This window comes from Amblyraja radiata, chromosome 4 (assembly GCF_010909765.2).
Source record: "Amblyraja radiata isolate CabotCenter1 chromosome 4, sAmbRad1.1.pri, whole genome shotgun sequence".
NCBI lineage: Eukaryota > Metazoa > Chordata > Chondrichthyes > Rajiformes > Rajidae > Amblyraja > Amblyraja radiata.
The window spans coordinates 39,503,392-39,647,570 of NC_045959.1; positions in this window are offsets into that span (position 1 = coordinate 39,503,392).

The window sequence follows — 144,179 nt, forward strand, 5'->3', positions numbered from 1 at the left end:
AAAGCAGAGTAAAAGGAGCATCGTATTGTTTAAATATCTGTAAACATTGAGACATTTCATCAAAAAACTGAATGACTTATTTCAGTACTGTATGGATAAAGCATTAAGATATTTCTTTGAGTAAAGGACATTTTGTAAAAGAACCTAAAAACTTGAAAATATAAAAACATCTGGTTACCAGAATGATTATTCGCTATTTATGTCCTTGATCTAGCAATCGCATGAAACACCAACTGAATAGTTCGGAAAATAGTGTTGAAAATGTAACGATATACACTGGAACTTGAACAACTGCAGTTGGTGCAGGGTTTTTTTTTCAGTAAGGATTCATGTGAGTTATTTAATGTCCAGAGAGTCCAATAAGTAATATTTTCTATGTCCTCCTCGGATTGACTTGAGCCTTACCGCAGGGAGTGGACTTAACATCGGAGCCGATCCCTTGCCTGGGATTGCTCCAACCGTGGCCTACGGACTTTACATCGAGAGCTCACAGTCTCGGGAGAGGCTAGTCAGGAGCTCCAATGATGCAGATGTTCGACCAACCCCGACGCAGGGTCCGATCACCGGCGCATGGGAGCTGACATCCCCCCAATGTAGGAGCTGATCACCCCGATGCGGAGGGCCAAAACGCCACCGGCTACGGGAGTCAAGATTGTCTCATCAATGGAAGGCTCGAGAGTAAAGAAGGGAAGAGATTTAAAAAAATGTTCGCCTTCCATCACAGTGAGGAATGTGGAGGAGTCACTGTGGTGGATGTTTATGCTAAAATGTGTTTGGTGTGTTCCGTTGCTTTTGTATGACTGACTTGGCAAATGCAATTCCTCGTATGTTGCAAACCATACTTGGCTAATAAAGAATTATTGTGATTGTGATTGTGATTGTCTGGTTTCAGTTAATATGTTCAACCCAAAGTTTATCATGGTTCACATTCAGCAAGCAGGTTTATTGAAGATGAATGTTGCTAGGATTACAATAAGCCTGACCTGCATTCACTCATGAAGGGAAGATAAGCAAAGTATGTTTATTTAGAAACATTATTTAGAATTTACCAAATAGAGATCATTGATATAATTAAAGTGAAACATGATATAATTTTCTCCCAGGTGGTAATATCTTTGGTGGCATTTCAATTTTAACAGTATCTTGGTTAATAATTTTGCTGTAACATTAAAGCAATACTCATCTTTATTCCCCTTTTCTATTACTGAGAGCATAACAAACTACTGAAACAGAACACTCGACCCAAAACGTCACCCATTCCTTCTCTCCAGAGGCGCTGCCTGGCCCGCTGAGTTACTCCAGCATTTTGTGGTTACCTTAGAATGATAGACACAGTAATTTCCTGAGCAATTTACAGAAGCCACTGTAATCACTGAAGTTTACATAAGTTATAGAAAAGCTGATCGACACATCTATTTACTTTTAACTCACTGCAACCAAGACCTTATCCAAAACTCGCTTTATTAAAGTGCCTGCTCAGATTACCTGCAGTAATTGGATACATCCCTACTTCTGAGCACAGTCAGCTATGGATAATTTACATCTAATTCCACCTGTCACTGAAATAAACTCCATGAACATCTAGACACCAAAACTAATTAAAGATCATTTCATTTGTTGCCAAACTATTTGATAAATTCAATAAATGAGCATAATCCAGAATCATTTGAAAAAATATGAGAAACATAACAAAGATCAGTTGTTTTTAAAGACATTCTTGTCAGCACAGGCGGTGGATTACAATACTTGAGGTAAACATTATCCTTCATCAGTTCTCTAGTTAGTAGATTTTCTATCAAGAACATCCAAAAAATGAATTCTATTGTAAATCTTAAATAACTTACTCACTTGTTTTCTGATCATGAAATACATTATTTGCAAATAAACTGTTAATTCATAAATATCAGATTTAATGCAGTTACATGTTGCTATGTGAAGCTTTCTCAATGTAATTTCCATTTACTAATCTCCACGTTATTGAAGAGTTTGAGTCTTCTTTGTGATATTGCATACCTGCCAACATTTGAAAATGAAAAATCTTACTCTGAGTGCGTGGGTTGACAGAGTGCGAGCGCTCGCCCATTATGGGTGGGGTCCAGAGGCCCACTTTAGCTCCTGGATTTTTTTATTTTTTTTTAGTAATTTGCCGATATCGCGATATATTCAGAGCTGCCAAGTTTTGTCAGGGGATTTCATTCTATTTCCTGAAAATCAGCATTTTACTGAGGAAATCAGTATTTTTACATTGCCATTTTGCGGATTAAAAAAAAAAATTATATACGGTCATACCCATGTAAGAATACAAGAATGCATAACTTGTTTATTGTGTAATTGTAATACAGTTTATTATGTATTATATGTCATAGCTGCTTTCTTGCATTTGTCCAGAAGTTTATCATTGAAAGTCAATTGGGTGCTCAGACTCCACCAAGCAAAACCTGATAATTGGGGGAAATTGTAATTATATTCTGGATCAATACTTGGATAAAGCTTCACAACAAAAGAGATATAATACAAAATCAAAATCCAGCAAACTCTTAAATACGTATATAAGAAATTCAAATATAACAGACGTATAGTGGATTGCAAACCCATCCAGAAGAGAATACTCCTTCTACTCATCAGTACATAAAATCTATGCACGTATGGACTATTTTCTAGTGGACACTAAATTAATACCTTTCACAATTAATCCCAAATACCATAATAGTACTATTTCCAATTATTCCCCGCTAACCTTCTCCTTAAAACTAGAAGGAATGTTTAATTAAAAATCGTTCTGGAGGTTTAATCCTCAAATACTAAATAATCCAGATTGTTGTAAATATTTAAAACAACTTAATTTAGAAAACGCAATAGATCCGACTATAGATAAACATAATAACATAGCAGTATTAAAATTTAAACTCAATCAAATTCTATCTGCAAGTGGTATCAGATTATTTCAAATTACTAAACAGGAAAATTTTGAATTTGGCAACAAACCACACAAACTTTTAGCACGCCAGTTGAGAAAAGTTGAAAAGGACCATACTATCCAAAAAATCTAATCAGATAAAGGTGAATTGTTAACACTTCCAAAAGACATCAATGAAAGATTTCCCCAATTTTATCAACATTTATATACATCCAAAACATCAACAGAAAGGAGAAAAATTACAAACTTTCTTGATAATTGTAATCTTCCAACACTTAATCCGCTGGAACAAGAGGAATTAGGAGCACAGATTTCAATTAAAGAAATAGAAGAGACATTCAATTCATTGAAGAACGGCAAAACACCAGGACCAGACGGGTTTAGTAACAAATTTTATAAAAGATTTTATGGGGTAATTTCCCCGCATTTACACAACCTTTGTGTAATTTAAAGAACGCATTTAAAGAACAGACATTACCACAAACACTAGCTGAATCAACTATCACACTTATACCCAAAAAATATAAAGATCTGGAATACCCGGGATCATACAGAGCAATCGCCCTGTTAAACACAGATCAGAAAATATTAGCGAAAACTTTGGCAAGAAGATTAAGTAAATACGTTCATAAATTAATACACTCAGATCAAACGGGGTTTATACCCAAGAGACATTCGTTTAATAATTTGAGACGCCATTTTAACATACTGTATTCACACAGAACTAAAAAAGAAGACATCAATTATTTCATTAGATGCAGAAAAAGCATTTGACCAAGTAGAATGGAAATATCTTTTTACAGTATTGCAAAAATTTCAGTTGGGAGAAAACGTTATCTCATGGATAAAACTGTTATATGATAAGCCAATGACAGAATACTGATTAACCATATACTCTCTCCTAAATTTCAGTTATTCAGGGGCAATAGACAGGGATGTGCATTATCCCTGTCTATTGCCCCTGGATAACTGAAAGGGCTGTTATTTGCCCTTGCAATTGAACCTCTAGCGGAAAATATAAGAGTACATCCGAACATTCAAGGCTATAATTCTAAATACTCCAATAATAAAATATCATTATATGCAGATGATGTATTATTATATGTCACCAATTCCCAAGTTAGTATTCCAAATATATTAAATCGTATAGAGGAATTCGGCTCCTTTTCAGGATATAGAATAAACTGGAACAAAAGTGAAATTATGTCAATACACCTTCTAAAATTCCCTTTCAGAATTGCTACGGAAAAATTCAAATATCTGGGTGTTCAGGTAACCAGAAAATATACCTCTCTATTCAATGCAAATTTCCCTCCTTTAGTTACCAAATTAAACGCTCTTATTCAATTCTGGAAAACACTTCTGATGTCTCCAATAGGAAGAATAAATGCTATAAAGATGTTCTTCCTCCCACAAATCCTGTATTTATTCCAATCTATACCGATATATCTACCTAAAAATGTTTTCAAAAAACTTGATTCTCTGATTACAAACTTTATTTGGGATTATAAAACACATAGAATTCATAAACTTCTTATACTATTACTGGGCAACGAATATTAAAAATGTAATCTACTGGCTTGACAATACAGGTCAGCAGGTAGATTGGTTAATAATGGAGTGAGAGGATTGTTCGCCTTTTAATATAGGCGTGATTCTTCTCTTTCCAATAAATTTTAAGAACACATTATATGATAAAAATCCAATTGTTCACAGCACTCTACGAATCTGGAGACAAGTGAAATCAACTTTTAAATTAAGAAATTTATCTCTTCTTTCACCAATTGCCAATAATCCTATGTTCAAGCCATCTATTATAGATAAAACATTTACAGATTGGGAAAGACTAGGAATCAAAAAACTCTGAGATCTTTATGAGATGGAACTCTTCTCTCATTTCAAGAATTACAGTTGAAATATCACCTGAAAGGTAATCAATATTTCAGATACCTTCAAATTCGAGACGATCTGTAAAACCCAAAACTACCCAACTTTGCTGCCAGATACACTAGACGAATGTATGAATAGAAATTCGGTGTCAAAAAAGTTAACTTCATATTTGTATAACACCCTTTTAAATATAGTAATCCCATCGTCAGAAGCAATTAGAAGAGCCTGGGAAGAGGAACTTGGCCTAAAAATTCTAAAAGACAGATGGGAAGAAAACCTTTTATATATACACAAATATTCGATTAAAGTTAGACATTCGTTAATTCAATTTAAAATACTGCATAGACTCTACTATTCAAAGTCTAAACTGAATATATTTCCAAATATATCTCCTATTTGTGATAAATGTCTCCTTCAGGAAGCAACTATAACGCATTATTTCGCCGCTTGCATTTAATTACATAATTTTTGGAGAGGAAGTTTTGAAATTCTCTCAAAAACACTAAAAACAAAATTGGACCCCGACACGGAATTGATTATTCTAGGTACGTCAGAAGCCGGCTTTGAGCTATCATTATTTCAAAGACGTTTCCTCAATTATGGCCTGATAACGGCAAAAAAACGAATACTCAAATTTTGGAAACATACATCTGCCCTATTCTTAAAATGTGGATTACAAACATGTCTGAGACGCTACATCTTGAAAATATTAGACTTGTCTTAGCAGAAAAAACAGAGCATTTTTTGAAGACATGGACACCATTCATTGATTTATTACACGGATAGTATGGTGCAACACAATTTTGGGGTTAAATCTAATTATGTTGGGTGATGGGTGGGGAGGGATGTGAGGCAGTTATATCATCACTTTTTTTTTCTTTTCTGTTTTTTGTCTTTTTATTTCTCTATTCCTTCCTTATTTCTTTTACTTACTCACTCTTTGGCTTCACCACTTCGGTAGTCTAGGGGTTCTATCTTTGCGCATTCTCTCTCTTGCTTTTTCTCTCTTCTTTTCTCTTAACTACAGCTAAAAGTCAAAATTGAAGCTGTACAATAACTGAATTATATCATATGCTGCTGGTTATATCTTTGTACACTTGCATCTAATAAATTTAAATTAAAAAAAAAAGTCATTTGGTAGCAACCTTTCCCCATGGCCTGGGGAAATGTTAAGGGGCTGGAATATATATATATATATATATATATATCTCTCCCTCTCCCTCTCCCTCTCCCTCTCCCTCACTCCCTCTCTCTCCCTCTCCCTCTCTCCCTCTCTCGCTCTTTCCATCTCTCTCTCTCTCTCTCTCTCTCCCTCTCCCTCTCTCTCCCTCCCTCTCTCTCTCTCTCTCTCTCCCCTCTCTCTCTCTCTCTCTCTCTCTCCTTCTCTCTCTCTCTCTCTCTCCCCTCTATATCTCCTTCTCTCTCTCTCCCCCTCTCTCTCCCCAGTCTCCTCTCTCTCTCCCTCTCTCTCTCCCCTCTCTCTCTCCCCATCTGAAGCCATTCTTCTGCTTCAGTAAGGGAAGATGGTCGTTGATTGGCCGCAACGCCCCCCTGGAGACAGCATCTGATTGGCCATCGAGTGACCAGCGAATTATGTGATAGGACACAATGCCCTTGGAGACAGCGGCTGATTGGACGGGAATTTTAAGGGAAGCTGGTCGGTGATTGGACATAACCCCCTTAGAGACAGCGGTTGATTGGCCGTTTTATTCCCTCATTTCAAAATCGTGCTGTTCTGATTTTTCACACATTTTAAACTTAAGCTTACAGCACCATTGCCTACCGCTGCCATTGCCTACCGCTGCCACTGCCTAATGCTGCCACTACACTGCCTGCCGGACGTTCCCCACCGATCCCCGCCTGAAGCTCGTGGAAGCGTTCTGCAGCCCGGATTCTTATAGCTGGGGGAGGGGGATGGCTTCAGGTGGGGGTTGTCGAGGGCTGGTTGTGGAGGGGGGAGTGTCCTACAGCCGGAGGAGGGGGGTGGGTTCAGGTGGGGCCTGTCGAGAGCTGGTGGGGAGTGGGAGCACTGCCGTGCACTAACGTTGCCGCTGCCTATTGCTGACGCTCCCCATTGGCTTCAGGCGGGGACCGGTGGGGAGCGTCCTGCAGCTGACGATGGGATGGCTTCAGGCGTGGCCCCGGCTTCGGCCTCACTCAATGGCTCCCGGCTCCCGGCCCCGGCTCCGGTATCAGTCTGCGGCTCTCAGCCCCGGCACCGGCCACACTCATCAGATCCCGGTCCCCGAGTCCAGGCTCCTAGCCTGACTCAGTGGCTCCCGACTCAGCGGGTCCCGACTTAGCTGCTCACGACTCAGTGAATCCTGACCCAGCGGCTCCCAACTCAATGGCTCCCGACTCAACGGCTCCCAACTCAGCGGCTCTCCGTGGTGGTTGTCGCCGAAGATGTAACCCCACCCGCTCTCCACACTGTGCTCACTCCGCTCCTTCAGCATCATTCTCCTCGCCACCGGTGATTGACAGTGGGTGCCGGAAGGGGCGTCGCCTTCCCAGCAAATGACTGGATAAAAGATTTTTAAGCCTTAATAACATTTGTAATGTTCCACCGATCGGAACAAAATTTGGTGCGCTTGCAGCACAGGAGAATTGCGAATAAGGTGGTGAAAAATCGTAGCGCTATCGCGTACTGTTATTGCTCAATGTAAAAACAAAGCAAACCGGAAGAGGACAAGATGAGAGTTTTAGTTAAGTACAAGACTAAGTGGGACCAATTGGGTCATATGTTCACACGGGAGGGCTGGTCCCCCAATGCAATATTCCACCCCTCCACCAATTCCACTGCTAGTATGGGTGTTGTGGGTTGAAGGGACTGGTTTCCAGAGGGCTAGTATGGACATTGTGGGCCAAACTGATTCTTGGGCTGGCAGCTCAGTCACTCAGGCCTGGTGGGCTGGTAGCTCAGTCACTCAGGCCTGGTGGGCTTGCAGCTCAGTTACTCAGGGCTGGTGGGCTGGCAGCTCAGTCACTCAGGGCTGGTGGGCTGGCAGTTCACTGACGGCTATTCCTTGAAATTCCATTTCAAGCAGAGTGCAGGCCACCAAATTCAATTTCATAGCATTTCAAGCAGAGTGCAGGCCACGACATTGCATTTCAAGCAGAGTGCAGGCAACCACATTCAATTTCACAGCATTTCAAGCAGAGTGCAGGCCAGCACATTCAATTTCACAGCATTTCAAGCAGAGTGCAGGACAGCATGTTCAATTTCACAGCATTTCAAGCAGAGTGCAGGCCAGCACATTCAATTTCACAGCATTTCAAGCAGAGTGCAAGCCAGCACATACAATTTCACAGAATTTCAAGCAGAGTGCAGGACACCAGATACAATTACACAGCATTTCAAGCAGAGTGCATGCCATCACATTCAATTTCACAGTATTTCAAGCAGAGTGCAGGACACCACATACAATTACACAGCATTTCAAGCAGAGTGCAGGCCATCACATTCAATTTCACAGTATTTCAAGCAGCTTGCAGGCCAGCACATTCAATTTCACAGCATTTCAGGCAGTGCAGGCCAGCACATTCCATTTCACAGCATTCCAAGCAGAGAGCAGAACCAGCACATTCAATTTCACAGCATTTCAGGCAGAGTGCAGGCCAGCTGAGGAGCGCTGTCTGCGCGATGAAGAGGAAGGTAAACGGCTGCCACAGAGCACGGTAAGTCCTTTAGAGAGCGCGGGAGGGAGGGTGAGAAGGGAAAAGAAGTGGAGAGGACAGAGAAGGGGAGAGAGAAGGAGAAGGGGAGAGAAGGTGAGAGAGAAGGGGGCGAAGGGGAGAGAAGGGGAGAGAGAAGGTGAGAGAAGGAGGGAGAAGGGGAGAGAATGGGGGGGGGGAGAAGGGGTGGAGACAGTTTTAACAAGTTTAATAAAGTTAGCGGGCATTTTACCTTCCGGCGGCTCTTCTAGATCCTGAAAACCAAAGATCCTACAGGATCTTTGCTGAAAACTCCAATGAGCCAATCAAAATGGCCGGTCAGCGAAGGAGATTGCCTTCGACTTCCTGTAAGTGAATAGCAACCCCACTCCACTGGCTTCGACCAAACGGCAACCTATTTTTAGTCGAGGCCGGTTTTGGTTTGTTGAAATAATCGCAGGAACATAGAAGAAGCCTCGACTATGTGGAAACCACTTTCCACCATTAGGGAGAGTGACCAAAACCTCCAGGAACCTCACAGAAACCTTGGGTGGGGCGCAAGGTTATCAGAAGTTTCTGTTCAGGTGTCCTAAGTGGGACAGGGGCATTACACACATATTCAAATAGAAACGTAGAAAATAGGTGCAGGAGGAGGCCATTCAGCCCTTCGAGCCAGCACCGCCATTCATTGTGATGTATGATCTTCTCATCTCTTGCCTTGCTAGCATGTGGTACAGGGAGTAATCGTGAGATTATAACCCCAGAGGTCCTGTTTTCTAGTTCTCTTTGCAGGACCTCATCTCTCTTGTGTACCAACATGGACCGCAATCTCTGGCTATGCAACCACTGCTTTCAGAATGTTATGTGTTGTTCCGAAATATCCTTGACCTAAGCACTAGGGGAGACAACAGTTCATTCAGAAAGGCTACAGAAATGCCTGTCTGAACCTCAGATTATCGAGTCGTCGATCAGTATTGTTTGTCTAGTCTTTGACTCACCCTGCTGAACAACAGAGCTAGTTATGGTACAACTGATCTGCTGGCTGCTCTCAATTTCTCCTGAGAGACTGTTCACCCTGCCAATGCCTACTGTCAAGGCAAGGGTGAACTACAGGGAGAAGCTTTATATCGCCACGTCTCCTCCTTTGAAGAACAGGACTGTGCTGTGGGAAGAGTCTGAGATCGCCAGTGGCATCGCACATGCACCCTGGCAGCAACAGACAGTGCCCCCATGTGGTCCTGGACTTTATTACCAATGTGAATAAAAATTACCATGTGAGTTCAAGATAGAAACAAAATGCTGACAATATACCATATATGGACTCCTATAAATCGGCGAGACCAAGCGCTTTGTCTCATTTTCCCACTTTACATTTCCTTACTTCTGTATCACCCTCTCCCCTGACTCAGTCTGAAGGATCTCGACCCAAAATGTCACCTATTCCTTCTATCCAGAGATGCTGCCTGTCCATGCTGAGGAACTGGAGCATTTTATGTCTATCTTCGGTTTAAACCAGCATCTGCAGTTCCTTTCTACACACCATGTGAGATCACCCTACTTCTAGTGTCACTGAGGTCATTGCCAAACCCGGCGTCATGTCTGATACCACCTTGGGTTAATTAGCCACTATAAACTACCAGCGAGATGTCGGAGAGTCTGTGTGTGGTTGATAATCTTGTGAGAGAAAAATTATCACATGGAAATAACCGGGCAATAAGACTAATGGGATTACTCTGAGAGTCCATATAGACCAACAGACCTGATGGCCTCATTCAATGTTACATAACTACCTGAGAATATGAAACAGCTAACCTATAGCTGACCATTTAATCAAATTTGTTCAGCTAATGCAGTCAAATTTGGATGTGTTTAACAATGAATGCACTTGACAAGTATTGCTATTACTCTGTGAATTGTCTGTTGTTCTGTCTACAGATATTATTATTATTCCAGGCATTATATGTTAAAATACTGGACCGGTTCTATGTTAGGACATTCATTCATTATCAATTACATTTCAGACTGTTCAATAAATCCAAAAAGGTACAGAAGCTAATAAAGTATTTGTCATTTTAGCTATAACCCCACGTCTGAATGATGAACAGTTCCCCATCCAGATGACAGGATGGGATGAGACTGCAGTTATTGTTCAGTTCTGTGGCATCACTAACAGATAATGTAGATAGTTAATCGGCAACACTTCAGTTATTTAATGGAAGTGTGCCTCAGGAAAACTGTACCATCTTGAACTGAAAGCTGCAATTACTTAATCTTCAACCAACAGATCAAACTGGAACAGTTTGTTAAGATGAGCATAAACGTAATGGATACACCTTTATTCTTCATTAGAAAATTGGCTCTATTACGTTCCTTACACAAGAGTTCACCCTTAGTTCTCTGTCATCAGATATCTCATTACATAGAAACATAGAAACATAGAAATTAGGTGCAGGAGTAGGTCATTCGGCCCTTCGAGCCTGCACTGCCATTCAATATGATCATGGCCGATCATCCAAATCAGTATCCCGTACCTGCCTTCTCTCCATACCCTCTGATCCCCTTAGCCACAAGGGCCACATCTAACTCCCTCTTAAATATAGCCAATGAACTGGCCTCAACTACCCTCTGTGGCAGAGAGTTCCAGAGATTCACCACTCTCGGTTTTAAATGATTTCCCCCTTATCCTTAAGTTGTGACCCCTTGTCCTGGACTTCCCCAACATCGGGAACAATCTTCCTGCATCTAGCCTGTCCAACCCCTTAAGAATTTTGTAAGTTTCTATAAGATCCCCTCTCAATCTCCTAAATTATAGAGAGTATAAAGCTACTTCCTTAAGTACTCTGGGATGCAGCCTATCTGGCCGTGGGGATTTATCGGCCTTTAATCCATTCAATTTACCCAACACCACTTCCCGACTAACCTGGATTTCACTCAATTCCTCCAACTCCTTTGGCCCGCGGTCCCCTGCTATTTCCGGCAGATTATTTATGTCTTCCTTAGTGAAGACGGAACCAAAGTAGTTATTCAATTGGTCCGCCATATCCTTGTTCCCCATGATCAACTCACCTGTTTCTGACTGCAAGGGACCTACATTTGTTTTAACTAATCTCTTTCTTTTCACATATGTATAAAAACTTTTGCAGTCAGTTTTTATGTTCCCTGCCAGTTTTCTTTCATAATCTATTTTTCCTTTCCTAATTAAGCCCTTTGTCCTCCTCTGTTGGTCTCTGAATTTCTCCCAGTCCTCTGGTATGCTGCTTTTTCTGGCTAATTTGTACGCATCATCCTTCGCTTTGATACTATCCCTGATTTCCCTTGTTATCCACGGATGCACTACCTTCCCTGATTTATTCTTTTGCCAAACTGGGATGAACAATTTTTGTAGTTCATCCATGCAGTCTTTAAATGTCTTCCATTGCATATCCACCGTCAACCCTTTTAGAATTAATTGCCAGTCAATCTTGGCCAATTCACGTCTCATACCCTCAAAGTTACCTTTCTTTAAGTTCAGAACCATTGTTTCTGAATTAACAATGTCACTCTCCATCCTAATGAAGAACTCAACCATATTATGGTCACTCTTGCCCAAGGGGGCACGTACAACAAGACTGCTAACTAACCCTTCCTCATTACTCAATACCCAGTCTAAAATAGCCTGCTCTCTCGTTGGTTCCTCTACATGTTGATTTAGATAACTATCCCGCATACATTTCAAGAAATCCTCTTCCTCAGCACCCCTACCAATTTGATTCACCCAATCTATATGTAGATTGAAGTCACCCATTATAACTGTTTTGCCTTTGTCGCATGCATTTCTAATTTCCTGTTTGATACCATCTCCAACTTCAGTACTACTGTTAGGTGGCCTGTACACAACACCCACCAGCGTTTTCTGCCCCTTAGTGTTTCGCAGCTCTACCCATACCGATTCTTCATCCTCCAAACTAATGTCCTTCCTTTCCATTGCGTTAATCTCCTCTCTAACCAGCAACGCTACCCCACCTCCTTTTCCTTTCTCTCTATCCCTCCTGAATATCAACTCATCCACCTTATTACGAATACTCCTTGCATTGAGACACAAAGCCTTCAGGCTTGTTTTTACAACGCTCTTACCCCTTATACAATTATGTTGAAAAGTGGCCCTTTTTGATTTTTGCCCTGGTTTTGTCTGCCTGCCACTTTTACTTTTCACCTTGCTACCTATTGCTTCTACCCTCATTTTACACCTCCCTGCCTCTCTGCTCTTGCACCCATCCCCCTGCCACATTAGTTTAAATCCTCCCCGACAGCGCTAGCAAACACTCCCCCAAGGACATTGGTTCCATTCCAGCCCAGGTGCAGACCGTCCTGTTTGTACTGGTCCCACCTCCCCCAGAACTGGTTCCAATGCCCTAAAAATTTGAATCCCTCCCCCTTGCACCATTTTTCAAGCCACGTATTCATCTGCAATATCGTCCTATTTCTACTCTGACTGGCCCGTGGTACTGGTAGTAATCCAGAGATTATTACCTTTGAGTTCCTACTTTTAAGTTTATCTCCTAGCTCCCTAAATTCATCTTGTAGGACCTCATCCCTTTTTTTACCTATATCGTTGGTGCCAATATGCACCACGACAACTGGCTGTTCACCCTCCCCCTCCAGAATGTTCTGCAGCCGTTCAGTGACATCCCTGACCCTTGCACCAGGGAGGCAACATACCATCCTGGAGTCTCGTTTGCAGCCGCAGAAACGCCTATCTATTCCCCTGACAATTGAATCCCCTATTACTATTGACCTTCCACTCTTTTCCCCCCCTCATGTGCCGCAGAGCCACCCATGGTGCCATGAACTTGGCTGCTGCTGCATTCCCCTGATGAGCCATCTCCCTCAACAGTATCCAAAATGGTATACCTGTTTAGGAGGGAGATGACCGCAGGGGACTCCTGCACTACCTGCCTACTGCTTTGCTGGCTATTGGCCACCCGTTCCCTTTCTGTCCTCTTCCATTTTACCTGCGGTGTGACCAACTCGCTGTACGTGCTATCCACGACTTTCTCAGCATCGTGGATGGTCCAGTATGAATCCAGCTGCAGTTCCAATCGTTCAATGCGGTCTGCCAGGAGCTGCAGCTGTACACATTAATGTGTTTGAAGCTGCTCGTGCTGCATTTACAGTGCAATAGTGACATCTACTGACATTTTAGTTGTAATAATAATGCTCTGGGAGTTGAGTGCATGCATACCTCCCTCATGGAGAGTGGGATAATGGAATTTCCATCTACTTTTGCTGCTAGACAAATGCAAAATGCATTTAAAAAAACATCAAGAAAGTGTGGGGATCTTGATATATCTGTATCTGAAGGTGTACGTTTTACAACTTGTACACTTTTTACCCGATGGCAGAGGGGAGAAGAGAGCAAAAGTTTAGAAGTGTGAAAACGCACAGCTCCAGATTCAGGGACAGTTTCTTCCCAACTCTCATCAGGCAACTGAACCATCCTACCACAACCAGAGAGCTGTCTTGAAATACTATCGGACTATCTTTGATTGGACTTTACTGGCTTTGCCTTGCACTAAACGTTATTCCCTTATCATGTATCTGTACAGTATGAAAGACTTGATTGTAATCATGTATTGTCTTTCCGCTGGCTGGTTCGCATGCAACAAAAGCATTTGACTGTACCTCGGTACACGTGACAATAAACTAAACTGAACTGATAAATCATGCAACTTTGTCTGTATATTTACCCAAAGGAAGCAAGAAAGCAATAATTGTGCTATTATTCAGAGCAATAAGTAATGTCATGAAGGAAGAGTATGTAAATATTAATCTGTTTAATTTAACAATGTTCAATATTTTCTCCATCCAAGCTATCTCAGATTCTACGTACATAATGCTGGAGGAACTCAGCGGGACAGGCAGTATCTCTGGATAGAAGGATTGGATGACATTTCAGGTCAAGACCATTCTTCACACTCAATGGGTGACGTTTCAGGTCGAGACGCTTCTTCAGTTTCGACCCGAAACATTACCCAATCCATCTATCCCGAGATGCTGAATGTCCCACTGAGTTACTCCAGCGTTTTGTGTCTATCTTCGGTGCAAATTAGCATCTGCAGTTCCTCCCTACGTTATTTCAGATTCTAATGTGCACCAAGGAGATTTCATGTTCTACAAAATCCAATTGGAGATAAATTTCACCAAAATCCTTAGAACAAAATCCAAAGGATAATTTTATCCCCAATATCTTTTTATTACTTAAAATGTTCATATTAGTAGTGATAAAATTTCTAATCTCTTGTGCATTTCAAACCACTGAAGAAAACCACCCATGTCTTTCTCTCCCTCCATCCCTGACCTCTTCTAATCCAATGCACTCACATTTCTCCCACCATTCCATCACCCTGTTACTTTCCCTCCTCATTACAATCATCTCCCACTCCTCCAATCTCTGAGTCCCCCATTTCCCCACTTTCCCTTCACCCGTCCCTCTCCACCCATATCTCTCCCTCTGCTTTTAAATTTCACTCCTCTGCTTCTTTCCTTATCGGACATTCTTTTGTCTCATTTTCACCTCTCGCCTTTGTCTTCCACCCATGTGCCAATCACATACCCCAATGACCTGTATCCTGGGTCTGAAGAAGGGTTTCAGACCGAAACGTTGCCTATTTCCTTCGCTCCATAGATGCTGCTGCACCTGCTGAGTTTCTCCAGCACTTTTGTCCACCTTCCACCTATCACTTGCCAGACTTGGCCCCAACCTAACCTTTCCTTCCCAGCTTTCTCATCCCTGCTTCATCAGTCTGAACAAGGGTCCCAACCCGAAACTTTATCTATCCCTTCCCTCCACAGATATTGCCAGACCTGTTGAGTTCCTCAAGTGCTATATTTCACGATCAATCTAACAATATACTGTTTAGTTTAGTTTAGAGATACAGGGCGGAAACTTAGTTTAGTTTAGAGATACAGGGCCCACCGAGTCTGCACCGACCAGAGATCCCCGCACATTAACACTATCCTACACACACTATGGACAATTTATATATACACCAAGCCAATTAACCTACATACCTGTAAGTCTTTGGCGTGTGGGAGGAAACCGCAGATCTGTCACGGGGAAAACATACGAACTCCGAACAAACAGCACCCGTAGTCAGGATCTAACCCGGGTCTCCGGCGCTGCAAGCACTGTAAGGCAGCAACTCTACTGCTGCACTACCGGCCGCCCATGTGGAGAAACATAATCATTTATCATGCTAACGATTAAAGCTTGAAGGCTGAGAAGCTTAACAGGCCCATGAAAGGGAATGAGCATTCTTGGTTTGAAATGCCTAAGAGATGAGAAATGGTTATGATTGCCAGTATGAGAACTTATAAGTAATACAAATATATTGTAGATTGTTAGCCTTTGACAAGAACATGAAATAGCTATGTTGGATCTGCACCCAATTATATATTTTTTTACAATTTTAATCCCATCATTTAACTGTAAGGAAAAAAATTATAATTGGCTGGAATAACTGGGCAAATAGATGTTAATATCACACTGAGCCATAAGCAAGAAATCATTTATACCCGAACTTTAATAAGCAACATATTCTAAAATTGCAAAGACCTGGTTGGTAGTTCAATCAGTGGGAGATTGCAACCTTCACGTGGTCCGCCCTGTTTCGACGACTGCAATCAACCTGGCGTGCAGAATTAAATAAGATCAAATAGAACAAGTTGTCCTACAACTTTTAGGCTGTGCACGCCATACGCAAGAAGAGGAAGAAGTAGTTCAATCAGAGTAAGAGAAAAAAGTGAAGCATGTAAAATAACATGCCAATATTTCAAGACCATGCAATCTGTTTTGCAATTAAACACTTTGATTGGCTTTGAATTAATAAGGATCTTTTTTCTAACTGAATGCTCAAAGAAAATGACTCATGACTGCTCAGTTCAAGAGATCCACATACAGACAATTGGATCTATCTCCATTTAACTAGTTGTCAGATGATACATTTTCTCACACTCTCTGGCCCACAAATTGAGTTGTGCTTTTGCTTGGAGTTCAAGCCATATTGTAGATCACCCTATTACTCTTGCTGGTTTCATTGCAGTGTTCAGTGTTCTATATTGTTGCATTACTTTTTACACAAGGATAAGGCACAACTGCAGACTATTAAAACAACATACCTTAATGTAACCAACAATCTTCCAGCTACAGGTAAAGGTTGCTACTGAGCAAATGGATGGAACATGGGAGAAATGGAACAGAGTCATAGTGATCTAGCAGACTTGTGAAAATAATTCACAAGACATGTTCTCTGTGCATGGTGGCCATATACATTGGCTAGCAGAAGGTTGCCAAGCACAGCTTTTCAGGGTCTTGAGCGCAGTGCATAAATGCCTACAATTTGCGTAAGCTTACAATACAAGAAAATACTTCCATTTCTGTGGGCTGAAGGAAATTATGCTGATCTCATCTCCTTGAGTGTGGAGCTTGGATGAGCTCCATCATTAAGCATGAGCAGGAACATTTTTTTTTATTTCAAAATATACTTTATTCAATTGGTAAATATATACAATTCCTGAACCATTCAAACAAAATTCATCCGACATTTTCGGAGACTATACAAATTTTTTCCAGTACAATTTTTTTCACATTTGTCAAATTTCACCAAACAGTCCCCCACCAGTGCCACTCTGTGTCCCCTGTCCAAGTAATAAATATATACAATGTGTACACAGTGCGGAAATTTCCATCTGACATTTCAAGTTCCACAAAAAATGTCCCCCACCCGTGCCATTCATGTGGCCCCCTGGCGTGGGATACCTTCCCTTAATTTAATTTGAGAGGCGTCTCCACCATACCGTGCCCCCCATGTCCAGCAGCGGAAGGACCCTAGACTGTGGCCCTCCCCCACCGAGCCTTAGCGTTGGCTGCACCAAGCTTCAGCGAGTCCCTTAGCACGTACTCCTGCAGTCTGCAGTGGGCCAGTCGGCAACATTCCCTGACGGACATCTCGCTCTGCTGGGTGGTGAGCAACGCTCGGGCAGACCAAAGAGCGTCTTTCACCGAGTTGATGACCCTCCAGCAGCACTCGATGTCAGTCTCTGAATGTGTCCCTGGGAACAGTCCGTAAATCACAGAGTCCTCTGTGACGGAGCTGTTCGGGATAAATCGTTCCAGGGACCCTTTCATACCTCTCCAGACTCGTTTTGCAAATCCACACTCTGCAAAGAGGTGGGCAACCGTCTCCTCTCCATAGCAACCGTCCCGGGGGCAGCGTGCGCTGGTAGTGAGGTTCCGACGGTGCAGGAAGGATCTAACTGAGAGGGCTCCCCTCACCGCCAGCCAAGCCAGGTCTTGGTGCTTGTTGGTCAGTTCTGGCGATGAGGCATTTTGCCAGACAAGCTGGGCAGTCTGCTCTGGGAACCACGCCACCGGATCCATCGAGTCCTTTCCCTGCAGTGCCTGCAGGACATTCCGTGCTGACCACTGCCCGATGGACTTGTGGTCAAAGGTGTTGGTCCGGAAGAACCTTTCAACAGACGACAGATGGGGCGGCAATGTCCAGCTGACTGGACACATTGCGTGGCATCTGCGCCAGGCCCATCCTTCGCAACACCGGGGACAGGTAGAACCTCAGCAGGTAGTGGCACTTAGTGCCCACGTGCCTTGGCTCTACACTCCGCCTGATGCAGCCACACACAAAGGTGGCCATCAGGATGAGGGCGACGTTGGGCACGCCTTTTACCCCCGTTGTCTGCCGACTTGTACATGGTGACCCGTCGTACCCGGTCCATCCTCGACCCCCAGATGAACTGGAAGACGGCCCGGGTGATCCCCGTGGCGTAGGAGGGAGGGACAGGCCACACCTGTGCCAAGTACAGCAGACCCGAGAGCACCTCACACCTGATGACCAAATTTTTCCCGGTTATGGAGAGGGAGCGTTGCCTCCACAGCTCCAGCTTCCTCCCCACCTTGGCTATCCGCTCCAGCCAATTCTTGTTACTCGACTCAGCCCCCCCGAACCAGATCCCCAGCACCTTCAAGAAGTCAGGCTTGATGGTGAAGGGGATGGAAGATCGGTCGGGCCAGTTGCCAAAGAGCATGGCCTCGCTCTTCCTGCGGTTCACCCTGGCTCCCGTGGCCAACTCAAACTGGTCACAGATGCTGATCAATCTGCGGACCGACCTTGGATCCGAGCAGAAGACGGCGACATCGTCCATGTACAGGGAGGTCGTGACTTGAATGCCCCCACTGCCTGGCAATGTCACTCCTCTTATGCTCGCATCCTTCCTGATAGACTCGGCAAAAGGTTCAATACAGCAGACAAACAAGACAGGAGAGAGAGGGCAACCCTGCCTGACTCCAGACCTTACAGGGAAACTGTCTGATTCCCACCCATTGATTTGGACTGCAGCATGAGCAGGAACATTTTTTTTTTTTTTTTTTATTTCAAAATATACTTTATTCAATTGGTAAATATATACAATTTCTGAACCATTCAAAACAAATTTCATCCGACATTTTCGGAGACTATACAAACTTTTTCCAGTACAATTTTTTTTTACATTTGTCAAATTTCACCAAACAGTCCCCCACCAGTGCCACTCTGTGGCCCCTGTTCAAGTAATAAATATATACAATGTGTACAAAGTGCGAAAATTTCCATCTGACATTTCAAGTTCCACAAAAAATGTCCCCCACCCGTGCCACTCATGTGGCCCTCTGGTGTGGGATACCTTCCCTTAATTTAATTTAATTTGAGGGGCGTCTCCACCATACTGTGCCCCCCATGTCCAGCAGCGGAAGGACCCTAGACTGTGGCCCTCCCCCACCGAGCCTTGGCGTTGGCTGCACCAAGCTTCAGCGAGTCCCTTAGCACGTACTCCTGCAGTCTGCAGTGGGCCAGTCGGCAACATTCCCTGACGGACATCTCGCTCTGCTGGGTGGTGAGCAACGCTCGGGCAGACCAAAGAGCGTCTTTCACCGAGTTGATGACCCTCCAGCAGCACTCGATGTCAGTCTCTGAATGTGTCCCTGGGAACAGTCCGTAAATCACAGAGTCCTCTGTGACGGAGCTGTTCGGGATAAATCGTTCCAGGGACCCTTTCATACCTCTCCAGACTCGTTTTGCAAATCCACACTCTGCAAAGAGGTGGGCAACCGTCTCCTCTCCATAGCAACCGTCCCGGGGGCAGCGTGCGCTGGTAGTGAGGTTCCGACGGTGCAGGAAGGATCTAACTGAGAGGGCTCCCCTCACCGCCAGCCAAGCCAGGTCTTGGTGCTTGTTGGTCAGTTCTGGCGATGAGGCATTTTGCCAGACAAGCTGGGCAGTCTGCTCTGGGAACCACGCCACCGGATCCATCGAGTCCTTTCCCTGCAGTGCCTGCAGGACATTACGTGCTGACCACTGCCCGATGGACTTGTGGTCAAAGGTGTTGGTCCGGAAGAACCTGTCAACAGACGTCAGATGGGGCGGCAATGTCCAGCTGACTGGTACATTGCGTGGCATCTGCGCCAGGCCCATCCTTCGCAACACCGGGGACAGGTAGAACTTCAGCAGGTAGTGGCACTTAGTGCCCACGTGCCTTGGCTCTACACTCCGCCTGATGCAGCCACACACAAAGGTGGCCATCAGGATGAGGGCGACGTTGGGCACGCTCTTGCCCCCGTTGTCTGCCGACTTGTACATGGTGACCCGTCGTACCCGGTCCATCCTCGACCCCCAGATGAACTGGAAGACGGCCCGGGTGATCCCCGTGGCGTAGGAGGGAGGGACAGGCCACACCTGTGCCAAGTACAGCAGACCCGAGAGCACCTCACACCTGATGACCAAATTTTTCCCGGTTATGGAGAGGGAGCGTTGCTTCCACAGCTCCAGCTTCCTCCCCACCCTGGCTATCCGCTCCAGCCAATTCTTGTTACTCGACTCAGCCCCCCCGAACCAGATTCCCAGCACCTTCAAGAAGTCAGGCTTGATGGTGAAGGGGATGGAAGATCGGTCGGGCCAGTTGCCAAAGAGCATGGCCTCGCTCTTCCTGCGGTTCACCCTGGCTCCCGTGGCCGACTCAAACTGGTCACAGATGCTGATCAATCTGCGGACCGACCTTGGATCCGAGCAGAAGACGGCGACATCGTCCATGTACAGGGAGGTCTTGACCTGAATGCCCCCACTGCCTGGCAATGTCACTCCTCTTATGCTCGCATCCTTCCTGATGGACTCGGCAAAAGGTTCAATACAGCAGACAAACAAGACAGGAGAGAGAGGGCAACCCTGCCTGACTCCAGACCTTACAGGGAAACTGTCTGATTCCCACCCATTGATTTGGACTGCACTACGGATGTCGGTGTAGAGCAGTTTGATCCAATTTCGGATTCCCTCCCCAAAACCCATTTTGGAGAGCACGTCCCTCATGTACGTGTGCGATATCCTGTCGAAGGCCTTCTCCTGGTCCAAGCTGACTAGGCAGGCATCCACCCGTCTGTCCTGCACGTAGGCGATGGTATCTCTCAGCAGCGCTAGGCTGTCTGAGATTTTCCTGCCAGGTACAGCACAGGTTTGGTCCGGGTGGATCACCCGTCCCAGAGCAGACTTGACCCGGTTGGCGATGGCCTTAGACAGGATCTTGTAGTCTACATTCAACAATGTTATGGGTCTCCAATTCTTTATATCTTTCATCTCCCCCTTCTGCTTGTAGATTAGGGTGATGCTGCCCTTCCTCATGGAGTCTGACATGCTGCCGGCTAGAAGCATGTCGTTGTACACTTCCAGCAGGTCCGGGCCCACCCAGTCCCACAGAGCCGAATACAACTCGGCCGGTAAGCCATCGCTTCCGGGAGTTTTACTCGAGTCAAAGGATCGGATGGAGCCAGTCAGCTCCTCTAGGGTCAGTGGTTGGTCCAGACTCTCCTGCTTGCTGTCCTCCAAGACCTCCGTGATAGAGGACAGGAAGTTCTGGGAGGCGGTGCTGTCTGTGGCCTTTTGGTCATACAATTCCGAGTAAAAGGATTTGCAGACCCTCATCATGTCTGTCTGCGAGGATGCTACCGAGCCGTCCTCCTCCCTAAGGCTGTTGATCACAGAGCTCCCCCTGTGAACCTTATGGAAGAAGAAACGTGAGCACGTCTCATCCTGCTCCACATGGCGGACCCTGGATCGGAAGATGATCTTGGAGGATTCAGAGGTAAAGAGCCGAGCTTGCCGGTCCTTCACCTCTCTAAGTTCCTCCCTCACATCCACCCCCCTCGACTGCAGAAGGAGCAGTTGTTGCAATTCTGTCTGGAGTTGGCACAATTCCCTCTGACTCTGTCTTGCTCTCTGAACCCCTTTGGCTATGAAGAACCTCTTAATGTTCTCCTTGGTTGCTTCCCACCAGAGTGTCGGGGAGTCAAAGAGGGGCCTCACCGTTCTCCAACGTGCGTAGTCCCTCTTTAGCTCCTCCACGTTCTCCGGGGTCAACAGCTTCACATTTAACTTCCACGTCCCTCTGCCTGCCTTCCGGTCCTCCTGTAGGTGACAGGAAGCCTGAAGGAGGCAGTGGTCAGAGAAGAACACCGGCGTGAGGTCGGTGTGTCTCACCGTGACGGCCTTCGTGGTGAAGACGAAGTCTATCCGGGATCGGGCCAAACCGTCCGATCTCGACCAGGTGAACCGCGGCTGGGACCCGCCTGCAGGGTCGCTGAAGGCGTCGTGCAGCTTTGCGTCTTTTACCGTTTCCATCAGGAACTTGGACGTGCTGTCCAGTCTGTTGTCGGCACTGCCGGATCGTCCAGCCGCATCAATGATGCAGTTGAAGTCACCGGCCAGAACGAGCTGCCGGGACGTGGCCAACAGCACTGGGAGCTGCTGGAGAACGGCCTGCCGCTCGCTCCGCACGGGTGGGGCATACACATTAATCAGCCGGAGCGGAGAACCACGGTACATTACATCCACCACGAGGAGACGCCCCGCAACCACCTCCCTGACCTCAGTGATGGCGAAGTTCCCTCCCCGCAGCAATATCCCCAGGCCAGAAGCACGACAATCATTGCCCCCCGACCACACAGACAGTCCGTGGGGCCACCATCGCGACCACCTCCGATAACAGCGGAGGTGTGGCAACCCGCACTCCTGTAGAAAAGTCACATCTGCCTTGACCTTGGCCAGGTACTGCAAGGCATTAACACATCGCGCAGTGCTCTTCACACTGCGCACGTTTAAGGATGCCAGTTTGAGCTCCATTGTCCTTTAGAGTCCGTTTTCCTGCTCCCTCATGCCCACCGCTTCGGTGAATTGCCTCACCTTTCCTGGGCTCAGATACCCGGCCTCCTCAACGGGTTGGGTTTCCCCTGTGGTAACCCGAGGTGTCGTTGGGGGGGGGCTGCTCGTTTTACCCCCTTCTGGGTGCGCCGCTTCCCCCGTCTCTCGTGGCTGGGGCTCAGTGACAGGCTTACTGCTCCCGGAAACTCGGAGCTGAGGCCCAATGGCCGCTGCACTGCTCCCGGTTGCCCGGAGCTGGGGCCCATCGGCCTCTACGATACTCCCGGTTGCCCGGAGCTGGGGCCCATCGGCCGCTACAAAGCTCCCGGTTGCCCGGAGCTGGGGCCCAATGGCCACTGCACTGCTCCCGATGCCCTGGGGCTGGAGCCCCTCGACCGCTGCACTGCTCCCGATGCCCTGGGGCTGGAGCCCCTCGACCGCTGCACTGCTCCCGATGCCCTGGGGCTGGAGCTCCTCGATCGCTGCACTGCTCCCGTTGTCCTGGAGCCGGAGCCCCTCGACCGCTGCACTGCTCCCGTTGTCCTGGGGCCGGAGCCCCTCAATCGCTGCACTGCTCCCGATGTCCTGGGGCTGGAGCCCCTCGACCGCTGCACTGCTCTCGGTCTCCTGGTGCAGGTGTACAATCGTCCTGCACCTTCTCCTTTCCGCCCCGATTTTCTTCTTGTGGGGTTTCCCGTTCGCCTCATCCTCCGACGAGGAGAGGTTTCTCCCTTCTGTCAGGGAGAGAGACCGTTTTTTGGTGGTTTTTTTGGGCTTGCCATCCCTTTCTGGCCTCTGCTCCGTGTGCTGACCCTTCTGGTGTTTTTTGTATTTTACAGTAGTCCAAATTTGCTCTCCCCCCTCCTCCATCGACTCTCCCTCCTGGGCTTGGTGCTGGAGTTCTCCTGGCACTTGGGGGCTCGAGGTGGTTGAGGTGGCTGAGGTGGTTGGGCTGTCCTCATCCCTGTTTCCCCTTTCTGCTGGGGACTTGGCAGTGGTAGTGGGTGTCTCACCTACCCTGGGGGTGCTGGAAGCCGCCCCTCTTGTTGCCTGTGCATATGTGCATGCTCTTTTTGGGCAGGCCCTGTAAAGGTGGCCTCCCTCCCCACACAGGTTACAGTTCTTGCTGGCTTGACAGTCCTTTGTCTCGTGGCCCTCCGTTTTGCAGTTTTTGCAGACCACTGCATTGCATTGGGCCATCACATGTCCAGGCTTATTACACTTTCTGCAAACTCTGGGCTGCCCCACGTAAATTAAATATCCTCGGTTTCCTCCAATTGCGAAAACTGATGGAGGGTGGAGGAGAGTTCCTTCCTTGTCCACCCTCAGTTTTACCTTGACCTGCCGCTTGCTCGTCCAAATCCCATGCAGATCCTTCACGTCCACGCTGTTCACTGCTCCGTCGACGTAGCGAGCAAGGAAGGTGAGGACATCCACTACGGGCACATGTGGGTTAAACATATGGACCGTGATCGTCCTTTCCTTTTGGTTTGGGAGGGTGAAGAGTGGCTGCACCTTCAGCAACGACAGCGGAGCTTCATTCCCCTTCTCCTTGAAATCCTTTAGCAGTTTTTGCCATCCTGTCGGAAGCACAAATGTAACATCGAAATAGCCGTTACCCGGGAAGTCCTGGAGGCAGTAGATATCCCTGGGCTCGAACTTGCAGGTTTCCAGCAATACCTTTTTTACAAAGGTGTCCCGACTGAAGGGCATCCCCTCACTGAGATCCTTGACACTAATCCTCAGGGTATTGCGGATACCCTGTCCTCTAGTTCCCATTGCAGCTGCCATTGCTACGATTTTTTTTTTTTTTAAATCGTAATCTGCAGCTCCTGTCCTTAAAGGACCGCCAGGACTGTTCTAATAAGAACAGATCTCTTTCCCTGTTCTAACAAGAACAGATGCTCTTTATATAGCTCTTTTACTGACTGATAAGAACAGATACTAACAGAAAACCACCTTGGTGATCATGGTGTCTCCCCTGCCAGGTAAGTCCGCTTAGACCTTGGTACCTCATGACGTAGGCTGGGAGATGTAGCTGGACCCAGGGCAATGGCTAATTCTTTTTACTGGTGTATACTGCAGCTGAGCCAAAAGCAATAGCTGGACAAGAGGTCTGCCAACAAGGCGAAGTGGAAGGGTCAGTAGAGCTGAACTACTATCTACCTCATTGGAGACCCTCCGACTAACTGATCAGACTTTACTGGTTTTATCTTGCACTAAATGTTATTCACAATATTCCCTTTATCCTGTATATGTACACTGTGGATGGCTCGATTGTAATCATGTATTGTCTTTCCATTGACTGGGACCTCAGCACAAGTGACAATAAACTAATGACTAATGAACTGTGTCAAGGAAGGAATCCTAATTTGGAAAGATTCAAACATGGAGTTATGAGAATGAAGGCTACATATTTTTGAAAGGCCATTATATTCAAGGACTTTGGAAAAGAATGATTGGTTAGAGATCGGATGAATATTTTAACTTGGAGTTGGATCAAAACTGTACTTCTTGAAGGGAATTTGCAAATAAAGGCATAGGATTGTCTGGTGGAAATGAGAACATTGGCAGAAGCTTGTCATAATTGTAAATATCTTGGCTTTGTAAGAGAGAAAACTGTGAAACAAATCTTTATATAAAACAACGTGAATGTGTTTTGGTATAAAGGTGACTGAGGAAAAAAATATTTTGCTTATTGGAGGTCCTCAAAGCTTTTCCCTTCGTTCAGCAAAATGGTATAGTACATAGTGCATAGAAACAGCCCACTGAGTCTATCTGCAATAGATGCCAGATTTTGGTGTAATTTCATAGTCCCTGCTCAGACTTAGACTTAGACTTAGACTTAGATCCTTTATTTGTCGTTGCCTGCAGCCATACATGTAATAATAAACAACAAAACACACAATAAACACAAATTAACATCCACCACAGTGAATTCACCAGGCACCTCCTCACTGTGATGGAGGCAAAAATCTTAGGGTTACTGTCTCTTCCCTCCTCTTCTCCCTCTGCGCTGAGGCGATACCACACCGGGCGATGGTAAGTCAGTCCCGCGGCTCACCGAGCTCTGCGAACGGGCTGGTTCAAGCTCCGCGGCCCGGGGTGGTCAAAGCTGCCACCCTCCAGTCCAGCGGACGCAGCTGTTGCTGCGGGAGCTCCGGAAAACAGGCACCAGTCTGTGACCTGCGAGCTCCCGACGATGTCGTCCACTGGCCCGCGGCCAAGCCCCGGATTCAGGTCGCCGCCGTCAGAACGCCGCCTCAGGTACCGGTGCACCGCCTCAGCCCCGCACCGGGCCGCCTCAGCCACCGGAGCGCCATCCCAGCCCCGAGCCGGGCCACTCTCACGGGAGCGCCGTCCCAGCCTCGAGTCGTGCCGCTGCCAACGGAGCGTCTCAGCCCCGCGCCGCGCCGCGTCGGGCCGCTCTCACCGGAGCGCCGAGTCATGCCACTGCCACCGGAGTGTCTCAGCCAGCACCGTCCCAGCGCCGGGCCGCCCTCACCGGAGCACCGAGTCATGCCGCTGCCCGAACGCCGCCACAAGCTCGGAGCCTCGAGGTCGGTCGCAGGTTGGAGGCCGCCAGCTCTGCCATTAGGCCTCAGCGCAGACGGAGGCAGAGAAGGGGGATACAACAAGAAAAAGTCACATTCCCCCGAAGGGAGAGACAGAAAGCCCTGTTTCAGCCCCCTCTCCACACATAATACAACCTAATAACCAAAAATGTAATTAAACAAGACAAAAAAAACAACACAAAAAAGTAAAAACAGACGGACTGCAGGCGAGCCGCAGCCGTTCAACAGCGCCGCCACTTCCAGCCTGCTCTCAAAGCCCATTGTAGCCATCGCCTCCATCTGGTTGACCCATGAAAGTTGAAGATGACCCTTCTCCTTGCCCTGCCATCTTCAACCTTTATGCCACAGGGGTGTCTCAGGCAGCCGACCTTGAAGGTGCGAAAGGTAAGATTCCCCCATTACATCCAACCGTCCCTTGTTCAGCGTCTGCCATCATCGCCGACTCCCTCCACCTCATCTCTGGTTCCCAGTCTTTGGGGCGAGCAAGGACCCGGCTTGGCAGCTTCCATCTCCTGGTTCAGCAGCGGGCTCGCCAGGCATACCTTCACAGCACATTCTCAGCTGGTACATTCTCACCAAGACTTTCCTTCTCGCACTTCAGATTCTTTACAAATAACATCAACTTTCTAGTAGCCTTATTAGCTCTAGCCATTCCTGTATATTACATTTTGGATTTCATGAATGAGAATGGGGAGGCACGATGGCGTAGTGATAGAGTGGCTGCCTTAAGGGCCTGTCCCACTTACGCGACCTTTACGGGCGACTGCTGGCACTCATGATAGATCGCCGAAATTTTCACATGTTGAAAATTCAGCAGCAACCAGAAAGACGCTACGAATCTTTGGAGACCTCTCACGACCATAGGAGACCTCTCATGACCATACAGGCTATATGGTCGTGAGAGGTCTCCTATCGTCATGAGAGGTCTCCAAAGAGTCGTAGCATCTTTCTGGTCGCCGCTGAATTTTCAACATGTTGAATATTTCGGCGACCTATCACGGGTGCTGGCAGTCGCCTGTAAAGTCGCGTAAGTGGGACAGGCTCTTTACAGCGCCTAGGAGATGGGTGCCGCCTGTACAGAGATGTACATTTTCCCTGTGACCTGCTCAGTTTTCACTTGGTGCTCCGATTTCCTACTACACCTCAAAGACACACAGGTTTGTAGGTTAATTGGCTGTGGTAAAAAAAAATGTTTTAATTTTTTTTAAATTAGAAGCAGTGTACAAAAGTATAAACTGCAGTATATGACATAATACATTTATTGTACAGCTTCAATTTTAATTTTAGCAAAGATGAAATAGAAAAAGAGAGGAAGAGCAAGAAAGAAAGAAAATGAAAGAGAAAGAGAAAGTGAATGTGTAAGAATAGAACCCCTAAACTACCAAATGAGTGTAGTCAAAGAGTGAGTAAGTAAAAGAAATAGGAAAAATGTAAAGAAATAAAATGAAAAAAACGGGGGAAAAAAAGAAAAAAAAAGTGTTGATATACCTGCTTCATTTCTCTCCCCACCCATCACCCAGTCTGTAAATCGGTTTCATTCCAGTTGTGTTGCACCATACTATCCTTGTAATGAATCAATGAAAGGAATCCATATCTTTGAAAATTGCTCTGATTTTCCTGCTAAGGCAAGTCTCATATCTTCAAGATGTAGCGTCTCAGACATGTTTGTAATCCACATTTTCCAAAATTTAAGTATGTTTTTTCACCATAATCGGGCCATAATTAAGGAAACCTCTGAAATATTGATAGCTCAGGGCACGCTTCTGCTGTTCCGAAAATAATCAGTTCCGTATGGGGGTCCAGTTTTGTTTTTAATGTTTTTGAGAACATTTTAAAGATTCCTTTCCAAAAGTTATGTAGTTTCATGCAAGAGGCAAAGGAGTGTGTTGCTTCTTGAAGGAGACATTTGTCACAAATAGGAGATACGTTTGAAAAAATCTTATTCAGTTTAGTCTTTGAGTAGTAGAGTCTGTGCAGTATTTTGGATTAAAATGTGTCTAACATTAATCGAACAATTATGTATATATAAGAGATATTTTTCCCATCTGTCTGTGGAAATTTTTAGGCCTAATTTCTCTACCCATTCTCTTCTAATTGCGTCTGACAATGGAATTTCTATATTTAGAATGGTATTATACGTATGATGTTAGATTGTTTGACTCTGAGTTTCTATTCATACCTTCGTCTAATATATCTGGCAGCAGAGTTTGATAATCATGGGTATATGTTTTCAAATAATTTCGAATTTGAAATTTGAAGATATCTAAAATATTGATTACCTTTCAGACTGTAGTTCGACTGTAATTTATGAAATGACAGGAGATTTCCCATCTCGTACAGATCTCCAAGCTTTTTAATTCCTAGTCTTTCCCAATAAGTAAACGTTTTATCTATAATAGATGGTTTAAATGACGGGCTATTAGCTATTGGTGAAAGAAGAGATAAATATCTTAGTTTAAAAGTTGATTTTACTTGTCTCCAGATTCGTAAAAGTGCTGTGAATAATCAGATTTTTCTCATATATTGTGTTCTTCAACTTTATTGGGGAGAGAGGAATTGCGCCTATATTAAAAGGCGAGCAATCCTCTCTCTCCATTATTAACCAGTCTACATGTTGGCATGCGTTATCCAGCCAGTAAATTATATTTTTAATATTCGTTGCCCAATAGTAATATAAGAAATCGGGGAGCGCCAATCCGCCCATTTCTTTGGGTTTGCATAGATGTCGTTTATGAATTCTATGTGATTTATAATCCCAGATAAAGTTTGTAATCCGGGAATCAAGATTTAAAAAAAAAAATTTAGGTAGGTATATCGGTATTGATTTAAATAAATAGAGAATTTGTGGGAGGAAAATCATTTTTATGGCATTTATTCTGCCTATTCGAGACATCTGAAGTGTTTTCCAGAATTGAATAAGACGTTTAATATAGTAACTAAATGCGGGAAGTTTGCATTGAATAAAGAAGTATATTTTCTGGTTACTTGAACACCCAGATATTTAAATTTTTCTGTAGCAATTCTGAAAGGGAATTTTAAAAGGTGTGTTGGCTCTTGAGGTTTTATTGCCATAATTTCACTTTTGTTCCAGTTTATTCTATATCCTGAGAAGGAACCGAATTCCTCTATAAGATTTAATATATTTGGAATACTAACTTGAGAATTGGTGATATATAATAATAGATCATCTGCATATAATGATATTTTATTATTGGAGTGTTTAGTATTATAGCCGTGAATGTTCGGATGTACTCTTATACTTTCCGCTAAGGGTTCAATCGCAAGGGCAAATAACAGGGGTGATAATGCACATCCCAGTCTATTGCCCCTGGATAGATAAAATTGGTCTATTTTGGTTGGTCAGTATTCTGGCAGTCGGCCTATCGTATAGTAATTTTACCCATGAAATAAAATTCTCTCCCATCTGAAATTTTTTGCAGTACTGTGAAAAGGTATTTCCATTCTACTTGGTCAAATGCTTTTTCTGCATCTAATGAAATAATTGAAAAGTCTTCTTCTTTAATTCTGTGTGAGTACATTATGTTAAAAAGGCCTCAAATTATTAAATGAATGTCTCTTGGGTATGAATCCTGTTTGATTTACAAATGCTAATGTACAGGGATCGTTGGTTGGCATGGTCACGGTGAGCCAAAGGGCCAGTTTCCACCCTATACTTCCAAATTAAACTGAACTAAAATATGTCGTTCTGCTGTCATGCATGTTTTCACAATGCAAATTGGATATAAGCTGAGTGATGGATTAGTGACCACTATTTGTACCTAATTGATTCGAACATGATTTTGATTGGGAAGTAGAGAACCACTTTAAAGTTACGTCGGAAATAGATGCACAGGAAATAAAGGCGTCTTAGGGAACAAATATTTCCGTGTCACCCCCACGCAGTAATCAGACATCATTGTCTTTTAAGAACACATTGTCCCTAGTGTGTAGAATGGTGCTAGTGTACGGCGATCGCTGGTCAGTGCAGACTCGGTGGGCCGAAGTGCCTGTTTCCGCACTATATCTATAAACTAAATTTAACTAAACTAAAGCTGCTAAGTTTACCATGGAAGGTCATTGCAATTGATTGATTTTATTGACAATTGTGCAATATTACTCAATTAAACAATATGACATACAGCCTTTAGTATTTTTAGCTTGCAGAAATAAACAAAATGAGTTATTAAAATATATTTTGTCTTAACAACACAATTTCTTTTACGCAAAGCTTCTTGGAAACAAATGTATTACACTATAGCAGAACTACTTGTCGTGAAATTTCTTTGTCCAGGAGCATTCACTAGCTTCTCACAATCTCAAAAGTATTCTGGAAAAGTTATCTTTCCTCACTTTTTCTGTCATTTGTGACCTTCTTACCTGCCCGTTTAAGCTGTCTGTGTCTAAATGAACTGCTAGTTCATTTCTTATGCCACTCCTCCCTCGCTCAGACATAAAGGAGGTGAAGTTGGACAAACTCCAAAAAAAAGAAGGAATCATGGCAGGCTGTCAACTTACAACTGTTGAGTTTACTACCCTGGTACTGCCTTCTGCTTTACATTATTTTTTTAATGCAGCTGTTGTTGCCACGCTGGCTATCAATCCTTAAAGGTAACATGGATCTCTTCAGTAGGAAATATATTGTGACTGCAAGAAGTGGTAGAAGTCAATATAAAGCTGAATTAAGGTTATAACGTCATAAGGAATAGGAGTAGAATTAGGCCATTCAGCCCATCAAGTTTACTCCGCCATTCAATCATGGCTGATCTATCTCTCCCTCCTAACCCCATTCTCCTGTCTTTCCCCGTAACCTCTGACTCCTGTACTGATCAAGAATCTATCTATCTCTGCCTTAAAAAATATCCATTGACTTGGCCTCCACAACATTCTGTGGCTAAGAATTCCACAGATTCACCACCTTCTGACTAAAGGAATGGTGCAGTGGCATGCATTGAAGAATGGCTGGACATGGGAGAGCAGGTTCCTCAAATGTTTTCAGACAAGTGGAATGAAGGAGATGCATTCTTAAAATGCAGTGAGACTTGGGACCCTCCGGGAGGCAGTGGAAAAACAGATTAATTCACTGACCAATACACAAAATCCATCATCCATTTAATTTATTGCATTTCACACATTGCTGCCAGCCTCATAATTACATTCATAATTAATAAACAACCAAGCCAATCATGTCATCCTAATTCACTGTTGGATTCACTCTAGCTATCAAAGGGGAGATGATGCACTGTAGAAGGCAACAATTAAAAACTGCAAGCAAGATCAAAAGAAAAAATAGAAGCTGGAGATATTCACAAAAAGCTGGAGTAACTCAGCGGGACAGACAATAGACAATAGACAATAGACAATAGGTGCAGGAGTAGGCCATTCGGCCCTTCGAGCCAATATGATCATGGCTGATCATCCCCAATCAGTACCCCGTTCCTGCCTTCTCCCCAAATCCCCTGACTCTGCTATCTTTAAGAGCCCTATCTAGCTCTCTCTTGAAAATATCAAGAGAACCGGCCTCCACCGCCCTCTGAAGCAGAGAATTCCACAGACTCACAACTGTGAGAAAAAAGTGTTTCCTCATCTCCGTTCTAAATGGCTTACCCCTTATTCTTAAACTGTGGCCCCTGGTTCTGAACTCCCCCAACATCGGGAACATGTTTCCTGCCTCCAGCGTGTCCAAACCCATAATAATCTTATATGTTTCAATATGATACCCTCTCATCCTTCTAAATTCCAGAGTATACAAGCACAGCCTCTCCATTCTCTCAGCACATGACAGTCTCGCCATCCAGGGAATTAACCTTGCAAACCTACGCTGCACTCCCTCAATAGCAAGAATGTCCTTCCTCAAATTAGGGGACCAAAATGAACACAATACTCCAGATGTGGTCTCACTAGGTCCCTAGTGAGATAGGCAGTATCGCTGGAGAGAAGGAATGGGTGACGTTTCGGGCTGAGACCTTTCTCCAGTCTTCAGTTTAAACCAGCAACTATTGTTCCCTCCTACACAATAGAAGCAGGAGTTGGCTCTATGTTTTAGAATACAGAAAAAAATGTGGAGAAGGGCTTCAGCGAAGATGTTGCCCATGGCTGAGCCTGGAGATTGATTCTTCCTTTCTTTGGTCTTTAATCTTGCATGGGCAGCACATACTTTAGAGGCAGTTGGTATCACCATGTGGTGAGGCACAAGGCATAAAAGCACAGGAACGGGGATGAGGAAAGAGCAGGTTTCTGAATGGGGAGATGGCAGATCAATCCTACTGCATGGAAATAAGGTAAATGCTTCAATTGTCCAGCACTCAGAAGATTAATGGATAGGTGTATTCAACCAAACACTAGAAATCAGTGAGCCAGTGCCAAGGAGCGCACATGAGTCTACCAGCAATGTGTTGAATTATGTCCCAAAGACTCTTGTGAATGTGACTCCCAGCTAAGAACACTTCTCCGATTCTTCTCCCCCGCTCTTCCAGTATGTTGAACTGCTTTGCATTGCGAACCGTTAATCTCGCAGTCAAGCAAAGTTTAATGAAAAGGCTTTCACATCCAAAAGCCACACCATATTAGCAGCATCTTAAATTGTAATTAATGTATTTTGGCAGTCGCAAGAACGACAACTAAGTTTTGTAACTTATTTTATTCTGAAAATAGCTTCTTAGCTCACAGGTTCTTACAACACGTCTGGCCACAACAGTAGTCAGCACTCAACTGCCGCGCGAAAGTGAAACCGCGCGAAAAACAGCAGCCCCTCCCGAGTCACGTGACCGCAGCTTCCAAACGCCGGGTTCGATACCTGTGTGCGCCTGCAGGCGCCGCTACAGTATCATAAAACCCGTCAGACCACTCCCAGCAGAGAAGTTGAAGTTAGGCCAAGTATAGAAAATCTTCAAAAAATCTTCACCAGCTACAGAAGAAATAATCTTGAAATTTACTAATGAGAAGTTAATGACCTCAACTCCATCCTATCCTACTGGTCCAATCTCTCCCAACCTATGTCCAAGATACCTAACATGCCCTTTGTCTCTTTAATGACTTCTGCTTTCCGAGCCCCCACTCCCTCAATTTTAGTATGGACATTCAGTCACCCTGCACCTCCAGGAAGGCCTTTAAGCCCTCCGTTTCTTCCTTTACCACAGAATCATCCAATTTTCCTCTACTAGCAATCTACTCCGCCTAGCGGAGCTTGTCATCACCCTCAATAAGTTCTGCTTTGACTCCTCCCACTTCCTCCAAGTCCAAGGCGTAGCTATGGACATCGGCATGGGCCCCAGCTATGCATGCCTCTTTGTAGGGTACGTTGAACAATCCCAGTTCCAGGCTTACACTGGCCCTATCCGCCAACTCTATCTCCGTTAAATTGATGACTGCATCGGTGCTACCTCCTGCACCCATGCAGAACTCACAAACCATCAACTTTACCACCAATTTTCATCCCGCACTCAATCTTACTTGGACCATCTCTGACACCTCTCTCCCCTTTCTTGATCTCACAGTCTCCATTACAGGAAATAGACTATTGACTAATGTCTATTTCAAACCAATGGACACCCACAAACAGTCTGAAGAAGGGACACAAAATTGCTGGAGGAACTCAGCGGGTGCAGCAGCATCTATGGAGCGAAGGAAATAGGCGACGTTTCGGGCCGAAACCCTTCTTCAGACGGGTCTCGACCCAAAATGTCACCCATTCCTTCTCTCCAGAGATGTTGCTTATCCAGCTGAGTAACTCTTGCTCCCTGTATCTATCACTTCTGATCTCTTGCTTATCCTTTATTTTGTCACATTAGGACTTTGGCTGTCCGGCCCAAAGCTTCAGAAGTGTCCTCATGCATTTATTTTATATTAATTTGTGTTTTGCACATTGGCCCGAGACTTTGTTTCCTACAATGTTTGACTAGGATTCCCGTCCATTTAATATTTAACTGCAGGAAGCAGCCTCCCCATAGAACACAGGGGCGGTTGGGTTAGGAGAGGGATGTTGGGTCATGGGCCTGCAGCAGCTTGGGGCTTACTTTGATTTACCTGGATCAGGGCCACTCCAGTACTTTCAATGTGTGGACTGTGGAGTGTTTCTTTTTCTTTTTCGTTGTAAATGGCCCCAAAATATGGCGACAGTGCACTTGTGATTGTGTAAAAGAATCTCACTGTGCTGTGCATACGAGTCAATAAAGAAGCATTGAACCATTGATTGAACCATTGTAAAAAATATTCGCTGGGAAAAATAAATTCTGCCAGCAGTCCCCAGACCTCTATTCCTCTTAATCACTCTCTATCTTCTTACACTTTGAAGAATGGAGTCCATGAGACAGATTCTAAGCAAGACGTCTCCCTAGATTAAATCAGACACATGCCTGCAAGACTGTGCTGGTTAATCATGCAGGGAAGTGCATTTGGGATATTTAGTAATGATTGGGATATGGAGTTTTTGAGAATCTTTCCCACTCTGCTCACCCTTCCTCCTCTGTCATATCCATTTTACAATCTCTCCACTACACAGTAAAGGATCCAACAATTAATTGAATTAATTGACAAAACTAGATATTCACCTATCTAAATTTATGCTTGTACAGGTGCACAACCTTTTATCCGAAGATCCAAATAACGAAAACCTCCGAATAGCGGCCATTTTTTCGGTCCTTGAAGAAAGGTCCTTGAAAACGTTCACCGAGGGCGGCCCGCAGAGGTGACAGCGGAACCTCCGGTCAGTCCTCGAAGAAAGGGGAACTAAATCCCCATTCATAAAAGAGAAGGTGAGGGTATATTGCGCGGGAGGGTTAATAATTGACAATAGGGTGATTTCACGAAAGGTCACTGGAGCGTAAATCCCCACTCACGTGACCGAAATTTTTAACTGGGGGACAAGCGTCACTTCCGGTACATGTTAGTGGATGGGAAAACACGCACTTTCACACCCGTTAAAAACATCGAAAACGGCCAGTTTTTGAGCTGCAATTAAGCGAGCCAGTCGGGGTGACCGTGAGGAACAGCTACCTAAATTTACAGTCCAAAAAAAAGATAGAAACTAAGGTAAATACTTCCATAAAATTTGGGCTCCATTCATTAACTATCTGAAGGGATAGACTGGCACAGCTCGAGGACCCAGCTGAAACTTGAACTCAGGAACAGATGAAAAACTATACTCTATACTTTATAACCTACGAACCTATCTCCATTGATGTATCACAGGTAACCCATTCCACCTTCCTTGTTTTTCTGTTGTGTTTTTTTTTGTTTTTTTTTTTTTTGCTTCCTCTTTTATTTGTAACTTTCTACCCTCTCTTTTTCTCGCTTTCTATAAAAAATAAAAATACTAGAAGCAGAAGTAATTGATAATGGAAAATTTTAATAATGTATGACTGATGTATATGAAAAGTTTTTTTTCTACTATAATATGTAATTACATTGTATAATATGTCTACTTCTAATAAATAAATTAAAAAAAAAAAAAAAAAAGAAACTAAGGTAAATACAAGAGGGAGCTCAAGGGGCCAAAAAGGCGGAAGTTGATAGCGGACATTTTTCGTGGAGATTTAAAGATCCAAAATATCGGGAATTATCGCGTTTGCTCGCTGCATTTCATCAATAGTAAGGCATTATTGACTTTGTTATCTTTATTCATTTGTTAGATGAAAAGTATTAAAAGTTAGAAATCCGTCAGTAAAATTGCAAAATCGCCCATGGTTCTCGGGTGGGTTTTAACATGCAAAATGAACACGCTTCTGAAGCTCCATTTACCATTTAAATAATCGTAAACTCTCAATGCGTTTGGAAATCAATTTTACTCAGATGCAAGCTAAGGAATGGGAATGCCATGCACGTGCAACAACAAGAGTATTAAAGCAGATTTGGTTGCAGCTCAAGCATCTATAGCTCTGCAAGTTGATGGCGTTCTTGTGCTCATTGTCTATCCTGCTCACAGTGGGTGCCCAATCAGGATTGTTGACATCATTCCATGCTGCAGGCTTGTCTGTTATTATATGATAAATAAATAAATAAGTAGTTTGGGTGATTGTGCAGGCTTTAAACAAGAAACATTGAGAAATATATTTTGGCAAATAATAAAATGTCCTGCTTTTGTCCAACTAACAGCTGACAATTATCCCATTTATCAATTTATTTCAAAACGCATTGATAGTTTACGATTATTTAAATGGTAAATGGAGCTTCAGAAGCGTTTTCATTTTGCATGTTAAAACCCACCTGAGAACAATGGGCGATTCTGCAATTTTACTGACGGATTTTTAACTTTTAATACTTTTCATATAACAAATGAATAAAGATAAAAAGTCAATAATGCCACTTTTGATGAAATGCAGCGAGCAAACGCGATAATTCCCGATATTTTGGATCTTTAAATCTCCACGAAAAATGTCCGCTAGCACTTCCGCTTATTTTGCCCCTTCAGCTCCCTCTTGTATTTACCTTAGTTTCTATCTTTTTTTTGGACTGTAAATTTAGGTAGCTGTGCCTCACGGTCACCCCATCCACTAACATGTACCGGAAGTGACGCTTGTCCCCCAGTTAAAATTTTTGGTCACGTGAGTGGGGATTTACGCTCCAGTGACCTTTCGTGAAATCACCCTATATGCTGCTGCCTGCCCGCTGAGTTAAAAAGTTCCCACGGTAGACTCACGATACACAATGCAGATTGTCGCTCCCTTCAGTTTCACCCCACCTACACCCCTCTGCATCCCGGCCATGTGTGTGACCCCTTCCCTCCCCTCTCCAGCTCCCCGCCCGTTGCACCGGCGCGGGGGCTTTGCACTGTCTTCACGTCGGCGATTCCAGCAGGACCGTGTCAGTCACCGGAGACGTCAGGACCAATTGGACACCGACCACCAGGCCCACTGCAAGCACGGAGATCCCAGAGACCCACAGCCAGCAGCAGCCCAGCCCAGCCCCGCTCCAACTACAGAGGAACCTGGGTTGCGGATGACGGGGCGCAGCTCGGGGTGTCGTAGGGGCCCATCGGGAAGCGGGTTCCTGTTGGTCCTGACGTCTCCGGCCACCTGCCATCCTCCGGGAACTGTACCGCCCTTGCAGGAGAGTGGGGTTGTTTGCAGCTGCAGAGGGAGGGGGCAAGGGCGGTACACTTCCCAGTCTCAGCTCCAGTCCAGGGGGGTGGCCGGAGACATCAGGACCAATGGGACACCGACCCCCAGGCCCACAGCAAGCACGGAGATTCCAGAGACCCACAGCCAACAGCAACTCCAGCCCAGCCCCGCTCCAATTCCAGAGGAACACGTAGGGGCAGAAACATAGAAACATAGAAACATAGAAATTAGGTGCAGGAGTAGGCCATTCGGCCCTTCGAGCCTGCACCGCCATTCAATATGATCATGGCTGATCATCCAACTCAGTATCCCGTACCTGCCTTCTCTTCATACCCTCTGATCCCCTTAGCCACAAGGGCCACATCTAACTCCCTCTTAAATATAGCCAATGAACTGGCCTCGACTACCCTCTGTGGCAGGGAGTTCCAGAGATTCACCACTCTCTGTGTGAAAAAAGTTCTTCTCATCTCGGTTTTAAAGGATTTCCCCCTTATCCTTAAGCTGTGACCCCTTGTCCTGGACTTCCCCAACATCGGGAGCAATCTTCCTGCATCTAGCCTGTCCAACCCCTTAAGAATTTTATAAGTTTCTATAAGATCCCCTCTCAATCTCCTAAATTCTAGAGAGTATAAACCAAGTCTATCCAGTCTTTCTTCATAAGACAGTCCTAACATCCCAGGAATCAGTCTGGTGAACCTTCTCTGCACTCCCTCTATGGCAATAATGTCCTTCCTCAGATTTGGAGACCAAAACTGTACGCAATACTCCAGGTGTGGTCTCACCAAGACCCTGTACAACTGCAGTAGAACCTCCCTGCTCCTATACTCAAATCCTTTTGCTATGAAAGCTAACATACCATTCGCTTTCTTCACTGCCTGCTGCACCTGCATGCCCACTTTCAATGACTGGTGTACCATGACACCCAGGTCTCGCTGCATCTCCCCTTTTCCTAGTCGGCCACCATTTAGATAATAGTCTGCTTTCCTGTTTTTGCCACCAAAATGGATAACCTCACATTTATCCACATTATACTGCATCTGCCAAACATTTGCCCACTCACCCAGCCTATCCAAGTCACCTTGCAGTCTCCTAGCATCCTCCTCACAGCTAACACTGCCCCCCAGCTTAGTGTCATCCGCAAACTTGGAGATATTGCCTTCAATTCCCTCATCCAGATCATTAATATATATTGTAAATAGCTGGGGTCCCAGCACTGAGCCTTGCGGTACCCCACTAGTCACTGCCTGCCATTGTGAAAAGGACCCGTTTACTCCTACTCTTTGCTTCCTGTTTGCCAGCCAGTTCTCTATCCACATCAATACTGAACCCCCAATGCCGTGTGCTTTAAGCTGATGGTGTGCAAGGTACGTCTTGTTCTTGGGGTGACGGATGAGGGGGCGCAGCTCGGGCTGTCGGCAAACTGCCACTTGTCGCCGTAGCGGCCCGTCGGGGAGCGGATTCCTCTGGAGTTGGAGGGGGAGGGGGGTATTGTGCTGTTTGATCGCCCCCTGCTATCCCAGGGACAGGGAGACACAGCGGCTTTTTAGACTGGTGGGCAATCACTTCCAAAGTTCTGCCCACACAGTCAGTACACCTCTCCTACACTGCATTTCATACAAACATTTATTCTGCAAGAAAAAACGACATTGAAGACTCAAACTTGCGATCGAGTAACTGCCAGGATCAAGGCGCAAACTCGCGACCTTGCGGATATGAGCCGAGCACTCTACCACTGAGCCAGCCATTAAAATCTACGCTAAAAAATTTCCATTCCGAAGACCGACAAATTCTGAATTACGAAAAGTGTCTGGTCCCAAGGCTTTCGGATAAAAGGTTGTGCACCTGTAGTATCGAATGTATTTTAGGAGATATCAACAACAATGTGACAAGAAACAGAACAGTACAGTACAAAAGCAGGCCCTGTGGTCCACAATGTATGTGCTGAACATGATTCCAATTTAAACTAATCTCCTCTGTCTGCACCTGTCCATATCCCTCCATTTCCTGTATATCCATGTTCCTAAAAGCCTCTTAAACATCACTATTGTATCTACATCCACCACCACCACCCCTGGCAACGCATTACAAGCATTGAAATGCTTACCTCACACATCTCCTTTGATTTTTGCACCTCTCATCTTAAAGCTTTGCCCTCTCGTCTTTGATATTTCAGTCATGGGAAAGAAGTTCTGTCTACCCTATCTGTGCCTCTCATAATTGTATATATTTCTATTTGGTCTCCCATCAGCCTCCAACATTCCAGCGAAAACAATCCAAGTCTGTCCAACTTCTCCTTATACCTAACACTCTCTAAAGAAGAAGGATCTCGACCCGAAACATCACCCAGTCCTTCTCGCCAGAGATGCTGCATGTCCCGCTCAGTTACTCCAACATTTTTTGTCTATCTTCAGTTTAAACGAGCATCTGCAGTTCCTTCCTACACTATTTCAGACTCTAATGTGCATTAAAGGAGAATTTATTTGGAGATAAATTTCAATTGGAGATAAATTTTGCCAAAATCCTTCGAACAAATCCTAATCCAGGCAGCATTATAATAAATCTCTTCAACACCCTCTCGAAGACCTTCACATCCTTACTGTAAAAGTGCAATTAGAACAGGGCACAATATTCCAAGTGCGGCCTAAATCAAATTCTTATAAAGCAGTGACATTTATCATTTTGATTAACATAGAAAACAATAGGTAAGAAGAACTAAAGGTCCCTGAGATTCAAATAAAAAATTAGTACACCAATGTGGACTTTATTTATAAACAGGGTGGCACAATGACACAGTGGTAGAGTTTCTGCCTTACAGCACCAGAGACCCGGGCAGAGCCTTAGTGGTGGGTGACTCCATTGTCCAAGGAGCAGACAGGAGATTCTGTGGCGGCAGACAAGACGCGAGGATGGTCTGTTGCCTCCCTGGTGCCAGGGTTCAAGATGTCACGAGCCAAATTCAGAACATCCTCGAACGGGAAGTTGAACAGCCGGCAGTAGTTGTGCACGTAGGCACAAACGACATCGGGAAGAAGAGGAAGGAGCTTCTGCAACGTGAGTTCAGGGAGTTAGGAAGAAGGCTGAAAAGCAGGACTCCTAGGGTGGTTATCTCTGAATTGCTTCCAGTACCTCGTGCTAGTGAGGACACACACACAAGCACAGACACACACGTACATACACGTACACATGTATGCACACATACACACATGTACGCACACACACACATACACACGTATGCACACACACACCACAGATGTATACACACACACACACATGTATGCACAAGTAATGCGACGTATTCTGCAACCTACCAGGAAAGTGTTGCTCCTCTCATCCCACTTAGCACTTTAATTTACTGAATTACAACAGCTCAATACATTTCTTTGTCTGCATAATAACCTTGTAACTGCCTCCATAAACTCATTTTCACAGCCAATCACTATAATTCACACCGTTCACTCCATTCGCATCCTATCACAAATATTTCCTTTGATCTTGTGATAAGATATGATACAACAGAACTTTATTTATCCCAGGAGAGAAATTGATCTGCCAACAGTCATAAAACACAATAAGATAAGTGAAAGATGAAATTAAAGTGACTTGGACAGTCCCGGTTTGGGAATGAGCAAAGATTGGGGGGGAGGGGGGGGGGGGACGTGGGGGCCGTAGTGGGGGGTGGGGGGAGGGTGGAGGGGAGTCAGTCTACCCCACGACAGAGAAGGAGGAGTTGTACAGTTTGATAGCCACAGGGAAAACAGATCTCCTGTGGCGTGCTGTGCTGCATTCTGTGCATACCATTCTTCCCACAACCATATTTTCAATTCAAAACTACCTGTTTTATAAATCTCTTTAACAGTTCTGATATTTTTCTTGAAATGCTGCCTGACCTTCGGAGCCTTTTCAGCATTTTATTTTAATTTCATGGCATGGTGGCGCAGTGGTAGAGTTGCTGCCTTACAATGCCAGAGACCGGGGTTTAACCCTGACTTTGGGTGCTCTCTGTACGGAGTTTGCACGTTCTCCCCATGACCTGCGTGGGCGTTCTCTGGGACCTCCAGTTTCCTCCCACACTCCAAAGATGTACAGGTTTGTAGGTAAATTGGCTTAGTATAATTGTAAATTGACCCTACTGTGCATGTAGGATAGTGTTGGTGTACAGGGATCACTGGTCAGTGCAGACTTGATGGGACGAATGGCCTGTAAACACGCTGTATCTCTAAACTAAACTAAACCTAAAGAACTTCTGATTTCCAGCATCTGTACTTTCTTTTACTTTCGGTAACTCCAGGCTTCAGGTTTCCCCAACCCATCCTAATTCTGGACTTTATAAATCCTCCTCACAGTTCTTTCTTGACATACCAAGGATCATTTACCTGGTAAGAGCCTGACACCTCATGAATTTTCCTACCAATTCCCTGGCAGTGATATCAGTCTTGTCAATTTGAACAGAATGGAACATCGCGACATGCAAATTAATTAAATTCTTCCCTGATTCTTGGGGAAGCGAGAATATCTTACCCTTGTTTTGATACTCATAAAGCAGTTAAAATCCCAGTTATGTTCCCTTTTTACATGCAACACAAACACAAACTCAACATGAACTGAGTATGACATTTAAATGCTAGCGGAAAAAAATACTTTGTGAAAAATAATTTCCTGAAGCTCTGTTGCTTGTCCTGTACAGAAAGGTTCCTGCACTGCCAAAAATGTCTTGATTTAATAAACCAATAATAAAAAAACACTACAAGAGCTCTTTGTTCAAAATGTGATGTGAGAAATCTCTTTTGTACATGCCAAAGCATAAAAAGCTACTTGCACAATGGGGGATTAATATTCTCGAACCTGTCAGTAAACCCTTTCATTATACAGATCAAGGAAATACATAAATAGCTGAATAATAGTTCAGAACTTTATTGACATTTCATATATTCTGTGAGCAGTCAACATTATGGACCTGTAGTCACCCCGTAATCCTGCAGGGGCGTGACCATGATTAAAATGGGCACCTTTTGACATGGTGTCCCATTATTAGAAGAAGGACAGTTCCTGGATGACAGGCCAGCATTATTGCATGCTTAACAAGGAGAGCTCCAGGCCCCTTACATTTATTTGAATTACAAGCTTCACCAGACAGAGAGGGAGAGACACTGACAGTAAAATAGAAAATACTCTCAACCTCTTAGGCAAGCAAATCGGTCTTGTTTGTACAATTCAAAATATGTATGTTAATACTATAGGAATGCTTCAGCGTATTTCATAAGATCATAAGTGATAGGAGCAGAATTAGGCGTTTTGGCACATCAAGTCTGCACCATTCAATCATGGCTGATCTATCTCTCCCTCCTAACCCCATTCTCCTGTCTTCTCCCCATAACCCCTGACATCTGTAAAAATCAAGAATCTATCTATCTATGCCTTAACATTATCCATTGATTTGTCCTCCACAACCTCTGTGGCAAACAATTCCACAGTTTCACCACCCTCTGACTGAGAAATTGTGTGTTTTATCACACTTCTATACCTTTGACTGATGGCAGTGGGGAGAAGAGGGAGTGGTCAGTGTGTGACTCATCCTTGATTATGCTGTTGGCCTTGCCGAGGCAGTGTGAGGTATAAATGGAGTCAATGGAAGGTCGATTGGGTGTGTAATGGTCTGGGCTGTGTCCACAATTCGCTGCAATTTTTGGGGGTCTTGGATGGAGCTGTTCCCAAACCATGCAGTGATGCATCCTGATAAAATGCTTTCTATGGCGCATCTGTAGATGTTGGTGAGGGTTGTAGGGGACATTCCAAACTTCCAAAGACTTCTAAGGGAGTAGAAGCATTGGTGTGCTTTCTTGGTCGTTGCATCAATATGGGTGGTCCAGGAGATGTTGTTGGTGATATTTACTCCTCGGAATTTGAAGCTTTCGAGCATCTCTACTTCGGCGCCGTCAATGTAAACTGGGGTATATGTACCACTTTGCTTCCTGAAATCGATCACTATCTCCTTTATTTTGCTGACGTTGAAAGGAAGGTTATTGTCTCAACACCAAGACATGAGGTTCTCAATCTCCTTCCTGTACTCCGTCTCATCATTATTTGATATCTGACCCACAATGGTGGTGCCATCTGCGAATTTGTAAATTGAATTAGATTTGTACATGGCTGATCAGTTGTGGGTGTACAAGTAGTAAAGAAGTGGGCTGAGAACTCATCCTTGCAGAGTACCTGTGTTGAGGATTATCATGGAGGATGTTTTGTCCCCTATCCTCACTGATTGGGGTTTGTTGGTGTGGAAGTCAATGATCCAGTTACAGAGATGAGTACTGACACCAAGTCCCGCATGTTTGGTGATGAGCTTGGATGGTATAATGGTATTAAAGAGAGCTGTAGTCCATGAATAGGAAGGAGTCTGCCGTAGATGTCTCTCTTGTCCAGGTGTTCTAGAGATAAAAAATATCTAACTTGAAACCTTAATTCTTATTACTCTAAAAAAAGCTGCTGGGTCTGCTGAATGGATTAATTCAGGTTCTCTGGTTCTTGATTCCCCTACTCTGGGCAAAATCCTCTCTGCGTCTACCCAATCTATTCCTCTCAATTTCATATTAAATGGGAATTAAATCAATCAGCAAATTTAGCACACGGCTCTCAGAATGCAAGATAGTATTTCAGAAATTGTTCAGTACAATCGATAAATTGTTAAAACTTAACAGCAACATTAAACTGGAGCTCAACATTGCTGATTTTTCAATCAACATTTTATCATAATTAATGTTCATGATGGCAGAGTGCTGCAGTTGTAGAATTGGTCGCATACAGCACCAGAAACCCGGATTAGATACTGACAGGGGCACTGTCTATAAGGAGTTTGCACGTTCTCCCTGTGATCACGTTGGGTTTCGCCGGGTGCTCTGATTTTCCTTCCACATTCCAAAGATTTGTGAGTTTGTAGGTTAATTGGCTGCTGTAACTTGTCTACTGGGACTACTGTGGATAGGGTGTGCAGCTCTAAGTACCTGGGAGTCCACATCACAGAGGATCGGACATGGCCAACACACACTGCCACACTGGTGAGAAAGGCAAGGCAGCGCCTTTACCACCTCAAGCAGCTGAGGAAATTCAGTGTCTCTTTGAGGATCCTTCAATCTTTCTACTCTGGTGCTGTAGAAAATATCCAGACCGGAAACATCTCTCTCTGGTTTGGCAACACCTCTGCCCATGACAGGAAGACTCTGCAGAGAGTAGTGCGTTCGGCCGAACACACCATGGGAATTACACTCCCCCCCCCCCCCCCCCCTGGCAGGACCTAAACACCAGGAGGTGCAGATCCAGAGCTAACAGGATCATGAAGGACCCCTACCACCTCAGCAATGGACTGATCCAGCTGCTGCGCCTCTGCTGTCACACAGCAGAAAGAGAGAGGCTGAGACAGAATTTCTTCCCACAGGCCATCAGGTCTGTAAACTCTGATCTCGCCAGGGTTGCATCTTCATTTTTCAATGTAAATACTGGTTCTGTTCTGTTCTGTTCTGTTCTGTTGTTTTGCAGAAACCCGCAAGCATTGCCACTTTCATTTCACTATCCATCTTGTATGTGTATGTGACAAACAAAGTTGACTTGACTTGTCCTGACAACTATGATGGTTTCAACTATACATGTTGAAGAGCAATCTATAAAATAACAAAATGGCACCATGCATCCAAAATCTATGAAAGTCGACTTTAGACGTCTGGTTCAGAGCAAATAATGTAATTACCTCTCAATAATTGTAATTGCACCAACAATCGCAAAATTCCAGTCTTCGACCTACTCTGCATTTGGATTGAAAGAACAAGGCAAGTAATGGAATTGGAAGAACGTAATATTGAATGACATATTGAGGAAGCATTAGAACTCAACATATTTATTTACATTTGTAATATTGTTACAGCAAGTGAAAATGGATGTTGTAATTGTTGATTGCGTATGTGTCAAATAATTAACTATCAGCAGATACTTTTTCAACAAAACACAAAGTACTGGAGGAACTCAACGGGTCACGTAGCATCTGAATACGAAATGGATGGATGACGTTTCAAGTCAGGGTCCTTCTTAACCTTGGTCCTGGTGTAAGTTGTCCTGCACCGTAAGATATTAAATCTGGCAATTGGACCCAGCAATGAGGAAAGCATGAAAATATTATAACAGTTTTTCTTATCAATGGCCTGAAGAATTGGGATGAAGGTGTTCACCTCAGTTTGATGATACTGAATACAAATTGAGAAATTCTCCCTTTCTAAACGCCATGACCAAAAATTGGTATCTAATAATACTATTTCTTATCATGTTATTTTAAGGAAAATGACAAAGGCAAAATAATAATCTGATGTAACTAAGTCAGTAAAATGGGGATTGAGTAGAATCATTCAATATTGATGGTAAATACTTCTAGAAATGTCATAGTTTTGCTCTCCACTGAATGAAACTAACTGTTGATTCATTTCCAGTGAGCACATTTGTTATGCAGTTTGAGCACCGATTTTCCGGGAACTGATGGTCCTCCCACCCCTATAATCATGACAAAATACGAGAGCTTAGTTGAAATTCCCTGAGCGGCCACAGCTGACAGTGGGGAATGCTCATTCCGGTTGTGTTCCTCCGTCGTGAAAGAAACAACTATGTTCTTAATCTTCTCTCCTTACTGTTTCACTAACACAATACAGTAAACCCTCGTTTTAACGACCCCCTTATAACAGATGTTGGATATAGCGGACAGACCTGCCGACCCATCCCCGGCTCCCACCGTCTCCATGGCCATTTAGAGCCCCGGCTTTCAACCCACTCCCAACTGGCAAGGTGCACCAGTTAGCCCCTCTTCAGCCACCGAAAGGACACAAAGTGCTGGAGTCATTCAGCAGTTCAGGATCTTTGTAGAGCAAGGATAGGTGACATTGGGACCGTTCCTCAGACTGATTCAGTTGGCTGAGTTACTCCAGCACTTTGTATTTCAGCGTGCCCCCTCGCTCACCATGGAGCTCCCTCCCCTTTTACCTGCTGTCACTTCCAAGGTGGAGCATGCCAGGGACTCCGGGAGTGGTGGTGGTGGGAGGAGGGGGTGAGGGGAGCCCCGACCTTTGGGTCACCACCCCCACTACACCAACCTTCGTCTCCCCCCATCGCTTCTTGCCCCCCCCCCCCCCCCGAGACTGCTCCCCACTCCTTCCTCCTACCTCGCCCTCTCCTGCCCACTCCTCCACCTCCTGCTCCCCATCTGTCCACCACCACTATGTCCTCCTTCTTCCTCCAGAGTCGCCGGCATATTCCACCCTGGAAGTGACAGCAGGTGAGGGGAGGGACCCCCATGGTGACCGAGGGGGCACACTGAAATACAAAGAGCTGAGGTACCTCAGCCGACCGAATCGGTCTGAGGAAGGGTCCCGATGTCACCTATCTGAGTTCTCCAGAAATCCCGACCCGCTGAATTACTCCAGCACTTTGTGTCTTTTCGGTGGGTGAAGACGTGTTCGCTGGTGCACCTGGCTAGTCGGGAGTGGGGTCGGAAGCCGGGGTTCTAAACGGCCGTGGAGACAGTGTGAGCTGAGGATGGGTCAGCAGGTCATTCCATTCACATTTTTTATTTGTTTTATTTAGGTCTCTGGCACTGCATAGTGCTTTAGAGACGTGGGAGGGGCGTCATTAGCGGGCCAGGGGAGTATTGTCATTTCATTATCTCGTGACCTCTGTTGGTCCAGAGAAACAGATAGTCCAAAAAAGCTCTGGAAAAATAGTGTTCAACCTGTAACTGTATGGAAGAAATGTAGTGTCAGTGTCATTTTGCCATTTTTCCTACAGCTGATGCAGCATTGAAATTGTGTACTTAGGAGGACAGCAATTAGAGCCAAGTGGCTTGTGCATGGTAACTCCCCTGAGATTCAACTGTTGAATGCAGAGCAGATTTGCTGTTATACGTCAATTTAATGTACAAATCTTCCCGTTTAGAATAAATCTCACAGACCAATGTTGAAATCTAGATTCAATTTATTTTGTTTTTCAATTTAGGCGCATTGACCTTTTACATAGCTGAATAATTCAGGAATTGATGATTTGATAAATATTCTGGAGTTCTGATCAATTATGATTATAAGAGATGACAGTAGTTAGGAAAGGCCACTCAGCCCATTGAAGGTCATTTCTCCAGTACATTACGTGTAATTGTATTTTGAATGAAGCCATTATTTTTCACTCGATTTTCTTGATAAATTATTCCAAACATTTATCATTGTGGGACAGAAAGAAATTTCATAGACATATTTTTCAGAAATTAAATAATGTAAAAGGAAGACGCTTGGATTTATTTCCTTTTACTCACCTCAGCAGGCGAGGGATGTCATGTAGAGGCTCTATAAGGCACTGGTCAGGCTGCATTTGGAGTATTGAGAGCAATTTTTTGGCACCATATCTGAGGAAGGATGTGCTGGCTCTGGAGAGGGTCCAGAGGAGGTTTACAAGAATGATCCCAGGAATGAATGGGTTAACATAGAATCAGTGTTTGACACCATCTGGTTCAACAACGACAAGCCCTGGTTTACAGCAGAACTCAGACAGCTCCGCCAGTCTAAAATGAGGCCTACAGGACCAGGGATGCAGACCTCTACAGGCAGGCCAAGTACAAGCTGAGAAGAGGAATCAGAGCTGCCAATGAAAGGAACTCTGAGAAGTTGAGGAGCAAGTTCTCAGCTAATAACTCTTCTTCAGTTTGTAAGGGCTTGCAAGAAATCACCAGCTACAAAAGGAACACCCCCTCCCCCCACTCCTTGGACAATTGTCAGCTGACCAATGGCATGAAAGAGTTCTACTACAGGTTCGATAAACAGAAACTTAACCCTGGTACCCCCTCCCCAATCACCACTTCACACCCATTTACAGCCTGACTCCAGTCTGCAAAAACTGGGCCCTCGTCCACTACCCACCCCCTTCTTGCTGCCCAACATCAGTCTGGCCACTTCTCCATCACCAACAATAGAAATTGAGGAGGTGGAGAGGCTATTAAGAACAGAGAAAAGCAGGAAATCTCCAGGACCAGACAATGTTTCCTCTATCCTCAACCTCTGTGCTGAACAACAGCCACCGGTCTACACAGACATTTTTAACCAGTCCCTGCAAACCTGTACTGCCCCTGCCTGTTTCAAAGACCACTATTGTCCCTGTACCCAAAAATATAAGGATTACTAGTCTTAATGACGACAGGCCTGTCGCCTGACCTCTGTAGTCATGAAGACCCTTGAATGACGTGCTGGCCAAGCTGAAAAATATCACCAACCCTCTGCTGGATCCTCTGTAGTTTGCATACCAGGCCAAGAGATCAGTAGATAACGCAGTCAACCTAGGCCTGCACTTCATCCTCCATCACCTAGACTGCCAGGGGGCCTATGCAAGGATTTTGTTTGTGGATTTTAGCTCTGCATTCAACGCCATTGTGCCAGAGCTACTACACTCTAAACTCTCCCAGTTGACTGTGCCTGAACCCCTCTGTCAGTGGATCACCAGCTTCCTGACAGACAGGAAGCAGCATGTGAGGCTGGGATAGCACATCTCGGACCTGCTGACCCTCAGCATAGGAGCACCGCAAGGCTGCATACTCTCCCCTCTCCTTTACCCTCTCTACATCAATAACTGCACCTCCACAGACTCCTCTGTCAAGCTTCTCAAATTTGCGGATGACACAACCCTGATTGGACTAATCCAGAATGGGAAGGAATCTGCCTACAGACAGGAAGTGACACAGCTGGCGTCCTGGTGCCAGTGGAATTGATTGCAGACTTTTGGAGAGCTCCCCTCCCCTCCCCCCACTCACCATCAACAACACTACAGTCACATCTGTGGAGTCCATTAAGTTCCTTGGAACCATCATCCCCAAGAACCTTAAATGGGGGACCCCCCATCGACTCCACGGTCAAAAAGGCCCAACAGAGGATGTACTTCCTGCATCAGCTGAGGAAACATAATCTGCCTCAGGCAATGATGGTCCAATCCTATACTGCCATCATAGAGTCTGTTCTCACCTTCTCCATCATGGTCTGATTTGGCTCAGCCACCAAGCGCGGCACCCGGAGGCTGCAGCGACTTGTTCGATCAGCTGAGAAGGTTGTTGGCTGCAACCTTCCCCCCATTGATGAACTGTACACTGCAAGGGCCAGGAAGAGAGCAGGTAAGATCATCTCTGACCCCTCTCACCCAGGCCAATTCTTTGAAGCACTTCCCTCTGGAAGGCGACTCCAGACCGTCAAAACCGCCACAGCCAAACATAAAAACAGTTTTTTTCCATGAGCTGTAGCTCTACACAATAACCAAAAGTCTGTAGCCTCCTTTTGCTCTGGTATTTTATTTCATTCACATGTTTAAACTATAATGTTTTATTCTTAAATTTTTAATGTTTTATGTTTCATTCTTGATGGTTTTCTGTAGGTCGTGTTGTAACTTGCGTGCGGAGCATCAATGAAAATTCCTTGTATGTGTACATACATGACCAATAAACATTTTCATTCATTCATTCATTCACTGGGCCTGTATTCACTAGAGTTTAGAAGGATGAGGATGTTTTCACAATTGGGAGACTCTAGGATGAGAGGTCATAGCCTCAGAATTAAAGGATGTTCCTTTAGGAAGGAGATGAGGAGGAATTTATTTAGTCAGAGGGTGGTGAATCTGTAGAATTCTTTGCAGAGATAGATTCTTGATTAGTATGGGTGTCAGGGGTTATGGGGAGAAGGCAGAAGAATGGGGTTAGGAGGGAGAGATGGATCAGCCATGAGTGAAGGTGGAACAGACTTGATCAGATGGCCAAATTCTGCTCCTATCACATATGACCTGATGAGCAGGTGATTTTAAAGCCAAATAATTTATTTTATCATTGCAATGTAGAAAGTAAAGTAACTTTCACAGCAGATTTCCCCATAAATAGCATGATAATAATGAGCTGATAATCTGTGATTTACACTGTTGTTGGGTGTTGGATAAATATTCACCACTGGATCTGTGGAGAACTTACATGTGCATCATCAGTAAAAAGCCATTGTATCTGTTAAATCTACTTGAAAGGATAAATGTAACATCAGCTTCAAGTCTTGTCTGAAGAACCATGTGTTAACAGTACCACATTGTAGATTAGAACTAGGTTTTATGCTAAATCTCTGGAGAGGGACAATGAACCATGGCTGACAGTTAATCTATGAAGGTGGATCAAGTATTTACTTTAAATAAGGAGTAAGCACAATAGTCCAGATTAACCTTTCTGCTTATTTATTTACTTAGGTTAGCTTTGAATTTGGATTCAAGATAACTTACTTTTAAAAATCCCAGATGACAATTATTTAGTTATTTTCTGCTCCTTCAACCTAAGTCTGAACACAATTTCTCATCCACAATTTCTCATCACATTTGCCAATTTTGCTGCCAATTCCCTGTCGGTACAATCCGGGGTCTTTGTTGATGAAGACAAATCAGAGCAGTATCACTACCATCAAGTCATCCTTTACTGAGAGCAATCAACTCTCAACTAACAGCAGTGGTTGATACAATAATGTGTCAAAGGTAATATCACATGGTATACTCATTAATTATAAGTACAACAACATTTTTATAAAATAAATCTTACATCTATGCACCTTTGCTTTAAAACATCTATGCACCTTTGCCCCATCATCAATCAGATCCTCAAAATACTAAACGATGGTGGGTATATGGAACAAGCTGCCGGAGGAGGTAGTTGCGGTAAATACTATCCAAACATTTAAGTGGCATTTGGAGGTATGTGAATAGGACAGATTTAGCAGGTCATTGGCCAGGTGCGGGTATGTGCGATATGTAGATGGGGCATCTTGGGCGAGTGGGCAAGATGGGCCGAAGGGCCTGTTTCCACACTGTGTGACTACAACTTTTTGACTGTTTCCACACTGTATGACTCTACAATGATTTGGACAGATATATGATATGAAGGGTATAGATGGATAGGGCGCAAATGCAGGAAAATGGGACTAGCCCAGAATGCCAACTTGTCTGGCATGGGCAGGATCAGCTTAAGATCCTGTTTCCATCTTGTATAGCTCTCTGACTCTATGGTGAAGTATGCATTGCTTTGCAGATTCCTCATGTCAAAGCTGTTTTGGACTGAAGCTGAAAGGGAATCAACTTCCGGGCATCCAAGTGCTTTGTGGTGATAAGCAGTGCATCATATAGGTCAACGCCTCTTATGCTGGTCAAAGCTTGAATCCTGTTATGTTATCTTTTTTTCATCAGCATTCCACACCATCAACTCCATTTTGCCCCACATAATAAAACTCATAGGGAGCTCGTGAAAAATAATGCTGATAGCTACCCAGAAAGTGGACTGTGTCATATTGTGAAGTTATAGTTGTTGCAAATATGTGATGGTGCTAGACTACTCTGGAGTAGCGCTTAGAATGCCAGAAACCCAAGTTCGATCCCGACTGTGAGTGCTGCCTGTTTGGAGTTTGTACTCGTCCCCGTGACCGCGTGAGTTTTCTCTGGGATTTTTGGTTCCTCCCACACTCCATAAATGTCCAGATTTGTAGGTTAATTGGCTTGGTATAATAGTAAGATTAAACGAGCTTACCAGTTTGAAGTTTGATCTGTATTTTATGAGGAATTACGTGAAGAACCCGTCCAGCACGCATGCGCGACATACTTCAAAGCAGCGGTGTGGAATCACAGGAAACACAATAATTAAAATAAACATAGTAAAGAAAAGGAGAACTAAGATACCCGTGGATCTCTATAATTGAGGGTGGGAGCGGAGGGCACGTAATCCCTCATCGTAACTCCTCATAAAATACAGATCAAACTTCAAACTGGTAAGTTCTCGTTTAATCTTACTATTTTACTTCGGAGTCACGTGAGTGACTACGTGAAGATTTTAAAGCTCTGTGATTTCAAAGCGTGTAACAGTCCATACTTCACTCGCTGCCGAAATCATCCAAGGGGGGAAGTATGTTATCGTAATCAAACCTGAATCTGTTTGTAAAACAACAATGGTATTATTTGAAAATAATAACAAAGAAATTAATGCTCCCCCGGACTAAATTATATATTTTTTGCAGCGTATAAAATTCTCTCTGCAAATGAAACAGGTTTTAATGGCTTGTTGTAGACTGTTTGAAAGTTCTTCCCATGGACCACCCCACTGTTACCAGGTTAGTTCCAGTGGCACATCCATACTGTTAGCCGCTGACGTGGATGCTGCTCTGGTGGAGTGAGATGTGTAAATATCGGTATCCACTCCAGCAGCTCCTAATACCTGTTTGAGCCATTTAGAGAAGGTTTGACTTGGTACCCTGACCCAGTGGCTTTTTTGTGGCTGACCCATTTTGTCTCCCTCGGGAATTTTAGGTTGTGTTGATACATTGTAGAAGGTGAGTCATGACATATAACGGTGGTCAGGTGGGTACGCCCGGAATTTCAATAATGAGTCCTGAAGTTCCTGGTCTGCTCTGTTTTACCAGCTCCTGAATGGTGAATGTTATTTGGTCTGATGTTATGACCATATAGTCCAGTCTGAGTAGGTGAAAAGACTGGACCCTTATGCTGAGACTAAGCCATCAGCATGGCCGTATTCAGGGTAGCTGTTTTCAGTAAGAAATCTGGTGGCCATCCCTTAGGTATGTCAGGACAACACTGACATCACAGATCTTGGTATATCTAGGTCTTGGGAATTTGAATAGAAGGTACCTCTCATTAATTTGGCCACCAGTGGACGAGACCTATGGCCTGTTTCCCTTGGTGCCTGTCTTAGATAGGCTGACAGTGCACTTCTAGCACATTTGATAGTGCTATAGTTCAGACCTGGTGATGACTCTATATTAGTCCATTTACCACCTGTTCTGGATATGGGTTATTTTGTTTAATCGCTAGCACCTTAGCTCTAATGGAAAGGTCCAAGTTAAGTAGCTGGTAATGCTGCTACTATTTTCCCAATTACTCTTGCCACTTTGTCGAATGGTTGGTTGATTGTTAACCATTAATTTGTTATAGGTTTGTGCCAATTATGCTGATTCTCCTTTTGGCAACGTTATAGACATGTGGACTGAGTTAATTGAATACCAGATAGTCCATAGTTGTGGATGGTGTCAACGTAGATTTATCTCGATTGTATGACAAAGCCCAGGCTAAATAAGTTTTTAGTAGCTAATGCTGCTGATTTAGCTAATTCCATGGTTTTGTCTGTTGTTAAATATCATCGAGATATGCCATGACAATATGTTTCCTTAATAGTGTCAGGGCAGGTTTGAACATCTTGGAAAACAGTTTTGGCTCATATTTAGCCCATTAGTCAATAATTTATACTGCCATAGTTACCCCATCCAGGTAAATTTTAGGTATTTCCGATGATCTTTATGAATGGGTACTGAATAGTATGCATCTTTTAAGTCGATGCCTACCATAAAGTATCTTTAGGAAATCCATGTTTGGCAGTTACAAATGTTTTCCATTAAAGTGTGTATACCTGGTGAAAGTATTCAAAGTGGTTAAGTCAATCATGGTGCGACATTCACCATCTTTTTTGTTTTTTTGGTAAATTAATACGGTTCCAAAGGTTCATATTTAGACTTCTTTATGACCCCTTTATATGTCTTCTCCAGTTCAGCTTGTCCCTCATGTTTCCTTTTAGTGAGAGGGTAAAACCCCTTTGGGGTGCATGCTGAACTGGTGGCAAGTTTTTCTTAAATTCAATTTTTATCCTTGAATACTTTTGGTATATAACTACCAAGTGTGATAGTTCCCCCCCCCCCCCCCCCCTCCCTGTTAGCACAATCCCCTCACCTTTTATGTGATGGTAGGAACCATACTCACCTACCTCTACTGTTATTTAGTGGTGTGTTCATTTCTTCGGTTTCTGGTTCCTTGTCCGTTGGGGTGGTGTTGTTGGGGGGGTGGTGCATTTTCCATGGGGCCCGCTCTGGGCCCTGTCCTGAAAGACTTGCGGGGATGGCATGCGGGCCCCGAGCTTTCACCAGTACCATGAAGTAGACGCCTACTGGTGGATGCATGAAGGTACTGCTGTCTGGTTTTGTGTGGTTTGCTCATTCCAGGTCCTGCCCTCATGAGGCCGAATATCTTGGATACTTCGTCCAGTTTTTAGGCTTGATTTGGTAACTTTGCCAGATAGCAGGATCTGTGGTTCTGAGGTCGGCGTTCTCACAGTCCTGTGAATTTTTTAGGTTGATGGCAGGTTTTATGACTTCCTTCCAGATGTTGCGGATCACATACTGTGTTGAACAGTAGGGTCAGGTGTTTTGCCATACTACCCTGCCCCTCTGGAATGAGCATGCAAAATGATAGCCGACGTCAGGGGTATCAATATTGCAAATTAAGATTTTGGGTTTTAAATGCCCTGCTCAATGTACCCCCAATAATGGTATGCACTTTGAGCAAATGCAATTTTGGGGAGACGTGTTAAGTCCAACGCCTCATGACTACCTGTCTTGTTGATATTTTTAAAAAACAGGTAGTAAGCTGGCCGCCAGATTAGGCTGTAACGGCCATCTCGCTCGTGGTGTAGCCACGTAGCGGTATCTCACACCCAGCAGCTCTTCCTGGTCCTGTACCTCAAGCATACTCCCGTTGTTGTTCAGCCAGTGACCCCTCTTCTTGACCATCCCAGCCCTGGTCGCCAACGATCCCCTCTGGTGAGGGAGATGCGATGGCCAGTGCTGTTAGTGCACTGGAGCGGGAGTGTTTGTGCTCCCTTGGCGAGCTTGCCCCAGCTCCCGAGGCAAGTCTCGCTGGAGTTTTTACTCCATGACCTTTCTCTAAGGCTTGGAAACAGACATTTTCTCGCTCTCGGGCGGTAGTTTGAAGTGCCGGCTCTCTGAATGAGCCGGCCTGTCCATCTTCCGTGTGTCTGTCACCAGCCCGCTGCGACTAGTCGCCAACTTTGCTCAGGCGGCTGCCTCTGTCGTTGTCGCGGCGAGTCTCCTTGTCGGAGTATGCAGGGATTACCAGCCGGTCTGTATCTTGATTTGCCTCCAGCCCGCTGCTGTTGGTCAGGCAGCGCTAGCGGACTGGGCTCGGCTCGGTACCCGTGACTGTGGACTGCAGCGTGTGCGGTCCAGGTGCCGCCTCTCGCCCCCCCCCCCCCCCCCCCCACACTGACGGAACACTCCTTCCCTGGAGTCGAACGGGGGCGGTTTTTCTCTGTGCTGCTTTGCTCTTTCCAGCTTTCATCTGGTGCACAAAGAAGAGCAAAGTTTGTCAATTCGAACCTGTGGGTAAGTACTTACCTGACGGTCCGTTCTTTCAAGCTTGTAGCGGGAGCGCCCGTACCCCCGTTCGTCGCTGTTGCACTGCGTGAACGCTCATGTTGCGCATGCATGCTGGATGGGTTCTTCACGTAGTCATTCACGTGACTCTGAAGTAAAATTGTAAATTGTCCCTAATGTGTGTAGGATAGTGTACGGGGATCACTGCTCGGTGCGGACTCAGTGGGCCGAAAGGCCTTTTTCCGCACTGCATCTCAAAACTAAACAAAAAAATTAACATTTCAGGTCCAGAAGCCTTCTCCAGAAGTGGGAGACAATAATGTTTGCCTATCTGCTATATCTGCAACCAGGCTCATCAATTTATCATGATAGGAAAGTGATGTGCTGGAGCAAAAGAAGAAGGTTGAAGAGGAAGAGAGGCAGTCACAAAACACTATTCCATTCTCTAGCTCACATTGCAAATATGTGTGTTTGGATATGCATTGCAAACCCAATGTATAAATCAAATCATATAATATCTCATACAAAGAGCTGCCAATTATCATAATGTATTCCTTTGGTGTTTGTCTTCTGCATCACATTATCATTCCAAATGCTCCTGCTTAGTTCTAATGATCTGACTGTACCAGAATTGGTGCAAACCAGTTGTCTTACCAGGGGAACTTAGGTGATCTTAAGAGGACAACTATAACACTTCACCTGGTTTACAGATCTTCAGTTGTGACTCAATTGGTAACAATGCCAATTTTGCACCAGATACTTTGATTTTCTAATCATACACTTCAGATGCAAACACAAAATTCCAGACTGAGTCACCAACACAGCACAGGAAAACATGCATGACGGAGAAATGGGATGTGAGCTGAAACACTTGGAAGAAATATTTTCTCATCCACAATGGATTCAGTCCATTGGAATCTGTATAATGGCCATTCCAATAATGATGTTGGGTACTGAATAGTATGCATCTTTTAAGTCATGGAATTTTGCAAGTTCTTGTTAGGTACACAGGGTTAATATTAAAAGGGGAATCACCACTGAGGATCGACAAGCAGATACGGAGCTTTCATTTTCATCTGGGAGTCCTGAACTTCCTGAGATATGCAGCAGTGAGTGACATTTGCCAGCTAGATCTTTTTATGCATCTACCACCTCTAGCTCTCACAAGGCACCTTCCATTGAAGAGTACAGGAGTACTTTAAACAGTTGAATGTCATAACAACAATGGGCCAACTGATGACACATGTAGACATTAAAAAGTATGGGTTCCCCTTCGCGGCCAGCGCAGTGGTGCAGCGATAGAGCTGCTGCCTCACACCACCAGGGACCTAAACTCAATTATGACTATGGGTGCTGTCAATGCAGAGTTTGCACATCCTCCCTGTGACCATGAGAGTTTTCCCCAGGTTCTCCATTTTCCTCCCACATTCCAAAGATGTGCAGGTTTGTAAGTTAATTGTCCTCTGCAAATTACATATAGTGTGTGGGACATTGAACTAATGCACAGGTGATTGCTGGTCGGTGTGGACTCTATTGGGCCAAAGGTAGTTTAGACATACAGCGCGGAAATAGGCCCTTCGGCACACCACGTCCACGCCGACCAGCGATCCCCACACGTTAACACTATCCTACACACACTAGGGACAATTTTACATTTATACCAAGCCAATTAACCTACAAATCTGTACCTCTTTGGAGTGTGGGAGGAAACCGAAGATCTCGGAGAAAACCAACTCAGTTATGGGGAGCACGTACAAACTCCGTGCAGATAAGCACCCGTTGTCTGAATCGAACCCAAGTCTCTAGTGCTGTAAACTCTGTAAGGCAGCAACTCTACTGCTGTGCCAACGTGCCATACTTTTTAGTGCAGAGATATAACATTGAAGTCCGATATAGTCCAATTAAAGATATAGACAATAGACAATAGGTGCAGGAGTAGGCCATTCAGCCCTTCGAGCCAGCACCGTCATTCAATCTGATCATGGCTGATCATCCCCAATCAGTACCCCCCATTCCTGCCTTCCCCCTATATCCACTGACTCCAGCTATCTTTAAGAGTCCCGATCTAGCTCTCTCTTGAAAGTATCAAGAGAACCAGCCTCCACCGCCCTCTGAGGGAGATAGTTCAAAGTTCTCCAGTATGGTAGAACAGAGGCCAGGTCTGCACTTTAGCTGATGAGAGGGCAATTCAGTTGCCTGTTAACATCTTGTAAGAAACTGTCCCTGAATCTGGAGGTGTGTGTTTTCAAATTTCCGTATCTCCTGCCTAGAAAGGGATGCAGAGTGGGTAATTGCAGTGCAACTGGTCCTTCATTATCCTTGCCGAGGCAGCATGAAATGCAGTTGGAGTCAATGGAAGGGAGGCTGGTTTGTGTGATGATCTGGGCCTCGTCCGTAACTCTCCGCAAATTCTTGCGGCCTTGGTTGGAGCTCATTCCCAAACCAGGCTATGATGCATCCTGTTAAGAAGTTGGTGAGAGTTGTTGGGGACTTGGCAAACTCCCTAATTTTAAAATTTAAATTTAAACTGAAGGATAATCAATATTTTAAATATATACAGATATGTGACTTTATGAAGAAATATATACAGATTTCAAACTATATTTTTAGACCCTTTAGAAGAAGCAATGAATATTAAGGCTGATTCACAAAAACTAATATCATACTTTTATAATAATATATTAAATAGAGAATTACCCTCAACAGAAGCACTAAGAGAAGATTGGGAACACGAGCTAATGATAAAGATCTCGAAGGATAGATGGGAAAAGTATCTGATGAACACACATAATTGTTCTATTAATGCAAGACATAATTTAATTTAATTCAAATTATTACATAGACTATATTATTCAAAAACGAGGTTGAATAAATTGTATCCAAACGTCTCTCCCAGATGCGATAAATGTTTGTTTCAAAATGCTAATATAACACATTCATTTGTAGGATGTACAAAGTTGAATAAATTTTGGAGCGATATATTTGATATATTTACAAAGCTTTTCAAATCCACAATAGAACCAAAAACGGAATGGATTATATTTGGAATAATAGTAGAAGATATCAATTTAAATAAAGACCAAAACGTTTTTTTTAATTATGGGTTAATAATTGGAAAGAAATTGATACTTAAATTTTGGAAAAATACAACCATACCAACTGTTAAAATGTGGGTTAGGAATATGATGGACATAGCACGCCTTGAAGAAATGAGACTCCGACTAAGAGATAAATATGATCAATTCTTAAGGAGTTGGTCTCCTTTCATCGACTTTTTGGAATCATGTGATGCAGCGGTACCGTAAAGATTGCTGATTTCAGTTCATGCCGTGGATAGATCTACATCTCCGAATAAAGATTTGAAAATTTCTCTTTTAAGGGGCCTTCTCTCCTATTTCTACTTTCTACTTTTTCTTTTTTTTATATACACACTTCACGTTTTTCTATTCTCTACCAACTATTTTTCCTCTTTTTCCCCTTTCTATTGGTTTCTTTTTCTTGTCTTGCTTACTTCCTTCTCAAAACATAAAAGTAGAGGTTGTACATAGAATGGATTACGGTATGACATAGTTGGAACCTAAAATAAGGTTCCACTGTACTGTTTTGTACTGTATTAACTTCTAATAAAATAAACAGAACAAAAAAAACAAAAACAAAAAAACAAAAAGTTTAGTTTAGTGATAAAGTGTAGAAACAGGCTCTTTGGCCCACTAAGTCCACACCAACCAGCGATCCCCGCACATTAACACTACCCTAAACACACTAGGGACAATTTTACATTTATACCAAGCCAAATAACCTACAAACCTGTACATCTTTGGAGTGTGGGAGGAAACCGAAGATCTTGGAGAAAACCGAAGCGGGTCACGTGGAGAACGTATAAACTCCGTACAGACAAGCACCTGTAGTCAGGATCTAACCCGGGTCTCTGGCGCTGTAAGGCAGTAGCTCTACTTCTGCGCCAGCGTACTGAGCTTATCTTGGAAGCAGATGCGGTGTACATGGGGTAGCATATTTGCAAGAAGCAGGTGAAAGAGGTGCCAGAGATAGTCCAACGGACTTTGAGGGCAGGGTGAAAGTTATTTTTCAATATTTAGATCAATTTCACAGAATTCCATACACCTAAAACACATTTAGTACTCTTTAGATTCAATGTGACTAATGCCAAGGGATATTAAATATTCAGTTCAGTTATATTGGTATTAACTTGCTCCTCCCTCACATATCCAGATATTAGGATTATTTCGCGTTTTTTCACCATTAATACTATAAAATAATGAGGTAAATAGATCGGATAGATGCACAGAGTCTCTTGCCCAGAGTAGGAGAATCTAGGACCAGAGGAAATAGGTTTGAGGTGAAGCGGAAACGATTTATTAGGAATCTGAGGGGTAATCCTTTCACACAAAGGGTGGTGGGTGTATGGAACGAGCTGCCAGAGGACATGGTTGAGGCTGGGACTATCGCAACATTTAAGAAACAGTTAGACAAAATACATGGTAGGACAGGTTTGGAGGGATATGGACCAAATACAGGCAGGTGGGACTAGTGTAGCTGGGACATGTTGGTCGGTGTGGGCATGTTGGGCCGAAGGACCTGTTTCCATGCTGTATTTCTCTATGATGCTAGGACCATTATATTCCAACAATTATATAGACCAGTATATGCCAGACAGCCATTTAATGGACTGCATCTTGCAAATAAAAATATAAAAAGAATGACAAATATCAGTATTTCTGGCTTACTGAACCTTCGGATGAACTAAAATAAAAACAATAAATGGTGCAAAACTCAGCAGCTCAGGCCACATTGAGGGACAGAGAGAAATAATTAAATTTCAGGTTGAATTCCCACATTAAAACTGGGAAAGATAGAAAATAAATTGTTTTTAAGTTGCAGAGAATGTGTGGAAGGGACAGATAGGTTAAAGGAATGCCACTGAAACATTGGGTTGCCATGGATATAAGCTCTGAGTTAGATGATGCAATTAATGGGTTAATGCTGAACGCTATAAAAACTATAAAAGATTTTACATTTCTTTGATTAGGTTTTCACTCTCCTCAAGTAATCCATCAACCAGATGACCTGGTTTATAACTCACCCTCACAGTCACCCTGGACTTTTATTTACAGCAAAACTCCCCCCATTCCATCTGGTATTCCCTGTTCCCCCAACATCCACTACAATTTAAAACTGCAGAAGGAATTCAACCTAAAATGTTAACTCTGATTCCCTCTCCATTGATGCTGCCCAACCTCCTGCGCATTTCTAATGCTTTGTGCTGTTATTTCAGATTTCCAGCATCTGCCTTTTTTTAAACATTCATTTAGCATGAGCTGAAATGATTCTGACAGAACACAGATGTGGGAATTTAGCCAGGAAAGCATTGGAATTGTCAAGTGTCGGATGGAAATGTGGGATGAATTTTAAAGTTGTAAAACAGAAAGTACTTTTTAACGTTACAGCCATTAAAGAAAATAATGACCTGAAACCAATGCAGACAGACATGGACAATGTAAACTAACTGATGAACATGGTTTCCTATCATAGATCACAAATATAAAGCTTAAAAACTACAGATGATAATGGAAATTAGTATTTCCTTCCACAGAGTAATGACTGTATGGAACAAACTACCAGTAAAACCATTTAATACAGAAATGGAAAGTACTTTTACTCAAAAGTTTCTAAATGATGAACAGCATGAGATGATCAAAAACAAAATTCTGCTGAGACAACATTCCACAAATATCATCTTTATTGAATAATGGAAGTTAACCTTTAGATAAATAATCAAGAGATTTACTCAGTTAACATAGTATCAAAGGTATCAAAGGTATTTTATTAGTCACATTCACATACACCCAGGTGTAGTGAAGTGAAATGCTTTTTGCCATTTTGCAGCACACAAAAAAAGAATACAGACATAACACCAATAAGAGTCTTAAACATAAAGAACATCCCCCCACAATGGCTCCCACCATGAGGGAAGGCACAAAGTCCAGTCCCCAACCCCAGTTCACCCATAGTCGGGCCCATTGAGGCCTCCACAGTTGCCTCTACGGAGGCCCGATGTTCCAGGCCGTTCCCGCTGGGTGATGTTGCTCCAGCGGCCTGGGAACCCTGGAACGGCCGCTTCCGTACTGGAGGCCGCGGCTTCCGAAGCCAACAAGGCCGCGCCGGTTGGAGCTCCACAACTGGCGATCTCATCTAGAGATCCCAGGCTACCGGTGTAAACTTCAGCGCCGCCGCCCGCAGCTGGTCGCTCCACAGACCCGCAGCTCCGCGATGTTTATCCCGGTGGTCTTCAGCTCACCGGAGCTCAGCGCGGCGACCCGGGCAAGGCATCGCCCGCTCCGCGATAGCGCTCCAGCGCTGTGCCGCCGCCGAAGCCGAGGTTCTGGGCGGTCCCCGACAGGAAACGCCGCTCCAGGCCCGCTGGTAGGCCGCGAGGATGGGTCGAAGCCCAGAGAAAAGCTGCCTCTCCGACCAGGTAGGGACCCTGAAAGGTAGTTTCCCCCTTCCCCCACCCCCCACATAAAAAAGTCTAGACCTCCAAACAAAACACTTTAACTAACTAAAGCAAAAAATAAAAGATGAAGAGACAGACAGCTGCTGGCTGGGCAGCCGTGCACAGGACAGCGCCCCCTGTATGATAGTAGATACCATATAATCAATTCTGAAGGATTTTTGCCATAGATAATTAAATATGGCTTGATAAATTAATGTCAATGTGATCAATCTGGATGGGACTTTTGTCAATCACACTTAATAAATAATCTGCTGAGAGTCAAATAGTGGACCCATCTCCATCCTGAATTTGTTCCAAAATGTGATTGATTTTACAGTAGATTGCAAAGCACTTCTTACAGTGATATAACTTAGTGTGATAGATGCACAATATTAGATAAGAAAATAATCTCCATTATTCACTTTTCAAATTACCACTGTTGAATTTATGTGCAAATGGGCATATTTACAAATTGTAATTTAATTGTAAATTGAAATTAAGCATGACATTAAATATCAGCAAATGCATTTTCTCCTGGATTATGTTTTAAACTACCATTTAGATGAATGGCTTAGCTGATGAAACATGTTGCCTACTTTTTAAGCTATTTATATGTTTCGCTGAGCAAGATATAACTTAGCAGTTCAGTTTGACTGTGAAGAAAAGTATTGAATGCCTATTGGTCTTTCAGCACCACTTTATCACAGTCATTTCTCTGTAATTTGGGAGAAAGTAGACTGTTTTGGTCTGTATTGTGTGATTGACGCCTGACTAATTACAGTCAGGGTGAAGCAATACAGAAAATAAAAACAAATGGTTTAGCTGAGGTGTGTCCATGGTGACACTTTGAATTATTTAGCTCCCTTTTATTTTCTTCTCTCATCAAACAATATGAGGGGTGACAGGATCGACTACTTTGATGCAACATAGTTTTAGGACATATCTTTCTGCTAACTGTTTGAAAGCCTCTTATTTGCTTTAATTTTTGCAATTCTATTGCATTAGTGCCACTTTTTAATTGGTGCTTTCCTTAATTGTATTCTATAGCTGACTAGTTTGTAAGTCTAGTGTAGGTAAATCATGAACAGTATTATTGATATCAGCAAATGTAGTTCATAGTTGAAAGTTTGTCAAATCTTTATCTTAACATGACCTCTGATATAACAAATTAAATTTGAAATGTGATTATTGGTTACTGTAATTATATGAAAGAGTTGAACCAGCCTCACATGACTACTCCCACACCTTTTCTCTTGCTCAGCAGCTCTTACTCCTTTCAAATCTTTTTTTCACCATCTACTCCATTTAAACTTCATGTTGCTTTGAGAATGTAACCAACACAATGAAGGACCATTGATTCCCCGGTCACTCCCTCTTCACTCTCCAGTCAGGCTAAAGATACAAAGGCCTGAAAGCACGTGTATCCAGATTGAGGAGCAGTTTCATCCCCTCTGTTATCAGACTATTGAAGCATCCACTCATAAACTAGGGTCTAGTCCCAATTTTCCAACCTACCTCACTACACACCATACTTATTTTTATCTGTGCAGGTTTCTCTGTAACTGTAGCGCTAACATGTTATCTATATTACGAAAAGTAAGATCTTGACCACTTCCTTGTTTTTGTTTCATGATTTTTGAAAAAACGCTGTCACTTATGGCTGTGATTTTTGGCCATCTAACTCAGAGTCCCCCTCCACTACGCAGCACAAGAGGATTTGTCCAATCGATGAAAAATAAAGAGTTATTAATGTTTTAAAATGTTGCCATTCTCTCTGCTGCCCCTGCTGGAGGGACTATAAAACATGGAAGTGTTATGCCTCACTCAGTCTCTGTGGCGCGACTCACATCGCAGCGGCCTCTGCAGTTCGTCTGTCTTTTTTTTTTGTCGCATTTAAATGTAGTTATAGTGGGGGGTTTTTAACTGAGTATGTGTGTAGGGCGCGAGGGGTGGGGGGGTTGGTGGGGGAAACTTGTAAATCTTTTCCCTGTACGGAGAACCTGACCTTTTCTTTGTTGGGTCTCCATTGTCGTTGGGGCCTAGCACTGTGGGCGGCCTCCAACTGGAATGACCTAGGGCTCCAGTCGCGGAGCCTGCGGACTTACCCACCATCGCGGAGCTGGCCGAGTTCGGAGCGGGAGGTGCTGTGATGGCGAGCTGCTGCGGCCTGACCCCGGAGATTCGGAGGCTCCAACCGCAGGTCTGGTGGACAGTGACACCGGGAGCCCGTGGGTCCCTGGTGGGAGACTGCTTTTCGGGGCTTCCGCTATGGTGACTTTTCCCGCCCGAGTTGCGGGGTTGAAAAGTACATGAAGCAGGGCCTTACAACGCCCGGCGTGGCTTTAACGGCCGTGGGACTTGCAGCTCCTGCCAGGGGCTCCAACACCAAGACCCGGAGCGCGGCCTTGCATCACCCGGCGTGGCTTTAATGGCTGCGGAAAACACATACTATCGCCCGCCGAGGGCTTTGACTCTGACATCGGGAGGAGAATGAGGAGTGCAGGGGAGAGATAAGACTTTGCCTTCCATCACAGTGAGGAGGAGGTTCACTGTGATGGATATTTGTGTAAATTGTGTTGTGTCTTGGTTATTTTTCTTGTGTGTATGACTGCAGAAACCAAATTTTGTTTGAACCTCAAGAGGTTCAAATGATAACAAATAAATTGTATTGTATTGTATTGCATTGCAAGATGGAGGAAGCGAGAGGGTCACGTCTCTCTGAGCTGTGAATAACACTGAACACATCTCTACTCATCTGTGAGTGCCCTTAATGTGGTTTGAAACTGAAAATGTGGTTGCTTTGAAAAGCTGCACTGCAAAAATGGTCGTTGTTGGTGGTGGTAACTGCTTTGAAATGCTGCACTGCAAAAATGGTAATTGTTGGTGGTGGTAACTGCTTTGAAATGCTGCACTGCAAAAATGGTCGTGATTTGGTGGTGGTAACTGCTTTGAAAGGCTGCACTGCAAAAATGGTCATTGTTGGTGGTGGTAACTGCTTTGAACTGCTGCACTGCAAAAATGGTCGTTGTTGGTGGTGGTAACTGCTTTGAAATGCTGCACTGCAAAAATGGCTGTTGTTGGTGGTGGCAACTGCTTTGAAAGGCTGCACTGCAAAAATTGTTGTTGGGGGAAACTTGACAACTTCCTGTTTGCACTGTATATTGATTTTAGATAAAACGCTATCACCTGCGGCTGTGATTTTTGGCAATATTACTCAGTCCCCCACTGCTCATCAGGTGCAGAGGATTCTTCTCATCAATGAAAAACTAAAAGTGTTATTAGTGTTTAAAAAAAATGTTGAGAATCTCTCTCCTGTCAATCACGCCATGAAGCCCACGCCCCTTCCGGTTGGAGGGGGGAGGGATTATAAAACCCAGAAGTGTGGGTGTGGCTCAGTCTCTGCAAAATGCGGGAGAGAGAGGTTACGACTCTCTCTGGGCCTGTGAATCAACTGAACTGACTGAATGTCCACTGAATTGTGAGTGTGGCGGTTATGTGATGTTTTGTGTAGTTTTATAGTGGTTTTATGGTGGTTTCACCCTGCTTGAAATGGTATGTAACTGCATTTGAATGTGGTGGCCTGGCACCCTGCATGAAATGGCATGAAACTGCATTTGAATTTGGTGGCCTTGCACTCTGCTTGGTGACATGAAACTGCACTTGAATTTGGTGGCCTTGCATCCTGCTTGGTGGCATGAAACTGCACTTGAATTTGGTGGCTTTGCACCCTGCTTGAAATGGCATGAAACAGCACTAGCATTTGGTGACCTTGCACCCTGCTTGATGTGGCATGATACTGCACTTGAATTTGGTGGCCTTGCATCCTGCTTGGTGGCATGAAACTGCACTTGAATCTGGTGGCCTTGCACCCTGCTTGAAGTGGCATGAAACTGCACTTGAATTTGGTGGCCTTGCAACCTGTTTGAAATGGCATGAAACTGCACTTGAATTTGGTAGTCTTGCACCCTGCTTGAAATGGCATGAAACCGCACTTGAATTTGGTGCCCTTGCACCCTGCTTGAAATGGCATGAAACTGCACTTGAATTATTTGGTGGAATTACACCCTGCTTGAAGTGGCAAGAAACTGCACTTGAATTTGGTGGCCTTGCACCCTGCTCGAAGTGGTCGGAAACTGTACGTGAATTCGGTTGCCTTGCACCCTACTTGAAGTGGTCGGAAACTGCACTTGAATTCGGTGGCCTTGCACCCTGACTGAAGTGGGAGGAAACTGCACATGAATTCTGTGGCCTTGCACCCTGCTTGAAGTGGCAAGAAACTGTACTTGAATTTGGTGGCCTTGCACCCTGCTAGAAGTGGCAGGAAACTACACGTGAGTTTGGTGGCCCTGCACACTGCTTGAAGTGGTTGGAAACTGCACTTGAGTTTGGTGGCCCTGCACCCTGCTTGAAGTGGTATGAAACTGCACTTGAATTTGGTGGCCTTGCACCCTGCTCGAAGTGGTCGGAAACTGCACGAATTCTGTGGCCTTGCACCCTGCTTGATGTGGTTGGAAACTGCACTTGAATTTGGTGGCCTTGCACCCTGATTGAAGTGGTAGGAAACTGCACATGAATTCTGTGGCCTTGCACCCTGCTTGAAGTGGTCGGAAACTGTACCTGAATTTGGTGGCCTTGCACCTTGCTTGAAGTGGTATGAAACTGCAATTGAATTTGGTGGCCGAGCACCCTGCTATAAGTGGTAAGAAACTGCACTTGAATTTGGTGGCCTTGCACCCTGCTTGAAATGGTAGGAAACTGCATTTGAATTTGGTTGCCTTACACCCTGCTTGAAATGGAATTTCAAGGACTAGCCATGAGTGAGCTGCCAGCACCTCAGGCTTGAGTGACTGAGCTGCCACCCGAAGAATCTATTTGGCCCACAATGTCCATAGTAGCCTATGGAAACCAGTCCCTTCAGCCCACAATACCCATACTAGCGCTCCAGAAAGCCCCACAAGAGCCCCGAGTACCGACGAGTGGCCATTACCGTAAATCTCCGTGTTCGAATCAGGGCAAACTTGGGAGAATTCTTGGAATGAACTCGTACCATAGGACAGGGCTTTTACAGCTAATGCAGCGCCAGAGAACTGGGTCCCACTGAGAAGCGCGGAGGGGTATGTAGTTGTGCGCAACATCGTGCGGGGCTCTGAAATTTTTGTAGCAGACGAAATCTTCGCGCGCCAAAGGCCTGTCGCATAACTGATGGCCAAAGTGGGACAAGCCCAAGACCCAGGTGTGATGCAATGTCTCACCTCCAACAGCAGCAAAAGCAGGCAAACGATCGCCGGGCTCGGCCTGGGGCTCACGGCGTTGTGGTCTGGATCCGCCCCCACTTCTATTCCCAGAGCGGGGCCAAGAAAATTGGAGATAGGCACAAAATGCTGGAGTAACTCAGCGGGACTGGCAGCATCTCTGGAGAGAAGCAATGAGTGACGTTTCGGGTCAAGACCCTTCTTTCGGACTAAAGAAGAGTCTCGACCTGAAACATCACCCATTGCTTCTCTCCAGAGATGCTGCCGGTCCCACTGAGTTTTACTCCAGATTTTTGTGTCCATCTTGAAATGACGTCACACACTCCAGACGGCTGTGCGGTCGAATGAAATCGCGCGAGACCTTCGCGGGACCCTCGCGGCTCAACGCGACCACGAGGTCATGTAATTAGTGTGCCAAAGACACGTAAGTGGGACAGGCCCATAAGGCAGCAACTTTACCGCTGCACCACCGTGTCACACAAATGGTTAGGTTATAAAGCCTGTGGGCTGTTTCGAGCTAACTGACCATCAGAGAATCTTCAGTTGCCAGCTGTTCATGGTTGACTCCCATGAATACCCAGCCAGAAATGGAAAGCTGAAACAAAGTAAAAGTCAGGTAACTTTTTGTTCCTCTGTTAGACTCACCATTAAGTTGAATGCTGAATACTAACATGCTGGAGAGAGGGTAGGAGGATGCACTTTGCGGCTTTACATCGTCAAGGGCTAACTTAAAAACATTCATTTGAAAGGAACCACCTACCATGTGGTAAAAGGTACCTACTTAAATTATTTTCCTTTATGTTATTATTGTATTGGTAGTATTTCAATGTGATTTTAATTAAATTCGTTGTTTTTTGTTTAATTAAAATCTTGTTTTTTAAATCTATTTTAATAGTTTTTAAACCTCTCTGAAGCGTTTTTGCTTCTCGCAGTCGACAGCAGATCTGTCAGTGGATGCAGTAAAGCAGGATATTCGGCATAAGAGGAAAATGTGGTTAAAAAAATCATAATTATTCTTGCACTGGAATTTTTGCATATGTCATAAGGGAATGAGAAAGCATGATTCAAGAAAGCTGACACAATAATTTCTTTGACAACCCATTCAGTGCTTGTCTGCTGAACTCCACTAATGGAAGCTGATGACTGTCAAAGCACATTCAGAAATTAGGCCCTGTCAGATCTGAGTGCACTATTCAAGCTGCACTAAACAAACAGGCAATTGCTGTGATTAGGTAGGGTAATAGCATGGGTAGGAATACCAATTTTTTTTTTAAAGTATGGAGGCAATCTGAAAATACTTTTGTAACTTTTTTAATCTTCTGAAGTAAACTTAAGGGCAAGGCCACTAATAGAGCTCAATCATAGGCAGATCCTTTAAGCACATTTGCAAAATATTTGATATTGTGGAATAATACGAGACATTCATGTATGTTTGCATAATTAGAAATATTTAATGGTTAGTTAGACACAACTTTCTCATCTGTATCAGGTACTTTATGTGACATCTTCAATCGTTCTAAACGGTGTTGGTATTTAGATTAAAGAAAGGATTATATATTTCAAATTGAAATATTTTTAAACGATTGCACACAAATAAACTTGTAATTAAAACAAAAATACCATTATAATTGTAAATGTCTGTCTGTCTGTCTGTCTGTCTGTCTGTCTGTCTGTCTGTCTGTCTGTCTGTCTGTCTGTCTGTCTATTTTTTTCCTTAACTAAAACTCCCATCTTGTCCTCTTCCGGTTTGCATTGTATTTACATATGCGATATGATTTTTCGCCACCTTACTCTCCAGGAGGGCGATGCCACTTCCGGCACCCACTGTCAATAACTGGGGCAAGGGGAATAAATCCCCGGAGGCCGGGCTGAGTCTATGAGTCCAGAAGCCGTTCGCCCCGAAGCAGTCCGACCCAAAGCCGCCCGCCCCGAAGCCGCCCACCCCAAAGCCATCCGCCACGAAGCCATCCGCCCTGAAGCCGTCCTGAAGCCATCCGCTCCGAAGCCATCCTGAAACCGTCCACCCCAAAGCCATCCTGAAGCTGTCCGCCCCGAAGCTGTCCCGAAGACATCCACCCCAAAGCCATCCCGAGCACGAGAACTGCCCCGGGCCCGGGAACCGCCACGGGGCCGGGAGCCGCTGAGCCCGGCCAGCAGCTGCTGAACTCGGCTGGAGTCAGAGCCCTGGGCGGGAGCCGCTGACTGTGGCCGCAGTCGGAGCTGATGTGGGAGCCGCTGAGTGAGGCCGGAGCCGGGAGGCTACAGTTAGGCAGCAGTAGGCCATGGCAGCGGTACGCCACAGCAGCGCTCCCCCACCCACCGGACCCCGACAGTCCCCGTCTGAAGCCGACCTTGCCCCCTGGCTACAGGACGCTCCAACCTGTCCCCGAATGAAGCCGTCCCCGTCGCCAACTGCAGGACGTTCTCCGCCTGAAGCCGGTGGGGAGCGGCAGCGGTAGGCCATGGCCATGACAGTGATAAGCCACAGTAGCGGTAGGCAGCGCCAGTGACAGCGATAGGCCACAACAGCGTTAGGCCACGGCTGCGGCAGGCCACGGCAGCAATAGGCCACAACAGCGGTGGGCCACGGCAGCGGCAGGGGTAGGTAGTGGCAGGGTTAGGCAGTGGCAGTGAGAGGCCAGGGTAGTGGTAGGCCGCGGTAGGTCACGGAAGAGCAGCCCCCCCCCCCCCCCCACCCCACCAGCCCCGACCGGCCCCGCCTGAAGCAGCCCCCCTCCCCGGATGCAGAACGCTCCCCGCTTGAAGCCGTCCCCGTTCCGCGGCTACAGAAAGCTCTCGCCGGCGCCCACCTGAAGCCGTTCCCAGCTGCAGGATGTTCCCCCACCCACCACCTGAAGCCGTCCCCATCACCCAGCTACAGGAAGCTCCTTGCCGGCCGCCACCTGAAGCCGTCCATAGCAGCAGGACGCTTCCCCCCTCCCACCACCAGCCACCAACTGAAGCCATCCCCCTCCCCCGGATACAGGACTCCCCCCACTCTGTCTGAAGCTGTCCCCGTCCCAGGCTCCAGGACGCTCCCGCCAGAAGCCGTCCCTCTCCCTAGCTGCAGGATCCTCCCCGCCGGCCCCTGCCTGAAGCCGTCCCCGCCACCGGCTACGGAACGCACCCCCCATTTGGCCCACAACATTCGTACTAGCCCTCCAGAAATCCCCGACTACAAGATGCTCCCCCCCTGCCTGAAGCTGTCCACCTCCCCCGGCTGCAGGATGCTCAACACCCCCCAACCACCCCACCAGTCACCGCCTGAAGCTGTTGAGGAACGCCAGTGACAGGCCACATCAGCTGCAGGCCACGGTAGGCCACGACAGCAATCGGCAAGGGCAGGGGTAGGAAGCGATAAGCAGCAGCAGTGGCAATGGTAGGCCATGGCAGCACTCCCCCACCCCCTCCAGCAGCCCCCGACAGGCTCTGTCTGAAGCCGTCCACTCCCCAGCTACAGAACGCTCCCGCTGGTCCCTGCCTAAAGCTGTCCCCGTACACGTACCCCGGCTACAGAATGCTCCCGGCTCCCTGCGCCTGAAACTGATCCACCCCTGGCTGCAGGAAGCACCATGCCAACCCCTGCTTGAAGCCGTCCCCCTCCCACGACTGCAGGATGCTTCCCGGCACTCACCTGAAGCTGTCCGTCCCTAGCTGTGGGATGTTCTCTCACCCACCCCACCCCACCGGTCCCCACCTGAAACCAAAGATCTTAGAGCAGTGCAAGATGGGTTACTCTCACGCAAACGTGTAGCACGCTCATGGGCGGATTCATGGGTAATTATAGGACCCATTTTAGCGACCAGTCCCCGCCATCTTGTTCCGCCATCTTGCTCCGCCATCTTGTTCCGCCATCTTGCTTCCGGCCAAAGATCGGATCTTTGTTTCCGCAGCGGGGAGAGGAAGTGTGGGGCCCGGGGCAGCGGGGAGAGGGAGTGTGGGGCTCGGGGAGAGGGAGAGGGAGTGTGGTGCCCGGGGCAGCGGGGAGAGGGGGTGTGGGGCCCGGGGAGAGGGAGAGGGAGTGTGCGGCCCGGGGAGAGGGAGTGTGGGGCCCGGGGCAGTGGGGGGAGGGAGTGTGGGGCAGTGGGGAGAGGGAGTGTAGGGCAGCGGGGAGAGGGGCATAGGAGGAGGGGGGGGAGACATTGTAGTGTGGGGGCAGGCGAGGGAGTGCCAGGGCAGGGGGCGGGGGGGATAAGGCCTAATGTGTGTGAAGTTGCGGGGAGGTTTACAATGTTTCTTATTTAATGTCCCTTGTCTAGTCTGAAATAAAGTTCAGCATTGGATCAGAAGAAATATAATTGTGTGTGTTATATGATTATATACATTTATATCACATTCATGTATGTGTGTTTATAAACATTTTATTCTTTAACAAGAATTAACAGAATTATGAACTAACAGAATTATTCATCTAACCCTATATCACACACGCAGGACGCCCCCCCCCCCCCCCCCAACCAGCCCCTGACAGGTCCCACCTGAAGCCGTCCCCCTTCCCCTTGCTGCAGGATTCTCTCCCCCCCGCCCCCCCCCACCCCTATCGGCACTGGACAACCTGCACCTGAAGCCGTCCCACTCCCCCACTCTACCCCGCCTGAAGCCATCCCCTTCAGCCAGCTGCAGGACGCTGCCCCTCCCCCCACCCCCACCAGCCCCTGACAGCCCTAGCCTAAAGCCGTCCTCATCCATCAGCTGCAGGACGCTCGCCTCCCACCTCCGATAGCCCCATCCTGATGACGACCCCCTCCCCCGCTACACTATGCACCCCCTACCAGCCCCTGCCTGAAGCCATCCCATCCCCAGCTGCAGGCGACAGCAGCGGCAAGGGGTGTCAGCAGTAGTCCACGGCAGGGGTAGGCAGCGGCACGCGTAAGTCAGTGGCAGGGGTAGGCAGCAGTAGGCCACGACAGTGGTAGGCCACGGCAGTGCTCCCCCCACGGCCCCCGACAGGCCCCGCCTGAAGCCCTCCCCCAGCTGCAAGATGCTCCCCCCTTCCCCAACGGCCCCCGACAACCCCCGCCTGAAGCTGTACCCCTCCCTCGGCTACAGGACGCAACGAGAGATGCAGCAAAAAAGAATGGACTGAATAAATCTTCTGAAGACCAGACATTTGATCTACCTCCTGATTTCGCCTTGTAGGAGGTGATTGCATTCAGTCCCCGCGCAGCTGCCGAACATCTGTCTCATCCTCCAGTTTGGAGCAGAAGTCCCTTTTGGCCTTTTTGATAGCCTTACCAAGGTCATATCTGGACTTCTTGTTGACCACTGTATCATCAGACATGAATGCCCGGTGTCTGGTCTTCAGAAGAATGCGGATCTCAAAGTTCATCCAATGCTTCTGATTGGGAAACATTCGGAAGGTTTTTGTAGGGATGTAGTCCTTCACACATTTCTTTATGAAGTCTGTAACGACTGTCGTGCATTCGTTCAGGTCCGTTGCCAAGTCCCTGAACTTTACAGAAATGAGGGCGAGTGATAGAGCGATAGGCATCCTTGATGGTGGTGTAGCAGTGGTCGAGGGTGTTTGGTCCTCTGGCGCAGCAGGGGACATGTTGGTTGATGTTAGGGAGCGATTTCTTGAGGTTTTGCTTTATTGAAGTCCCCAGCTGTGGTGGTAAATGCCTCGGGGTAAGACGTCTGGTGTTTGTTGACCACAGCGTGCAGCTCCTCCAGTGCCAGACGGACATCTGCCTGGGGTGGGATGTAGACCGTGGTGAGGATAATGGAGGTGAATTCCCTTGGAAGGTAGAAGGGGTGGCACTTCACCGCCAGATGTTCGAGGTGTGGATAGCAGGAGTTGGACACATGGCCTATGTATTTCACCTCGCTTACCCTGAATTTGCATTTGTGAGGGTTCAGCTTGAGGTTGATGGCCTTGGCGCAATCCAGGACCTTCATCAGATTTGCATAGTGTTCTTCGACAGTTCATCCCACAACGAAGATGTCATCCACTACAATGGAGCATGGGTAGCCTGCAAACAAATGCTCCATAGCTTGTTGAAATACTTCACTAGCAGAGCTTATGCCAAAAGGCATGCGAAGAAATCTGTAACGCCAGAACGGAGTGCTGAAAGTGGTTAACCTGGAGGAGTTGTATTCCAGCAAAATTTGCCAGAATTAATTCTTGGCATCTAGTACTGTGAATACAGTTGCCTTCAGCCATCTGCGCTGCAATCTCATCCACAGTGCGCATGGGATAGTGAGGTTGTTTAATGGCTGCGTTTATGTCCTCAGGATTGATACAAATCCGTATTTCATCTTTATTCTTCTTCGTTGCCACGACCATGGTGGAAACCCAATCTGAGAGGTCAGCGACGGGAGCAATCACACCAAGAGACACCATTCTGTTAAGTTCACTTTGAACACAGTCCCGTGCATGGGGGAATCTTATGAGCTGGGCGAACAACTGGAAATACCTCAGGGTTAATGGTAATTGTGTACCTGATACGCAACCTGCCCAGCTTATCGTCAAACAAAATATTGTATTGTGTCCGGATTTGTTGGCTGAAGCCATAGGCTGTAGTTAGATGACAAACAGAAGAGCTGAAAGAGACAAGACCCATGTCTTGATATGCGTTGGTACCCAATAGAGACGGCACATTCTCACGAACCAGATTGAAACTCAGGTTGTGGACATGTGAGTTAAGACAGCAGCGTAACGTGACTTGACTGATAGGGTGCATTGGACCTCCTGCAAATGGGACAAGGCAGGCAGCCGTTGGAGAGACAGTCTCTGTTTTTGTAACTTTTCAAACACAGCTAAACAGATAACATTGCATCTGGTGCCTGTGTCAGCTTTCAGATAAAAGTTAGAAACATAGAAACATAGAAAATAAGTGCAGGTGGAGGCCATTTAGCCCTTCGAGCCAGCATCGCCATTCATTGTGATCATGGCTGATCATCCCCAATCAATAACCCGTGCCTGCCTTCTCCCCATATCCCTTGATTCCACTATCTCCTAGAGCTCTATCTAACTCTCTCTTAAATCCATCTAGTGATTTGGCCTCCACTGCCCTCTGTGGCAGAAAATTCCACAAATTCACAACTCTCTGGGTGAAAAAGTTTTTTCTCACCTCAGTCTTAAATGGCCTCCCCTTTATTCTAAGACTGTGGCCCCTGATTCTGGACTTGCCCAACATTGGGAACATTTTTCTTGCATCTAGCTTGTCTAATAGCAAGATTAAACGAGAACTTACCAGTTCGAAGTTTGATCTGTATTTTATGAGGCGTTACGATGAGGGATTACGTGAAGAACCCGTCCAGCACGCATGCGCGACATACTTCAAAGCAGCGGTGTGGAATCACAGAAGACACAATAATTGAAATAAACATAGTAAAGAAAAGGAGAACTTAAATACCAGATGATCTCTATAATTGAGGGCGGGAGCGGAGGGTACGTAATCCCTCATCGAAACTCCTCATAAAATTCAGATCAAACTTCGAACTGGTAATTTCTCGTTTAATCTTACTATTTTACTTCGGTGTCACGTGAGTGATTACGTGAAGATTTTAAAGCTCTGTGATTTCAAACCGTGTAACAGTTCATACTTCACTCGCTGCCGAAGTCATTCGAGGGAGGAAGTATGTTATCGTAATCAACCATGAATCTGTTTGTAAAACAATAATGGTGTTATTAACAATAACAAGACCAAAATGCTCCCCCGGGCTTAAATTATATATTTGCAGATTCTAATACTTTTTCTGCAAATGATACAGGTTCTACCAGCGGCTTGTTATAAAAAGTTTGGAACGTATACTCCCTAGACCACCCCGCTGTAGCCAGGATGTGGTCCATAGGCACGTCCATCCTCTTAGTCACCGATGTGGATGCTGCCCTGGTGGAGTAAGATTTATACACGTTAGTATTTACTCCAGCAACTCCCAGTACCTGCTTGAGCCACTTGAGATAGTTTGGCTCGTCACCCGACCATGAGGTTTCTTGTGGATGACCCATGGCTTTTTCTCTCACTCTGAGATTTCTTATTGTGTCGATGTAATTCAATAAGTGGGTCATGACACATAACCGTGGTTCAGGTGGGTATGCCCGGAATTCCATGACTGGACCTGATGTTCCTGGTCTGCTCTGTTTGACCAGCCCCTGAATGGGAAATGTGACACGGTCTGGTGTTATAACCATATTGTGCAATCGTAGTAGATGGAGGAACTGGACTCTTTGTGCTGAGACAAGGCCATCAGCATGACCGTCTTCAGGGTAGGCTGTTCCAGGGTGAGGGACCTGGCTGGTGACCATCCCCTAAGGTACGTCAGGACCACACTGACATCCCAGATTTGGGTGTACCTAGGTCTGGGGGATTAGAGTTGAGTATGCCTCTCCTGAGTTTGATTACCAGTGGGTGGTACGCTATGGCCTGCTGTCCTGGTGCCTGAGTTAAGTAGGCTGACAGAGCACTTCTGGTTGTATTAATGGCGCTGTAGCTGAGTCCTTCATTGTGGTGAAGACCTGCCAGGAACTCCAGTACAGGTTTTGTTGTAGTTTAATATGTAGTTCCTGTATTTGAACAGTATCTTCCCACATTTTGATGTTCGCCGTGTATGTTCCCTAGTGGATATGCGATGGGATGCTGTCATCGTGTCGATAGTGCTGTCTGACAAATCCAGGCCCAGCAGTGGTCTTTCCAATTCTGCAACCCAGGCCCAGCAGTGGTCTTTTCAAATCTGCAACCCAGTAGTTTAATTTATCGTGGCATGGGTGGCTTATGCCTGATACTGGGTGAGTTGATAAGTCTGGGCTACTGGGAAAAATCATTACGGTTTTAATGACCATGTCGAGGACCACTGGGAACCATGACTGTGTAGGTTAGTCGGGTACTATCAAAATACCTGAAGCAGAGTCCATCTGTATTTTGCGTAGTACCTGACTGATGAGGCCGTAGTACCTGACTGATGAGGCCGTAGTACCTGACTGATGAGGAAGAAAATGGAAGAACATAGAGATTAGATTCCCCCCCCCCCCCAGTTCAGTGGGAATGTATTCATTGCCGCTGCCTCAAGGTCTGGTTTCATGCGACATACATCGGTACGTGGTGATTCAATTGGAATACAAGGAAATCGATATCTGGTGTTCCATATTGCTTTGTAATTTCAGCAAATACTTTGGTTTAATATGTCTGTTTACAGTATTTAGCTCACCTGGTAGGTAAGTTGCTGATGGTCAAATATGTTTGACAACATACGGTTACCAATTGTTAAATAAATTGTCACATGATATCGATTTTATTCCGCCCAAGTGGTTTGGTATATGCCACCACTGTGATGTTGTTAATTTATAAACGAACATGCAAAATGGTGCACTACTGAACAATATGCTTTTACCCATAGAACGTACTCAATATTTCCAACTAGGTTTTATGCCCAGTGTCTGTAGTGATGACGACTCCAGATTAGTCCATTTACCACCTGTTCTGGGTATGGGTTATTTTGTTTAAACACTAGCACCTTAGCTCTAATGGAAAGGTTCAAGTTAAGTAGCTGGTAATGCTGCTACTAATTCCCAGTTACTCTTGCCACTTTGTTGAATGGTTGGTTGATTGTTACCATTAATTGTTACAGGTTGCCATACGCTGACTCTCCTTTTGGCAATGTTATAGACAAGTGGATAGAGTTAATTGAATACCAGATAGTCCATAGTTGTGGATGGTGTCAACGTAGATTTATCTGGATTGTATGACAGAGCCCAGGCTAAATAAGTTTTAGTAGCTAATGCTGCTGATTTAGCTATTTCCATGGTTAATATCTGTCGTTAATATCATAGAGACATGCCATGACGATATGTTCCTTAATAGTGTCAGAGCTGGTTTGAATATCTTGGAAAACAGTATCTGCTCATATTTAGCTATTGTCAATAATTTATACTGCTATAGTTACCCCATCCAGGGGTATCTTTTAAGTCGATGTCTACCATAAAGTATCCTAGGAAATCCACGGTTAGCAGTTACAAGTTTCCATAAAGTGTGTATACCTGGTGAAAATATTCAAGTGGTTAAGTCAATGATGGTGCGACATTCACCATCTTTGGATTTTTGGTACCAAAGGTTCATATTAGACTTCTTTAAGACCCCTTTGTATATCTTCTCCAGTTAGCTAGTCCCTCATGTTCTTTTTTGGTGGGAGGGTAAACCCCTTTGGGGTGCATGCTGAACTGGTGGCAAGTTTCTTAATTCAATTTTTATCCTTGAATACTCATACTCATACTCATCTGCGTTCTCTGTTGTTTAGTGGTGTGTTCATTTCTTCGGTTTCTGGTTCCTTGTCTGTCGGTATGGTGTTGTTGGGGGGTGGCGCATTTTCCATGGGGCCCGCTCTGGACCCTGGCCTGAAAAGGCTTACGGGGGCTGGCATGTGGGCCCCGAGCTTTCACCAGTACCATTAAGTAGATGCCTACTGGTGGACGCGTGGAGGTACTGCTGTCTGGTTTTGTGTGGTTTGCTCATTCCAGGCCCTGCCCTCATGATGCCGAATATCTTGGATACTTCGTCCAATTTTTAGACTTGAATTGGTAAATTTACCAGATAGCAGGATCTGTGGTTGTGAGGTCGGCGTTCTCACTGTCCTGTGAATTTTTTAGGTTGAGGGCAGGTTTTATGACTTCCTTCCAGAGGTTGCGGTCGCATACTGTGTTGAACACTAGGGTCAGGTGTTTTGCCATACTACCCTGCCCCTCTGGAATGAGCATGCGAAAATGATAGCCGACGTCAGGGGTATCAAATGCAATTTAAGATATTTGGGTTTTTAAATGCCCTGCTCAATGCACCCTCAATAATGGTAGACACTTTGAGTAAATGCAATTTTGGGGAGGCGTGATAAAATCCAATGCCTCATGACTAACTGTCTTGGAGAGGTTTTTTGGAAAGACAGGTAGTAAGCTGGCCGTCAGTTTAGACTGAAAAGGCCATCTCGCTCGTGGTGTAGCCACGTAGCGGTATCTCTCACCCAGCAGCTCTTCCTGATCCTGTACCTCAAGCATACTCCCGATGTTGTTCAGCCAGTGACCCCTCTTCTTGACCAGCCCAGCCCTGGTCACCATCGATCTCCTCTGATGAGGGAGATGGCCAGTGCTGTTAGTGCACTGGACCGGGAGTATTATGCTCCCTTGGCGAGCTTGCCCCAGCTCCCGAGGCAAGTCTCGCTGGAGTTTTTACTCCATGACCTTTCTCTAGGCTTGGAAAACAGACACTTACTCGCTCTCGGGGTGTAGTTTGAAGTGCCGGTTCCATCTTCCGTGTCTGTCTCCAGCCCGAGGTTTGGTTGCTGACCTTGCTCTAGAGGCTGCCTGCCGTTTTCGGGCGGCGTTTCTGCCGTTCTTGGGCGGCGAGTCTCCTTGTCGGGATATGCAGGGATTACCGGCCAGTTTTTGAATTTCCCCCCAGTCCGCTGCTGTTGGTCAGACAACTCTTAGCGAACTGGGCATCGACTTAGCACCCGTGACTGTGGACCGCAGCATGTGCGGTCCAGGTGCCGCCTCTCGCCCCCTCCACTGACGGAACGCTCCTTCCCTGGAGTTGAACGGGGGCCGTTTCCCTCTGTGCAGCTTTGCTCCAGTTTCCCCTGGTGCACAAAGAGGAGCAAAGTTGTGAGTTTTGAACCTGTGGGTAAGTACTTACCTAACAGTCCATTCCTTCAAGCTTGTAGCGGGAGCGCCCGTGCTCCTGTTCGTCGCTGTTGCACTGCGTGAACCCTCATGTCATGCATGCATGCTGGACGGGTTCTTCACGTAGTCACTCACGTGACTCCGAAGTAAAATCCTTTTATAGTTTTATATGTATCTATAAGTTACCCCCTCATACTTCTAAACTCCAGTGAATACAAGACTAGTCTTTTCAATCTTTCCTCATATGACAGTCCTGCCATCCCAGGGATCAATCTCGTGACCCTATGCTGCACTGCCTCAATCACAAGGATGTTCTTCCAGGAGACCAAAACTGTACACAATATTCCAGATGTGGTCTTACCTGAGCCCTATACAACTGCAGAAGAACCTCTTTACTCCTATACTGAAATCCTCATGTTATGAAGGCCAACATTCCATTAGCTTTCTTCACTGCCTGCTGTACCTGCACGCCAACTTTCAGTGATTGGTGTACACCCAGGTCTCGCTGTACTTCCCCCTTGAGATAGCCTAACCCCATTGAGATAATAATCTGCCACCTTGTTTTTGCCACCAAAGTGGATAACCTCACATTTATCTATATTACACTGCATCTGCCACGCATCTGCCCACTCACTCAACCTGTCCAGGTCACCCTGCAACCTCCTAACATCCTCTTGACAGTTCACACTGCCACCCAGCTTTGTGTCATCCGCAAACATGTTAGTGTTGCTCTTAATTTCCTCTTCCAAATCATTAATATATATGGTAAACAGTTGCGGCCCCAACACCGAGCCTTGCGGCACTCCACTCGCCACTGCCTGCCATTCTGAAAAGGACCCGTTCACTCCTATTCTTTCCTTCCTGTCTGCCAACCAGTTTTCTGTCCACGTCAACACCCTACACCCAATACCATGTGCTCTAATTTTAGTCACCAGTCTCCTGTGCAGGACAAAGGCTTTCTGAATGTCTAGATACACTACATCCACTGGCTCTGCTTCATCCATTTTACTTGTCACATCCTCAAAAAATTCCAGAAGATTAGTCAAGCATGATTTTCCTTTTATAAATCTATGCTGATTTGGACTAATCCTTTTACTGCTGTCCAAATGCCCCATTATTACCTCTTTAATAATTGACTCCAGCATCTTTCCCACCACCGAAGTCAGGCTAACTGGTCTGTAAATCCCCGTTTTCTCTCTCGCTCCTTTCTTGAAAAGTGGGATAACATTAGCTATCCTCCAGTCCACAGGAACTGATCTTGAATCTATTGAACATTGGAAAGCGATCACCAATGCATCCACTATTTCTAGAGCCACCTCCCTGAGGACCCTGGGATGCAGACCATCAGGCCCAGGGGATTTATCTTCCTTCAGTCCCATTAGCCTACCCAATACTGTTTCTCGCCTAATGAAAATTTCTTTCAGTTCCTCTACCCCCTTAGATCCTCTGTCCTCTGGTACTTCTGGGAGATTGTTTGTGTCTTCCTTAGTGAAGACAGATCCGAAGTGCCTGTTCAATTCTTCATCCATTTCCTTGTTCCCCATAATAATTTCACACTTTTGGTATATAACTACCAAGTGTGATAGTTATTCATGCTTCCAAACCCAGATGTGATTTCACACGTGCCTGCCTTCAAGGGACCCACATTTGACTTTGCTATTCTTTTTCCCTTAACATACCTAAAGATGCTTTTACTGTCCTTCTTTATATTCCTGGCCGGCTTCCCCTCGTACGTTATCTTTTCATCCCCTATTGCCCGTTTTGTTTCCTTCTGTTGTCCTCTGAAAGTTTCCAAATCCTCTGTCTCCGGCTATTCTTTGCTGTGTTATACATCTTTTCGTTTAGTTTTATTCTATCGCTAACTTCCCTACTCCTCTTAGAATCTTTCTTCCTTTTTGGAATGAAATGATCCTGCGTCTTCCGGATTATGCCCAGAAATTTCTGCCATTGCTGTCCCACTGTCATTCCTGCTAGGAGCCCTTTCTAGTCTACCTTGGCCAGCTCCTCCCTCACGCCTCCGTAGTCCCCTTTGTTCAACTGCATCACTGACACTTCCGATTTAAACCTCTCCTTCTCAAATTGCAGATTAAAACTAATCATATTATGATCACTACATCCAAGCGGTTTCTTTACCTCTAGCTCTCTTATCAAATCTGGTTCATTGCACAACACTAAATCCAGAATTGCCTTTTCTCTGGTCGGTTCCATTACAAACTGCTCTAGGAATCCATCTCGGAGGCACTCTACAAACTCTCTTTCTTGGGGTCCTGAACCAACCTGATTTTCCAAGTCTACCTGCATATCACCACAGTGGCATTACCTTTGTTACATGCCATTTTTAACTCCTGCTGCAACTTACACCCTACATCCGGGCTATTATTTGGGGGTCTGAGGATAACACAAATTCTTGCCTTTGCAATTCCTCAACTCAATCCACAGTGATTCTACCTCATCAGTCCCTATGTCTTCATTCGCAACTGTCTGAATTCCATCGCTCACCAGCAGAGCTACCCCCCCTCCTCTGCCCACCTGCCTGTCCTTTCTATAGGATGTATAACCCTGAATATTAAGTTCCCATGCCCGATCCTCCTGCAGCCACGTCTCAGTAATCCCCGCAATGTCATATCTACCAACCTCTAACTGAGTCTCAAGCTCATCTACTTTACATCTTATACTTGCCATTAACGAGCAAAGCGACCTTGGGGTCTAGTTGTTTATGCATTAAATCAGACAAGGAATGTACATCGAAGTCAAAACCTTCGCCAGCAGCCTGCAAATCTGTGGGAGCTGGTTGAGAGCATTCTGAGAGTAAGTTTTCACACCCAAGTGAATTGACAGATTGTCTTGTTTGAGCTCTGTTGCTATGTGAACAACAGCATTTGAAGAAATTATTTCTATTGTTGCAAAATTGACATAATTTTCCATACGCAGGGCAACGGTCACGAACGGCAGCATGTGAACCCCCACAGTTAAAGCATTTGTCTATTAATCTCACGATAGATGTATCGGGCACTTGAGGAGAACGGCGAGAGATTTGATAAGACATGCCGGCAACATTAATTTCACGACCAGCAGAATGTCCTAAAACTTTTGTATGAGCATCAGCCATTTCAGCAATGCAACAGCGGTTTTCAGCAGTCTCTAGAGTAAGTTCAGCATCCCGCAGTAACTCGTCGCATAATTTATCATTGTGGACACCATAAACCAGACGGTCACGGACAAGGCTATCACATATATCCCTGAAATTGCATCGATTGGTAATGTGCTTCAATGCACTGACATATATCTCCACAGGTTCTCCCTGTCTCTGGCTTCGGGAAAAGAACACATGCCTCTCCATGACCAAGTTAGTAGGCAGTCAGGGTCTCAGATAGATACAGCAGGAGCGATCTGGACACTAGCCAGGTCAAATCTAGCCGGTTAATAGTGAAATCTTTTGGCACGTCGAACAGCTTCTGTGCCTGCCAGATTAAGAAGAATTGACGCTCGAACACTGGGAGCAGCAGTAGGGTGAGCCGCTTCAATGTAAATTGAGAAATCCTCTTCAAATACGTGCCACCGTTCTGCAAGGTCCTCATCAAACACCAGGATCTCTGGGTTTCTGAGAGCAGAAGCCATTGTAATATCACCGGTGAAAACGACAAACTAAAATAAATAAGTAAAAAGCAATATAATTAAGCAATGTGAGAGTTGATACACTCTGACACCATGTTGAGCTTCTGCTGTTGGAATAACCAAAAGAGAGGGGGGGAGAGGAGGAGGGTGGGGAAAGGAGGAGGGGGGAGAGGAGGATGGATGGGGAGAGGAGGGGGTGAGGAAGAGGCGGGAGAGTAGGAGGTTGGGGAGAGTAGGAGGAGGGGGAGAAGAGGAGGGGAAGGGGAGGAGGGAGGGGGTTTAGGAGGAGCGGTGCGGGAGGCTCCAGGCGGCAGGTGGCCTCTAGGCTGTTGGCGGCCTCCGGGCGACCCCGGGTGACATCACTCGCAGCACATGTACACAGCGTGCAGACGCATTGTGGCGTCATCACATCATCAGCCAAAGCCAGCAGGATTTATTTTCTAAGTTATTTCAGATTTTTGAACATTTTGATTAATAACGAGAAATAATGCATGAATTTTTCAGATAAGGCAATTTTGCACTCCGCGGGATAAATCTCTATAAAAATATGTAAAAAATTTACTGTCACCGCATCGTTTTGTCGAGAAAATGTGATCACACACAAACAAATAAATAAATACACATCCAAGATCAGAGTTTTATAGTTATGAGGATAGATAGAAGATAAATAGTTTGTTGTTATATTTTAAGTTATTCACATTTTAAGCTTTAATAAATCCCTTTTCCACTTGCCATGCCCGTCAACTGTGCCTGCGCAGTAATACCTGCGTGTTCTACATCACAATGGGAACCTAATGGGTGGGAATGGCTGCGCCACCGGAGAGTTGCTAAGAGTGGATGGGGGGGGGGGGGTTGAGTGAGTGCGTTGGGGGGGGGGTGGGAAGGGCAAGGGGCCTGCGCAGTTGGGGGCTATGCATGAGTGGTGGAATATTGCGCTGGGGGACCAGGCCTCCCGTGTGAAAATGGGACTCGACGGGCCCCACTAATTCAAGTCTAAAATTGTCCCTAGTGTTAATGTGTGGGGATCGCTGGTCGGCGCAGACCCGGTGGGCTAAAGGGCTTGTTTCCATGCTGTATCTCTAAACTAAACTAAACTAAAATAAACTAAACTAAACTCCTGCCTAAGTAGCATGGCCATTTCAATTCAACTACTGAACCTCCATAAAAAATCAACAGCAGTTATGATATCGCTGACTCTCCACTCTGCACTGGACAATTTGAACAACCAAAGCACTTTCATCAGGTTAGAGTGCTGGAGTAACTCAGCAGATCAGGCAGCATCAACAGTCCTTCCAAACTCATTGTGAAACTCGAGGAACTGGGCCTCTGTCTTTCACTGCCATTTCTTCATTCCTCATATCATTTTTTCTTATCTTAACCTATGAGGGATTCATGTTAATTTTTGTGGATTTTGTTTTATTTTAACTATCAATCGAAGCTTTCATAGTACGTTTTAGTTTCTTGCCCTATTACTCAAATATTCCATTTTAACATTCCATGACATATGGCTCAGCAACCCCACCAGACTTAGCTGACATTCAAGCTGTCAAGGGCTATGAATCTTTCTGAATTGTCCATGTAATGAGAAAAATTGTAATATTAAAAACTATAAAACCTTAATGAAACAATCTAATTAAAATTAATATACATAACATATTAACACCAGGGCCGGATTTAGATGAAGAGAGGCCCTAGGCTATTCCACTTGTGAGGCCCCTCCCAATCCCCCACCCCCCACCCCCACGACGAGAGGAAGATGGAAGAGTCCATCAGCTTGACACCGGTGTGCAGCCGATCGTGGCCAATGAGATAAGGGCTGTAAAGCTGCGCTTTATATTTATTGCCAGTGCTAGTGTCGAGTTATCAGCTTAAAACACTATTATTCTGAAATGGAGAGCAAGGAAAATTACTGAAGTGTTGTTTAGAGACTAAAGTGCGTTGTGACAGCATATGCAAGAAATGCCAGTGACAGTGTCAAAAATATTATACACCAGGCCCACTATAAGCTTTTCAAAAAGCGGGGTGGCATGGCAGGATTACATGGCAATGAATGTGAAATAAGTGCAAGCAGCACATATCACAAGCGTGAAGCTGAAAAACCCTTGCGGCCGGGGTTCAGGGCCCGCTTAAGGGCCCTAGAAGCTCTGGGGTTTTAGATGCCTTCTGGTGCATTCTGAGCCTTATTTTGGAGCATTTTTGCACCAGATTTATGACCAATATATCAGAAATAAATTTGGTTGAGTCAAGAGTGATTGGAATGGGATGATTGGGTTCATTGTTGTATACATTTTTTTAAATCAATTAATTGAAGCTGTCCTTGTTTTCATATCAAGTTGTACTGTAAACTGTCTTGTAAAATGTTATAAAGGAGCATGCAAACACTGCTAATAAAATACTGTACGTTTTTGCAGTAAATAAAACCATTTTTTAGAAAATGTTTTTTATGTTGATTTGTTTGCCTGTTACTGTTCGACTGTGTTAGTGTGTGCACATTAAAAATATGATGCAAAATTAAAGTCGTAAACTATTGAATTCATATTTTTCAGTATTGTTATCAAGGAAAAGAAAGCAGTTCCAATTGTTTGATATTATTCATATGGAGAAAATCTAATTGCTCTAAAACCTACCTTAATTTTGCAATCTCACTAAAGATAATCCCCCTTTCCCTCTCCCCCTCTACCTTCCCCCTCCCTCTCCCTCCACTCTCTCCCTCCCATCCCTCTCTCCCACCTCCCCCTTCCCCTTTCTCTCTCCCCCTCCCCCTCTCATTCTGCCTCCCCATCTCCCTCTCCTCCCCCTCTCCTCCCTATCTCTCCCCCTCCATCTCAACCCCCCCTTTCCCCCTCTCACATTCCCCCTCTCTCTCCCTCCCTCCCCCTCTCTCTCCCTCCCACGCAGTGAGGCTCCAACTCCGCACCGCAGCCACCGCAGCCCCCCCACCCCCGGCCCGGAGAAACGGGCACTCCCGCAACGCAATATTCCACTACTTACCTGGAGTAGACAAGAGGCATCGAGGTGATTGTGTGGAATGCAAATGGAGATCTGAACCCGCCCGGGCCCACTGCGCACGCACAGAGAGACAGTGTCATTTTGCGTCACTACTGCTTCCCCCAACTGCGCAAGCGCGGATGGTCGCAATTTTTTCCAGCTGCCGAAACCTGCCGAGGCCCCCCTAGATCTCGAGGCCCTAAACTTAAGCTTGTGATGCTTATACGTAAATCCAGCCCTGATTAACACATACAAGTGAGCACAATTAATTAAAGTAAGAATACATGTGAATTTACTTTCTATCCTGTAGCCATTCCTCTACATGTAAGTGAAGTAACTCCCTGCTCCTTTGTCAGGCCTAACCTAGAGCTTGTCCATTTGTAGAGTGTTCATTTGTCCACTTGTTCATTGATTTCCTCAGCACAAATACAGGGCAATGTTGCACTTCACTCATATAACTGCATGAAGAGTCCAATAAAGGAACAGCTAAGATGGGTCTTGACCCAAAACATCACCCATTCCTTCTCTCCAGAGATGCTGCCTGGCCTGCTGAGTTACTCCAGGACTCCAAACCTGTGTCTGCACTTCCTACCAATACTGCTGAGAGTAGAAAGCAAATATCTGTGGATGTTCAACTTCGATGGCACCTGAATGGAGAAAATACCAAATGTTCCACACAGAACAAATGTCATTTCTCAGGAAGATCTGACCCATTCTCTTCAGAAACAAATGGTTTGTATCTCTGCTCGAAATGATAAAGTAATGTGCACAGATTTCACTATTTTCATTCAGGAGGATTGAATATATAAACATTTGCTGTAAGACACTAAAGTTATCAGAAGTATAGATAATCTAAATGATTTATGTCCATATGAATTAATTGTAAATCGTCCACAGCAAACTGCTCCTGCCTCTCGAGGCCTTTCAATATTTAGATAAAATAAGACTCCGTGGGTTAGCTGTCATTCTCAAGGTAAATGCAAGATAAAACGATTACATTTTATGAATTTTGCTCCAGCCATATTATGTCAGCAATAAAATGTTATTTCTGTATTGATTATTTATTTAGAGGGAGGTAAATAGGGAAACAGTGGTGAAGTTCAACGGTAAGTATTGATAACCCACATTCACATTTCTTCCTACATAATTTGATTAATCCTCGAATACAATCAGTGGCTAGAACTCCATTACAGCAGTCAGCATGGAACCATTCATTGTTGCTGCAAGAGGCTCCCAAAAAGCAGCCAGATAGATAGGCTATTGTTTTGTGTTGATTTATAATACTCATTACAGAACAGGAAGAAAAATGGCATGGAAACTGTTAAGACTGACTGGTAGAAATTAACTTTAAACGAGATAACCAGCTATTGAATGTGCTGAAAATCCAATATCCTTTTATTAAAGTTGGTACAGCTCTTTTGTGGTAATTCACAATAGATAGAAAACCAGTCTTTAGGGAATTTGATATTGTTAACAAACAAATATGAAACCATTGATCAGTGTGGTGTCAAACTCATTTCAGGATTAAAGATTAACGGCATCAGAGATTGTGATACAAGTTACCATAAACCATTGGGTCAAGCATTGTACCTAATGCTCCTTCGTGGGCATTGATCGATGAATTAGTCAGACAATAATATTCTTGCAAGCTGATTCAGCAAGGATGAAACTATGTAAAGCCTTTGCTTTAGTTAAACTATGCCAATAAATAGTTTCATCCTTGCTGACTCAGCTTGCAAGAATATTATTTTAGTGCATGTGGGTGGTGAAAATGCTTCCACTTCCACCAATTCAATTATTTGAAGCACTTAGTTGTGCTGTGCTATCGCTTACCTTCCTCATCATCTAGACAGACAAGATTTTAAAGTAAACAGCAATAAAGTAATGGTGCGGCTCACTTTTTTGACCTCCAAAGTGAGAGGTTTTGGGGATTTTGAAGCATTCTCAATGTTGCAACATTTACTGGAACATTGATTTATTCGACAGTCACCAAGGTCTTTAATATGAATATGATAGATTTTAAATTGAGGTCAACAATGTGTTTTAACGACACCTTATTTTTGGTGGGGAGGTGGTTGATCAGCAGGTCTGATGAGCAAAGAGCCAGAATGGACTGCGACTCCATTGCATATTAAAATCCAGGAGTTTAGATTTTATGCCATAATTTGGAAGGTAGTAAGGTAGAGGAGGGTTACTATTTATAACCATATAACCATATAACAATTACAGCACGGAAACAGGCCATCTCGACCCCTCTAGTCCGTGCCGAACACATAATCTCCCCTAGTCCCATATACCTGCGCTCAGACCATAACCCTCCATTCCTTTCCCATCCATATAACTATCCAATTTATTTTTAAATGATAAAAACGAACCTGCCTCCACCACCTTCACTGGAAGCTCATTCCACACAGCTACCACTCTCTGAGTAAAGAAGTTCCCCCTCATGTTACCCCTAAACTTCAGTCCCTTAATTCGCAAGTCATGTCCCCTTGTTTGAATCTTCCCTACTCTCAGTGGGAAAAGCTTTTCCACGTCAACTCTGTCTATCCCTCTCATCATTTAAAAACCTCTATCAAGTCCCCCCTTAACCTTCTGCGCTCCAAAGAATAAAGCCCTAACTTGTTCAACCTTTCTCTGTAACTTAGTTGCTGAAACCCAGGCAACATTCTTGTAAATCTCCTCTGTACTCTCTCTATTTTGTTGACATCCTTCCTATAATTAGGCGACCAAAATTGTACACCATACTCCAGAATTGGCCTCACCAATGCCTTGTACAATTTTAACATTACATCCCAACTTCTATACTCAATGCTCTGATTTATAAAGGCCAGCACACCAAAAGCTTTCTTTACCACCCTATCTACATGAGATTCCACTTTCAGGGAACTGTGCACAGTTATTCCCAGATCCCTCTGTTCACCTACATTCTTCAATTCCCTACCATTTACCATGTACGTCCTATTTTGATTTGTCCTGCCAAGATGTAGCACCTCACACTTATCAGCATTAAACTCCATCTGCCATCTCTCAGCCCACTCTTCCAACTGGCATAAATCTCTCTGTAGACTTTGAAACTCTACTTCATTACCCGCAACCCCACCTATCTTAGTATCATCTGCATACTTACTAATCCAATTTACCACACCATCGTCCAGATCATTGATGTACATGACAAACAACAGTGGACCCAACACAGATCCCTGTGGCACCCCACTCGTCACTGGCCTCCAACCTGACAAACAACCATCCACCATTACTCTCTGGCATCTCCCATTCAGCCACTGTTGAATCCATCTTGCTACTCCACCATTAATACCCAACCATTGAACCTTCTTAACCAACCTTCCATGAGGAACCTTGTCAAAGGCCTTACTGAAGTCCATATACACAACATCCACTGCTTTACCCTCATCAATTTCCCGAGTAACATCTTCAAAAAATTCAAGAAGATTAGTTAAACATGACCTTCCAGGCACAAATCCATGTTGACTGTTCCTAATCAGACCCTGTTTATCCAGATGCTTATATATATTATCTCTAAGTATTCTTTCCATTAATTTGCCCACCACTGACGTCAAACTAACAGGTCTATAATTGCTAGGTTTACTCTTAGACCCCTTTTTAAACAATGGAACAACATGCGCAGTACGCCAATCCTCCGGCACTATTCCCGTTTCTAATGACATTTGAAATATTTCTGCCATAGCCCCTGCTATCTCTACACTAACTTCCCTCAATGTCCTAGGGAATATCCTGTCCGGACCTGGAGACTTATCCACTTTTATATTTCTCAAAAGTGTCAGTACTTCCTCTTCTTTGATCCTCTTAGTTTCCATAGCTACTCTACTTGTTTCCCTTACCTCACATAATTCAATATCCTTCTCCTTGGTGAATACCGAAGAAAATAAACTGTTCAATATCTCCCCCATCTCTTTTGGCTCTGCAGATAGTTGGCCACTCTGACTCTCTAATGGACCAATTTTATCCCTCGTTATCCTTTTGCTATTAATATAGCGGTAGAAACCCTTCGGATTTACTTTTACCTTACTTGCCAAAGCAACCTCATATCTTCTTTTAGCTTTTCTAATTTCTTTCTTAAGATTCTTTTTACATTCTTTATACTCCTCAAGCACCTCATTTACTCCATGCTGCCTATAACTCTTGTAGATCTCCCTCTTTTTCCGAACCAAGTGTCCAATTTCCCTTGAAAACCATGGCTCTTTACAATTTTTATGATTTCCTTTCAACCGAACAGGGACATAAAGATTCTGTACTCTTAAAATTTCACCTTTAAATGTACTCCATTTCTCTTCCACATCTTTCCCATAAAACAAACTGTCCCAATTTACTCCTTTTAAATCCTTTCGCATCTCCTCAAAGTTAGCCTTTCTCCAATCAAAAATCTCAACCCTAGGTCCAGTTTTGTCCCTCTCCATAATTATATTGAAACTAATGGTATTGTGATCACTGGACCCGAACTGTTCCCCAACGCATACCTCTGCCACCTGACCCATCTCATTTCCTAACAGGAGGTCCAGTACCGCCCCTTCTCTAGTAGGTACTTCTATGTATTGTTGCAAAAAACTATCCTGCACACATTTTACAAACTCCAACCCATCCAGCCCATTTACAGAATGTGTTTCCCAGTCTATGTGTGGAAAATTGAAATCTCCCACAATCACTACCTTGTGCTTACTACTAATATCTGCAATCTCCTTACATATTTGCTCTTCCAATTCTCGCTCCCCATTTGGCGGTCTATAATACACCCCTATAAGTGTTGCTACCCCTTTCCCATTTCTCAGTTCCACCCAAATAGCCTCCCTAGACGAGCCCTCTAATCTATCCTGCCAAAGCACTGCTGTAATATCTTCCCTGATAAGCAATGCAACACCTCCACCTCTTGCCCCTCCAATTCTATCACACCTGAAGCAACGAAATCCTGGAATATTTAGTTTCCAATCACAGCCCTCCTGCAACCATGTTTCACTGATCGCCACAACATCATACTTCCAGGTGTCAATCCAGGCTCTAAGTTCATCCACTTTTCTTACAATGCTCCTAGCATTAAAATATACACATTTAAGAAACCCACCCTCTCTTATTCTCTGATTATTTTCTTTTTCTTCTCTCTCCCCTACATTTTGGGTCAGAGTGCTACCATTCTCTGCCCCCTGCTTCACGCACTGACTGCTAGCTTTCCCAATTTGAGTCCCTCCCCCCAACCATACTAGTTTAAAGTCTCCCCAGTAGCCTTTGCAAATCTCCCCGCCAGGATATTGGTCCCCCTTGAGTTCAAGTGCAACCCGTCCTTTCTGTACAGGTCGCACCTTCCCCAAAAGAGGTCCCAATGATCCAGAAACTTGAATCCATACCCACTGCACCAGTCTCTCATCCACGCATTTATCCTCCACCTCGCTCCATTCCTACTCTCACTGTCGCGTGGCACAGGCAGTAATCCTGAGATTGTTACCTTTCCAGTCCTTCTCCTTAACTCTCTACCTAACTCCCTAAATTCTTCTTTCAGGACCTCTTCTCTTTTTTTACCTATGTCGTTGGTACCTATATGCACCACAACCTCAGGCTCCTCTCCCTCCCATTTCAGGATTTCTTGGACACGTTCAGACACATCCCTGACCCTGGCACCAGGGAGGCAAACTACCTTCCGGGACTCCTGTCTGCGTCCACAGAATCGCCTATCCGACCCCCTGACTATAGAGTCCCCTATTACAATTGCCCTCCTCTTCTTTTCCTTACCCTTCTGAGCAACAGGACCGGTCTTTGTGCCAGAGGCCCGGCCGCTGTCGCTGCCCCCAGGTAGGCTGTCTCCCCCACCCTTACTCAAACATGAGTACTTATTTTCAAGGTGTACAGCCACCGGGGTACTCACCAGTCCCTGCCTCTGCCCATTGCCCTTCCTAACTGTGACCCAGTTTTCTGTGTCCCGTGGTCTTGAAGTGACCACCTCCCTGTAACTCCTTTCTATGACCTCCTCGCTCTCCCTGAGCAGACAGAGGTCATCGAGTTGCTGCTCCAGGTTCCTAACGCGGTCCCTTAGGAGCCCCATCTCGACGCACCTGGCGCAGATGTGGATGTCTGGAGAGCACTCAGACTCCATGACTTCCCACATCTGACATCCAGAACAGTAAACTGCCCTGGCCCTCATACTCCCCCTTTATCCGAATACAATAAAGCCTTACAATTACAATACAAATACAATACAAGCCAATCAGCTGCTTCCTCTGATCCTATTCCACCAATCAGAGGCTTCCACCAGAATCCTTCTCTGGAAGTGAGATGGAACGTTACAGATTTGGGTATACTTACAGCTGCAGGTAAGTCCTCCTCTCACCAACGGCTCCCCGGGCCTCTGTAGAAGCAAACCCCGCGCTGTATTTATACTTACAGCTGCAGGTAAGTCCTCCTCTCACCAACGGCTCCCCGGGCCTCTGTAGAAGCAAACCCCGCGCTGTATTTATACTTACAGCTGCAGGTAAGTCCTCCTCTCACCAACGGCTCCCCGGGCCTCTGTAGAAGCAAACCCCGCGCTGTATTTATACTTACAGCTGCAGGTAAGTCCTCCTCTCACCAACGGCTCCCCGGGCCTCTGTAGAAGCAAACCCCGCGCTGTATTTATACTTACAGCTGCAGGTAAGTCCTCCTCTCACCAACGGCTCCCCGGGCCTCTGTAGAAGCAAACCCCGTGCTGTATTTATACTTACAGCTGCAGGTAAGTCCTCCTCTCACCAACGGCTCCCCGGGCCTCTGTAGAAGCAAAACCCGCGCTGTATTTATACTTACAGCTGCAGGTAAGTCCTCCTCTCACCAACGGCTCCCCGGGCCTCTGTAGAAGCAAACCCCGCGCTGTATTTATACTTACAGCTGCAGGTAAGTCCTCCTCTCACCAACGGCTCCCCGGGCCTCTGTAGAAGCAAACCCCGCGCTGTATTTATACTTACAGCTGCAGGTAAGTCCTCCTCTCACCAACGGCTCCCCGGGCCTCTGTAGAAGCAAACCCCGCGCTGTATTTATACTTACAGCTGCAGGTAAGTCCTCCTCTCACCAACGGCTCCCCGGGCCTATGAGACAAAATGATGCACAAACTCCGAACAATGGCAAGAAATGAATGTCAATATTGATTTCATTGGCATCATTCTGAGAACACGGTGACATTTTCAGATGATACTTACTGACTTTATTAGTGTGGGTTAAAAATCATGCTAACTAAGAACACAGGGACATTTACAGTTCGTGTAAAATGACTTTTATAGCACAGGTTATAATCTTTGCTAAAATACCAGTGGTGCATGTAGCAATCCTAGTCATATACTGCTGATTCTCTCCACAATTATCTATTACATTGGTGGCATTAAACACAACTACCATATTTATGGGTAAGGTTCCGGAAGTGGCGGCGCTGTTGACAGCTGCGGCTCGCCTGCAGTCCGTCTGTTTTTACTTATTTTGTTGTTTTCTTTTGTCCTGTTTTAGTTACATTTTAGTTCATTAGGTTGTGTATATGTGTGTGTCGCTGAGGCCTAATGGCAGAGCTGGCGGCCTCCAACTGCGACCAACCTCGAGGCTCCAGAGGCAGAGCCAGCCAGGACTTACCAACTTGGCCGAATTCGGAGCTAAGGCGGCGTTCCGGTGGCGGTGGCCCGGCTTCGGGGCTGAGGCGGCGTTCCGGCGTTCCGGCGGCGGCGACCTGAATTCGGGGCTCGGTCGCGGGCCAGTGGACGACATCGTCGGGAGCTCGCCGGTCACAGGTTGGTGACCTGTTTTTCCGGAGCTCCCGCAACTACAGCTGCATCCGCTGGACTGGAGGGCGGCAGCTTCGGCAGCTTCGACCAACCCGGGCCACGGAGATTGAACCGGCCCGTTTGCGGAGCACGGTTGAGCCGCGGGACTTACTCACCATCATCCGGCGGGGTCACAACAACGGAAGCCTGGATCGCCTCAGCGCAGAGGGAGAACAAGGAGGGATGAGACAGAGACTTTAAGACTTTTGCCTCCATCACAGTGAGGAGGTGCCTGGTGAACTCACTGTGGTGGATGTTAATTTGTGTTTATTGTATGTTTTGTTATTTATTATTATATGTATGACTGCAGGCAACGACATTTTGTTCAGACCGAAAGGTCTGAATGACAATAAAGGAATCCAATCCAATCCAATCCAATCCCAGGTACCCGGACGCGGCCCCGACGGACGAGAGGCCGAAGCAAAGAAGTCGAAGCCAAAGAACCGAATGGAAACGAGGCCGAAATGGCAATAAACCGAAAGAGTACGAAGACGAAATGCCAACTAACGGAAAGGATGGGACGCCTAAATGCAAATTAACCGAAAGGGTGGGATGTCTAAAAGCCAACAAACCAAAAAGCTGCATCGTCTAAAAGCAAACTTACCGAATGGCCGCTCTCCGAAAGGCGGCGTTGCCTACAGGCCAAAGGACTGACTGCCGCTCAACAGAAACATCCAATAACGGACTTGACGTTGCTGGGGGCGGGACTTGTCAGTGATTGGTCCAGACCCCCACGTCCATCACATCACTGTGAAGGGATGAACATTGTCCCACACCTCCGCTCCACCCGACCCACAGCCCACAGAGGGTGGCCATGGGAGAGTGGGGGCTGTCCCAAGGGATGCACAACTTGGTGCTTGAATTCAGATTGCCCAGTCACCTATGGCTTGTGTGGGAAAAGGACCCCCATGCTCCCGTCTCCCCCTTCTCTCTCCCACTCCCTCTCTCTCTCCCTTCTCTCTCCTCCTCTCTCTCCCCTCTTCTCTCTCTCCTCCTCTCTCTCCACTCTTCTCTCTCTCCTCCCCTCTCTCCCCTCTTCTCTCTCTCCTCCCCTCTCTCCACTCTTCTCTCTCTCCCCCTCTCTCTCTCTCTCCCCCTGTCTCTCTCTCCCCTCTCTCTCTCCCTTCTTTCTCTCTGCTTCTCCCCCTCCCATCTCTTTCTCCCCCTTCTCTCTCTCCTCTCTCTTCCCCTCCTCCCCCCTCTCTCCGTTCTCTCTTTCCCCTTCTGTCTCTCCTCCGTCTCCACCAGCAGGAGCGTCCCACAATCACTGACCGTGATGCCATTGGACTCTAACTCCCACACCAGGGTGATTACCCCCCCCCCCCCCCCGACACCCGGATCCTGACACCCACACTGGGTGATTCACCCCGGCCACGGGGACAGACGGCTTGGGGCAGAGTAAATCACTTTGAAAACATGGTGGATACACATTCTCTGGTGGGTCTATGACAAGTCTAAGAGGAGGAGCCATCTTGGTGAATGGCTGCTAGCCAGCAGCCGTCCGTCTTAAATTCGTTTTTTTTAATAGTTTTTAGTGAGTCCTGTTTTTTTGTTTGTAGGGGATATGGTCTTTTAATGTGGGGGGGTAGGTGTTACTTTATTTATAGGTCCCTACCTGGTCGGTGTGGCAGCCTTTTTTCCGGGCTGCCCGTCGACCCGTCCTCGTGGCCTACCAGCGGGCTTGGAGCGCCGTTTCTTGGCGGGAACCACCCAGCACCTCGGCCTGGGTGGCGGCACAGCATTGGAGCGCTGGAGCAGAGCGGAGCGGGCGATGCCTTGCCTGGGTCGCCGCGCTGGAGCTCTGGCAAGCTGGACCGCCGTGAGCAACATCTCCGGGCTGCGGGTTTGCGGAGCGGAGAGGCGGCGTGCGTAGTGGCGGCAAGGCGGCAGTGCGGAGAGCGGGCGCCGACTTTTTCATCTGGAGCCTGGGAGCGCCAAACCGGCGCGGCCTTGTCGGCTTCGGCAGCCGCGGGCTCCAACCAAGAAGCGGCCGTTCCAAGTGGCCCAGCCGCCGAAAGGACTCTCCCGACGCCGGGGCAAGACCACCCGGTGAGAACGGCCAGGGACATCGGGCCTCCGTACAGGCAATTGCGGTGGCCTCAATAGGCCTGACTTTGGGGTGATCATGGGGTGGGGACTGGACATTGTGCCTTCCTCCACAGTGCTATCCACTGTGGGGGGATGATTTTTTTGTCTAATTGTAGTCCTGTAGGTCTGTGTCCAAGATGGCTGCCGTGAAGAGAGAGTGGACGCTGGTGCGCTTTGGCTGCCGCTGCTCTCTTTTCACACTGTGTTTTTGATTTTCTGTTTTTGGATTGAATTCTGTTTTTAATTTGTGTCACTGTGATGTCTTTAATTACTTGTTTTATTCCGATTATATGTTTTTATTCCGATTACTATGTAAGGTGTCCTTGAGATGTATGAAAGGCGCCCATTAAATAAAATGTATTATTATTATTATTATTAAGTCTGCATGACAACGGACAATTTTATCTTCTCCCACTTCTCCCGCTTGACAACAAGAAGCACGTTTTATTTATCACCCTCTCGTTACTTGCGGAATGCACGCAAGCTCCCACGCACAAAACAGGCAGCATCTCTGAAGAGAAGGAATGGGTGGCGTTTCGGGTCGAGACTCTTCAGACGCACTCTGAAGAATGGCCTTTCGGGTAGGTGGCGTTTCGACAGTGGCCGAATGGTAAGTTTGCTTTTAGGTGATGCAGCTTTTCGGTTTGTTGGCTTTTAGGCGTCCTGCTCTTTTGGTTAGTTTGCATTTAGACGTACCATCCTTTCGGTTAGCAGGCGTTTCGTCTTCGTACTCTTTCGGTTTATTGTCATTTCGGCCTTGTTTCCATTCGGTTCTTTGGCTTCGGCCTCTCGTCCATCTGCGCCACGTCTGCACACAATGGGTAATACCTTATGCTCCATTTGGGTAGGTTATGATACAATGATATGAACAGTGATATTTCAAATTTCAGATAATCCACACCTCCAATATTCTCCCCTCACACATTCACCTCTCCACCTAAAGGGTACAAAGTGCTGGAGTAACTAAGAGAGTTGCAGCATCTCTGAAGAATGTGGATACGTAATGTTTTGGGCAGGGGCCAAAAAGTCACCTATCCATGTTGACCAGAGATGCTGCCTGACCTACTGAATTACTCCAGCACTTTATATTCTTTTGTATAAACTAGCATCTGCAGTTCCTTGCTTCTACACCTGTCCACCTAGTTTACTTCTACATTTTTCATCTCCCCCACCACCTAACCCCATCAAGCTGTTGGGTCCCTATATATCTGTCTCTCAGCTATCACTTAGCAGCTTCTGCTCCTCCATACTGCTAAATACTGGCAATATTTTCTGTTCCAGAAGGGAAGGGAGAGAGAGAGAGGGAGAGAGATGGGGAGAGAGAGAGTGGGAGAGAGAGAAGAGTGGAGAGAGAGGAGGAGAGAGAGAAGGTGGGAGAGAGAGGAGGAGAGAGAGATGAGAGGAGGAGAGAGAGAAGAGGGGAGAGAGAGGAGGAGAGAGAAGGGAGAGAGAGAGGGGGGAGAGAGAGGAGGGGAGAGAGAGAAGGGGAAGACAGGAGCATGGGGGTCACACAAGCCATAGGTGACTGGGCAATCTGAATCCAAGCACCAAGTTGATGCAGGATGAAAATACACCTTTCATCTCCATCCGTGGTGCCCGACCAGCTGGATTTTTCCAGCATTTTGATTTTTTTCCTAGATTCCAGCATCTGCAGTCTCTTTTCTCTTCATCTTGGGAACAGTTCCTTACCCATACCATGCATGCATTAAGCCTGCATTATTTCCAATCCATATGTTTACAACAACTATTCATTGCAAAATTCATTGTTATTTGAATACTATGGAAGTTATATAGAAGAATACATAGCTTAATTAAAACATTTATCATAGCAGCAGTCAGCTATTTTACGTAATCAGACATCAGTTTAGTTTAGAGTAGCCTCACGTGATTGTTAGCCATTAGCAGCATTTAATTAAATCATTTATCTAGGAATGAAGATACTAAACAAGTTACTTATTTCTACGTTTGCATCTTTGTATTCTTAATAAATACATTTGTATCTTTGTACTCAACTTATACACTAATATGTAACATTATATTAATAATAATAATAATATATTTTATTGTCATTGCACATAAGCGCAACGAGATTTGGTATGCAGCTTCCATCCGATGTCATAACTTAAATAACTAATAAAATTTAGATTTAGATACCCCGAGAACATGGTTTGTAAAAAGAACATTACAACAGTAAAATAGTCAAAACAGTTCAAACAGACTAAAGTGCAGATGTGTCTGTGCGACGTGACCATCCGAGGGAGACAGTCCATGGGGGGTGGGGGGCACTCAGCAGGGCCGGGTCAGAGCCGCTATAGCTCTGTGAATTAAGCTGTTCCTGAGTCTGGAGGTTCAGGCGTAGAAGTGTGTGTGTAACCTTGGCTGTAGCTAGAACATAAGGGTGGCAAAGTAGACATAGCTGGGAGATTAGAGTAACAGTTGGAATTTAAGAGTGGTGAAAGAGGAAGAGATATGAGGGGAAATGTAAAGTTTAATAAGACTGAACCAAGGTCGGAAATCAATGGTGGTGAGACAGAGAATATTAGAATCGAAGATAGATTGATGTGAAAGGAGTGCAGCATGCAAGATAAGGTAGAAAAGATATGGGTGAAACTGTAATAAAAAGCAGCCTGTTTCTGTCGTCGGAGAGCAATTAGAGAACAGACGGGTGGTGTCATCTCTGAATGTTCCAGCCGATGTTTGCAAATAAAGGCTTTCGTCTTCTTGAAGAATTCTCCGTGTCTGTGTCATCTTATCCAACCCTGAGTCCCTAAACCACAACAATACCAGCGCTAAGTCACAGACGAGATTGCAGAACATAGGAGTGAAAACATATTTTAAATGATTCCTAATGTGTATCCTGTTACTGTTGTATGAAGAGAATGGTTTGGACGAAAGAATTCCCGGGATGGCGGGACTGTCATATGCTGAGCGAATAGAGTAGCTGGACTTGTACACTGGAGTTTAGAAGGATGAGAGGGTATCTCATTGAAACATATAAGATTGTTGAGGGTTTGGACATGCTAGAGGCAGGAAACATGTTCACAATGTTGGGGGAGTCCAGAACCAGGGGCCAACAGTTTAAGAATAAGCAGTAAGCCATTTGTCGTCTCCGTTCTAAATGGCTTACTCCTTATTCTTAAACTGTGGCCCCTGGTTCTGGACTCCCCCAACATCAGGAACATGTTTCCTGCCTCTAGCGTGTCCAAGCCCTTAACAATCTTATATGTTTCAATGAGATCCCCTCTCATCCTTCTAAACTCCAGAGTGTACAAGCCCAGCTGCTCCATTCTCTCAGCATATGACAGTCCCGCCATCCCGGGAATTAACCTTGTAAACCTACGCTGCACTCCTTCAATAGAAAGAATGTCCTTCCTCAAATTAGGGGACCAAAACTGCACACAATCCTCCAGGTGAGGTCTCACTAGGGCTCTGTACAACTGCAGAAGGACCTCTTTGCTCCTATATTCGATTCCTCTTGTTATAAAGGCCACTTTCTTCACTGCCTGCTGTACCTGCATGCTTACTTTCATAGACTGATGTACAAGGACCCCCAGATCCCGTTGTACTTCCCCTTTTCCCAACTTGACGCCATTTAGATAGTGATCTGCCTTCCTGTTTTTGCTACCAAAGTGGATAACCTGACATTTATCCGAATTAAACTTCAACTGCCATGCATCAGCCCACTCCCCCAACCTGTCCAAGTCACCCGGCATTCTCATAGAATCCTCCTCACAGTTCACACTGCCACCCAGCTTTGTGTCATCTGCAAATTTGCTAATGTTACTTTGAATCCCTTCATCCAAATCATTGATGTATATTGTAAATAGCTGCGGTCCCAGCACCAAGCCTTGCGGTACCCCACTAGTCACTGCCTGCCATTCTGAAAGGGACCCGTTAATCCCGACTCTTTGTTTCCTGTATGCCAACCACTTCTCTATCCATGTCAGCACTCTACCCCCAATACCATGTGCCCTAATTTTGCCCACTAATCTCCTGTGTGGGACCTTATCAAATGCTTTCTGAAAGTCCTGGTACACTACATCCACTGGCTCTCCCTTGTACATTTTCCTAGTTGCATCTTCAAAAAATTCCAGAAGATTAGTCAAGCATGATTTCCCCTTCGTAAATCCATGCTGACTCGGACCGATCCTGTTACTGCTATCCAAATGTTCGGCTATCTCATCTTTGATAATTGACTCCTGCTTCTTCCCCACCACCGATGTCAGGCTAACTGGTCTATAATTCCTTGTTTTCTCTCTCCTTTCGGAGCAGTCGGTATTGCTGTCCCTTCAAATCAAATAAATAATATTTAGACTCATACAGGGTGTCATGTTTATTGTTATAATCTTTCTGCATACTTTCCAATTCCTTCGCAGTCCTGGACTTCAAATCTTTAAACTGCTGGTTCAGGGCTACATAAAGCTCTTTTACTTTGCCGCAGCTATTATCAATTTTCTTAGAAAGATTGTCCTCCATAGTGGAGAAGTTGTTCTGAATTGTAGAATTCATTTTGGCAAATTGCTTCTGAAGAGCTTTAGTAATGTCTTTAAGAATATTAGCTCTTACTGTTTCTTCCCAGCTTTTCATTTCTTTCTCCTTTGTATCACTTTTCGCAGCCATATCGCTTGTAGGTTGTTGAGGTTCCAGCTCCTCTTCCAAACTTTCAAAAGTGAGTTCCGGGGTGGTTTCAAGCTCATCCAGAGCTTTTTGGAGCTGGAAACTGATTGTAGTCTTCTTGGGTCCTCTCTGACCTCTTCTCTTTCTCATCCAGTTTTTACGATAAGATCGTTTTAAATCCCAAATCCACCGGTGCCGTTTGATGGAGTCAGTACCCTCGACGTTCAGCAAACCTGATAAGATCTTTTAACTCGATCCTGGCATGGGAGTTGACTTTAAACACGATTTGTCTGGAGGAGAGCTCAGTGCAGCTGCCTTCATCCTTCTAAACTCCAGAATGTACAAGCCCAGGTGCCCCATTCTCTCAGCATATGACAGTCCCGCCATCCTGGGAATTAACCTTGTAAACCTACTCTGCTCTCCCTCAATAGCAAGATTGTCCTTCATCAAATTAGGGGACCAAAACTGCACATAATACTCCAGGTGTGGTCTCAAGAGGGCTCTGTGCAACTGCAGAAGTACCTCTTTGCTCCTATATTCGATTCCTCTTGTTATAAAGGCCAACATGCCATTCACTTTATTCACTGCCTGCTGTACCTGCATGCTTACTTTCAAAGACTGATGAACAAGGACCCTCTGATCCAGTTGTACTTCCCCTTTTCCCAACTTGACACCATTTAGATAGTAATCTGCCTTCCTGTTTTTGCTACCAGTGGATAACCTCACATTTATCCGCATTAAACTTAATCTGCCATGCATCTGCCCACTCCCCCAACCTGTCCAAGTCACCCTGCATTCTCATAGCATCCTCCTCACAGTTCACACTGCCACCCAGCTTTGTGTCATCTGCAAATTTTGCTAATGTTACTTTGAATCGCTTCATCCAAATCATTGATATATATTGTAAATAGCTGCGGTCCCTGCAACGAGCCTTGCGGTACCCCACTAGTCACAGCCTGCCATTCTGAAAGGGACCCATTAATCCCTACTCCTTGTTTCCTGTCTGCCAACCACTTCTCTATCCATGTCAGCACTCTACCCCCAATAGCATGTGCCCTAATTTTGCCCACTAATCTCCTATGTGGGACCTTATCAAATGCTTTCTGAAAGTCCAGGTACACTACATCCACTAGCTCTCCCTTGTCCATTTTCCTAGTTACATCTTCAAAAAATTCAAAAAGTTACATCTTCAAAAAGTTACATCTTCAAAAAGTTACATCTTCAAAAAATTCCAGAAGATTGTCAACAAAATAGAGAGAGTACAGAGGAGATTTACTAGAATGTTGCCTGGGTTTCAGCAACTAAGTTACAGAGAAAGGTTGAACAAGTTAGGGCTTTATTCTTTGGAGCGCAGAAGGTTAAGGGGGGACTTGATAAAGGTCTTTAAAATGATGAGAGGGATAGACAGAGTTGACGTGGATAAGCTTTTCCCACTGAGAGTAGGGAAGATTCAAACAAGGGGACATGACTTGAGAATTAAGGGACAGAAGTTTAGGGGTAACATGAGGGGGAACTTCTTTACTCAGAGAGTGGTGGCTGTGTGGAATGAGCTTCCAGTGAAGGTGGTGGAGGCAGGTTCGTTTTTATCATTTAAAAATAAATTGGATAGTTATATGGACTGGAAAGGAATGGAGGGTTATGGTCTGAGCGCAGGTATATAGGACTAGGGGAGAATACGTGTTCGGCACGGACTAGAAGGGTCGAGATGACCTGTTTCCGTGCTGTAATTGTTATATGGTTATTATGTGGTTATAAGCATGATTTCCCCTTCGTAAATCCATGCTGACTCGGACCGATCCTGTTACTGCTATCCAAATGAGCCGCTATTTCATCTTTTATAATTGACTCCAGCATCTTCCCCACCACCGATGTCAGGCTAACTGGTCTATAATTCCCTGTTTTCTCTCTCCCGCCTTTCTTAAAATGTGGGATAACATTAGCTACCACGTATAGCTACCATTCCAATCCACAGGAACTGATCCTGAGTCTAAAGAACATTGGAAAATTATCACCAACACATCCACGATTTCTAGAGCCCGCAGACAATCAGGCCCTGGAGATTTATCAGCCTTCAGTCCCATCAGTCTATCCAATGGCATTTCCTGCCTAATGTGAATTTCCTTCAGTTGCACCGTCACCCCAGATCTTCTGGCCACAAGTATATCAGGGAGCTTGAACCTTTTTCTCCTCTCTGCTGCTGATAGGTTAATTGCATTTGCCTCCTAGACAAAGACTCTTGAGCCAAATATCCATATAATTTCTCAAGGGGATTGGTTCACTTTAGAGTATTGCTCCCTGAACACCTTAGGTGCATCAATAGAGAGGATCATCTGCAAAAGGTTCTTTCATTTCAGGATCTACTTTGTATGCGCATAGCCCTGTCATTGAGTTCTTCAAGGGAATGTCTACTAATTCACCCATGGCAGGAAGACCTGATGCATCTATTGCACAACCTCCTGCATTCTGAAACAATTATTGAAACCAATAAACCATTGTAGAAATATGTCAACAACCCGAAGAAATCCGTCAGCCACTAACCCATAAGACATTGATAATCCCTTGAAATAGATTTGTCTCAAGTTTCTTCAACCTTCTCTAGACATGGTCATTCATGCAAGGTTAAGGGAGTATATTAAGTGAAGCACTGAGCTCCAAATTGACAGTGTTAGAACCAAAACAACTTTGTAAGACAAGACTCTAGAGCTGCCAGCTCAGTAATCACAACGCACATAACTATCATTATTCAACACGAAAATATGTGCATGTTAATGAAAATCCACCTTTGAGCTCTACGAATATGAATGAGCACGTTTGACAGTAGTTTCTCTCCACTAATTCTATCTTAGACTCTTTAATGTTTATCAATCCTGTTTTTACATTTGATATTGAAAAAGCCTAATCCTGCTTAGTTCAGGATTAATAAGTAGGGAGGAAGGATGTGTGAGGTCTCTAGGACATTATAAAACCATTACTAGGACATTGTAAAACAATTACTAGCACATTATAAAACCATAAGTCCACAAGACATAGGAGCAAAAATAGGACATTTGGCCCATTCAGTCATAGCCAATCTATATTTCCCTCTCAATCCCATTCTCCTGCCATCTCCCCATAACGTTTGAAGCCCATACTAATCAAGAACCTATCAATCTCCGCTTTATAAATACCAAATGACTTGGCCTCGAACCCCTTCTGTGGCAATGAATTCCACAGATTCTCCACCCTCTGGCTAAAGAAATTCCTCCTCATCTCCTTTCTAAAGATACGTTCTTGTATTCTGAAACTGTGCCCTCTGGTTCAAGACTCCCACAACTGGAATCCTCTTCAAATCCTCTCTACCTAGACCTTTCATTATTTATTAGGTTTCAATGAGATTTCCCCCTCATCCTTCTAAAGTCCAACAAATATATGCCCAGAGCCACCAAATGGTCTTCATAGATTAACCCAATCATCCCCGGATACTGTGAGGAAGGGATGTAATGTTATATTCCGAGACTTTCAGGAGACTTCCAATAGTTAAAATTTCTGCACGTCTCTAATGGAACCTTAACCACTATGATGCTTTATCTATCAGTCCATCCAGTGAATACAGTATGGTTTCATCTGCTTTTACTGAGAACAACAATTGGCATGTAAATGGTGTCGTGAACATTGTTAGATCATTTTAATTTGGGTTTTACTGTGAAATGGACCACATTGATTAATTCCACCAATGGATCGCTCAAGTTATAATTTGAATGAATCTGTCCTAAACTGCTTCATAAGGGAGAAATAGTAGCAGGACAGACAGTAGAGATGACTAAAGCAAGAATAGAAGTTTAAGTTTCTGCAGGATTTTAGGGAAGGGAAGAGATGTGTTTGAATAGTTCTGTAGAACAATGTAAGGAGATACTTGTGGAATAGATTTAAGATTGCAGATGGCTGATTGTAGATTTTGAATGGCTCTTACATCAATGATGTAAACAATGAGACTAAATAGGAATCCGGGGGAGAGAAATGAAAGGGTGGAGCATAGTGAATGGTGGAAATAACTTGGGAAAGATTAGTGAATAACGAATGTCGTCCACAACTTCTCTGTTGCTCTCGTTACCAAGATCAATTATGTGTCATTGGAAGAAGTGTTGCTCAGCATCTTTTTGTTCTGCATGGAAAATAAAATAATTGATTTGCTATTGATGAAATGGATTGAGGGGAGGGTGGGTTTACTCTCTCCAGACTATTTAACCAACCAATGGGTGTGCCTTAATTTGTCAAACAATTACATGATTGGGCTGAGCTATGTGTCTTCCATGTAGACCTTACCAATGTTTACCATCAAGTTTCATCTATGAAATCTGGAAGAGAATGAGGTACTTATGGACAGTCATCATGGCTTGTCTGTGTCACATCAAGCCTTATGAACGTAATTGAGCTTTTTGGGGAGGAGACAAAGATTTTGGATGAGGGTAGGGTATTGCCTACATGGATTTTAGTGAGACACTTGATAAAGTTCCTCATGGAAGGCTGATCCAGAAGATTAATAAGCATGGGATCCATAATGACTTGATTATTTAGATTCAGAACTGGCTTGCTCGTATGTTGGCATCACTCATACGATGGCTGGAGGTCTGTGGCCAGTGGAGTTCCACAGGGATCTGGGCAGGAATATGAACCTCAATGTTAATCGAGATCGGTTGTTTTGTTAGTAGATTTGCAGACAACATCAAAATTGGTGTATTTTCAGAGCGTGTGGAAGGCTGTCAAAGGCTGTAATGGGATACACATCGCATACGATGGGTAGAGAAATGGCAGATGGAATTTTGATCTGTACAAGTGTGAGTTGTTGCACTTTGAGTGGCTGAATGTAAGGGGAATGTGTACAGTTAATGGCCCTTAACGGCATTGATTATATTGTGAACTTCGGATCCAAGTCTATAGTTATCTGTAAGTGGCCACACAAGTGGATAGAGTGGTAAAGAGGGTGTGTGGTAACCTTGCCTTCATTGGTTGAGGTATTGAGGGTCAGGAAGTCATATTTGGGCTTCATCCGAGTGGTTAGGCAGTATTTGTTGTAATGTGTGCAGTCCTGGCCATCCATGAAAGGAAGGATGTGAAGGGCTTGGAGAGGGTGCAGAAGAGATTTATCAGAATTTACAACTCAGGAATTTATTAGTCAGGTATTTAAGAAGATCATACAAATAATTTGCTTTGCCATTTTCAGTCGTACCAAGATAAAAGCAACAAGACACACAACTACATAAAATTTAACATAAACATCCATCACAGCACACTGTGATGGAAGGAAATAAAGTCTTATCTTCTTCACTCCGTTTTCTCCCGCGGACGGGGCAGTCGAACCATCCGTAGTTGGGGCGATCGAAGATCCCGCGTCGGGTGATTGAAGCTCCCGTGTTGGGGCAGTTGAAGCTCCTGCAGCTTGGAGCTCCCGAAGTCGGTCCATAACCAGGGACAGCGAGCTCCACGATGTTAGGTCTGCAGGCCTCCCCAGAGTAAGAAAAATCCCGAGGGGAAAAAAAAATAAAAATAAATCGGGGGAAAAAAAATCGGAAAAAAATCAGTGTTTCCACTTTGTCGGAAATGCGCCCGAAATTCTGGTTCCGGCCGCTGGATGATTTGGGAGAAAAAAATGCGACCATCACAGTTGCGGAAGCGATGTAAAATGACGCCGTCTCTCCGCGCGTGCACAGTGGGCCCGGGTGGGGTCAGACTGCCATTTGCACTCCACACATTGAGCTCGATGCCTCATGTCGTCTACTCCAGCTAAGTAGTACAATATTGCGTTGCAGGAGGGGGAGTTTGTTTTTTATCCTCGGTTCAAACTACCCATGAGGGGGTCTAATCTGGCCCACGGGATAAGGGAGTGCCCATTTCTCTGGGTCCGGGAAGGTGGGGGGTGCGGCGTGCGGTGTCTGCCCGCCCGGTCCAGCCTCACCAACGGCCAGCCTGGCGACCAGGGGACCGTTCTCCCGTCGCCGGGCGGGAGTGGCTGAATCTGAACCCGGCGGCTGTAACCCCAACACCAGTCGCTGATGCCATCTTCCCCCCACGCCCCCCCCGCTGGACCCCCGCTGGGGCCACGCCACCCCCGCCGAACCCCGCTGGGCCCACGCCACCCCTGCTAGGCCCATGCCACCCCCGCTGGGGCCACGCCACCCCCGCAGACCCCCGCTGGGCCCACGCCACCTCTGCTAGGCACACTCCACCCCCGCTGGGGCCACGCCACCCCCGCTGACCCCCGCTGGGCCCACGCCACCCCCGCTGGGCCCACGCCACCCTCGCTGGGCCCACGCCACCCTCGCTAGGCCCACGCCACCCCCGCCGACCCCCGCTGAGCCCATGCCACCCCACCCGCTAGACCCCTGCTGAGCCCACGCCACTGGTCCCACGCCACCTTCATCGCTCCCCGCCCGCTGGGCCCCTGCTGGGCCCGCACCACCTTCATCTTCACCTCCCCCCCGCCAGAAAGAGGGGGGGGATGTGGGAGGGGGAGAGAGAGAGGGGAAGGGAGGGGAGAGAGAGATGGAGGAGGGAAGAGGGAAAGGGGGATTATCTTTAGTGAGATTGCAAAATTAAGGTAGGTTTTAGAGCTATTATATTTTCTCCTCCATATGAATAATTTAAAAAAATATCAAATAATATCAAACAATTGGAACTGCTTTCATTTCCTTGATAACAATACTGTAAAATATGAATTCCATAGTTTGTGACATTAATATACATTTTAATGGGATCATTATATACAGATGTAACATTTCCATTTCGAGATTGGGGGGGGGGGGATATGCGTCAAGCCGATAGCCTAATCGTTAAAGAGTTAAAAGATAGCCTAATCGGTAAAGAGCTGAGAAGAGGAATCAGAGCTGCCAAGGAAAGGTACTCTGAGAATGTTGAGGAGCAAGTTCTCAGCTAGTGACTCTTCTTCAGTTTGGAAGGGCTTGCAAGAAATCACCAACTATAAGAGGAAAGCCCCCCGCTCTTTGGACAATCGTCAGCTGACGAACAACCTGAATGAGTTTAACTGCAGGTTTGAAAATCAGAAACGTAACCCTGGTACCCCCTCCCCAACAAACACAGCCAGACCCCAGTCTGCAAAGAATGGACCCTGCACCCTCTCCTTCCCATTCACCACTTCACACCTACTTAAGGCAAGAGTCCAGTATGAAAAGAGTTGACCCTTTCCCACCCCAACCAACACTTCACACCCAATTACTCATTTTTAACCAGTCCCTGCAAAGATGTACTGTCCCTGCCTGCTTCAAAGTCTCCACTATTGTTCCTGTACCCAAAAAGGTAAGGATTACTGGTCTTAAAGACTACAGGCTTGTCGCACTGATATCTGTAGTCATGAAGACCGTTGAAAGGCTTGTGCTGGCCAAGCTGAAAAATATCACAATCCCTCTGCTGGACCCTCTGCATTTTACATATTGGGTCAATAGATCTGTGGATGACGCAGTCAATCTGGGCCTGCACTTCATCCTCCAGCACCTAGACCGCCAGGGGACCTATGCGAGGTTTTTGTTTGTTGATTTTAGCTCTGCATTCAACACCATTGTGCCAGAGCTACTACGCTCCAAACTTTCTGAGTTGACTGTGCCTGAACCCCTCTGTCGGTGGATCACCAGCTTTCTGACAGGCAGGAAGCAGTATGTGTGACAGGAAAGCATATCTCAGACCCGCAAACGTTCAGCATAGGAGCACTGTAAGATGCGTACTCTCCCCTCTCCTCTACTCTCGCCCCACCAATGACTGCACCTCCACAGACACCTCTGTCAAGCTTCTCAAGTTTGCGGATGACACAACCCTGATTGGACTGATCCAGGATGGGGATCTCTGTACTATTTTCAGTTTGACATCTTTCCTATAAGATGGTGCCCAGAACTGAACACAATATTCTAAATGCGGTCTCACCAACGTCTTATACAACTGCTACATGACCTCCCAACTTCTATACTCAATACTCTGACTGATGAAGGCTAAAGCGCCAAAATACATTTTGACCACCTGATATACCTGCGACACGACCTTCAAGGAACCATGCAACCATCAACCATTCCTCTGCCCACCTGGCTAATTGATCCAGATCCTGCTGCAATCTTTCACAACCATCTTCACTAAATGCAAAACCACTCACTTCTGTATCATCAGCAAACTTGCTAATCTTGCCCAGTTCTGTGACGTTTCACAGAGTGCTGGAGTAACTCAGCGGGTCAGGCTGAGTATAGAGGTTGGGAGGTCATGTTGCAGTTGCATAAGAAGGTGGTGAGGCTGCATTCAGAGTATTGTATTCAGTTCTGGGCACCATGTTATAGGAAATATGTCATCAAAACGGATGGGTACAGTGAAGATTTACGAGGATGTTGCCAGGACTAGAGGGCCAGAGCTATAGGGAGAGGTTGAGTAGGCTGGGACTATTTCCTGGAGCACAGGAGGATGAGGGATGATCTAATAGAGGTGTATGAAGTCATGATTTGAATCGATATGGTTGAGTCTTTTGCCCAGAGTAGGTGAATCGAGGAGCAGAGGACATAAGTTTAAGGTGATGGGCAAAATGGCAGGCAGTGACTAGTGGGGTACCGCAAGGCTCAGTGCTGGGACCCCAGCTATTTACAATATATGTTAATGATTTGGACGAGGGAATTGAATGCAACATTTCCAAGTTTGTGGATGACACGAAGCTGGGGGGCAGTGTTAGCTGTGAGGAGGATGCTAGGAGGCTGCAAGGTGACTTGGATAGGCTGGGTGAGTGGGAAAATGCATGGCAGATGCAGTATAATGTGGATAAATGTGACGTTATCCACTTTGGTGGCAAAAACAGGAACGTAGACTTTTATTTGAATGGTTGCCGATTAGGAAAAGGGGAGATGCAACGAGACCTGGGTGTCATGGTACACCAGTCATTGAAAGTAGGCATGCAGGTGCAGCAGGCAGTGAAGAAAGTGAATGGTATTTTAGCATTCATAGTAAAAGGATTTGAGTATAGGAGCAGTGAGGTTCTACTGCAGTTGTACAGGGTCTTGGTGAGACCACACCTGGAGTATTGCGTACAGTTTTGGTCTCCTAATCTGAGGAAATACATTCTTGCCATAGAGGGAGTACAGAGAAGGTTCACCAGACTGATTGCTGGGATGTCAGGACTTTCATATGAAGAAAGACTGGATAGACTCGGCTTGTACTCGCTAGAATTTAGAAGATTGTGGGGGGATCTTATAGAAACTTACAAAATTCTTAAGGGGTTGGACAGGCTAGATGCAGGAAGACTGTTCCCGATGTTGGGGAAGTCCAAAACAAGGGGTCACAGTTTAAGGATAAGGGGGAAATAAGGGGGACCGAGATGAGAAAAACATTTGTCACACAGAGAGTGATGAATCTCTGGAATTCTCTGCCACAGAAGATAGTTGAGGCCAGTTCATTGGCTATATTTCTGAGGGAATTAGATGTGGCCCTTGTGGCTAAAGGAATTGGGGGTATGGAGAGAAGCCAGGTACAGGATACTGGGCTGGATGATCAGCCATGATCATATTGAATGGCGGTGAAGGCTCGAAGGGCCGAATGGCCTATTCCTGCACCTATTTTCTATGTTTCTATGTTTCTACATTAAAGATTTAATAGGAATCTGAGGTATGTTTTTCACACAAAGGGTGGTGGATGTATGGAACAAGCTGTCAGAGGAGGTAGTTGAGGCGGGGATTATCGCAACATTTAAGAAACAGTTAGACAGGTACATGGATAGGACAGGTTCGGAGGGATATGGATCAAACGTGGGCAGGTGGGACTAGTGCAGATGGGACACACTGGGCCGAAGGGCCTGTTTCCACACTGTATCACTCTATGACTCTATCTATCTTTCCCTCTCAAACCCATTCTCCTGCCTTCTCCCCATTACCTCTGACACCCGTATCAATCAAGAATCTATCAATCTCCTCCTGAAAAATATCCATTGACTTGACCTCCACAGCTGTCTGCAGCAATGAATTCCACAGTTCACCACCCTCTGACTTAAGAAATTCCTGCTCATCTCCTTCCTAAAGGAATGTCTTTTAATTCTGAGGCTGTGGCCACTGGTCCTAGACTCTCCCACTAGTGGAAACATCCTCTCCACATCCACTCCATCCAGGTTTTTAGCAGGCTGGGACAGACGGCAACAGTTTCACACCGTGTCCCAAAGCTTGTGTCCTGTCCTGCATCACCCAAGGCAGCAGAGACGTTATAGGAGAGGGCAAGCACCATAACAAAGTAGCTCACGATGGTTTGGGTAACATTCAGGAATGTCTATGCATGTCACATCATGAATATTACTGAAGAACGGTCTTGACCCGAAAAATAATCTATACCTTTTCTCCAGAGATGCTGCCTGACTCACTGAGTTACTCCAGCACTCTGTGACATGTCATCAATCCATTTTCTCCAGAGATGCTGCCTGACCCGCTGAGTTACTCCAGCACTCTGTGAAATGTCACCTATTCATAATCTCCGCAGGTGCTGCCTGACCCACTGAGTTACTCCAGCACTTTGTATCTATTTTCCCTTCACCCATCTGCCCAAGCCCACTCTCCCCCCTCCTTTCCTATGTTCCTTTCCACCCATTAACCTCTATCTGCATTTACATTTCACTCCTCTTTCAAATCTGCTCTACTTATCTACATGCATTTTTCTTCTTAACTTTTTAGTCATAGAATGATGCAGTGTGGAAACAGGCCCTTCAGCCCAACTTGCCCACACCGACGAACATGTCCCATCTACACTAGTCCCACTCACACGCGTTTGTCCCACATCCATCTAAATCTGTCCTATCCATGTACGTGTCCAAATGTCTCTTAAACATTAGGATAGTCCCAGCCTTAACTACCTCCTCTGGCAGCTCATTACATACACCCAGCACCCTTTGAGTGAAAAAGTTACCTCAGATTCCTGTTAATTTCTGAAATATTGGTCATAAATTTGGTGCAAAAATGCTCCAAAATAAGGCTCAGAATGCAAGAGAGCATCTAAAACCTCAGAGCTTCCAGGGTCATCGAGGGACTTCATGCTTCGTGCTCGTGATGTGCGCAGCGTGCACATTATTTCACATTAAATGTTTTGTAATCCTGTCATGCCACCTCCCCCCCTTTTTGGAAAGTTTCGTACGGGCCTGTTACCGCTCAATCAGCAATAATGGTGCTGAAGTGGAGATGTTTCTAAAACATCACCAATTTGTCCTTGTTCAATGACATTGGCACCACATCCAAGAAAGCACACTAATGACCATACTTCCTCAGAAGAGGGCAGCACACTGGCGCACCGGTAGAGTTGCTGCCTTATAGCACCAGAGAACTGGGTTCGATCCTGGCTATGGGTGCTGTTTGTACGTTCTCCCCGTGATTGTGTGCACTCTCTCTGGGTGCTCTGGTCTCCTCCCACACTCCATAGACGTGAAGGTTTGTACATTAATTGGCTTCTTCAAATTATCCCTAGTGCGTAGGATGGAATTAATGTATTGGTGATTGCTGGTTAGTACAGACGAAAGGGCCTGTTTCTCTAAGCTAAACCAAAATAAGCTAAGAAAAAGGAAATTTGGCATGTCTCCAATGACTCTTTCCAATCCCTACAAATGCATCCTATCAGGATTCATCATAACTTGGTTTAGCAACTGCTCTACCCCAAGACTGCAGGAGAATGCAAAGAAGAATTGGTAAAGCTAAGCCCGTCACACAAACCATCCTTCGCTCCCCATAATCTCCATCTACACTTTATGCTGCCTCAGGAAAGCAGCCAAACAAGGGCCACTCAAATCCCAATCTTTCCTTTTTTTCGCTCCCTCCGCCTTCTATCAGGGAGAAGACACAAGAACTCGAAACCACATACTACCAGATTCAGGAACAGCTTCATCCCTATTGTTACTAGAATACTGAACAGAGCACCCATAAGGCAATGGTGTCGTCATGATCTTCCAACCTACCACATTGCGGCTCTTGCACTCATTTATATCTGCACTTTCTCTGTAGATGCAAAACTATATTCTGCATTCTGTTTATTTTGTTTCTCTTTGCGCCACTGTTTGTACTTGTGCATGGTTTGATTGCAGTCCTGTATATTATGATTTGACTGGACAGCATGCAAACAAAAGTTGTTCATTGTATCCCGGTGCACGTGACGACCATGAATCAATATCAACTTATACCAATAAAGGAATAGAAATTAAAATGAGCCAAAGAACTGTTATGAATTTTAAAAAGCATCCATCAAATAATGTGCCTCAAACCACATCACCCTCACAACTCCACCATGACACATATCCTCTGTTTTGGATTGGTGAAAACTCCTTTCACATAATCATACTTTTGAGTAAATTAATTGGGATTTAAGCATTATGTTACAACTTTAATGAAACAGGCATAATGGAATTAACCTTCCGAAGCATTTTTATCACAGGGTAGATAGATATTATTAATCTTTGTTCATTTCATTCATTTTTGGTTATTATCCTTTGTCAAATGGTATTTTCCCACTTGCTACAATGGTTATTAAACAATAACTCATATGCAAATAAACTTTGTCCTTGGTGACATAATTAATAATAAGATTCCAAACAAAAACCTTGGCAGAAACAAACAACTTGAACCAAACATTTTCGCACCGATACTGCTTCACTTCACTGTATCTGTGCAAGATGTATCGGGCTCCCAGCTTTGATCTGAGAGAAGTTGCATCTTCCGGGAGTACCTCAGGCACCGATGTCCTCTGGGACCATCTTGGAGAAGAGTGGGCTTATTTTGATTGATTGCTCCACGTTTCCGTGACTTGGTTTAATTTATCTCCAGTCTTTTTCTACCTTAGGAAGTATACTGCTAGCTTGGAATCCCAAATGACTCATACTAAAGCTGCATATAGCATTAGATAGCATCAAGTCAATGTAAAACTCGACTGTATTGTTGATAAAATATTGTATAATTAACCCCAAACAGCACTAAACCATTAACCTTAATAATAATGCATTTACTATCTCATCCTCCTGTAGGGTTTGCTTTTTATGCTACACCATGCGCATTCATTTCTTGTGCTACTGGGGCCATTTGCAATCCCTGGTGCAACATCTCTGTTGCAGAAACAAAATACACATTACAAATGCATCACCAGGTCTGATTTTTCTCAGAGATAAAAACATTTTCCTGTGGTCCATCTCCACATGAGTAAAACATAAAAAAGAGACTCACTCCATTCGGTGGACATAAGCACTATTTTGAAAAGTAGGGAATTGCCTCAACAATATTTATCACAGCCAACACTGTAAACACAGGCATTTGATAATCCTCAAATTACTATGCATGGGAGCATGCTATTCACAAAATTGCCAACAAATTTGCAACACTGCAGCAGATCTGCACATGAAAACTATTTCATTGGGTATAATGCATTTTGGGGCCGTCTGTACTGGCGGTGCAAACATTAGCTTTACTCTTTTAATTAAAAATAGCAAATTACAAACACCTTGCACTCTGTGTCAAACACATGCCCCAGCTCTACAGATTCTATGTTTGAAAGGAAATGAGCAGCTGGAAATAAACATTTCAATTCCAATTGGCAGCTCATCGGTATCACCAGTGTAGGCTGGTCTAAATCACATGCAGAAAACACAGGAGCAATATCAGGATGGCAGCTCAAGGCAATAGTCAGAGGACACGGATGATATTCACTTCCAGAGCTGCGGGATTTAGTTTGTGCATTTGGTGATACAGAAATATAGCCAGTTTCTTCATGGAATTTTCATGGTGTCCTAGAGCAATAAGGGAATCTGATTATTGAGGATCAGAAACTGGTTGAGGAATCTGATTATTGAGGATCAGAAGCAATAGGTTTGAGATTATTTTTCATTTAGGTTGAAGATGAATCTTAAAAAGAAACAAAAGCATTAATTTTCAGAATGGTGCCTGCCTGTCCTTTCCAGTCTCAGTTTCACAAACCAAAATTGGTGTTTATACATTCTTTATATTTTCTGTTAATAAACCAGTCTTCAATAACATGATTCCATGCACTCTTATTTGGTTGAGTAAGTTCATATATGGGCCCTTAAAAAAGGCCTTCCAAGATATATTACTTCCATTGATTCATCTATATCTAATTTGTTGGTTGCAACTGCAAAAATTCTTCAACAGATTCACCAAGCATGACTTCCATTTCATAAATCCATGTTGACTCTGCCCTGAAATCATTATTTTCTCAGACACTGAAGAAGGGTCCCATCCTGAATTGTCATCTATTCCTTTTCTCCAGAGATGCTGCCTGAGCACTGAGTTACTCAAAAAAATTGTGTCTATCTTTGGTATAAACCAGCATCCACAGTTCTTTTTTTATTATATTATTATTTTTGAGAAGTCCTGTTTAGACTGACGCGGATAGATTTTCGCATTTTTTGATTGTGTAGTCAGAGTACATGGTCTGTGGCTCCCAGTATCTCTGTCTTCTTTATCAGATAGTGATGGTTACATTTGTTACCTTTCAATCTGTGAGAACACATCCAGACTTTATGGATAATGGCAACCAATATATCCTTCAGAATCTACCTAACGGGTTCTTGGGAATCATCGGGTTTCAACTACTCTTTTGGGGCCCGAATCATTGCCTATCCCTCCCCTCCACAGATGCTGCCCAGACCCACTGAGGTATTCCAGTGCCTTGTATTTTATTCTTCATTGTTTTCACGTTCTCATTCCCCAAATAAATTTTTGCCAAGTTTCAGGGAAATTTATTCTGCCTTTGTCCTTGAAGATAGTCACTTTTATTTGGTTTCTCTGCTATTTCCAAATTCCCCAAAGTAAATATTACTATTAAATCTGTAAGGGATTCACATTAGGTTTTGCTAATATTTTCCATTCTGTTTATCTCTGGAAGTTCTTACATTTGTAGGGCTGCATTCACTTAACTGTGCTACTTTTACAATAAGCCAATTCTTGTTGCTGGATGTACAAAAGTCCTGACAAGGGATTTCAGTGAAAAAACAAAAGACCTGTAGTACTCTTGTGAAGTTTTACTTTTAGGTAAAAGCTATTACCAGCTGAAATTGCAGCAATCTTTACGATCCAACACTAAGTTTAATACTCTTCTCTACCTTCGCACTTTGAGCAAACAGAAACAACCAACAGCAAATGCTGGTTTACAAAAAAATTACAAAGTAATGGAGTAACTCAATGGGTCAGGTAGCATATCTGTAAAACATGGATAGGTGACATTTCAGGTCGGGAAGTGTCCCAACCCAAAATGTCACCTATTCATGTTCTCCCTGTCTCCTCTTCACCCGAGTTACTGCATCAACTCTCTCTCCCTCTTCAGTTGTGTTTAGCTATATATCACACAAAATAACAATTACTAGTTACATTCCTAGGGTCAGTTACAAAATAGTCGAGTTTCGGGTGGGCCTTTAGCTTCAGTGGAACTAATTTCCGCAATGGTGTTACATTTCATGTGTGGAAGATACAAACTTAAAAATGTCTTTACTTTTGTGTCTCCATTGTTGAAACCAGCAAGTTAAATATTGTTAAGGGCTTCTGCATATCAACAAAAATAACTTTCAGTCAAATGAGACACAAAATGCTGGAGTAACTAAACGGGTCGGGCAGCATCACCTATTCCTTTTTTTCCTGAGATGCTGCCTGACCCACTGAGTTACTCCAGCATTTTGTGTCTATCTTAAGTGTAAGCCAGCATCTACAGTTTCTTCCAACACATATCGTTGTCAAATGGCAGGGTTTCGTGTTGCAGATTCATCATTTATTGATCTCCCCCACCCCCAACAGGGTTACTTTCAATAGCTTCTAATTTTGCTAACACATCCAAGAAGACATCTATATTTTTGCTGATTAATGCATTGTGAATATTATTATAGCCTTGCATATAGTCCAAATAACAGCAGAGGTCAGAGATAGAAAAACATAGTTAAACTTGCACAAATATATGCCTCTCTCCCTCTCTCTCAGTTCCCACAGCTTATCATTTATTGATCCCTTGCTCCTTTCACAGCACGGTGTGATATTAAACTTTTGTCAAGTTTTGAATTTGTGAGCAACAAACAATCTCTACTCTACAGTTACCTGGTCCTGTTAAAATGGGTAAACTATAGACATAGTCAATCACTCTCCCTGGAGGTTTGGCTACATCTGCTTTAATGTTTCGTGCTAGGTTATTCCTGCATTCTTTTTTTCAGTTTTCTTATTGAGCCAGGTCCTCCTTTGCTTAATTCCCAATTCCACTGGTTTTATCACTTATGATTACTTTCATTGTGTGATGCACACACACACTTTACAGAACATGGAACAAAAAACATATATTTGAGTACCAGTCAAACATCACTTTGTTTTCCTGTTGACAGCAAACAGACAGCAGATAGTACAAATTCCTTAATGTTTCTTCAGCAATGCTCAGCTTAAAATGGTACTATGAGTAAAAGGTTCAAATTACTTTTAAAATGTTTATCTTGATATGCCCAACAATTGTTTGCTTTGTCTCCAGAATTTCATTAATTGGGCATGCGGTAGAAGGTGACATCTCTGTTTGTTACCTTGATCTATTTGTCCTCAGTTTATCATGGATGCAATGCCAAACAATTCAAAAAGTGATCAATCAAGCTGGTGCCAGTTTTAACAAAGTTTACCAGGAATAACTAATGTAGACACAAGGAGCTGAAAATGCTGGTTTATAAACAAAGGCATAAAGTGCTGTAGTAACTCAGTGAGTTACTGAGCATCTGAAGACGGGTCCCCACGCGAAATGTCACCTATCCATGTTCTTCAGAGATGCTGCCCAACTCGTTGAGTTACTCCAGGAATAAATTAGTATCAATATGGAAATTATTTAATATCCCAAGACAAGTGATATCTCACTTCGGCCAACAGAATGTGCTGTGGGAGAAACATGTTATGCCATAAATCTACCTATATTATTTTCTAGCAGCACAGACAGTCACTGTTCCAATGTTTCAAATATTAATTAGCACCCACACAAACATGATTTAATCTATCTTGTCTATCGTGAAGAGTAGGGTCTGATATGGATGCACAAACATACCCAACGCTGTAATAAAATAGCAGAGTACATCCTAAGCAGCATCTCACCAAATGTTTAATTAAAAAAAGTCTACAATGTTTAATCTGCCAAGCATCAAGTGGTGTAAATGCATTGCCAAATACAAACTGCTGGTGGAACTCAGCTGGGTCAGGCAGCATGTGTGGAGGGAAAAGGGCAGACACCGTTTCAGGTCATGACCCATCTACAGATGCTAACTGACCCACTGAGCTTGGTTTTTGCTCCCGATTACAGCATCTGCAGTCTTTTGTGTCTCAGTATAAATATATACTTGATTGCAATAATAGAATTTAGTTGATTAGGTAGTAGGAAGGAACTGCAGATCCTGTTATAAACCGAAGATAGACACAAAAAGCTGGAGTAACTCAGCGGGACAGGCAGCATCTCTGGAGAGAAGAAATGGGTGATGTTTCGGGTTGGGACTGAAGAAGGGTCTCGACCCAAAACATCACCCATTCCTTCTCGCCAGAGATGCTGCTTGTCCCGCTGTATTACTCGTGCTTTTTGTGTATATTTTCTGTTGATTAGGTAATCTAATCTTCTTTGTTCCTATTTTTACCTTTACTAATGACGCAGATAATGGTTAGGTTCAGGCATTTATATTTATTTGCACAAATGTAGCTGTTGTTGCTAATGTCAACATTTATAGTCCGTCCATAAATGTACTTCAGAGGGTGGTGGTGAACTATTCCTGAACCCGTCCTTCTTGCGGTGGTTCTCCTATAGTTTGGGGTAAGAAGCTTCTGAAAATGGACACAACAATGATGAAGAAGCATAAAGGTGTAAAATGAACCATAGATTTTAATGTAAGAAAACATCCTCCCACACATAATAATTATAACAATTCACATTACAGTTTATCTTTTGAAGCTTTTCCCTGTATGTGACTCACTGCTTTTAGCAAACATAGCTGATCTCCCAAATAATTACTTTATTTATCTTTTCTCTGTCTTGATTTCTTTCTAGGTTCAATAAATTGTAGCATTGTACAATATGCAAAACTCAAAATTCAAAAATACTATCTTTCACTCGATTTATAGTTAGCAGAAACATCCTCATAAACTTTGCTTATATTAAAAACATAAGAAAATGGTCTCAGATGAACTAACTTTGAATCTTTAAGTCTGTTTGATGTAGAAACAAGGAACTACAAATGCTGGTTTACGAAAAATACAAAAGGTGCTGGAGTAACTCAGCAAGTCAGGCCATATCTGTGGAGAACAAAGATAGGTGACATTTCAGTTTGAGACCCTTCTACAGACTGATTGTAGGGGACAAGAAAGCTGGAAGAGTGCAGGGGCAGAACAAAGCCTGGCTGGTAACAGGTTGATACAGGTGAAGGGGGAGGGGGGGGGGGGGTGATAGGTAGATGGTTGGACAGAGACCAGAGATAAAAAGATGTCAGCTTGCCAGACTCACACTGGCACTTCACTTATGAACATGTTTAATAACAATGCTGGGATTGTTGCTGAGCGAACGGAAGGCTGTGCGTTCAGAACAATTTGCTGTTGATAATTGCACTTATTTAAAAGATTTTACCAGTTTAACTCAGCAGCCTAAAACAGGAATTACTTACATTGTGTATGTAGCTTCAATACTTTCCAGAAGTGGCGGCGCTGCCCTGCAGCTGCGGCTCGCCTGCAGTCCGTTTGTCTTTTCTTTCTTTTTTGTTTTCTTTTGTCCTGTTGTTTTAGTTTATTCAGTTTATTTTAGTTGTGTATGTGTGGGGGGGTGGGAGAAACTTGTTTTTAGTCTCTTCCTTCGGGAAGGATGCAAACTTTTCTTGAGGTATCCCCCGTCTCCTTCTCCGTCTGCGCTGAGGCCTAATCGCGAAGCTGGCGGCCTCCAACTGGGAACAACCTCGAGGCTCCGGAAGCAGAGCCAGGACTTGCTAACGTGGGGCTGGCCGACTTCGGGGCTGTGGTGGCGCTGCGGAGCTTCCAGTGGACTCAGCCGCCGGCCCAGTGGACGACATCGTTGGGAGCTCAGGGGCCCAAGGTTGGTGACCGGTTCTCCGGAGCTCCCGCAACAACAGCTTCGTCTTCTGGACTGGAGAGTGACAGCTTTGTCCGCCCCGGACTGTGGAGTTTGAACCGGCCCGTTCGCGGAGCTCGGATTCGGCCGCGGGATCACAACATCGGAAGCCTGGATTGCCTCAACACAGAGGGAGAACAAGGAACGAAGAGACAAGGACTTTAAGACTTTTGTCTTCCATCACAGTGAGGTGGTGCCTAGTAGACTCACTGTGGTGGATGTTAAATCTGTGTTCATCGTGTGTTTTGTTATTTTATTCTATGTTATGACTGTGGTCCTATGAAAGATTCCCAATCCTCTGGCTTCCGGCTACTCTTTGCTGTGTTATACATCTGTTCTTTTAGTTTTATTCTATCCCTAACTTCTCTTGTCAGCCACGGTTGCCTCCTACTCCCCTTAGAATCTTTCTTCCTTTTTGTAATGAAATGATCCTGTGTCTTCTGGATTATGCCCAGAAATTCCTGCCATTGCTGTTCCACTGTCATTCCTGCTAGTATCCCTTTCCAGTCTACCTTGGCCAGCTCCTCTCTCATGCCTTCATAATCCCCTTTGTTCAACTGCATCACTGCCACGTCCGATTTAACTTTCTCCTTCTCAAATTGCTGATACCCTCATAACATTTAATAAATATTTGCATGAGCAATTGATTTGCCGAATTGGCCATTTACAAAGAGGTGGTCAAGAAGTTTAGTACAGGTCAATACATGATGGGCTGAAGGGCCTGTTTAATGGTGTATAATTCTATGAAAATAGGATATAGACCATAGAACAGTACAGCACAGGAACAGGCCATTATCTCTGTGCTGAAAGTAATGCCAAGTTAACCCAATCTTCTCTGCAGCATGTGATCCATAAATCTACATTCCCTGCAAATCCATGTGCCCATCCACAAGCCTCCTAAAAGCTAGCATTGTACCTGCCTCCTCCACCATCCCTGGCAGCACCTTCCAGACACCCACCATCCTCTTTATAAAGAACTTGTGCTACACATCTCCTTTAAACTATGCCACTCGCTATGCCCCTAGTCTTTGACATTTCCTGTCCAGGAAATAGATTTTGACTATCTATGCTATCTATGCCTCCTATAATTTAAAAACGATTCTAAGAAACGTCCACCAAAGCATCACCAGTTAAATCCTGGCTGCATGATTGTAGAGATGTTTGATTTTCCTTTTGTAATCACCATACTTCTTACCACTGTGTAATTAAGGCAAAGTCAAAAGAGTTTTGAAACAACACATTGGAAGCCTTGGGGCAATCAAACTATTGTTTGGTGAAGATAGACACAGCAATTTGGATGCATAAGGAATAGGTGTCATTTCGGGTCGAGACGAGTCTGAAGAAGGGTCTCGAACTGAAACATTACCTATTCCTTTTCTCCAGAGATGCTGTCTGATCTGCTGAGTTACTCCAGATTTTTGTGTCTATCTTCGGTTTAAACCAGCATCTGCAGTTCCTTTCATATTGTTTGGTGAAATATCTCAATCTATTCATGACAGAAGTGGAGCCTAATTACATTCACCATTTTTTTGGTGAATAGCTTAATGTTCCTGACAAAAGGCAAACAGCATCAAGTGGCTGGTCTGCATTAAGTGCTGCATGACGTACAGGTTTACACAGGGGTGCAGTATTTTATCACTTAATAACAAAGCGGGGGGCAGATGATCTTTGCACAGAAACATGCACTCTCCAAGTGGCACATAGGTTCAGCAAGATGTTACCTGGCATGGAATGTTTCAGTTATTCGGTTGTTTGTATTTTTAAAGTAGTTTTCTGGAGCTTTCATTTATCAATTAAAATCCAGTCAAATGTGACAGCAACATAAATTGAGTGGGATTTGGATAATGGAGGCTGACAATATAAGGTTTTCATGAGTTAATGAATTCACGAGAAATTTTGAGGTAAGAAACTTAATAAGATTTGTATCAGGTATTGAACAAAATAAACATTCATGTAGGCCAATAAGATTAAGAGAGTTAGAAGTAAATACAAATTATTCTGATCTTTTTTTATCCATAACACCAATTAACTTCTAAAGAAGTGAGAATCCACATTGGCAAAATAATTTTTCAGAGCCAGAGCAGTTGTAATTATTTCTTATCACCTGATTACGAGTTCAATTAATCGTGAATGCACCAGCTATAACTTTGTTTTGTTTGTTTGGAGGCAATACAGAGGACATGAAGCACACATTCATGCTTCTCCAGTCATCTTAATGCCAAATTCCTCAACAAAGCATCCTGCGAAAGCATCCTGGCAAATTCTTATTACCAATTCTGGGCGTCTTAAGGGCCTGTCCCACTTGGCCGTCATTTGCACGTAAATTACGCGACATCATTTACACGTCACGACGCACGACGCACGTGACATGACACGCACGTAATGCACGCATGGTGCACATTACGCACACATGGTGCGCGATGACATAGGCAGTGACGCCCGGCCGCGCGCGGCGTCACTGGATTTTGTGATGTACAAAATCTTCGAGGCGCCATCTGCGTGACGCGCAAATAACGGCCAAGTGGGACAGGCCCTTTACGAATTGCATAGCTTTAAAGTCCTGAAGTCGTCATCAGATTATACGTGCAATAGTGAGCAGTGTTAACAACATAACTTTCTCTCAGGACAAATTTTGCGTGATTATTCACCATAAGTAAATTGGATAAATACTCAAAGTATACTATTCAGTACTATAGGAAAAATCTGGAGGTGGGGCTAAAGGAAACATCTTTCAAAGAAGCAGCACAATGTACCAACTGGTCCCCTGCTGTGCTGGATCACACAATGATTCTTGTATCACTTTGGCTTTGTCCATTACAGTCTGTCAAAAAGTAACACTAGCAAATTTGAAGATGACACTAAGATGAACTGTGAAGAGGATTCGAGGAGGTTGTAGGGTGTCTTGGATGGGTTGAATGAGTGGGCAGATGCAGTATAATGTAGATAAATGTGAGGTTATCTACATTGGCGGCAAGAACAAGGAGGCAGATTGTTATCTCAATGGTGTCAGATTAGGAAAAAGGGAAATGCAATGAGACTTGGGTGTCTTGTACACTTGTCACTGAAAGTAAACATGCAGGTACAGCAGGCAGTGAAGAAAGCTAATGGCATGTTGGCTTTCATAACGAGTGGTCCTTCTGTAGTTGTACAGGACCCTGGTGAGACTACATTTAGAGTATTGTGTGAAGTTTTGGTCTCCTACTCTGAGGGAGAACATCCTTACTATTGAGGCAGTGCAGCATAGGTTAATCCCCAAGATGGCGGGACTGTCATATGAGGAAAGATTGGAAAGACTGGGCTTGTATTCACTGGAATTTAGAAGGATGAGAGGGTATGTTATAGAAACATATACAATTATAAAAGGACTGGACAAGCTAGATGCAGGAAAATGTTCCCAATGTTGGGAGAGTCCAAAACCAGGGCCCACAGTCTAAGAATAAACGGGAAGCCATTTAAAACTGAGATGAGAAAAAACTTTTTCACCCAGAGAGTTGTGAATTTGTGGAATTCTCTGCCACAAAAAGCTGTGGAGGCCAATTCACTGGATTAATTTAAAAGAGAGTTAGATAGAGCTCTAGGGGCTAGCAGAATCAAGGAATTTGGTGAGAAGGCAAGCACGGGTTACTGATTGTGGATGATCAGCCATGATCACAATGAATGGCGGTGCTGGCTCGAAGGGCCAAATGGCCTCCTCCTGCACCTATTTTCTATGTTTCTATGTTTCTATCACAGGAACAGGCTCATTGTCCCAATCTCCATGCCGAATAAGATGCCAAGCTAAACTATTCTCCTCAGCCTGCACATGATCCATATCGCTCCATTCCCTGCATATCTCTATGCCTATCCGAACCACCATAAGATACCTCAGGCACTTGATTTTTCCATTTTTACTCCCAAATGAAAAATTGGACCTTAAATTATAAATCAAAGTATTTTTAGGTATTATGAATACGTTATTGTTATTATGCAAATGCATATTCACTCATCTCAATGGAGCACTAATTTATTTAAAACTAAACCAGTAATGATTTCAAGTTGTTATACTGCAGCAGTAGTATAGCAAGGGGGTTGCCGTGGGGGCTAGCCAGCCTATCATGGAACAACCCCATTGATGAAGATAACAGTGGTTACCCAGACCTCATTGCTGGTTGCGAAGGGGCCCCCATAACAGTTCAAGCTTCACTGGGGAACACAACGATGGTTGCGAAGAACATAGGGGAAACGAACACAGATGGTGCAAGTCTATTGAAAGCAAATTATGTCCAACCAGCTGAGCTTTAGAAAAGAGCTATGGACACACTGATCTGTTCTGTAGTCATGCCTACTATGTTCTGTTGTGCTGAAGCAAAGCAAGAATTTCATTGCCCTATCAGGGACACATGACAATAAACTCTCTTGAATCTTGCATCTTGAATCTTGAATCTTTTCTCGAGTAGGAACAAGGGCTGATTAGAGTATTGCAGTGATGGACCTGCCAAAGTAATTGGACAAATTGCGACATAATGTATGTAATCAAACCTTTCAAGTATACGCTACTGGGAAGGAAGGAACTGCAGATGCTGGTTTAAACCGAAGATAGACACAAAATGCTGAGACAGGCATCATCTCTGGAGAGAAGGAATGCGTGATGTTTAGGATCCAGATCCTTCTTCAGACTAGTCAGGGGAAAGGGGAACGAGAGATATGCACAGTGATGTAGAAAGGCGAAACGATCGCCCATTCTACGTTTGGTCTCGCCGATGTATGAGTCCCCATTTTGAACAATGAATCATGTACGTTTTGGGAGAAAAATGAGATATAAACCAAAAGGTATGACGTCAACTGATGGCCAGACCACTTACTGTCGAACCATCATCAGTGGTTACGAGGACTGTCACGTGACATCATGGGTCGAGGAGAGTGTCCTGCTACATCAGCAGATCTTACCTTGAGATTATCAGTCAACAGGTAGCTGAGCTCGGGTCAACACGCTTGCTCAGCAGCAGCAGCAGCAGCAGCAATGACACAATATGTTAAAGAGTCGTGAACACACATGTATGTCAAACTTATCTCACCGAATAAAGTAACTGTTTGATCACATAGTTTGGACTCGCTACATTGGTGACCCGCAACGATCCAAATTGGGATTTTGGATTTCTCCTGACGCAAGCAGGCGACCACCAACCTCTACAGTGGTGACTTGATGTCTGCACAGCCCAGCCCTGCTGAACAGCGCAACCGCCAACCCTGCCATAATGTATGCCGCGACGACTGCCTCAACGCGCTCCTGTGACTGGTCTCAACGTTCGCAGGCCGCCCGGATCGACAGGCGCAATCTGGGGCTTGTTTGACGGACGTCAATCCCTCCCGCATGACCTGCCTGGAGCCGACCACTGGCACTGAGAGGCTGCGGCTACCGCCGCTCCCCCACGAGCTGCTGCCCACTGGTGCTGAGAGGCAATGACTGCCACTGCTCCCCCACCAGCTGCTGCAGAAGCTGCAAGGTATATCAGCCCCCTGCCCCCAGCATCACCGGTACCGCCACCCACCGGCCCCAGGAGCGGGGAGAGAGCGAGCCCGCCCATCACCCCGCCGGCCGCTGCTCAAGGCCTAGCCTCCCGACCAAGCAGGCCAACCTGGGGCGGCTGCCCGAAGACGTCCTTCTGCTCCTCGCTGGCACGGATTTCGATGATCCACGGCCGCTGGCTTCCCGACCAGTCATGCTGTGGTCAACCCAGCAAGCGGGGTGGAGCCTCCGGCAGTCTGCATCGGTGGTCCCGCGATGGATTGCCAGGCAGCTTCCAGTCTCCGCTGATGTCGCAGCAGCGCAGCCGATCTCTGACAACATCGGTGGTGGTGGGTGGAGTTCCTACTTGCAGCGGTGGGGCAAGGCCTGTCGATGCCAGCTGCCTCGCACGCATCCGGGAATCGCCTCGGTTGGTCACCAGTAAAGGCTGCCTCAGTTGGTTGCCAAAATGGCTGCCGCGGCCTACTACCACATGACCGCCGCGATTGACTGCCTAAATGGCCGGCCGGAAGCGATGCTCGACATCCTCTGACCGCCATCAACAGCGCCACCTTCCGACCGGATGCCGTCTCTGCACTCTGACCGCCATCAACAGCACCACCTCAGGTCAGATGGTGTCACTGCAGCCTAACCACTGTCAACGGCACCACTTCAAGTCGGATGGTGTCACTCCAACCTCCAGTTTTCCAGCTTACAGCACAGCTTCTCATCAGACATTGGACAATTTGAACTTTTAGTTTCCTACCACTTTGGACTTGTTTGCTCACTATAGTTTGTTTTATTTTCTCTTTTCACTTTTTACACTGTAATGACCGCGCCAGGTTTGGCTATTAGTTTATTCTTATTTCTTTGTTGTGTTTTCTTTGGTTTGCATTGTTGCCATTGCTGGGTGCCGTATTTCTCAGGACACAATCCCCTGCTGGTCGATGAGATGTGACAGTGTCTCGTCCATCCTGCGGCTTTTGCAATTGTCTCCTTGCACCCCTCGGCATATGGCCGGGATGGTCCACAGCCGGAGCGTCGACTGCGCATGCGGGCCCCACTATCCCGACCCACAGCAGGTGCCCCCAACCTACAGCAGGAGCCGCCCTCGATCATGTTTGCATACCTTCTGGTAGAAGGTGAGCGCGTTCTATCCCTTTTCGCCTGTGGGTTTACAAGTTTTGGCTGCCGCGTTTCGTTGGCCTGCTCGTTTTCCTTCCTCCAGTTCTGGGGGGGTGGGGTCCTATGGCGTCACCTGATGGTCAGACCACTTACTGTCGAACCCTCGTCAATGGTTACGAGGACTGTCACATGACGTCATGGGTTAAGGGGAGTGTCCTGCTACATCAGCAGATCTTATCTTGAGATTATCAGTCCACGGGTAGCTGAGCTCGAGTCAACACCCTCGCTGAGCTGCAGCAGCAATAACTCAATATGTTAGAGAGTCCCAACACACATGTATTTCAAACTTATCTCACCGTATAAAGTAACAGTTTGATAACAAAGTTTGGACTCGCTACAGTGGTAATATTTTAAAGAGATAACAAGAACAAAAAAACTGAGCTTTGAAGGTGGCATAATAAATTGATTTGTTTTTGTAAAACTCAAGCATCACCGCAAAGGCAAATAAACAGCCAAAAGTCTGAAGAAGGGTCTCGACCCGAAACGTTACCTATTCCTTTTTTCCAATGATGCTGTCTGACCCGCTGAGTTTGCTGACCAGCTTTTTGAGTCTATCTTCAGTCTTTATAACTCACTGCCTGGACCTCAGCAGGAGTATTGTGCCCATCTCTGAGTGCCACAACTATTAAAGAATGTGAAGGCTCCAGAAAGGAGCAAATGTTGTTTACTCGAATGAAGCAAGAGATAGTAAAAATTAGTAATACTGAGAAACAGAAGAAGCTTAACTTGATTTGTTTACAAATGACTTGATTTGATTTGATTATGACTTTGCAAATGCTGAGAATTTGTTTTGAAAAGCAAAACATATTAGAAATCTGAACTAAAAACAGCTGATGCTGGAAATATTAATTGGGTCAGGCAGCATCTGAGCTAAGAGAATTAACATTATGGCTATTCCTCAAACATAGGGAAAGTCGAAGTGATAAGAATATGAAAGGGACATGTGTAATGAGGTGGTGACCAAGAGAAACTGAGAGACACATGTTGTTCATACTAACTGAGAAAGGTGGGCTTGCTACTTGCAGAAAAAAAAGAACAATACTGTTACGCTGAGAAAGGGAGTCCAGCAATTCCAGGTAAAACAAAATGAAAACTGAATGCTGGAGATACCCAGCAGATCAGCAGCATCAGTCAATTTGTGTTACTGGTACAAATGCATCAGAACTGACCAGTTCTGTCACAGACAAGAAAGGCTAGCTCTCAGAAATTGTTGAATTCACTCAGGCTAGAAGCCTGCCAAGTCAGAAAGTGAGTAGCTCTTTAAACTTGCATTGGAAAAGTGCACGAGGCCAAAGACAAAGAGATCAGTGTGAGACTGTGCTGGAGAATTACAGTAAGGTAACTGGCAATGGGAAGCTCAGGGGCACTCTTGCATGTTGAACTGAGGTGTTTTTTGTTTTCCCAGAGTAGAGGAAATATATCATGAGGATATACCATAAGTGAAGTGCACTAATTTCAAAAAGGTGCAAGTGAATCATTGCTTCATTGGAAGCAGTGCTGGAATCTATGGATTGTTGAAAGGAAAGAGATGAAAATAAAAAATCCTTTCTTCTGGCAGAATAATCAATGTTGAAGGAATAATGTTTGAGTTGATGAGTTAAAATGTGGTTGGGATAAAAGAAAGAATGTTTTTATATATGAAATGTCTGAAAGACTGTTGGTGCAAATTGAATGACAGGTTTGGTAATAATAGAATGGGAAAGTTGATTAACTGATTTTAAAATGGAAAATAAATGTAAACCTTTGGGAACGAGCAAGAGTTTATACTGATGTGTACGTCTATCAGAAATGCAGCATGGATATATCAACATATATGTAAAAATATATAACAATCTAAAATATAGGATAAGAAATAAAACAAATAGTCGGATTCAAATAAGTTAATATCGTACCTTTATAATACCCTTCCAAATTTACAAACCCCATCGTCGGAAATAATTAGGCGAGCTTGGGAAGATGAACTGGGTCTAACAATTCTAAAAGATAGTTGGGAGGAAAGCCTTCTATATATACACAACTGTTCTCTTAATGTTAGGCACTCGCTAATACAATTTAAAATACGGCATAGACTTTATTACTCAAAGTCTAAATTGAATAAGATCTTCCCAAATGTCTCCCCTATTTGTGATAGATCCAAGAAGCAACCATAACCCATTCCTTTGCTTCCTGCACAAAATTACACAACGTCTGGAGGGAAATTTTTGATAATTTTTCTAAAATACTTAAAATAAAATTAGACCCCCGTCATAGAATTGATCACACTAGGTATGTCAGAGGCCTGTTCTGAGCTAACACTATTTCAAAGATGTTTCCTTAACTATAGCCTTATAATGGTGAAAAAAACTAATACTTAAATTTTGGAAACAGACAACAGTCCCTACAGTGAAGATGTGGAATTCAAACATGTTCGAGACATTACATTTGGAAAATATTAGGCTTGTCTTGGCAGAAAAACCAGATCAATTTCCCAAGACATGGACACCCTTCACCGAATTCTTACAAGAATAGTATGGCGCAACACAAATCTAAATTTAAATCCGATCCTGGGTTGGGTGAGGTGGGCGGAGGGAGACAAGGGGCAGGTATATCTCCACTTTTCTTTTTCTTTTTTTTTCTTTTATCTTTCTTTTTTCGGCCGCACAACTTTGGTAGTTTAGGGGTCTCTTCTTTGTGCTTTTTCAAGCTATCTTTTCACCTCATTTTTTCCCTCTCTTGTTCTTTTCTTTTCTTCTTTCATTTTCAGGTTATAAGGTTAAAAATGAAGCTGTACAATAATTGTATAATCTTAGATGCCAAATGTTTTATCTTTGTTCAATTGCTTCTAATAAAAATAATTTAAAAATAATAATAATAAATAAAATTAAAATTAATTTTAAAAAAAGAAATAAAACATATGTCCTTTATGCCTGTCTGGGTATTTAATGAAATTATAACTGCCTTGATCTTAGATTCAGCTCCACCAAGCTGTCTGTTCCCAACTCTGTTGTCTCCAACAATTTGTCAGGGATTGTCTTGAATGTGTGCAATGATTCAGCATCCATACCTCTCTGCATAAAGAATTCCAGATTCAGGACCCACCTTGAGAGGAAATTCTTTCTAATTTCTGCCCTAAATGGCTGCCCAATAGTTTTGGATTCCTCAAGAGGAAAATGTCTGCCCAACCACTATCTTCACAAGCATTCCTCACAAAAAACATCTTTTCTTCACAGGAATCCACCTAATGAACTTTCACTGAACTTCCTCCCACGCAGTATATCTATATAATTAAAAGTCTCATCTTGACCACTTCCTGTTTGCACTGTGCTTTGATTTTAGAAGAAACGCTACCACATATGGCTGTGATTTTTTGGCCATATTACTCAGAGTCCTCCTCTGCTGCGCAGACCCCGTGGATTTTTCCCATCGATTAAAAATAAAAGACTTATTAGTATTTAAAAAATCTTGAGATTCTATCTCCTGTCAAAAACTGCCATGAAGGACATGCCCCTTCCGGTGGGAAGGGGGGGACTATAAAACCTGGAAGTGTGGGCCTGCCTCTATCTGTCTGCAAGATGGCGAGGGAGAGGTCAGGACTCTCTGTCTGATCTGGGAAACAACAGAACACTGTGAGTATGCAATGTACTTGAATAAATGATTTGTTAGCCCTTAATAAAAATGAAATTAGTTGTTTGGCCTGCTCTGTGCTTGACACTGCAATGGCAATGGAAATGAAGTGAAAATGCAATGAGCTGTTTGGCTTGAGCCTGCCCAATGCTTTAAACTGCAATGGCAATGGAAATGAAGTGAAAATGCAATCAGCTGTTTGTCTTGTGCCTGCCCTGTGCTTGAAAGTGCAATGTCAATGGAAATGAAGTGAAAATGCAATCAGCTGTTTGGCTTGAGCCTGCCCTGTACTTGAAAGTGCAATGGCAATGGAAATTAAGTGAAATTGCAATCAGCTCTTTGGCTTGGCCTGCCCTGTGCTTGAAAATGCAATGGCAATGGAAGTGAAATGAAAATGCAATGAGCTATTCGGCCTGCCCTGTGCTTGAAACTGCAATGCAATTGGAAATGAAATGAAATGAGTTGTTTGGCCTGCCTGAAATCACTAATTTTGGCCCACAAGGCCCCTATTAGCCGAAAAACCAGTCCCTTTTGCCCAAAACGCCCGTATTAGCCTAGGAGGAGCATTTTGGCCCAAATGCCCGTGCCGGGCCAGGAAAAGTCCAGAAAAAGTGCCTTTTACTGAAATTTCAATCAGATTTTTCTTTAAAAGAGCCCCTTCAGCCCATCAGGCCTGTACTAGCCCAGCAGTCCCTTCGGCCCATCAGTAAGTATTCCCCCGGCAAGTATTAAACCTCACCCCAGTATTTTTCTCCCTCCATTCATTTGCTCCCTGTGAGATCCAGGCCAGGATAGACTTTCCTCCTTCATTGCTATGATCTGCAGAAAAAGATGAAAATGTCCTAAAATTGATTCTCCACCCTCTCCCCCTTCTCTCTCAGAGAGTCTCTCACCTGTTTTTGGCAGAATCTCTGGGATTTTCTGAGCTGCCAGCCCACCAGGCCTGAGTGACAGAGCTGCCAGCCCACCAGGCCTGAGTGTCTGAGCTGCCAGCCCAAGAATCCATTCGGCCCACAATGTCCATACTCGCCATCTGGAAACCAGTCCCTTCAACCAGCAATATTGGAATTGTTGGAGAGGTGGAATATTGTGTCGGGGGACTAGCCTTCCGGTGTGAACATGGGACCCAACAGGTCCCACTTAGTCTAGTCCTTCCTTAAATAAAGGAACCAAAATTATACCGTTTTCTCCATTTGTGGTCAATTTGGCATCCTGTATATTTTAGCAACTCCCTATTTCTGTAATAAAGGTCAAAGCTCCATTATCCCTCCTAATTACTCGCAATACCAGGATGATAATGTTTTCTTTTTTTCTTGCATGTGGACACCCAGATCCCTCTGGTACAATGGCATTTTGCTTAAACAATCTTTCTTTTCATTCTACCAGCCAAAATGGAAAACCTCATACAACCTGTACAATTCCATGAAATCTGAAAGAAGTGTTCAAGCTAGGTTTAAAAATATACTAGACTATGTGGGACCCGTGAACCGAAATTAGTGGTTTCAGGCAGGCCAAACAACTCATTTCATTTCATATCCAATTGTATTGCAGTTTCAAGCACAGGGCAGGCTGAATAGCTCATTGCATTTTCATTTCACTCCCATTGCCATTGCACTTTCAAGCACAGGGCAGGCTCAAGTCAAACAGCTGATGGCATTTTGGCTTCATTTCCATTGCCTTTGCACTTTTAAGCACAGGGCAGGCTCAAGCCAAACAGCTCATTGCATTTTCACTTCATCTCCATTGCCATTGCACTTTCAAGCACAGGTCAGGCTCAAGCCAAACAGCTCATTTCGTGGCATTTTCACTTCATTTCCATTGCCATTGCAGTTTCAAGCACAGGGCAGGCCAAACAACTCATTTCATTTTCATTAAGGGCTAACAAATCATTTATTCAAGTACATTGCATACTCACAGTGTTCTGTTGTTTCCCAGCTCAGACAGAGAGTCATGACCTCTCCCTCACCATCTTGCAGAATGACTGAGCCACGCCCACACTTCCGGGTTTTATAGTCCCTCCCCCCTCCCACCGGAAGGGGCATGGCCTCCATGGCTGGTGATTGACAGGAGAGAGAATCTCAAGATTTTTAAAACACTAATAAGTCTTTTATTTTTCATCGATGGGAAAAATCCACGGGGCCTGCGCAGCGGAGGAGAGGGCCAAAGGGGGCCAAAAAAGTTACAGCCATATGTGATCGAGTTTTTTCTAAAATCAAAGCACAGTGCAAACAGGAAGTGGTCAAGATGAGACTTTTAATTATATACATAAGAAAAGGTGATGTGATATGCTATTTGAATAACCTCCAACTATGTTTTAAATATATGAAGAAATGTTATTCTGAAAAATTCGAACCACTTCAAAATTTACTTTCTCACACCATACCACAGTACAATGGCATGATTTGTTGCATTTCATCCTTGCGTGTTCTGAAATGGGAAAACCAGCATCAAGCTTCTCGAATGCACAGATGTAACGCTTCTTGCCAACTTTTGCAATGGCTAACAGATGGTCATGGTGGAGGTTGAATGCACAGGAGACATCACTTTTTTACAGCTTCTGCCCATTGTCATACCGCAATCCATGTGGCACTCACCAGTTAGCCAAAAAACAGGGTATTTAAACTGACAATGCAACAGCTGTGTAAATCATCGAGAGGCAGTCTACTGGATAATTACTCCTGGGGAAAAAAGTTTGCAAGACGATATAATGTTGCACTCAAAACCAAACTTATTCTGAGTAGACATTAGGTAACAGTTGGTATCAATTCCACATCAGTGTAATGCTTTGAGGGCTAATTTCAAGCATTGGCTTGTGACTTACTTACTGCTCCAGAATATGATATATTGATAGCTAAAACTACAGCCCAGAAATGAAAGCGTGTATCAAGAAATCACTTTCATTACAAAGGTAAGACGGCATGCAAAGTGTATGAGGAAGGCTGGTGCAGGTCACCGTGCAGAGTGTTCATCCTGATAATAAAAGTAATAAGAGAAAGGACAAGGCCCTATAAGATTAGTGTAGTTTAGTGATAACCATATAACCATATAACCATATAACAATTACAGCACGGAAACAGGCCATCTCGGCCCTACAAGTCCGTGCCGAACAATTATTTTCCCTTAGTCCCACCTGCCTGCACTCATACCATAACCCTCCATTCCCTTCACATCCCTATGCCTATCCAATTTATTTTTAAAGATACCAACGAACCTGCCTCCACCACTTCCACTGGAAGCTCATTCCACACCGCTACCACTCTCTGAGTAAAGAAGTTCCCCCTCATGTTACCCCTAAACTTCTGTCCCTTAATTCTGAAGTCATGTCCTCTTGTTTGAATCTTCCCTATTCTCAAAGGGAAAAGCTTGTCCACATCAACTCTGTCTATCCCTCTCATCATTTTAAAGACCTCTATCAAGTCCCCCCTTAACCTTCTGCGCTTCAGAGAATTAAGACCTAACTTATTCAACCTTTCTCTGTAACTTAGTTGTTGAAACCCAGGCAACATTCTAGTAAATCTCCTCTGTACTCTCTCTATTTTGTTGACATCCTTCCTATAATTGGGCGACCAAAATTGTACACCATACTCCAGATTTGGCCTCACCAATGCCTTGTACAATTTTAACATTACATCCCAGCTTCTATACTCAATGCTCTGATTTATAAAGGCTAGCATACCAAAAGCTTTCTTTACCACCCTATCTATATGAGATTCCACCTTCAAGGAACGATGCACGGTTATTCCCAGATCCCTCTGTTCAACTGCATTCTTCAATTCCCTACCATTTACCATGTACGTCCTATTTTGATTTGTCCTGCCAAGGTGTAGCACCTCACATTTATCAGCATTAAACTCCATCTGCCATCTTTCAGCCCATTCTTCCAAATGGCCTAAATCACTCTGTAGACTTTGGAAATCCTCTTCATTATCCACAACACCCCCTATCTTGGTATCATCTGCATACTTACTAATCCAATTTACCACACCTTCATCCAGATCATTGATGTACATGACAAATAACAAAGGACCCAACACAGATCCCTGAGGCACCCCACTAGTCACCTGCCTCCAACCCGACAAACAGCCATCCACCATTACCCTCTGGCATCTCCCATTCAGCCACTGTTGAATCCATCTTGCTAGTCCTGCATTTATACCCAACAGTTGAACCTTCTTAACAACCTTCCATGAGGAACCTTGTCAAAGGCCTTACTAAAGTCCATATAGACAACATCCACTGCTTTACCCTCGTCAATTTCCCTAGTAACCTCTTCAAAAAATTCAAGAAGATTAGTCAAACATGACCTTCCAGGCACAAATCCATGTTGACTGTTCCTAATCAGACCCTGTTTATCCAGATGCTTATATATATTATCTCTAAGTATCTTTTCCATTAATTTGCCCACCACTGAAGTCAAACTAACAGGTCTATAATTGCTAGGTTTACTCTTAGAACCCTTTTTAAACAATGGAACATGCGCAGTACGCCAATCCTCGGGGACTATCCCCGTTTCTAATGACATTCAAAATATTTCTGTCATAGCCCCGGCTATTTCTGCACTAACTTCCCTCAATGTCCTAGGGAGTATCCTGTCAGGACCTGGAGACTTATCCACTTTTATATTTTTCAAAAGTGTCAGTACTTCTTTTAATTTGAAACTCATAGTATCCATAACTAGTAGTTTCCCTTACCTCACATAATTCAATATCCTTCTCCTTGGTGAATACCGTAGAAAAGAAATTATTCAATATCTCCCCCACCTCTTTTGGATCTGCAGATAGCTGTCCACTCTGTCTCTCCAATGGACCAATTTTATCCCTCGTTATCCTTTTGCTATTAATATAGCTGTAGAAACCCTTTGGATTTACTTTCACCTTACTTGCCAAAGCAACCTAATTTCTTCTTTTAGCTTTTCTAATTTCTTTCTTAAGATTCTTTTTACATTCCTTATACTCCTCAAGCACCTCATTTACTTCATGCTGCCTATAATTATTGTAGATCTCCCTCTTTTTCCGAACAAGATGTCCAATTTCCCTTGAAAACCAGGGCTCTTTCCAATTTTTACTGTTTCCTTTCAACCGAACAGGAACATAAAGATTCTGTACTCTTAAAATTTCCCCTTTAAATGTCCTCCATTTCTCTTCTACATCCTTCCCATAAATCAAAATGTCCCAGTTCACTCCTTTTAAATCATTTCGCATCTCATCAAAGTTAGCCTTTCTCCAATCAAAAATCTCAACCCTAGGTCCTGTTCTGACCCTCTCCATAATTATATTGAAACTAATGGTATTGTGATCACTGGACCCGAAGTGCTCCCCAACGCATACCTCCGCCACCTGTCCTGTCTCATTTCCTAACAGGAGGTCCAGCACTGCCCCTCCTCTAGTAGGTACCTCTATGTATTGCTGCATACAGCATGGAAACAGACCTTTCGACCCACCAATACAATGCCGACCAATTCATATGAGTGCTAGGTTGTCCCACTTTTGTAACCACTTCCTACATACTAGGCACAATTTACTGAGGCCAGCTAATCTACAATCCTGCATGTCATTGACATGTGGGAGAAAACCGGAGTATACACTCCATGATTGTGGAAAAAGAACGTACAAACTTCACACAGATAGCACCCAAGCACAGAATTGATCCTGGGCCTCCAGTGATGTGAGGCAGCAGCTCAACAAATTGTGCCACAATGTTGGCACCCCTGATGCAACCCGCTGCAGGCATCACCATAGCTACATCACTCTCCCATCCTAGGATATTTTCTTTGATGTCAGAGTCATAGATTTGTGCTGGATTGAAACAGATCCTTTCACCCATTATATCCACACAGACCATTGTACATCAACACTCATCCCATCTACACACATTTACTGCTCTGTGAGAGTCATGTATTTTGACTTCTCCAGTGACTTTAACACAATCCGGCCTGCACTGCTAGAGAGCAAACTGATGAAGATGCGGCTGGATGCTCCATTGATATCCTGGATCACCAACTGCCTGACTGGACGACCACAATATGTCAGACTACAGAATTGTGTCTTGGACATGGTGGTGAGCAACACAGGGGCCCCACAGGGGATAGTCCTCTATCCCTTCCATTTCACCATCTACACCTTGAACTTCAGATATAACTCCGTCTCCTGCCACCTGCAGAAGTTTTCGGATGACTGCAATTGTGGGCTACATCAGTCAGCGGAGGGAAGCTGAATACAGATCTGTAGTCAACGACTTTGTTGAGTGGTGTGGGCTGAATCATCTGCAGTTCAACCGCGACAAGACTAAGGAGTTAGTGGGACTGGGCCTCTGCGCATCCATATAACCATATAACCATATAACAATTACAGCACGGAAACAGGCCATCTCGACCCTTCTAGTCCGTGCCGAACACATAATCTCCCCTAGTCCCATATACCTGCGCTCAGACCATAACCCTCCATTCCTTTCCCATCCATATAACTATCCAATTTATTTTTAAATGATAAAAACGAACCTGCCTCCACCACCTTCACTGGAAGCTCATTCCACACAGCTACCACTCTCTGAGTAAAGAAGTTCCCCCTCATGTTACCCCTAAACTTCAGTCCCTTAATTCTCAAGTCATGTCCCCTTGTTTGAATCTTCCCTACTCTCAGTGGGAAAAGCTTTTCCACGTCAACTCTGTCTATCCCTCTCATCATTTTAAAAACCTCTATCAAGTCCCCCCTTAACCTTCTGCGCTCCAAAGAATAAAGCCCTAACTTGTTCAACCTTTCTCTGTAACTTAGTTGCTGAAACCCAGGCAACATTCTAGTAAATCTCCTCTGTACTCTCTCTATTTTGTTGACATCCTTCCTATAATTAGGCGACCAAAATTGTACACCATACTCCAGAATTGGCCTCACCAATGCCTTGTACAATTTTAACATTACATCCCAACTTCTATACTCAATGCTCTGATTTATAAAGGCCAGCACACCAAAAGCTTTCTTTACCACCTTATCTACATGAGATTCCACTTTCAGGGAACTGTGCACAGTTATTCCCAGATCCCTCTGTTCACCTACATTCTTCAATTCCCTACCATTTACCATGTACGTCCTATTTTGATTTGTCCTGCCAAGATGTAGCACCTCACACTTATCAGCATTAAACTCCATCTGCCATCTTTCAGCCCACTCTTCCAACTGGCATAAATCTCTCTGTAGACTTTGAAACTCTACTTCATTACCCGCAACCCCACCTATCTTAGTATCATCTGCATACTTACTAATCCAATTTACCACGCCATCGTCCAGATCATTGATGATCATTGATCCCTCTGCAATTGGATCCTCGACTTCCTCATCCACAGACCACAGTCTGTTCGAATTGGAGGAACCACTTCATCCTCAGTGACAATTAGTACGGGAGCACCTCAAGGCTGCATGCTCAGCCCTCTCCTTTACTACTTACCTTTGAGTGAAACTGGTGAAAAATCGTAGCGCTATCGCGAACTGTTTTTGCGCAAATAGAAAGACTGCCAAACGGGATGATAACAAGATCAGAGTTTTAGTTATGTATAGATAGATTATCATGTTTGTTATTATACCTTGTTCACCCTATTAAATTATCAGGTTAGAGAAGAGAGTAAGAAAGCAGTATTCGTAGTTTCATTGAAACTCTTTTGAAGTTCTAAACATAATAAGGAACCAATTTTCCATTATTCCCTCCTTCCACATCCATTTCATTCTCTCAATGGATGTGTTGCCCAGAAGACCAGCTAATGTCTTGCATATGGATTTCAAAGTGATCTTGTGTGGCACGGGTGCATTCTATCGTATGTCATTCTCACATTTCTTTGTTCTGAAATCTATCTCTGATATCTAAATAAAACCTGGCAACCACCCTTAAATGGAGCTGGTGGGCTTGGCGTGACAGCTATTAGTGAAGCCTTTCTTCCCATCCCATCTCAAACAGGGATGAGGCTGATAAATAACGAATGTGAACATATCTGTATACTAGAAAACATAGGATCCCAAACAATTGACTTTGGACCAATTTGATTTGTGCTGAATGCTCCTGGTTCCCTATTTTCAGGCGTATATGAGCCTTTGCCTTTGCGTTGCAGTGCATCACAGTGACAAGAAACTCATCTGAAAAGATATTTGGCATAAAAAAATGCAGATTTGTTGCGTGAACTGGCATCCTATTCATAACATCATGATGAAGTAGCAAGTTGACATCCTTTTGCACAATCTTTATTAAATAAAAGAACCATCAGTAGATGTGCAATACAAAGATATATCTCTTTCTTCCTTCACATTGAAAGGTCCAGCTGGTAAAGGGGACCTGATACCTGCAACACCCACCCTCCTAGTGTCTCCTAGTTCAGAATAAAGGCACAGGGAAAATTTGTAAATGGATTAGTCTATGATCAATAAGCCTTTCGAGCAGATATACCAAAGTTATAAACAATAATTCACTATGCAATGCACCAGTGGTGGTTTGATGTGATAAAATGTTCTTAAGTACATTTTGCAGAGCTCAACCTCTGGCCCAAATCTTGTTCACCCTATCCAAACCAATTACCAGAAAATTGGCTATACTGCAGCAGATATTTATGGTTATGGGCAGAAAACAAGTGATGCTTTTTATCCCAAGAGCAATGCACATAATTGAAAGATGCAATATGAGTCTGAAGAAGGGTTTTGACCCAAAACGTTGCCTATTTCCTTCGCTCCATAGATGCTGCCTCACCCGCTGAGTTTCTCCAGCATTTTTGTCTGCATACAATATGGCATCACAGCCACTCATTTGGATAAACACAATAGGAAAACATATAGCTTATACCTCATTGAATTGAATTGAATTGAATAAGTTTTATTAGCCAAGTATGTATACATACAAGGAATTTGCCTTAGTGCTTTGCTCGCAAATAACAACACGATATACAGTAGACAATTAAAAATAAAACATTATAATTTAAACATGTGAAGAATGAAATCAAATACCAGAGCACAAGGAGACTGCAGACTTTTGGCTGTTGAATAGAGCTACTGCTTGTGGAAGAAAGCTGTTTTTATATCTGGCTGTGGCGGCTTTGATAATTGGAGGCGCCTTCCAGAGAGAAATGCTTCAAAGTGTTTGTGGTCGGGGTGAGAGGGGTCAGAGATGATCTTACCTGCTTGCTTCCTGGCCCTTGCAGTGCACAGTTCATCGATGGGGGAACGTTGCAGCCAACAACCTTCTCGACTGATCGAATGATGCACGGCAGCCTCCAGATGTCATGCTTGGTGGCCGAGCCAAACCAGACCATGATGGAGAAGGTGAGAATGTGGAGGTGCAGTCATTGGTGTAGAGAGAGTAAAGGAAAGGGAAGAGTACGCAGCCTTGTGGTGCTCCTATGTTGAGGGTTTGCGGGTCCGAGATGTGCTTTCCCAACCTCACATGCTGCTTCCAGTCTGTCAGGAAGTTGGTGACCCACAGACCGAGGGGTTCAGGCACAGTCAACTGGGAGAGTTTAGAGTGTAGTAGCTCTGGCACAATGGTGCTGATTGCAGAGCTAAAATCCACTAACTAAATCCTTGCATATGTTCCCCTGGTGGTCTAGGTGCTGGAGGACGAAGTGCAGGCCTAGGTTGACTGCATCATCCACCAATCTATTTGCCCGATATGCAAATTGCAGGGGATCCAGCAGGGGGTTTGTGATATTTTACAGGTGGGACAGCACATTTTTCAAGGGTTTTCATGATTACAGAGGTCAGTGCGACAGGCCTGTAGTCATTAAGACCAGTAATCCTTGGCTTTTTGGGTACGGGAACAATAGTGGAGACTTTGAAGCAGGCCGGGACAGTGCAGGTTCGCAGGGACCGTTTGAAAATGTCTGTGTAGACTGGTGCCAGTTGATTGGCACAGAGCTTGAGGGTAGAAGGGTCATCAGTGGTCAATTCAAAGGACAGCAGTTTTCACTTATATCTCCCACGACATCTGTATATTTGCACATTGTTCATTCTTAATTGACCGGGAACACTCATTAATTCTGGTTTATTCTATCTGTTCACATATGGTGGTCGGGGGTGGTAACATGGAACTGTGTGTATGTGATGAAAATATCTAGCTTACTGCAGTAAGGGTGGATTTTGGCAACAAGATTATCAAATCTAGCATAAAAGGTGTACCAGCCTTCACAGCGGGAAACAAGTGGCAAGCAGCAAAAAGGAAAATGACTGCATGAAACTTCACAGAATTTTATAGAACAGCCCTAATGTAGGGTCATGCAGCATAGAAACAGGATCTTCAGTCCTCGAACCCCATTTCCACCATGAAGCATTTATATGCACTAATACTAGTCTAGTCCCATTTAATTCTACCCATATCCCCCTCAGTTCCCCCCAAATTTTATCACTCATCTACACTAGGGACAATTTGCAGTGACCAGTTAATCTACCAATCCCTGTATATCTTTGGGGCATGGGAGGACATCCTTGCAGTCACAAGTAGAATGTGTATATTTCACACAGATGCTACCAGAAGTCAGGATCAAACCTGGGTTGCTGGAGCTGGGAGGTGATAGCCCTTCTAGCTGCGCCACTATACAATCCTGCATGGGCCTATAATTAATTATGAGTCCAACTCCTTTACACTTTCTTAATATTTCTATAATAATTTCTATTTATCCATAAAACATTTCTTCTAAAAGTCGCCAGTGAATTTGCTTCCACCAAATTTACAGGCAAATGATTCCACAGATTTGGCAAATGACAACGAAGGTTGACTTCATAGGTCAGAGCTTTTAGTCAGGAAGTCATGTTGAGGCTCTAAAGACTGTTATCAGACTGTATTTAGAGTATTGCATGCAGTTCTGGTTGCCCCATTACAGGAAGAATGTGGAAGCTTTGGAGAGTGGCTGAATGGGAGATGCCAGAGGGTAATGGTGGATGGCTGTATGTCGGGTTGGAGGCAGGTGACTAGTGGGGTGCCTCAGGGATCTGTGTTGGGTCCTTTGTTGTTTGTCATGTACATCAATGATCTGGATGAAGGTGTGGTAAATTGGATTGGTAAGTATGCAGATGATACCAAAATAGGGGGTGTTGTGGATAATGAAGAGGATTTCCAAAGTCTACAGAGTGATTTAGGCCATTTGGAAGAATGGGCTGAAAGATGGCAGATGGAGTTTAATGCTGATAAATGTAAGGTGCTACACCTTGGCAGGACAAATCAAAATAGGACGTACATGGTAAATGGTAGGGAATTGAAGAATACAGTTGAACAGAGGGATCTGGGAATAACCGTGCATAGTTCCTTGAAGGTGGGATCTCATATAGATAGGGTGGTAAAGAAAGCTTTTGGTATGCTAGCCTTTATAAATCAGAGCATTGAGTATAGAAGCTGGGATGTAATGTTAAAATTGTACAAGGCATTGGTGAGACCAAATCTGGAGTATGGTGTACAATTTTGGTCGCCCAATTATAGGAAGGATGTCAACAAAATGGAGAGAGTACAGAGTAGATTTACTAGAATGTTGCCTGGGTTTCAACAACTAAGTTACAGAGAAAGGTTGAATAAGTTAGGTCTTTATTCTCTGGAGCGCAGAAGGTTAAGGGGGGACTTGATAGAGGTCTTTAAAATGATGAGAGGGATAGACAGAGTTGATGTGGACAAGCTTTTCCCTTTGAGAATAGGGAAGATTCAAACAAGAGGACATGACTTCAGAATTAAGGGACAGAAGTTTAGGGGTAACATGAGGGGGAACTTCTTTACTCAGAGTGGTAGCGGTGTGGAATGAGCTTTATGTGGTGGAGGCAGTGGTGGAGGCAGGTTCGATGGTATCATTTAAAAATAAATTGGATAGGCATATGGATGAGAAGGGAATGGAGGGTTATGGTATGAGTGCAGGAAGGTGGGACTAAGGGAAAATAATTGTTCGGCACGGACTTGTAGGGCCGAGATGGCCTGTTTCCGTGCAGTAATTGTTATATGGTTATATGGTTATATAGGGTGCATAAGAGGATTCCCGGAATGCTGCCTGAATTAGGGGGTATCAGCAATAAGGATAGATTGGACACACTTGGATTGTTTTCTCTTTAGCATTGAAGGCTGAGGGGAGATCTGACAGAATGTATAAAATGAAGAGCGGTATAGATAGTGTGTCAAAGACTCAAAGGGATAACTTTAAGGTAAGAGGAACAAAGTTTAAAGGATAATTCTTTTGCACATAGAATGTTGGGTGCCTGGAATGTGCAGCCAGAGGTGGTAGTGGAGGCAGATACTATAGAGGCATTTAAAAGGCTTTGAGATAGACATGTGGATAGACGGAGAATGAAGGTATATGGATTATGTGCAGGAAGATAAGAGTTGCATCTTGACATCATGTTCAGCACAAACTTTGTGGTCCAAAGGGCCTGTCCCTGTGCTGTACTGTTCTATGTTCTAGCGTGTGTTCTAAAGTGAGGAGATGGGCCTCTTCACTAGCTTCAAAGATAGGTTCTCACAAACATCTCTTGAACACTTTCCCCTTCCTCAGCTCAATGATTGGCAGGTGATCCATGATAAACCATAGGAGTGACGTGAAGCAACAGGATGAGCAACCAACCACACCTCAAGAGTTCTCGATTCCTGCATGCTCAACATAAAAAACTAACTTTTTAAATGTTTTAGAGTGAAATATACAAATTGGAATGAATGGATAAAATTCTAATAGAAATTGAAATATCATAAGTCAACTCCAACAAAATACATAATAAATTATTTTTAAAGAATGTAACTAGGGCAAGATAATCCACACATATAAAATTAACATTTTAAACCCAGAAAGGTGGTTAAGTTGAAAGTGTGGCAGTACGTGTTAAACTCAAGTCATAAGGTCATATGATCATAAGGGATAGGAGTAGAATTAGGCCATTTGGCTCATCAAGCCTACTCCGCCATTCAATCATGGTTGATCTATCTCTCCCTCCTTACCCCATTCTCCTGCCCTCCCCATAACCCCTGACACCTGTACTAATCAAGAATCTATCTATCTCTGCCTTAAAAATATCCCCTGATGGCCTCCACTGCCTTCTGTGGCAAAGAATTCCACAGATTCACCACCCTCTGATTAAAGAAAAAAAGTAACAAGTAAAAATATTTTCAGTGCCTTTCAGAGTAACGAATAGTGCTTTTCTGATCAAGAATAGTGCTTCAGTGCCTGAAATACCTGAAATACCCAAATCCTGTAACACTGCCACCACTTCCAACACTGAAAAAAAATAGTTGCAGATGTTCACAGTTAGCTCACGCTCCAAAACTGATGCCTGACTACCTTTATTAGAATGGAGAATGTTGTCAACCTTACCATTATCCTCATTTAAAATTCCAAGTTAGCAATACACTGCCAATAATAAAATCATGGCATTTCCCTTGTGGTTCTTTATCCATTTTGCCCGTCATCTATATTACTAAAAGTAAGATCTTGACCACTTCCAGTTTTCTGTTTCATGATTTTTGAAAAAATGCTGCCAATTATGGTTGTGATTTTTGACCATCTTACTCAGAGTCCCCCTCTGCTGCGCAGGACAAGAGGATTTTTTCCATCGATTAAAAATAAAAGAGTTATTAATGTATAAAAAATGTTGACATTCTCTCTGCTGCCCCTGCTGGTGGGAGGGGGAGAGATTATAAAACCCGGAAGTGTTGTGCCTCACTCAGTATCTGCAAGATGGAGGAAGCGAGAGGGTCACCCCTCTATGAGCTGTGAATAACACTGATCACATGTCTAATCAACTGTGAGTGACCTTAATGTGGTTTGAAAATGAAAATGTGGTTGCTTTGAAACTGGCAAAGATGGCTAGTGTTGGTGGTGGTAAATGCTGTGAAATGCTGCACTGCAAAAATGGCTATTGTTGGTGGTGGTAACTGCTTTGAAAGACTGCAAGCAAAAAAAATGACTGTTGTTGGTGGTGGTAACTGCTTTGAAAGGCTGCACTGCAAAAATGGCTGTTGGTGATGGTAACTGGTTTAGAAACATAGAAACATAGACACATAGAAAATAGGTGCAGGAGGAGACCATTCGGCCCTTCGAGCCAGCACCGCCATTCATTGTGATCATGGCTGATCGTCCCCTATCAATAACCCGTGCCTGCCTTCTCCCCATATCCCTTGACTCCACTAGCCCCTAGAGCTCTATCTAACTCTCTGTTAAATCCATCCAGTGACTTGGCCTCCACTGACCTCTGTGGAAGGGAATTCTATGAATTCACAACTCTGTGGGTGAAAATGTTTTTTCTCACCTCAGTCTTAAATGACCTGCCCTTTATTCTAAGACTGTGGCGCCTGGTTCTGGACCCGCCCCACATTGCGAACATTTTTCCTGCATCTAGCTTGTCCAGTCCTTTTTGTAATTTTATATGTTTCTATAAGATCCCCCTCATCCTTCTAAACTCCAGTGAATACAAGCCTAGTCTTTTCAATCTTTCCTCATATGACAGTCCTGCCATCCCTGGGATCAATCTCGTGAATCTAGGCTGCACTGCCTCAATCACAAGGATGTCCTTCCTTAAATTAGGAGACCAAAACTGCACACAATACTCCAGATGTGGTCTCACCAGAGCCCTATACAACTGAAGAAGAACCTCTTTACTCCTATACTGAAATCCTCTTGTTATGAAGGCCAACATTCCATTAGCTTTCTTCACTGCCTGCTGTATCTGTAAACCAAATTTCAGTGACCGGTGCACAAGGACGCCCAGGTTTTGTTGCACCTCCCCCTTACCTAACCTAACCCCATTGAGATAATAATCTGCCCCCTTGATTTTGTTGCCAAAGTGGATAACCTCACATTTATCTATATTATACTGCA